This window comes from Ostrea edulis, chromosome 7 (genome assembly GCF_947568905.1).
Source record: "Ostrea edulis chromosome 7, xbOstEdul1.1, whole genome shotgun sequence".
NCBI classification, from domain to species: domain Eukaryota; kingdom Metazoa; phylum Mollusca; class Bivalvia; order Ostreida; family Ostreidae; genus Ostrea; species Ostrea edulis.
In genome coordinates this window covers 53,802,700-53,946,878 of record NC_079170.1, presented here as the reverse complement: position 1 = coordinate 53,946,878, position 144,179 = coordinate 53,802,700, and the positions used below count along the sequence as shown (strand labels likewise).

The 144,179-nt window shown below is 35.2% G+C and overlaps 5 protein-coding genes across 5 annotated transcripts in view; 1 reads left to right on the top strand and 4 right to left on the bottom strand.

The window, feature by feature from the left end:
- LOC125654819 (uncharacterized) overlaps positions 1-1,594 on the bottom strand; it is a 24,211-nt gene extending 22,617 nt beyond the window's left edge. The window contains exon 1 of the mRNA XM_048884909.2: positions 329-1,594. Coding sequence (XP_048740866.1) covers positions 329-596 — 268 coding nt within the window. The 5' untranslated portion in view covers positions 597-1,594. The remainder of the gene's footprint in view (positions 1-328) is intronic.
- A 42,789-nt stretch (positions 1,595-44,383) lies between these two features.
- Positions 44,384-85,853, bottom strand: LOC125654856 (importin-9-like). Its single transcript, XM_048884961.2, has 23 exons — positions 85,710-85,853; positions 83,773-83,921; positions 81,966-82,167; positions 79,209-79,297; positions 78,955-79,041; positions 78,652-78,771; positions 76,930-77,030; positions 75,699-75,757; positions 75,099-75,250; positions 72,945-73,043; positions 71,107-71,213; positions 67,927-68,066; positions 67,064-67,148; positions 66,255-66,483; positions 65,992-66,070; positions 64,561-64,706; positions 59,891-60,092; positions 59,120-59,322; positions 55,468-55,634; positions 53,626-53,759; positions 50,339-50,563; positions 46,454-46,527; positions 44,384-44,897 (listed from the first exon to the last, which is right to left on the bottom strand). Exons 1-23 carry the CDS (start codon positions 85,840-85,842, stop codon positions 44,781-44,783), a joined length of 3,099 nt encoding a protein of 1,032 aa, XP_048740918.2. The 5' UTR covers positions 85,843-85,853; the 3' UTR covers positions 44,384-44,780.
- Positions 85,854-88,676: 2,823 nt separating this feature from the next.
- Positions 88,677-89,897, top strand: LOC125654862 (uncharacterized). Its single transcript, XM_048884967.2, has one exon. It carries the CDS (start codon positions 88,677-88,679, stop codon positions 89,895-89,897), a length of 1,221 nt encoding a protein of 406 aa, XP_048740924.2.
- A 5,366-nt stretch (positions 89,898-95,263) lies between these two features.
- LOC125654864 (heavy metal-binding protein HIP-like) lies at positions 95,264-112,665 on the bottom strand. The gene is made up of 4 exons (XM_048884969.2): positions 111,672-112,665; positions 109,149-109,277; positions 97,234-97,461; positions 95,264-95,803 (listed from the first exon to the last, which is right to left on the bottom strand). Exons 1-4 carry the CDS (start codon positions 111,946-111,948, stop codon positions 95,406-95,408), a joined length of 1,032 nt encoding a protein of 343 aa, XP_048740926.2. The 5' UTR covers positions 111,949-112,665; the 3' UTR covers positions 95,264-95,405.
- A 7,054-nt stretch (positions 112,666-119,719) lies between these two features.
- On the bottom strand, positions 119,720-143,920 carry LOC125654867 (universal stress protein Sll1388-like). Its single transcript, XM_048884973.2, has 4 exons — positions 143,058-143,920; positions 125,267-125,362; positions 120,446-120,552; positions 119,720-120,315 (listed from the first exon to the last, which is right to left on the bottom strand). The coding sequence occupies exons 1-4, from the start codon at positions 143,197-143,199 to the stop codon at positions 120,109-120,111; spliced, it is 552 nt and encodes a 183-aa protein (XP_048740930.2). The 5' UTR covers positions 143,200-143,920; the 3' UTR covers positions 119,720-120,108.
- Positions 143,921-144,179: the final 259 nt, after the last annotated feature.

The following is a 144,179-nucleotide window of genomic DNA, read 5'->3' as shown; positions in this document are numbered from 1 at the left end:
AACTATTAAATTGTCTTGTCAAAGGTTTATGAAGTATTATGAAGTATTTTCCAGTACAGTAGCGATAGAGATTCACCGAGGCGTAAACATTCTGGATTTAACAATAAAATTACGTATAGTTTGATTACCTAACGGGAAACTTTTTCTGACGTTTAGAGAAATAATTAAGTTTCATAGAGTCTTGCCCTTTATCTTCACACCTCTTGTCTGTTTATGATAAGACATGCGAGAACACACGAGGCTATTTTAGCTGGAAAATGATATGTTAATTTACAGGTGCTTTTTTTAAAAGGCTGCATTTATCTATGTCACAGCACAAACAACTTACCAGCTCCGTATACAGTCACCGCCTCGTTCATATTGGGCCCTTTATAGATGCATGCTGCATTCATTTCAAATGCCTTGGCTCCTGGTATACCGGGATAATATTTACTATCTCCGTCTATAAATTTTTGGGGTATTCCTGTTAAAACAACATCAGCTTTCACCACTTTGTACGCAATGTCTTGTTTCATGTATTTACACACAGCATCAGTTAAATAAATAAAATCCAATACACACAATGTATAGAACAGGTAATTAGACATCCTAGCCATATTTACGGTGTAACACACGTGAAATCAACTTGTGAATTTCAGAAATGAAATTAGAAAAAAAACACAGTCGGCCCCGAAAATTAAAAGTCGTCTGCTGTGTACCGTCGCTCGCGTTCTGTCCCAACGAAAATCCGGACAACACTACGCGCCACCTCTTTCGCTCTCGCTCTCTCTCTCTGCTGCGCGCTAGTTATTGTGGGCTTCACTGAATCATATTTCGTACCCACACACAATAGACAGATAACTAGTGTATGCAGATAAACGTGCACAGAGAATGCGTAACACAGTGACCGTCACAACACACTGTGGTCCCTCCAAAAATTAATAACATGGGACAAGAGTGGTTTCCGCTAAAAAGTGCACATACAACCAGTTACAATGATAATTCCAGTAATTATTGGTCCACACCTTCACCACAGTGGAACCACGCCCCTCAAAACTCGTTAACCTTACTAATTAGGTCACAAAGGTCCAGATGTCCAACGGCGGGCCTGGAATAAAGTTAACGTGGCTACGTCCAAAATAATAGTGGTGTCCTATTATTTGTCGCACTATTTAGTGGTAGTACATGCCGACTTAGTTTGATAGTATTTATCGTTTGTTGAAAGACTGGGAAATACGTCTGATAATTAAAAGATATGATGTAATCTGTTTTATATGAGAGATCGAGATCCCCACCACTACGGGCAGCTGTACAACACATAAAATTTTGATCACGTGTAGCGTCACTGTTTTTGATTTCTTTCTTCTTTTTTCTGCGGAGATAAAAATGGTCCCCGCGCGACAGATGTCTTCGTAGCTGAGGCGCCTGTCCTGTGAGCAGCTTATATTCACTCGGATGAATTAACGTATCCTGAAACATCCAGTCATACGGAATATTGATCAAGTTCATGCAATAAGTTGTCATTTATCGACCGATGGTTTTGGATACCAAACTTCTCAAGCGGATAAGAATGTTTAAAATTTACATCGCTATTGATTTTGGTCGCCCTTCTGTGCATTTGAGATTGTTTTTAATTCTTTTGTAATCATATTGCGCAGGTGATGAACATAAAACAACAAGAAAGGGAACAGAGAGGAAACAGTTGTTACAAATCACGGAAAATAGATCGGGGTCGATTTGCATACAGGAAAAATTACAAATGGGAAGTGTTTCAGAGATTTAGACTTCGAATTGACCTTTCTTTACGACGCCCTTGACTTCAATTAGCGTCGACATGATATTACCATCGTTACGGGCACAAGACGAGATGAAACAGTGTGTAAAATAGAATTATTAAATAGAAAAAGAATACACATATTTCTATCTTAATTTTGATAATTCTTCCATACAGAATATAATAATAATGACATTAAAATGACACGTGTTGTTACATTTCGCGATGAAAAAGAAACAAGGTAACCTTGGAATTTGAAATAAAAACGGATGATGACAAAATTAGGAACATTCTAACTATTATAATTTATGATACGGACTTCTATTTGCCCACCCAAAATCGACATCTGTGCATTTGTTTCAAATTAAAATTTTATTTTGCACAAGAATTCCAATGCATCGTATTTATTATTCTGAATTTGATCGACATGACCTTGATCCAGAATTATGACGTCATAAACATGACGTTTTATTGCCACTTTCGGTGATTTGACCAAAATCGCTATTTTCACGCAGTGTTTCTTCTAGAAAACATTTAGGAAAGGTTGAAAAAGGTTCATATCTATACCACAGATTTAGTTTTCCAATCCACTTGTGTGATAGAAAGAAAAAATGGATTTTTTTGTCCAAAGTCCTGAAAGAAAAACTTTTATTACTGAGCTTGATTAAAATCAAGAATTTGCATTACTTTTGATGCTATATACTCGGGTCAACTTTACATATGATCAGAGACAAATTATATAAAACTGTTTATTTTACATTATCTGTTTAATGAAATAGAAAAGGATTTAGTCTTCCTTTAATCTTTGGAAATTTTATTTTAAGCATAAATAGTCCTTACACATTATGCAAATTATCTCATGCTGCCATTGTTCTATACCCTCATAATACAAACGACTTTAATAACATTCATTTCATAAATGCAAGTTACAATCCTCTTAACATATCTAGGAATAAATTTATATAATGAAAATGAGCAGATGTCCTTTATATTTCAACAATCCCGGAAAACCAATATAATAGTGAGAAAATTTAACCTCGTGTGCATTCATTCATTATTACACTTTATGTGTAACTATATCGATGTGGCACCAAGTCTTGCATATAGCTTGCTAAGAAATTAGGGTTTCTCTCTTTTTTTCTATAACAGGGAACTGCGCGGATTTATTACCGGAAGTGATGAAATGATTGATTTCCTAGTATATTACTTAAGTGGATTATGGCCTCTGGTGATCTCTGTACAGCACTATTGGAAATTCATAATTAAATTAAAGTGTCCTAAAACATCACCTTGTCGGTGACATTTACATATGTACATGAACTGGTGCGACATGTCTGGCCAGAGAATAAACTAGACCTTCAATGTTATTTATTAGTTCCAATCAATCTGAAGAAAAAGTTAATACAATGTGTCAGATATGAATATGTTTAAATGTTTTATGACACTTACAAGAAGCGCGAGGTCTCTCACCCTAAATGCATAGTCAAGGTCACCACTCCTTCAGAATTATTTCTTTGTCATACGAGTGTTGCAAACATACACATTCTTGTTTGCCATATCGTCACTTTTAAATTATTATTCGTAAATACGATTCTAGAATCAAAAAATGGCTCTGGGCAGTTGTTTCCCAAACAGATTTATTTAAATAACTGTCACGTGACAGTAAAAGACAGCCAGGACATTTACAAATCGCGAATCTCTACCGTAAACAAAGTGGAGTGTCCGAATAAGTTACTGTAATAACATTTTATTACCCTAAGTAGTTATTGAACGAGGTTGTATTACGACATAAGTCTATGTGCAATAACACACTGTGTCCATATCGATTAAGCAAATGGTAAAGAGAATGCCAATCGGATCAAACTAATTAACTGAGTAGATATTAATACAAATAATCTTTCCAACATGGTTGCAGAAATATCTTGTAGAGTCGTTTTACTACCTGCTTAAGAGCAAACACGTAGATGCAGAATCTCTCAAAAGCGTTTACGCCTGTCAAACGTTAGAAAATGTGCTGGATAGGAGAGTCGAGATGGTATGCAAAGGCAATTTGTTTTCGTCATAGCAGGAGATCTGTCCACAATTTTGTATCTCTATGAATATTGCCTACGTATGGTTATTTATCTGTGTAATGGGGGTTTCCCAAACGTCAACTGTATTGACATAATTAACAATTATAGTATTGTAAGCCATGATATTTTGTACATGCAAATGGTAACTGATATACACGTATGACGAATGCAATCACATCAGTTCTTCACAACATTATATTATCAAAGGCTTATGCTGTAGTCATTTATTTATCATTAGTACTGTGTACTATAAGGTTATATCACTAGTAATGTGTACTATAAGGTTTTATCACTAGTAATGTGTACTATAAGGTTATATCATTAGTACTGTGTACTATAAGGTTTTATCACTAGTAATGTGTACTATAAGGTTTTATCACTAGTAATGTGTACTATAAGGTTTTATCACTAGTAATGTGTACTATAATGTTATATCATTAGTAATGTGTACTATAAGGTTTTATCACTAGTAATGTGTACTATAAGGTTATATCATTAGTAATGTGTACTATAAGGTTATATCACTAGTAATGTGTACTATAAGGTTATATCACTAGTAATGTGTACTATAAGGTTATATCACTAGTAATGTGTACTATAAGGTTATATCATTAGTACTGTGTACTACAAGGTTAATGAACTTATATTGGTAAATGTTGGCCCAGTTGGGTTTTGAAAAAAGTTGAAGAAATGAAGAATTTTACACTCCACGAGCTTTAATTTACACCTAAACTATATTTTCATTGTTTTACGTTGAAAAATCATCCAGTTTCTAATCCAGTTTGAGACTGAAGTGCAATATTACAGTTACGAACTGTTTTCAACATTCATTTGAATAGTGATATTTGCTGGTCCTTAACTGTAAATCAGGGTCGATTGATTGATTTTATACTGATTAACGTCCCTCTTGAGAATATTTCAATCATATGGAGACGTCACCATTGCCGGTAAAGGGCTGCAAAATTTAGGCCTATGCTCGGCGCTTACGGCCTTTGAGCAGGGATGGTGTGAATCCGGGTTAGAATAGGTCCTCAGTATCCCTTGCATGTCGTAAGAGGCGACTAAATGGGGTGGTCCTTCGGATGAGACCGCAAAAACCGTAGTCCCGTGTCGCAGCAGTTGTGGCACGATAAAGATTCCTCCCTGCTGCAAGCGTCGATCATAGGCCTAAATTTTGAAGCCTTTCACCGACAATGGTGACGAGATAAAATTTCTCGAACGGGACGTTAAACAATATACCACCCCCATCACCTTACCAAGTTTTGATAGCTGGTGCGAGAAAAGTTGGCATTGAATAATGGTGCAGGTATTGTACGCTAAATTCCTCTAGAATATAGGAACATTTCATGGCTAAATATAGTACTCGGTAGCTAGGCCTATATATCATAACATGTTATAAAGCAGTCATTTTGGACTACACTCAAACAAAGAATTTTCAAATTGGACTTTGGACCCGAGAAGTCAAGACTTGCAAGATGCCTCATCGATTACAGGGAATGGAAGAAAACAGCGATAACAACATGTATCACTCGAAACTAAAGGGTTGAAGAAAAATGAAAAAAGCCAAACAAAAACTTCATAACATGCTCAGAGAAATAAACAAGAATTCTGGTGATCCACTGACGTTCGGCCAGCTTCTGTAAGTGAGGATGTGCTTTAATCCTATAAAATTTGCAATTTTGCTACAGGTCTTCCTGTTCTAAATGTTTATGTATTTAGTTTGTTTTACAGATGTGCGGTTGTAGAGAATATTTTTGAAAATTTGTCAAGTGTTGTCCTGCTCCTGAGGTCCTTAGGGTACAGGAGTCCTGACAATTCACAATTTATGTCCCACTTGTTCCAAAAATGCTTCATATCAAATTTAAAAAAAAAATGGAATAGTAGTTATCAAGAAGAAGTCTAAGATATTCAATTGTTAACACACGACAGACGACGCACGGTGATGGATGTAGACCAATTTCAATGGGTCACCTGACCTCAGGTGACCTAAATACATATATATCATTGCACAAATGTTACTAGAATTCGCATACATTCCTTGAATGACAACAATGGCTTTAATTAATTCAATTACCCCCCCCCCCCCATTTCCATTGATTACATCTATGGTTTTTAAAGTGGTGAATAAGTTTAATCATTGTTCTCTCGTTGAAATAACGATACCTTTTTCATATTGCTGTGCTCCTCATCCCTTTGTTGATGTCATATTAAGTAATTCATGTTATGATATCTTTTCAATGACATCATTAATTTAATTAAAATCATATTCTTATATCAATTTATAATATGTATTTAATTTGATAAAAGGAAAGATTTGCACTATCCAATTTTTACTATTGATATAGATAATTCATGTCATAAGAAACAAAAATTGGAGGTCCAAGTGACGACTTCCTACTAATTCAATTGTATCTACTCTGTAATAGCAATATCAATACCATAACAAAATGCATCAATTATTGATATTGTTTCTTAGAAGGATATACGCGATGATTCTGACATTTTCTCTACAATATTTTTTTCATCTCCGAGATATGAAAAGTTCTTGTATGATTGTTTAAAGTTTGTATTGTAGTAAAAATACCATACTTTGTATGTTAATCTGAGTAGATCAGTGGTTAGTAACTAGTAATGCAAGGGTCCCGGGTTCAATATTCGATTGTTCCGAAGATTTTCTCTATTCCTTTGCTACTTTTAAGCAACGTATAGTAATACATAGGAGCTGACTTCACAGTTTTACTTCCAACAACCAAGAACTATCAAAATATGCTCACTCTAAAACAGACTTGCTAATATTCTCATTTTTTGTATGTGCAATGTCACAAAGAAATTATATATTATTGAGAAACGTCGATTTGATTTCATTTGGATTAAAGTTATATAGTTCTTTCGACTCATGTGCACAAGAATTCAAGCATGCATTTAAAACGCCTTTCCTCTATATATACTTTCAGTTCTGAAACATGTTGAGAATGATTGGATGTTTCTTGAGATGTCGTGCCAAAGAGTAATTTCCCGCTTATTTTCTATTCGTTACTGAAATAGAATTTCCATCCAGATGTAGTTTGTAATTAATTATCCCCCTTTAACACAAGCAATGAAGAAATATCTTTGAAACTCCCCGAGAAAATTATCAGGAGGAAATCGATATAAATGGTCATATTATTCTATAAAGCCTTCATGACATACAGATTTAAGCTGCCATTGACGACCTTAATCTAACGACAATCTGGTTATTCTGTTGGGTATCATATTCAAAAAGTGGAACAGCCATGGCTTTTAGCGGTCAATGAAATTCGTTCCTTTGATGAATTGTACACCCAATCACACGCTGAATTAAACAAAATAGGAACGGAATTCACAAGACCGTCTTTTAGAACAGTTAAAATAGTACCATGCTCTCGAAACGAGGTCCGTTATTTATCAACAGTTGCAAGTTATGTTTGATCAATAAGCGAAAAAAAAAAAATGCGAAGTCGTGCGAAATATTCGCAGTTATTTAACCCTCCAAAAATCTATGATTGGGATGATGACATTCAAAATTACGAAAGCCTATTAGGATTTAAAGATAAATAGACGTTATAGCGCCATAAAAAGGCGTAATAACGCAAAGAGAAAAGGTGTTATAACGCGAAAAAGACGTTATTACATGTACATTGAACGCCTTTCCAAAAGGCGTTAATAAGCCTTTCTAAAAAGACGTTATCACTACAAAATGGAGAGAGTAAAGATGTCTTTTCCTTTTATATCAGTTTTTAGTTTGCGTAATAAAGCCTTTTTGAAAGGCGTAAATAACGTCTTTTGGAAATTTGGTAAGGCGTAATAACGCTTTTTTTCCGCGTAAGTACGCCTTTTTCGCGTTATAACATCTTTTCACTTTGCCTTATTACGCCTTTTTTTCGCGTTAAAACGTCTTTCTAATAATTTTTCCCCATAGTTTGATCCTAATAGGCTTTCGGGGAAAAAAAGGATTACATTCTTCACTAAAACAATTTTAAAAATCTTTTTGTAAATCATTTTCATGCCTCGGTTTTTTTTTATTAACAGCCCCACGTCTTAGACCGCTCAAGGACTGCACAGTACAAAGAGAGAATGCGAGTCTCTGATTTAATCCCAGCAATGGTTCGACAGATGGTCATTCAGAGATCGGCCATTTCATTAGATCCACAAGTTATGGCCTGTAGGACAGAACAAGAAAAGTATCTCTTATGAAAACAACAGCGCATATTTCGCTAAGGATTGATGTACTTTACTGTTAGAAGACAGAATGCATTATATTAACAACCCGGAACAAATATTCCAGGATTCTTGGTAATGTTTCTGCTTCACCAGAAATTATGATTCGCACCTGGTTTCAAAGTCTGACATGACGTTTTCTTCTTCTGACAAAAACTTTTCCCTCAGCGGGGCAATGACGACAACACCCAGATCCCATTTCTGCCTAAACATTCATATGTTGCTATTTTGTCTAAGCAGGTGTAATAAATTCGAGCATTATGCTACTAAAAATAGCGTCTTCAATTTTTGAATATCATTTTTGTGCAAGTTATGTCAGTATTGATAACAGTGAACAAAATTCATAATTATGAGATGGAAAGTCACGTAAAGTGCACAATTCATTAAATGACTTAATCCCCCGACTGTAAATAGCTTCCCCATGAGAAAGACCTTCTCAACAAGTTATTTACGTTTAACTGAGTTTGGATCGAAACTGTTTTGATGCTTTAACCTGCATGTAGAATGAACGTCACACCTTTTGAATGTTCAACTGGGCGTAACAGCTGGTATGACACACAGATACTTGAAAAATAAATCCAGCGAAAATATTAATGCATTTGAAATTTAGCTGAACATAATCTGTTAAATAGATAAATAAGAATATGACAGGCTCGCAATATAGTGTTTCTTTTTCATTTAATCGGGCCAATGTTTAACTATAACCAAAACTGAAATTGAGTGTAGAAAAATTGATACTTTAGCGAGGCTCTGTAGGCAGAACGCGGTGGAACGTTCTAGAAGTGATATTCATACCGTCGTAAGTCTATCACAACCAGATCTAGGGTTTTAACCCATTTATGTGCTTATTTTATGGACTTTTAATCATTATGTGTTGTGGTGTTACTTTCACAGACAATGATGAATAAGTATGTGTTTAAAATTTGCATTTTGACGATCACAAAAATCGTCAACTGAAACCTTTTTATGTATGGACGTCTTTCATACACGATAAATTTTAAAAAATAAAATCTATGTGATACATTATGATACATAATGACAGGTTTGGTATGTGTGTATCCAATTGTTCTGAGACTTTCTTCCAGGTCATCACTTTAGGTGAATAACGCAGCTATATCTTGTGTGACATACTTCATTTTTAAAATGAAAAGCTGTATCCTTTATCGGTATGCAAACTGTTATTGCGAAGAGTTCAGTTTAGGCAGAAATAGAGCGACTGATTTTTCGACAAATGTACTCGTAGTATAATGTATATATTTTTTTTGTTAATTACCTATTTCGTTGTGTGTCAGACCACGAAATCAAGTAATCATTGAAGTGCATTTTATTGGCATTTTGAGGAAACCTGATCCAGAAAGAAGGCTCGCAGCGGGTGTGACCGCTTAAAGAGGTTCGCACCTTAGTTTTGTAGTATTGGCAATTTCTACAGTGAAGAGAATTAGGAACTGGGGTCATGGTGCTTGTTATTGAGCTACAGTATTTTAAACTTGACCCTTTTGCACTTGAAATTTACTCAAGATTGTTTAAAATTGATTTGTCTCTTTGTTTCAAAACAACATAAACAACACAAATCAATCATTACATAAAATATATACATAACCATGTCTTCTAACAATTCAAATGTTTTAGAAAGAAAATGTTTAATACGAGTAGATTGGAAATAAATAATGACCTTTTGCACTTGATATACGGAAAAATTCATAATATAATTGAGAGTTTAAAAGAACTAATTAGGAGTAATGTCAATTTCTAAAATTGCACGTAAATGAAAAAGTCTTGTTTTAAAATTTAAAACGGAACTTAAAAACGTGGGGAGTTACAGATTATGTTTTTGACTTATTATACAAAATTTTGGGTAAATTAATTAAGACTTGTTTTTAGAATCGGTGTTCTGTTTGAAAAAAAAAATGTATCAACCAAATTAATGAATTGCAATATCTGAATTAGTTCTAAGTTTCACATACTTGACTCCTAAGTTATAAGCATAGAGGTATAAAATTTGACAATGTATTGGATAAAACAGAAACTGTAAAATTGTGCAGATTTAGAACTTTTTGATTAAACAATCCTTCCGCCACAAAATATAGTCCCTGCCAAACCCTTTCAAAATTTGAATTGACTCAAAATTGTTCATCAGAATGGGGTTAAGTGATATACTTGTCTAAAATGTTTGAACAATGGGATCAGTATTGAACCAGTACATACAAAGTTATAGCTTCATGCGCAGTTGTGCTCAAAGTCTGAGGAGCTAACTACCTTAGCAGGAAATTCTTACTCCTCCTAGTAGGCACCTGATCCCACCTCTGCTGTTTCCAGGAGTCCGTGTTTGCCCTGTTCTCCAGTTTGTATTCTTCATAAGATTTATGAGCTTGATCCCTGTTCGCTATCTTCGCCTTTTTCATATAAGAGCAGAATTGTTTTGCAAGAAATTACACAGAAGCGAAAGCTATACAAAGTTTTTCGGATATAACCTTAAAAAGAACACCCCCCCCCCCCCCAGCCAAAAAAGGAGGTCTCATATCTAGTTAGGTGTTGGCACGATAAAGAACAAAATTTCTATGCTGGGTATTAGGGGCAAACCTCTTAAGATTCTTCGATCATTGTATGATAATATTAAGTCATGTGTTTTATTAAAGTGAAATTTATCAGATTTCTTTGTAAATGATATTGGCGTTAAACAAGGGGAGATACTTTCTCCCCTACTTTTTTCTTTGTACGTAAACGACTAGTACTGTGAGAAGGAATTTTTGCTGAAGGGAAATGCTTCTATCGAGCTACAAGAATCAGCTTTATGCAGATGATATGGTTATGTTAGCTAAATCAGCCTCTGACTTGCAACTTATATGTATGTTGAATTCATTGGAAATTTCCACTGAAAAATGGTCTTTAACTGTTAATGTTGGAAAAAGAAAAGTATTGGTTTTTATAAACGGGTGAATTTTACGATTAGACGATATATCGTTCTATGTTAATGAACAAATTGAAGTAGTAAATAAATTTTGTTATCTTGGATTATTGTTGAATTTTAATGGAAAAGTTTATGTCACACAAAAACAGTTATCATTACAATGTAAGAAAGCTTTATTTTCACTAAAAAGAAAATCTTCTAATATGAGCTTGAATTTTACAACATTTGTCTCCTTATTTGATACATATGTACATGTAGGAAGCATTGCAAATTACGGAAGTGAAGGGTGGGGTGCTCATTCATCTCCTGATATCAACAAAGTTCACATGGATTTTTTTAAATATGACAGCATTACACCAGTACTACCCTCCCTCCATTGGCTCCCAGTTCAGCAAAGAGTCATCTTCAAGACATTGGTGTTAGTGTACAAAACAGTCAACACCATGGCTCCATCCTATCTGCAGGAACTCATAACACCCTATGCTCCCTCTAGAACTCTGTGGTCCAGTGATCAGAGCCTTCTACAAGTGCCATTTACCACCTCATCTGTGATTCAAACTCGAGCTTTTAGTGTGGCTGGCCCTAAACTGTGGAATGCTCTACCATATGATATCATAACTGCTGCTAGTCTCTGTGTCTTTAAATCTAAACTAAAGACTCATCTGTATACAATTCATTACAACTAGTCTGTGCAGATGAAATCTAGGTCAAGATTACTATGTTGTGCAATCATAACGGACTCCTTACCTTCACCTACTAGTCATTTGTTCGTATACAACTTATTTTACTTATTTTATTGTTATTTAATAGTGTTTAGAGCAATATGGATTTTACGCTTTACAAACTAGATTTGATATTTAATATTAATTTATCATTATTATATTATTATTATAAGCATATTGGGTATGAAAATTGCTACTCCTAATGTAGTGATTCATTGTGAATTGGGTAGATTACCATTGCAATGTGTAAGAAAATTACGAATTTTAAAATATTGGTTAAAGCCTTAATCAACAAAAAATTGTATCTTGAAATCTTTTTATGACTATATTATGTGTGATGAAATGAGTAGCAAACAGAACTGTGAAAATTGTGTAGTAGATGTTAAAGGTGTCAAATGTTGGATTGATGAACTTATGGCTAAACCAATGTACTTTGATGCCACAATAAAAAATGTTGCAGTTGTTAAGCAACGTATTTTTTCAAAATTGTAAATAAACAATACTTTCTGATATCAACTCTTCCTCAAAATGTAGAAAATGTAGATTGACCATTTTACTTTGCAATCCTATATAACTAAAATAATTTCTATGCAGTATAAAACAAGAGTACCGCAAAAGGTACAATATACGCCCGTCGGACAGTGAAATTCAACCTGGGAGCATATTGTGCACTCTGAATTGATACAACACACATTCTGAATAGAAAAGCCTTAAAGTGGGTCATGATGCACCAATCCATCTGACATGTGAACTGATTAAGTATTTCTTTGAGAGTGAGGTTGTGACAAAATGTCGGTGCAATATTTATCTATGGTGATTAAAAAGTCTAGGAAAGCATTTGATCCACTTTTAGCCCTAAAGTAGGTCATGGTGCACCAATTAAGTTGAAATGTTTGAAATGTGAACTGATTATGTATTTCTCTGAAAGGGAGATTGTGACAAAATGTCGGTGCAATATCTATATATGATGATAAAAAGTCCAGGAAACCATTTGCTCTACTTTTAGCCCTAAAGTAGGTCACGGTACACCAATTAAGTTGAAATGTGAACTGATTATGTATTTCTCTGAAAGGGAGGTTGTGACTAAATTTCAGAGCAATACCTGTGACCATACCAAACAAATTCTGGAAAACTGTTTTACCTACAATATACTTCTACCCCTAAAGTACTGTAGGTCATAGTGCGCCATTCCAGCTGAAATGCTAAATGCACTTGTCTTCCTCCGAGAGGAAGCCTTTGACTAAATATCAGATACCAATACCAAATACCAAATCTGTATCCATAATGGAAAAAAAAACTGTCTGACCTATTTTTAATCCAAAAGCAGATCAAGGATGGACCAATCCAGCTGAAATGCATGCTGAACTTGTATTCCTTTCAGAGAAAAAAACCTGGAAAACTGTTTGACCTATTTTTAGCCCAAAAGCAGGTCAAGGATGGATCAATCCAGCTGAAATGCAAACTGAACTTGTATTCCTTGTATTCCTCTGAAAGGAAGCCTTTGACAAAATATCAGGGCAATATCTGTATCTGTAATGAAAACAAAGCAAGGAAAACTGTTTGACCTATTTTTAGCTCAAAAGTAGGTCAAGGATAGACCAATCCAGCTGAAATGCAAACTGAACTTGTATTCCTCTGAAAGGAAGCGTATGTGTAAATTTCAGGGCAATATCTGCATTCATAATAAAAAAGCCCGGACAATTGTTTGACCTACTTATAGCCCTAAAGTAGGTCAATGATGGACCAATCCAGCTGAAATGCAAACTCACTCTTACAATGCTTGAGGGAGATATTGTGACTAAATTTCAAAGTTGTACATGCATCCGTTACGGAAAAGGGTCCGGAAAACATGACCCCGGACGTACTGACGGACGGACGGACGATCATTCAGCCAGCCAGACAACGCACGGACAGCGCCATAACATTATACGTCCCGTCTAATGACGGGCGTATAAAAACTTATATGGAAGTAAAGATTATCATCTCACTGCTTAGTTATTGAAACCGATAGATACAAAAATGTTCCTTTAGAAAGACGTCTATGTCCTTTATGTACCTTAGATGTAGAAGATGAGTTTCATTTTTTCTATAAGTGTACCTATTACAGTCATTTAAGCATCAAATTTGGGGGGGGGGAGTATTATTATATCAGAACATATGTCTTTAAATTCAACTTTTATCGACACAAAATGTAAAGGAATTATGTAACTTGGGTAAATTTATTAAGAATTCCTTTGAAATTAGAAATACCAATGTATAAGCACAATTTCTATTCTTTCTTGACCTTTATATGATTATAGATTTATTACATTGTATACTTTGTCTATAAGGTGTATTTGCTTTTACTAATAAACAACAACAACTACAACCATCAGTGCTACGATTCTGAGCGGATTGTATAAGTTAAAAGTTTTGGAAGTTTATCCAAAGCTGATTATGTCTTCATATGAACGTAAAACAATATATAAACAAACAAAACATTTAATTGATTACGTATAAAATTGATGAAACCGCCGTATTCGCGAGAAAGGGTTGTAGAACCCTGCCCCAACCTACATACTTTGCCTCCAATGGCAACTTCAAATTACTGCCCCCATTCCCAACAAAATACCCCCAGACAACAAATCAACACGAATGCAGAGTTGTTCGTAGGTGCTTATAAGTGTTCGATTTAAATTATATTCATATATAGACTGCCACATCTCTTTATTATTAAGATACAGTATTTATCATCTGGTGCGTGTGAATATACGTAGGTGTACAAATGTATTTCAGGACAGAAGATTTTCACTGATTTTTCTAAAATAAATGTAATCTTCTTAAAACTGCTGAAGACGATCAACTCTCCATGATAAAAATCACCCACGGATAACAAAAAAAAAAAGAAAGAAAAAAAAAGAAAAGAAAGATACACAGCTGAAAGATGACGCCTATTCTAATGTCGTCGGACAGAATCTTGGTCATGGAGATTAATCATCGAAGGAAAACAAGTAAGGACGTTCAACTAGACTGAATAAAGCACACACTACATGTATTTCATGGGTGCATGCGAAAATATGCAACTTCATTGTTTACTAGTTTTCTTAATCCGCCACAAAAATACAACACCTTTGTAAATGACTCTCCTCATCAAAAAATCTTTCGTTGTGTGTGGTCAGTGTATTCATACGACAGGTTTACACGGAGCCTGGTCGTTCTGTTGACAGAAACAACAATGGTACGGAAAGTCTGTTGGATGGAAGTTACTAAATATCAGATTACATATACAATACCATTATAAGCATAGATCGTTATACCGTGTCATTTTTTATCAAACATAATGCAGCCAATCGACAGGACCAAAATGTCTGTAAAAAACAAACCTATCGAACACTCTCCCTTTTTTGTGCACTGGTATTTCAAGGCGATCATATTTATGACACAGTTTCAAGTTTAAAAAAACCCAAATCAATTTACACCAGTATAGGAACACGATATTGTCTGCATAACTACAGGAGGACATGAGAACTACCACTTAGTATAAAAAACGCACGCTCTAGTAACAGGCTTTTCTGTGTTCTCTGCGGCGCCTCATTTTCATAAAACATTATCAGTATTTGGATAATGGATGTTCAATTATACCACAATCAATAAATGACTCAGGCAAGATTTCATCACCTAATGCTACGGCTTTTTGCTTTTGATCTTTGAACACAAGACAACAAAAAATCAATGCAGGTAAAAAGCATTCTTAGGCAGGATCAGTGTTAACGCCAATACGGAGAGTGTTGGTAGGCGAGGTTCAATAAACATCGGTGTTATGCTTCATTTCTGAAACATTGAAAGAGTGTGAGGAGTCTGAGATAAAGATGGCGGCCAGCAGCAGGACACGATCTACTCAGGCGACAAATCAATGACTACTGACCCTCCAGACCAAAGTCCGCAACAATGTGTACCACTTCCAAATATTTCAAGTAGTGACCAAATATTCATTTGATTTGTCGAGCTAATATGCTAACACGTTTAATAAGCGGGTTGGAATGTGACTGCTACAAGGATTTGCAGTTAAGGGGTCCACCTAAAAGGTGAGGAGATTGCGGACTGGCTAGCACCCACCCCCACCCCACCCCACCCCACCCTAAAGCAAGTCCAGGGCAGCCTCCGGGAGAAGGACTTAAAGGATGTGGGAAGTCAACCTGAAGTTCTTAAGATTGCATTTCTCAATGTTAAACAACAAATCGAACTCACAACTGACACTGCAAGGGTTTGCGCAGACCTTGACAGAGTGGAAATATGACATCCTGGTACTCTACTTTTGTAGTCCTAGAGAATTTTTTTAAATATCCAAATTATCTGTATATAAAAATGAAATATTTCTGTTACCTCCTACGATGGCATTGCCTTCGCCCCGGGGATGTATTCTGAACAACCTAGAATGCACACTACATACTCACGAGGTTCTTGAGAAGATTTCGGGGGAAATTCCTATATCTATTATCTACACTTGTAATCCGCCCACACCTCAGGGGTCAACGTGAATACGCACAACATGAGGGTTCTTTAGTCATTTTTGAATACATCATTGTTAATTTGTATCTACTGCCACCCGGTCAACTAAAAGTCACGTTATGACACTTGTATATCAATATGATCAATTATGCCTTTGTGGTTCTTTAGGAGAGAAAAAAAAAGAAGTTTATTACCATATATATTATACATGTAAAAATTGAAATCGTCCCTGTGGCCCCAGACTTGAATCTTAACGTGGTATATACACCTTTGTCGTTCTTGAAAAAAGAATATTCCTAAATACATGTACATCTATTCCTACCTAAAACTTTGAAACTCTATTATGGCTCTACACTGGCCCCGAGGGTAATGGTTTGAAAATCTTGAATCTTCGTGAAAAGGAACTTTCAGAGAGGATTTGGCTTATTTGATTCCATGGTTCCTGGGAAGATTTTAAACTCACTATTTTTTACCAAACTACTCCTGAGAACGGGACTTGATCCTTAATTTGGACAAACTTGAATCACCCTGACCTAGGGTTACTTTGTGACACGTTTGGTCGAAACTGGTGCAGTAGGTTTTGAGAAGAAGTCGAAAAAGTTAATAGGCAATGGACGATCGGTAGACTGTGGGCAAATTTCGAACAGAAAAAGTTTATATCTCAAATTACGTAAACAGCATATTGGACGGTAGTGCTACTTACGTTCTTAAACACTAAAGATGAAGTATTAAATGGTTTTAGGTGTTCGGTGATTATATCAATGAAGTACGTATAACTATGCATACTTATGCCTCTTATAAAACACGGAACTGATTATATCAATGAAGTATGTATAACTATGCATACTTATGCATCTTATAAAACACGGAACTGATTTTGTCTTGAAATGCTTTTGCAGATCATCCGAGACATTACTTGAAAATTGATATAGGAATTTTACGTAATCTTTTACATTTCTAATTATGACATCTTGCAAGTACGTATAGAGGGGATCAAGATATTTAATTTATTTTCAACAAACATGCACTAGTATTCAAGGAAAGACTAAATATTTTCAAAAATTGTCAGTCCTTTCCCCCACCCTTCTATACACACACACACGAAATCAAACGGTCATTCTCTTATTAACCACTCCTGTTCCTGTCGTAACAAGGATCTGAAAACATGCCTACAGCCGTGACCAAGACCAACATTGGCCTTATTACCGTCTTTCTTGGAAGACGGCCGAATATACATGTATATAGTTGAAGTATTTTACAGTCTTCAGACAATGCACTTCCTCTCCTTTGAGATTGGTAGAAAATGCATGATGTGAAAATTCTATTCTAATTCATTTATTGGCATATTACCCATAGTTCTCTGCGTCTCTGCACGCGTGCAAACAAACTCTGGCGGAAGTTTGATTTCATTGGTTGAAATTCCTTTCAAGACAAGGGAGAAAATTTGCTGATGATCTAATTCATGTACCACTTAACAATTTTACAAGATTTTCAATCTTTAAAAAAGAAGAAGAGAAAACAAAGAGAAGAAAATTGCAATATAATGAAAGTGACACTTTAATCTTTTTCATAGCAATGTTTACCAATAAAAACATTTCTATAATTCAACAAATAACAGAAATGGCACACAAACCTCAAATTTTTTCTCAATAAAATTTGGGCAATTCTGAGCTATTTGGTATTTTTTGTTTCTGGCTGCGTGAAAAATAAATATGATTTTATCAAACACAATGAACATCTGCTTTTCACTTTTTTTCTTGAGTTTAAGAAGAAACAATGCTTTCTATTTTTAGTACAAATAGTCGTGTCTACTTCAAGTTGATATCATAAAAATTATTATCCAGTAGTTTCTAGCAGATGTTTTTAAAAACTTTATCTTATATGAGATTTACCTTTTTAGAAAAGTTTGATTATGTGGTCATTTGATAAAAATATAAATATTTAAAGCATATCATACATTTATACCAGTTTACTGTATAAGGTTGTTCCTAAAGACGGTAAACTTTGTTAAAACGCCACACGTGTTTATCAATTATAGTTAATACATACATGTAATTATCAACACTGTGCCGACTCCCGACGGAACTTATACGGTTCCGCAGTCATTGGTTTTTTAATATGTTTCATTACGTCATGTACGTGTAATCAATGTTGTGTTAAAGCTTTTTCTTGTAAAATTATGGAGTTTCCTTTATTTTTGGTGCTAGATACCATAGAGTAAGTTCTTCTTATTATTACTAGTAATCGCTTTGTAATTGTTGTATTTTTTGTGTAAATTGGTGAATTTCAACGTGTGTTACCGATCAGCGTTTATTTCCTCGTCATACCCGTTAATTTGTTTATTTTTTAGTAATTATGCATTTTTGTGATAAAATTTGAAGATAATTGACAATCCCTGTCCTGTTCGTCCAATTAAATTTAACACACGTTGAAATTCACCAATTTACACAAAAAATACAACAATTACAAAGCGATTGTTTATCCGGCGATCTCCTATAATACTAGTAATAATAATAAGAAGAACTGGGGCTTTCGGAATCACTCAGATTCTAAATGTACCGCTTACAGGGGCTTTCTGAATCTTCGTTTTGTCAGTCATTGTACGTAGCATTTGATTTTCGGAGAGAAAACGAATCTATTCGATTCCGTAGTGGATGTGGAAGGGGTTACGGGATTGCAACCCAAACCCCCCAACTCCCGCCCCGTTTGGTTGGGGGAAAATAACTAAAATTGTCCATTTGGAATCTGCAACCTCTCAATTTTGGTCGGGAAAAGTACAAACTTGGTCGCAACCCCTTTAAAATTTTCTGGATCCGACCATGTAAATAGCACTGATCCACTATGTTTCGAGTTTTAAAGCGTTTAGTATAGCTGCAGATCTTTGTGTCACTAGTTAGTCCAGACTTTTGAAAATGAATCTGTCAACTATCTCCCCGAGCGCCCCCTGTCGTCGTAATGAGACTCTGCAGCTTACGCATGTTGAATTTACATTGAACGAATGATGAATTGACGTGTTACATGCGGCAATTTTTTGGAGCTGTGTAAACAATGATTACAAACCAGGAGGAGTCAATTTCAAATATTAATGGAACAATGGTTGACAGGTTTACCCATACTTCACAACATAAATTTTGCATTTAAACTTGTAAATTAAACAATGATAACTTAAACATTTCGATGCTCATTTCTATTTAAACAATGAAAAAGGATAATGCATTGCGTAACAACATTTATACAGTCATTCCTACCCACTGGATGAACATTGCATTAATGATAAGAACTACATTTGTCAAGCTACATGTTACATGTAACTGGATGAACATTGCATTAATGATAAGAACTACATTTCTCAAGCTACATGCTACATGTAACTGGATGAACATTGCATTAATGATAAGAACTACATTTCTCAAGCTACATGTTACATGTACACTCTAAAAATGGTGTTTAGATCCTAAACACAAAGTTAAACACATTTCTTGTGTACAGTTTTGAACGCGTTCTAAATCTAAACATGTTTAACACTTTCTGTGTTTAGGTTTTAAACATGTTTAACCCAATGTGTTTAGGTTTTGAACATGTTTAATTCTTTTAATGTTTAGGTGTAGAACATGTTTAACCCTTATTATGTTTAGGTTTTGAACATGTTTACCCTTATTGTGTTTAGGTTTTGAACACGTTTACCTCTTTTGTGTTTAGGTTTTGAACATGTTTAGTTCTCCTTGTATTTAGGTTTTGACTTTGTCTCAATTACAAAATGATTTGCTAACCTTCTATTTAAAACTCAATCCACAGCATTAAAGAGTCTTAAATAGTAGCTTTCTCTTCTATTATAGGAGAATAACATTGCAAAATCTAGCAAGAATATCCCTTGCATTACAAACTGTGTCTATGGGATCCATGATGTTTCAAATCGAACAATACGGGTAAAGTGATTTCCTACACACAAAGAACACCGGAAAACACTTATAAACAGATATATTCACAAATACACAGAACAACTTACAAGGGGTTAACAAATACAATAACTACACTGCTGCACTTTCTAAAACACGTCCGATTGCCTAGAGTTCGCGGGTAAGAGAGAGAGAAAATCACGTGCAGGCTCAGAGGACTCCGAGCCCGACCAGAAATACTAAAAATCCACCACCACCCCAAAATCACTACACGGGTTTGGGCGGTTCTTCTCAAATTACATTGCAAGTCTATTTCTATATTCTAATTGCCGAAACAACACGGTTGACATTTCCGCGATACATGTTAAAGACAAAACCATTAAAAATCACTTATGCACATATAAGAAGTAAACTATACATGGTTAAATATCACCCGGCAAGTACAACTTCAACAAATTTTTTGTCTTTGATATGCTAGTTTTCGCATAACAGGCACTGTCACATGTTGAATTAAAAAAAAGGGGGGGGGCATCAATTGCAACTGATGTTCTCTTTCACAAGATTTAAATGAATTTTGTTCCAATGCAAAGTAAGAGTGATGCATTGGTTTAAATTAACACTAAAGGCACGTCTAATACCAGAGACAATGAATTACACTATTTTTTTTTAATTCAATATGTATGTGTCCAGACCTGTTGAAGTTGAAATGGAATTCCAGATAAAATTTTCTGGATACTCCTAAACTCTGCTCATTTCCAACAGGAAAGGGTTGAAGCCCATGGACGGCTCTTCTAATGGTTCCATCAATTTTGGATATCGACCTCGACAGTGTATACTTGCAATACGGCGTATGATGTACACTATGGTCACTATCGGGACCTGGTACACTATAGCAGTTTGAAGTATGGCAATTCTGACATGCAATTTTTTCTGCAATTCGAATTTCATTTACAGAAGACAGGAATATTCTACATGAAGACTGTAAAACTAATGTCAACAATGTTACTAAGCTTATCATGTTCAAAACCTAAACGCATAGACGTTTAGGATTGTGTTTAGACGTTTAGGAATGTGTTTAGCAAGTGTTTAGCATGTTATTTTGTGTTTAGATACTGTATTTTTGCATAGCTAAACATGTTCTCAGTCTGAACATGTTTAGGGTAGAACATGTTTATTACACTTCGCGTTTAGGATATAAGCACAATCCTAAACACGTTTAGACCTAAACACGTTTAAAAAGTGTTCCAAACCTAAACATTGTTTTTAGAGTGTAACTGGATGAACATTGCATTAATGATAAGAACTACATTTTTCAAGCTACATGCTACATGTAACTGGATGAACATTGCATTAATGATAAGAACTACATTTCTCAAGCTACATGCTACATGTAACTGGATGAACATTGCATTAATGATAAGAACTACATTTCTCAAGCTACATGCTACATGTAACTGGATGAACATTGCATTAATGATAAGAACTACATTTCTCAAGCTACATGCTACATGTAACTGGATGAACATTGCATTAATGATAAGAACTACATTTCTCAAGCTACATGCTACATGCATTTTTAACATTTCTACCTTCTACATTTGCGTAGTTCCGAATAATATTTCACAGTTACAAGGATAAAATATTGACCCCGTTGGCTTTCCATAGTATTGCAGTCGGTGCCTGTAGCCAACCTTACAGAAAGCGGATTCACTGTGTCTAATTACACAAGATCTAGTATCCGGTTTTATTTATTTATTTATTTTATCAATTTTGTGATGGATTGCACATTCAGAAGTGCTAGTAAAAACAAAATGCGTTAATTTTGTGAAACACTGTGCCCCCGGTGACAATAAAGAAACAGATGAAAGATCTTGTCGTAAATATTCAGGTACAAAATATGAAAGCCCTACCTAAATAGTTCAGAAGGTATTGTCTAGATTAACCTGTTTTCAAAGTAAATCACACTGCAAGGTCAAGGTCACAAGGGCGAAAATCTTTGACAATTAAAGAAAAGTGTCATGATATTGTAATTTTTCGACAGAAGCGCCCATTGCAAGTGCTTTGATGGCCTTCTATGTCACAGAAGTCACTCAGCCCTTTTCTGTGGTACTCCAAACGGAATTTACTTAACATGTAACTCGCTAATTAATTTGATTCACCAATTCGGGAACCAGAATAATGAGCGAGTTTGGGGTCATGAAAGTATACTAAATAAATACATAGCATCCTTTCCATGAATGCCCTTTGCTGAATAACCGAAGAAACGTCAACAAACCCACGTGGAGTACAACATTCTTCTATTTGACATACGAAAGGTAACTAAAGTCGTGTGATTAGTCTCTTTATTATTGTTGTAATTTGAGGAGAACTTCGCCTAACTGGTGGTGGAATACCTGTAGATATACAAGATCTGGTCACAGTGACCTGTACAGTAAACGATTAGTTTTATAATTGTTTATACTCTTATGTAAGTTGTAAATTTTTTATAAGCATGGTTGATCATTGCCGTCTGCCTAGAAATTAGAATACAAAGTGTGTAAAACTGTATATAATTTTATTATATATCAGAATACAAAATATACCACTTTGTTTGGAAATTACAGGGAAAATTCTACTTCTAAATATTTTAATTTTCACCAGAGCTGAAGGCTCAAATGTGCTTGTCTAATAATATTTTGTCCGTTGTACGTCTGTTGGTCACAGGTTGTTCAAATCATGGCCACGGGGGTAGAGTGGGGCCACAAAAAAGGGATCAAAGTTCTACTACATGCAAGCATATAGGAAAAATCTTTAAAAATCTTCTTCTCAAGAAGAACAGGCGTCTGTCCGTCAAAAAATGATTAACATTTTCGACTTCTTCAGTCAAATTTGATATAAACATGTATACAGCAACCTTAGGTAAAGGGAATTCAAGTTTCTTGAAATGAAGGAACATGTCCACTTCAAAGGGGAGATAATCAAGAAAAGGCAAAAATAGCATGAGGTCATTTAAAAATCTTCTCCCCAAAAACCAGGGAGCTAGAAAAGTTTAATTTTGCATAAAATCTTCTTGACATTGTGAAGATTCAATTTTGTTAAAATCATGGTTCCTGGTGGTAGAGTGGGAATATATAGGAAAAATCTTTTAAAATATTCTCAAGAACCAATAAGCCAGAAAAGTTGAAATCGGTTTGTTCAAATCATGGCCACGGGGGTAGAGTGGGGCTACAGAAAGGGATCAAAGTTTTACATGCAAGTATAAAGGAAATTTTCTTCTCAAAAATAACAAGCGTATGATTATAGAACTTGTCATATTGGTATGCAAGCATTCCAGGTTGTGAAGATTCAGGTTTGTCCAAATTGTAGCTCCCGGAAGTAGGGTGGGGTTACAATAGGGAATCATAATTTTACATGGAGATATATAGGACAATTTTTCTTGACAAGAACAGCAGGCAGTCTGCATAGAACATATCAATATTTCAACATTTCAAAGGACACGATCTGCTCAGAAATGGAAGAATTTCCAGACAATTCTGGAAACCGATCTGGAAGAAGTTCTCCTAAAAAGATTTCTGTCACTGTGGTGATTCTCACTTAAGCTTCTTATGTCTTCACAATATTCAGAAACTGGTTAAAGATTTCATACTAAGATTTAAAATAAAGTTATGCAGTTGTTTCAACAGTTTCGTTTAAAGTCAGCATTTCACAAATTCTATGGTCGTTATAACGATCTAGTTTGCCAATACAACCCATCATTGGGTCAAATGCTGTCTGACGTGTTTCATACCGATTGTTAGACCGTTCTTGGCACACTGATTTTGATAACTCCGTTTACCTGATCAAGATATAGGGCTCACAACGGATGTGATCGGTCGACAGGGGATGCTTACTCCTCCTAGACACCTGATCCCACCTATGGTGTGCACAGGGGTCCGTGTTTGTCCAACTCTCTATTTGTATTGCTTGTGGGAGTTATGAGATTGATCACTCTTCGTTATCTTCACCTTTCACATGATAATCATATGTCCACAGACGTCCATAATAATGCTTATGTGTTAACTCTTTCCCTGATGTCTTGTTACAATTTGTTAGCATGTATTGCTTTCTTGATGCTTTTTACACTTTTTATGTAAAATCTATCTGTGACTGTTATATTAAAGTTGATTGTAGGTTGTGCTCTGTCTAGATAGATATAGTATTTGTACATTTATAGTAAAACTAAAATCCGGATAAACTGTATGAAAATGTTATCTGCACAGTTTTTTACAATTAAAGTGTATAGCATTGTTGTGAATATTTACGGTTTCTCTCTATATAATTACATTTCTAAAGTTTTCGCCTTCAATATCTTATCCTGCTGCCATTCCCTCATAAATACAATGCAGATGTGAACTATGTGCGGGTGGCTTTTGATAAATATATTAAATCTGTTTTAGCGCAAGAATTCTGAAAGTAGAATGTAAATAATATAAAAATGAATTTTAATTTTGAAGATACATAAGGGTATGAGCCGCAGCGCTTCCCGCCAGTACATGTATACTTTTTATGACGTGTGAAGTGCTTATGAAGTGTGCCAGGAATGGACAGTACGCTGGCGTGAAGCGTCGCGGTTCATACCCTCGCGTATTGAAAATAAAATTTATTTCTTAAGTATATGATTAAAACCAGAACTTGTGTTTAGTGATATTCAAATTGTTTGTGCAACCCTTTTCATTCTTTTTATAGAAGATTTTAAAGTTTTGCTTGCTAAAATTTCGTAGTTTTGTTTACATTGAAATTTGTAAACAAGGAACTAATTCGTTTTGCTGTATAGCAATTTGAAAAGTTTATCACGAACTCGTTTGCATATTACTTGTTTAATATTTGAAAGACTAAAAAAAAAAGAAAAAAAAAAGATACATTACTAATGAAAAAGCTCATCTATTACGGGTATTTGTGCATATCTAACTTTGGTGCAGCGTTACCCCCCCCCCCCCCCAACAAAAAAAATAAAATAAGCTGACCCATATTAATATTTGGGTCAAAAGGCCAAGGTCAAACCCACTTTCAAACTAAAAATATAAATAAATACTGTATGCTCAATATAATAATATCCTTTATTTATGCAGGATTGCACAATTAGTTTTACTTACTAGTTTACATTGTGGTCCTGTCGTTTAAAATATATACATATCGAGAACATATATCATAAAACATATCTTGAGAAGTATATGACAGTAAAGTAAACTTGAGACAGTGGTTGGTCTTAAAAAGTATATGACCTTTATTGATTTTCAGGTCACAAGATCGAAGGTCGAGTTGAAGTTTAATTTTGTACTTACACAAACATGCTTCCGCCTATCAGTACCCTCAGTACCTTGATTGGGTTTACTGGGTGGGTGTACTTACAAAAATTAAAATATTACAACATTGTAAATTTTGTATTTATACCCACCCAGTAAAAAAAAAATACAATACGACAAAAGTTATGAGTAAGTTAAAGTTTTGAAATTTTAGTCAAACTCCAATGTCACAAGGTCAAAGAGCATGCTATCAAAGGGATCTATATACACAAAATATGAATGTCCTACCTTAAATAGTGCAGGAGATACTGTCTTAACATTATATTAAACTCCAAGATCAATGTCACAAGGTTAAAAATTGCATATCAAAAGAAATGCTTTGTCACATGGAATGAATATATATGAAATATGAGAGTCCTTTCACTCGTCAGCAATGTTAAAATTTCAGACAGACAGGCTGGACAAAAACAATATACCTCCGATCTTCGATACGGAAGCATAAAATACTTGTGTAGAGTACCTTGTAAATGCTGCCGAAGTAAAGCCATTTTTATGCGAATGTCAGAATTCACACACTTGGGCTATTCAGTATTTTTAGACTTTTTAAATACGTAAACGATCCTGACATATATCCTACTGACATATATCCTACATGTGAAAAAAACCTGTCAGCTGGGCCTCATGACGCAATATATTATCACCCATTAATGTAATAAACATTTATATCTGTTATTCGCTTTCAGCGAATTCTTATTTTGTCCCCAAACAGTTTTTCTCGACTTGACGGAAAAGGCCGAGCTATGTTCCGATTATTGATTAAAATTCATTCTCTTATACATGTACAATGTAACTTAATTGGCTGCCTTCATCGTTGAAGTTCATGCCCAGGTCGTATCTTTTGTTTGAAGTAAACACAATAGCAATGCACGTGCAAGGACAAAAGCACGCGTATTTCCCACGCTCACTTTGTCTCCCTGACCGCGTGGTCTCCCGTCACTCCAAACCGAACATGACCATTACACCCTGTTTACAGGTCTGCTGCACCGTGTCATCTGCTTATCGACTGCATGTTTCACCTCTTCTAATGTGTACGCCTGTAAGAATTAGTCAACCTATCAGTTTCCAGGTTCATAACCTGGCATATCCATTTCTCTTTCTTCGGTGTCACATTCTATTGGGAGGGCTTTGTCATCATTTGCTGCTGGCAGTGGAATGTGCTCCATTAACATATGGCGTCAGTTTCGATTCTGTGTAACCCAAACTTTATGACGAAGTACCTTTGATTTAATCCGAGGGCTGTTTTGCTACATGCTGGGACTGTTATCATGACATGACAATTTTCATTTCCACAAGTATAATTATGTAGATTTCATAAAATCACAGAGAGTTTTCATTTCAATTTATTTACTGACTCATCAAACATGCTGGCATACATATATAACATAATATGAAAATAAACGATCTAAATATATGTACATTTTATATAATTGTGAAGTCAAATTATTTGCATGTATATTGCACAGTGCTTTTAGAGCGTATTTTGGAGCATTCATGTAAATATTCACATAACCTTATACATTGTAGCATGAATTTACAAAGTACTTTACGATGAGTCCGATTTGATATGTCGTCATTTAAATGGTAAGTATTAGAAGGGTAATCGCGAGTACCTGAGGAGACTTCCTCGTAGGACAAGCTTCTCGTCCACTTGTTTTCTACTCAATTCCACTTAATGAAAGAAATCAATTTCCTTATAGACGAGCACATAATTTCTATCTGTATACAAAGCACATTTTTATTGGCTAAGGAGAAAATAGAGCTTCGAATAATTAAGACACCCTTGATACATGGGTTTTTCATTCGGTAGCCTTGACATGCAAGCCTTACCGTGTGTACCAGCCTTTACTGAGGGCTATAAAACGATTCCCATGTCCTGCCCTGCGGGGCCGTCCCTATCATTATCGAGAGTAAGCTTCCGAACAGAAGGTCTCATACGTTACTTACGCCGAAGGCAATGTTAACCGTGTCACCATCTATCGTGATCTGATTAATATTGCAATGACTAATACGATATTTCTTTTTTTAAATTGGATATTGATTTTTATTTGACATGCGGCATTAAAACACAAACAAGAGGCCCATTGGCCTTACCGGTCACCTGAGTACTATAGTGAAAAAGTATCACTACTCCCAAAAGGCTACGATGACGTGTATCGTATTCAGCAGCAAATCAGTTTTCTAATTTCTATTTAATACCGAAACAATTGGGGGAAAAAGAACCCGCGCAGGAGTACGCAGTTTGTGTTTCTCTTACAGATGCAGCCAAATGTTACATTTTTGAGCTAAAAGCATACGAACACCGTATGTAGTCACAATTAACTCACCAATGAGTGCCAGTTTATCTAAACCTATCTTAAACCGGGTGGCATTTCTTGGCATAACGACATTGTACAGGACAGAGCAGGCTATGTTCCCTAAGCACTATTTTCTGCAAAAAGATGAACTGATATGAAGCAGCGTGTTACATTATTGAGAAAAATGTGTTGTACAAAGGGAAACTACTCTTACAATGATAGAGAGGTTCCCGTTAATCATAGTAGTCCGTGGCTAATAAACATATTACTCAGAAATTTCACTAAAACACTAGTAATCTTATTTAAGAGTTTTGTATTTATATTTCAGTGATGACATTGTCCTAATAGCAGGAATCGAGTATCTCACCGGTCGCGGTGGCTTAGTGGTAGAGCGTTTGCTTCGGAACCGGGAGGTCTTTAGTTCGAGCCCCGCTGTCCTGGCCACGTAAAACCCCAAGACGTTAAAATAGGTAGTGATTTAAGGAATGAAGATATTATTTTTTCGTTGGATGAAAAAAAGAAGAAGACGGAAATCTTCATCGTTGCGCTTAGCGCATGATACAAAAGTTTTCCGTCTTTTTTTTCTTCTTCGTGGAATTCCTCCATCTAACGAAACAAGAGGCCCAGGGGCCTTATAGGTCACCTGAGTATCATGTAACAACCTTCCAATGTTTGAATTAGGTTTGTGTTTAAATGTAAGAACTTTACTTTTGGATGGAAGAAACATTGAATAGCTATGTGGTCAGCCCCACCTTTGCACCAGAACCCCTGACCCAGGGGCCATAAATTTCAGTTTTGAAAGAAGCATCCTTGATCATCATTATCATACTATTAGTTTGTCTACTTAATACCCAGCAGCAGAGGAGAAGATTTTCAAAGAAATAAAATGCATTTTCACTATATGATCAATAGGGCCCCACCCTAATACCAGAACCCCTGATCCAGGGGCCATGAATTTCACAATTTTTAACAAGAGGTACTGTGACCAATGCTCACTAAGAATACCCCCCGCTTACCCCAATCTCCCAAAGGGTGTTGGTAATAGGTATAAACTACCTCTTTTCTGAGTGTTGCTACTTCGATGTCCAGTGCGCATGACCTTTGACCTTTTGACCCCAAAATCGGTAGGGAACATCTTCATCCCATGGGTAGTCCATATGTATGATATGGTGACTGTAGGTGGAAAGGATAACGCTTTAGAGCCCGGAAACCATATTGCTACTTCAATGTCCAGTGCGCTTGACCTTTGACCTTTTGACCCCAAAATCGATAGGGAACATCTTCATCCCATGGGTGGTCCATATGTTTGATATGGTGACTTTAGGTGGAAAGGATAACGCTTTAGAGCCCGGAAACCATATTGCTACTTCAATGTCCAGTGCGCGTGACCTTTGACTTTTTGACGCCAAAATCGATAGGGAACATTTTCATCCTATGGGTAGTCCATATGTATGATATGGTGACTGTAGGTGGAAAGGATAACACTTTAGAGCCCGGAAACCATATTGCTACTTCGATGTCCAGTGTGCTTGACTTTTGACCCCAAAATCGATAGGGAACATCTTCATCCCATGGGTAGTCCATATATATGATATGGTGACAGTAGGTGGAAAGGATAATGCTTTAGAGCCCGGAAACCATTGCGTCTACAGACGGACGGACGGACAACCCAATTCCAGTATCCCCCCCCCCCCCCAACTTGTTGCGGGGGGTATAAAGAGGCATCCTTGCTCATCATTACCATGCTATTAATTTGTCTACTTAATACCCAGAGACAGAGAAGAAGATTTTCAAAGAATTTCTACATTTTCACTATATGACCAATAGAGCCCCACCCTAACACAAGAACCCCTGCCCCAGGGGCCACGAATTTCACAATTTTGGTAGAGGGCTCAACGCTCATTATAATTATGCCCACAGTTTGGCTTCTTGATGTCCAGGAGTAAAGAAGAAGATTTTTTTAAAATTACACTCATTTTGATGGTTTTTGCCCCACCCCTCAGGTCCCAGGGGGGCAGGGACCACGAATTTCACAATTTTTGTTTCCCTCCACCCACAGATGCTATATGCCAAAATTGGTTGAAATTGGTTCAGGGGTTTCAGAGAAGAAGCTGAAAATGTTCAAATGTTAACGCACGACGAACGACGACGGACAAAAACAGATAGCAATAGGTCACCTGAATGAATTCAGGTGACCTAAAAATAATAAATTCATTCTTTATCATTAAACATTGAGTTTATATGATAAAACATTATTTGATTTGAGTTGAATTAACGAGTTATTCTTGGACTACATTCTATGTCATTTCGCGATGGGCGTAGTAATTTGTGAATCAACTTTTAAAAAAACCCAACTAAATCCGTTACGCCTAATGGCGACTTCCACGAACTGTTGAGCAAACGGGTTTCTTGTGGACTGAAGAATGCAGTTTTCAGAGGATGAGTTAGAGACAAGTCCTGTTGAGAGAAAATTGCCGGAATTTTGTTGAGTGGAACTGGAATTAAGTGCAAAGTTCGATGTCGGTACTAACGGAAAGCGTGGGACACGTGCATAATCAAGATGTGGGATGCCAGGTAGGGTTCTCTTGAGGGTTGTCACGGCTTCCAGGTGGACAAGTGAGTGTTACAGAGGGGTTTTCGAGTTTTATCGGTGAATTCCTAAGGCGTCACAGCTGTTGTAACGTAGTACAGAAGCATTGTTTCGGCGCCCACTCATAAACATATTTAGTCCGAAATATCTGACGTTTTCCTGCCTTTTTTATGATTTTGATATTTACCGTGCCTGGTAGGATTATGGAAGAACATACTATGCCGGAGATCGAAACCATAGTCGTTTTAAAGGGCTACGATATTGCAGCATCTCTGAGACACTGTGCGGTGTATCTGGTATTTGGGTTCGTGACATGAAGGAAGTTATCGCAAGGTGCAAACTGGACTATTGTCACCCCCGGTTGAATACATACATTTAACTCTCAGCCCGGAATTGCAGAAGCCATTTCTATCAATAAGCCGTTATATGATTGATCAGAGTGATATACAAGAAAAATGTATACATGTATACCTCTTGTGGCAGAAGCAGACGTGTGTTGTTATGGGGGGGGGGGGGGGGGGGGGGTCCTCAAATAGTCAAGTTTATTTCATTTTGCATAATTAATCATTATTTATATTTGATATTTGTTTAATAAATTTATATAGATCGATAGAATTGTTAAGATTTTCTTTTCAGGATTCCCTAATCTATATATAAATACGAAACATCCAGAGGATTTCCCAACATTCCAATAGAAAGTAGTTCCGGAAATTTATTTTTTTCTTCGTTGGATACAATATTCCAATAATTTTTCAACCAATGAAAAAGCGTGTAACATGTAAAATTAAGCGATTGCTCAATCGCCAAACGCTCGGCATTTAGAAGTGAGATTCACGGGACTTTCGGATATAACCTTAAAATACAGAGGTCGCGGAAGGCGTTGGCGGGATAAAGAATTCTCCCTGCTACAGCCCTGAGCGCTAAGCATAGGTTTTGTGGTACTTCACCTACAGCTGGTGACGTCTCAATATGAGGGGGAAATTCTCGACGGGACGTAAAGCAATCAATCAACGAATACTTCAAAATACTTTTACCGGCAGGAGAGGGAAAACACCTTCCCCATTCCTCAAGTTTTAAAACCATACAGCAAGCATCTTCGCTATATAGCCATGGTTACCGAGTCCGGTAGTACTTACCCTACCTCAAACCATGGCTACATGATCAACGAAACCCTCGATTTTCATGAAATGACACAATAATTATTTTGACCAGCAGATATCAGATATTTTAATGGCTGCACCTACAACTAAAACGTACAGTATTTGTTTACAAGTAATAATTCCAATGTTTAACCCTATAATAACGGACGAAAAAGGATACTGATCCCTGTTTACAGAAGCAAGTAAAGTTTATAAGTATAAATTTATTAAATGAAATTCGCATTAACAGCATGCAATGGTTACGCTTGTAAATTCTGTGTTAATAAAAATAATCATATTCTCAAACTTGATGAGGAAATTCGGGTTAAAGTGGATGTGTTGAAGTCAGAAGGACTAGAGTTGATCGGACAATTATCTAAAGAGAGCGGCGTGGTTGCGCTTTTTATATGTTAAATTTTTAACACATGTGAAGTCAACGATTGATTGATTGGGGTTTTACGCCGTTTTGGCAATATTTCAGCCATTTTACTGCGGTTAACTAATTGAATTATGTTTGGTTGTGAGTGTTAGAGTTTCCCTGACGGCCCCCAGTGAGCCTACTCTTTTTCGAACATCAGGGAAACGATCTTTTGCGTGCCAAGGGGGTTGTGATCCTCATCCGACGGACATAAAAATTAAAAATACATATATATAAACAGGTTAAAAAACAAAAAATAATTCGTGTATATAAACAGTTGCATTATAAAAGTTTTCAAATTTTCCTGTAATAATCGCATTCTTATAAATATTGTATAATATAATGATTGTCGATATTTGTAAAAAATTCTTTCATTAATTGCACACTATTAAAAAGTATATTTCGTATGGGCGTAAAATCACTACATTCTAAAAGAATGTGATGTATAGTTAATGTACAGTTACAAGATATGCATTCAGGCTGAGGTTCTCTGTTTAGTAGATATGAATGTGTCAATTTTGAATGTCCAATGCATGAGTATTCTTGAAATAATCACTTCGTATTGGCGTTTCATTACGATGTTACACGATTTGTTTACTTTGTTTTGAATAGAATAAAGTTTACTTGTGTCACAGAAATCCCAATAGATTTGCCAAAGAGAATTAATATATAGTTTTATGAAATATTTAAAATCAGTGTATGGAATTTTGAAGTGTACAATATCACCTTGAAGTGCATTTTTGGCCGCTTTGGTGTTGCCATGGATACCAATGTGACTTGGGATCCAGCAGAACTCAACTTTTACCTTTAGTTAAAAGATAGTACCGGTGTAAGATATCGAAAATATATGGATGATCAATATTCATGTTGTTTATTGACTGAAGACATGATAGGGAGTCTTAGAATATAATAAAATGTTTGTCATTAGAAGTTTTTATGTATTCAAACGAAAGCTGAATAGCCTTTGTTTCGGCGGAATAAATTGTTGCAACATTTGGAGGTCGTGCAGAGAAAACGTCGTTTGTGATTACTGCAGCAGCAGTGACTTTATTTTGGTCTTTTGAAACCATCTGTATAGATATCAATTGTAGTATGTTTGGATTGTTTTATTTCGGATAATTTTTGCTCGAAAATGGCGGAATTTGTTTAAGATTTTTTATATTTAGAAAATAATTTGTCTACTTTGGGTTTTGGTAGTTTCCATGATGGTATTTCAGAAGGTGATGAGGGTTTTACGATGTCCAATGGTAAGTTAGAATCACGTAATATGATTTTTAAATGCAGGATTGTCAAAGTTAGCTTTTGATCTAACAATATAACGGTATTGTAATGTAAGTTTTATTCTACGTAGATCGAGGGGTGGTTCGTCGGCCTCAACATATATACTATCTACAGGAGAGGTTCGGAAAGCTCCTGTGCACAGTCGAAGTCCTTGATGGTGAACTGCATCGATGGCTTTGATATAGGATGTTCTTGCAGCACCATGTACTATACAGCTGTAGTCTAGTTTAGACCGGATTAAAGAGCGATACAGATGTAGAAGAGTATTTTTATCTGCGCCCCATTTTGTGTTTGCAACAACTTTAATTATATCAAGAGCTTTTGTACATTTTTCTTTGAGCATTGCTATATGAGGAACAAAAGAGAGTTTATTATCAAAAATGACACCTAAAAATTTCAACTCTTTTACGACTTTAATTGGAGTACCATCTAATTGCAATTGAGGATCATCGTGGTGTTTTCGCTTAGAACAGAAATGTATGCATGCAGTTTTAGTTTTGGAAAATTTAAAACCATTTACATCTGCCCAATTTTGGATTTTGTTTAGACATAACTGTAGTTTTCGCTCAATGGAGTTCATGATTTATAATAGAGAACAAAGTCATCGACATATAAACTTCCATGGAAGTCGTTTTTAAGAACATCAGCTAGACTGTTTATTTTAAGACTAAATAATGTAACCGATAAAACACTTCCTTGTGGTACGCCCATTTCTTGTTCGAATTTGTCTGAAAATGTAGATCCTAGGCGAACATTGAAATGTCTATCACTTAAAACATTCTTGATGAAGTTTGGTAAATGCCCTTTAAGGCCTATATTATGAAGATCTTTTAAGATACCGTATTTCCATGTGGTATCATATGCTTTTTCTAAATCAAAAAATATAGAGACGACATGTTCTTTGTTAACAAAGGCATCTCGGATATAGGTTTCAAGTCTTACTAACTGGTTGATTGTGCTTCGATTTTTCCTGAAACCGCATTGTATATCAGTTAGAATGTTATTGGTTTCGAGAAACCATACCAAGCATTCATTGATCACCCGTTCCATGGTTTTACATACGCAGCTTGTTAAGGCTATTGGTCGATAATTATTAGGATCTGAGTGATCCTTTCCCTGTTTTGGAATAGGAATAATTGTAGCCTGAGACCATGAAGATGGGAAATTACCACTTTCCCAGATCATGTTAAAAATTTGCAGAAGACATTCTTTGGTAGGTTTAGGAAGATGTTTTATGATTTGATAATGGATCTGATCCGAGCCTACAGCTGTATCATGAGACTTTTCTAGAGATTTCAACAACTCATCATAAGTAAATGGTTCGTTATAACACTCATTAGTTTCAGATGTAAAATCCAGGTTTTTTTGTTCTTCTTTACTTTTGTTGGAAATAAAATTTGGGCTTATGTTGTCTTTTGATGAGTTTTTAGAAATAGTATTAGCTATACTGTTACATATGTCTTTCTTATCTGTGACTATTTGATTTCCTACCTTTAGGTGTTGATATTTTCCCCCGGAACTTTTTCCTTTTATTTTCCTTATCGCATTCCAAACTTTATTCATAGCTCCTGAATATGCGAATTTAGATTTGATACAAATGTTTTCCAGGATTTTCGTTTATTTATATTTATGGTTCTACGAGCCTTTGCTCGATATATGCGAAAATTATTAAGATTTAAGGAAGTTGGTGATCTACTGAATAGCCTTTCTGCTTTTTTGCGAGCTTTAATTGCTTCACTGCATTCTTCTGTAAACCATGGGTTTTTTTTTATTTTGGTAGAATTTGTCGAGGTTTTAGGTATGCATTCATTTGCTATTTGAAATAAAGTTTCAGTAAATTTTTGAATGGGGTCTGGATGGTTTTCAAACTTTTCAGCTGCGATATCTTGCAGACACAGAGCTTCAAAACATGGCCAATCAGCTTTGTCGAGTTTCCAGTTTTTAACAGGATTGTTTTCTGGAGGATTATTTGCTTTAACAATAATAGGGAAATGATCGCTTCCACACAGATCGTCATGTACATACCAGTTTAAATCCAAAAGTAAAGAGGGATCAACTCTACTAATATCGATTGAAGAATATGAACCATTGCCTGGGTGAAGATACGTGTTGGAGCCGACGTTTAAAATACAGAGATGGTAGTGAGATATTGCATCTTCAAGTTTTTTTGTTTGTTTGTTTGTTTTTTTTTTTTTTTGTTTTTTTTACCTTTATGTTATTTTGTCACTACCCCATAGCGGGTTATGGGCCATAAGTAAGAAATTTGTTGAAATCGTCCATAAGTAAGAAAGGGGCTGGGAGTTGTTGTATTAAATCTATAAGTTCCCGAGATTGTAGTTGATAGTTTGGAGGAATATATACAGAACAAAGGGTAATTGTTTTAACAAGGGAAAGACGAATTGCTATTGCTTGAAGATTTGTTTTCAAATTTATTTGGCTATGAATGTAGTTGTTATGGACTGCTATTGAAGAACCACCAGAGGTTCTGTCTGTTTGAGTGTAATGGTTATACATAGTATGGTTTTTTAAATTTATCTTATCTGTATCTTTCAGATGTGTTTCTTGTAAACATATGGCCACCGGGTTATGGTTCTGAATGAGTAACGATAGTTCTGAAATTTTACTTTAAAACCTCGGCAATTCCATTGAATAAATGTTGGATGATTCATGATTTCTTGTGTGTTACCGGAGATATCCTCCCTTTGTTATTTTTTGGAGAAAGACTCCGGGTTCGTGATGATGAGTGTGATGGAGTATACTCCATTTCCTCCAAATTTATTATGCATAGCGACGGGATCTTTCGCCCCCTTGGGCACCCGATCGCTATGCTGTTTTGGTTTATTTTGTTTAGGAGATGAGTTACGTCTCCTAGATGGTTTGGCGGTATCTGCAGCTACAGGCTTGGCAGTTTGCAGCTACAGACTTTGTGTTGGTCGCAGCTACAACCTTAGCTGCGGGCCCTGAAGAGGTAGATGTCAAATGTGTTGTTCCTTTGTCCTTAGAAGACAAAGAAACTGTTTTTGTTGACACAGAGGTCTGTGGGAATAAATCATTCTCAGAGACTTTGAGTCGACATATCCTTCACCGAAGATGATTTTAACACTGTTGCATATGACGGCAGATTTGGTTTAGGAACATTGTACATATTGTAAAGAATCCAGATTGGACATTGTTTTGAGGAGGTCATGTGGTCACCTTTGCAGTTTTTGCAGGTGTTCCTTGTCGCAACTTTTCCCATCATGCCCCTCTTCACCGCACCTGAAGCAGTCTTCGGAGCCTTTACAATTTGTTTGGCAATGGCCAAATCACTGACATTTAAAACAACGCAGTGGATTTGGTACAAACATTTCTATTTTCATCTGGTAAAACCAGACTCTGATATTTGTTGGGAGTATTGGCATTCCAAAAGTTAATAAATAAGTATTTATTGGTTCAATATTCTCATTCCGTTTTTTTTTTTTTTTGGTGTTTTTTTGTTTGTTTTGTAAACCTTTTGACATCGATCGCTCCCTGAGCTTTCCTGTTCGGGAATGTCATCCAGGTCGTGATCTCTGTCAAAAAGGATGCCTTTACTTTGATTTAATCCATAGTGGGGTTTACCAATGACACTTGTACCTGCTAGATCTTTCAAGCTCAGCAATTAAGGAAGTAGAATGTTGTTTTTTTTAAAGCTTCTATAAGAAGAGCTCCAGATTTCAATTAAGTTCCAATTATTCCCTGTAGAACTTTTTATATAACAAAAGGCGATACCTTTGTTAAAGGTTTTTGTCTGCTCGTCTGATATTTCTGCTTCAAGTGTGATAAAACGGGGCCAGTGCTCGGTAACAGGGGTAATCTGCTCATCATTTAGAGTGGTCTCTAAAGCTGTTGAGAAACGTTTTTTTTTTAAAAGTAGCCATAGCAGAATGAATAATATTTCAGATTCCTTCCTCCCCGCCCGCCTCGGAGCGCCAACATGGGCGATGTCAAGTCAATTGGACTTCCTGTAAGACTGACACCAAGAGGATACAAGGAATCTATACTCAAGACAAAATTTACCCGATTGACCCTAAGGATACAAAGAATCTATACTCAGATAAAATTTACCCGATTGACCCTGAGCCACCGCTTGATATACATGTATACATATCGACATGAAAATGTTGGCGTATTGGAAAATTGCAAAAACAGGAAAGTTAATTATAAGGGTATTGCACGTACATCAATACTATGTCATGAAGATATTATCAGCTCGGCATGACCAGCCGATTGATTAAGTCGGGTCAAACTTGACCTCCCGTCTAGCAGAAGTCGGGGCCAAAGTGGAGTGTTGGTCAACAGACACTATAAACCCCAGTGTCTGTAAACCTCAGCCACCATGATCCCTCTCTCCGTCCCTTCGGGTTGCAACCCACGGCAAACTGGTTGCCCCTATTTTGTCGCCTCTTAAGACAGGCAAAGGGGGTGCCGAGGACCTATTCTTTTCACACCCGGGGGTGAAGTCAACGAAGAAGCGTCCATTAGTTACAACAACTAACAAGAGGCCCAAGGGCCACATCTCTCACCTGAGTCACCTTGGCCCATATTTTCCCTATATATTTGTATGTAAAACTTTGATCTCCCCTTGTGACCCCATCATACCCCTGGGGACATGATTTTAACAAACTGAAATATGTCAGAAAGCTTCCATGTAACTATCAGCTTTTTTGGCTCAGTGGTTCTGGAGAAGATTTTCCTTATATATTTGTATGTAAAACTTTGATCCCCTATTGTGGCCCCATCCAACCCCTGGAGGTCATGATTTGAACAAACTTGAATCTGCACTATGTCAGGAAGCTTTCATGTAAATTTCAGCTTTTCTGGCCCAGTGGTTCTTGAGAAGATTTTCCCTATATATTAGCATGTAAAACTTTGATCCCCTATCGTGGCCCCACCATACCCCCAGGGACAATAATTTGAACAAACTTGAATCTGCATTATGTCAGGAAGCTTTCATGTAAGTCTCAGTTTTTCTGGTTCAGTGTTTCTTGAGAAGATTTTTAAAAGATTTATCCTATATATTAAAGGACACAACGCATGTTCTAAACTTTTTTATTTTTTCAGCAAAATTAACTCTTTTTATGCCTAAAACTACTTTAAATGTGTTTTAAATGAAATAATTTGCGTTGTTTTTGAGTTTGAAAGCGATGAAATTCAAATCTTGCGATATGCATATTTTCTTTCGCTAGTTTACGCGCCATTTTGTGTGACGTCATATGCGCCCTCGGGTTTGAAAACATATTAGCCATTTCATAAACAGATTAGATTTAATCGACAAAAAACCAATTGTCACGTTAACGGCTTGTAAATAATAATGCATTAAGATGTTTTGTGCCGTGCTCGGGTGTACTAGTTGTCGGTAGAAAGGATTTAGACTGAGTATTTTTCAATTTTTCGAAGGAAGGTACGAGAAAAAAGACGTGGATAATTTTTTTGTTGGAGCAAGAACTTTACCTTAAAAAACACACCCAGTCACCTTTTCAAACATCGCTTGGACAGAGACCCTGATAAACTGCGAGAAAATGGATATATCGAAGCTATAAGCACTGGCAGGCCTATAGCATACATTCTGTTTTGCTCTTCAAATTCAATACACACTCGGATCAACTGACCTTCACCTTGTAACAACATATATCGACGATACAATGTAACTTCTACCAACTGGTAGATTTACAACAACAAAAAATAAAGATACAAAATAATTGAACTTTTAATTATACAAATAATAGAATATTGTATTTCCTAACTTTAAATTGAATTATAAAATTATTTCTTTATTGAACTCGTAGCATCTTGAGTGCGTCAGTAGGCTATAACGCCGTGCTCCTACTTCGTACTTCCTAAAGACGTGCAGATCACAATTCAAAAATAGTAATAAGATTGCTTTATCAAAATAAAATAATGTGATTACCACTTTAAATTTGAATATTTTTATTGATTTGTGTGTGTGTGTTGTCTTTTTCTTTCTTTCCGAAATGCACGCGTGACAATAGCTTGGCATAGGGCCTAGTTGTCAACAATTTAACGTATCATAATTTGTCTAATCCAAAAATAAATAATGATTGCACTGTTTATTTTAGAAAAACAGCGCCAATTACAGATGTATAAAGGAATAACATCCCCAAACAGTTTGTAGACAGCGACCCATATAAACATTATTTACAATTTTGCCGATTTCATACACGCTTTACTCGCTATATTTGGGTATTTACATCGTTATATGTGTGCACTGGTGGTGAACACATATAAAACTCGGACAATTTATCAACATCGATTTAAATGTTGCCCATGGTAAATTAATTAGGCCCCTAAAAGTTGAGTTTTTAATAATATCTCGCGGTACTTTCACAATCCGAAGGGCGCATGTGACGTCACTGTACCACGTGACTACCTACCTAATTAACTTGACTTTTTGAAATCGGGGCTTAGATTTAAGCCTGTATTGTGGTTAATTATCGCAAAATTTCGGCGAACGAACTATTAGAATTAATTACTATAAGCAAAAAGAAGACAAAATGCATGTAATATTGTATACTTTGAAAACATGAGATGTGTCCTTTAATATGTAAAACTTTGATCCCCTATTATGGCCCCATCCAACCCCCGGGGGCCATGATTTGAACAAACTTGAATCTGCACTATGTCAGGAAGCTTTCATGTAAATTTCAGCTTTTCTGGCCCAGTGGTTCTTGAGAAGATTCTTAAATGACCCCACCCTATTTTTGTGATTATCTCCCCTTTGAAAGGGACATGGCCCTTCATTTGAATAAACCCAAGGATGCTTTGTGGCAAGTGTGGTTGAAATTGGCCCAGCGGTTCTTGAGAAGAAGTCGAAAATGTGAAAAGTTTACGACGCCGACAACATTTGGCTCAGGTGAGCTAAAGTGTCCAGTTTGCTCTCAATCGGTAATCCTCGGATTATTCCGCTACGGGCTCGCAATGACCTCCAAATGATTTTCTTTCCACCAAAAAAAAAAAAAAAAAAAAATCAAAAAAAAAAAAAAAATCGTGGAAGCTCACCGATTGGTTGACTAATGAGCGTAAATATTCATGAAGTCGAGAATCTTTTTTAATCACACAGCCACTAGTCGATTCCTATTTATTTATTTTGCAAATAAATATTTGTCATGTAAGTGGAAACCAGTGTGATGTATCCTCGCACCTAAAATTGTGACTTCGCATATAAATATAAACAGTTTGAGACAAAATATATGTTAATAGCTACAAAGTATCATTAGTTTGTTGACTTTGAATAAAGCTTAGTGCTTGAAACATTCCTCGAGCGTTTGATCACAGGCACCTGAAGTGTGGATAGCTTGTACACAGTATAGATCTTATGTACATCCTCCCTTCTAGAATGATATCATTTTTAGTTCACCTGAACCGAAGGTTCAAGTGAGCTATTCTGATCACATTTTGTCCGGCGTCCGTCTGTCCGTAAACTTTTCACATTTTCGACTTCTTCTCCAGAACCACTGGGCCAATTTCAACCTAACTTGGCCAAAAGCATCCTTGGGTGAAGGGCTTTCCAGTTTGTTCAAATGAAGGCCCATGTCCCTTTCAAAGGGGAGATAATCACAAAAATGCAAAAATAGGGTGGGGTCATTTTAAAAATCTTCTCAAGAACCACTGGGCCAGAAGAGCTGAAATTTACCTGAAAGCTTCCTGACATATTGCAGATTCAAGTTTGTTCAAATCATGGCCCCCGGTGGTAGGATGGGGCCACAAGGGGGGATCAAAGTTTCGCACACAAATATATAGGGAAAAACTTTAAAAATTTTCTTCTCAAGAACCACTGAGCCAGAAAAGCTGATATTTACATGAAAGCTTCCTGACATAATGCAGATTCAAGTTTGTTCAAATCATGGGCGCCTGGGGTTGGATGGGGCCACAATAGGGGATCAAAGTTTTACATACAAATATATAGGAAAAATCTTCTTCTCAAGAACCACTGAGCCAGAAAAGCTGATATTTACATGAAAACTTTCTGACATAGTGCAGATTCAAGTTTGTTCAAATCATGGCCACCGGGGATAAGATGGGGCCCCAAGGGGGGATCAAAGTTTTACACACAAATATATAGGGAAAATCTTTAATAATCTTCTTCTCAAGAATAGCAAAGCTGTGATTAATCATATTTATATGGAAGCATCTTCAGGTAGTGTAAATTCAAGTTTGTTCAAGTCATGCCCCCAGGGGGTAGGGAGGGGCCACAATAGGGGTTCAAAGTTTGACATCGAAATATTTAAAAAAATATATGTTCAAAAATCTTCATCTCAAGAAGAGCATAGTAATGATTAGTCATTTTAATGTAAAAGCATTATCAGGTAGTGCAGATTAAAATTTGTGGAATTCATGGTCCCCTGGCGAAGGTTGGGGCCACATACAAGATCGATTTTTTTTTGGATTTTTTTTTTTTTTTTTTTTTATACATGGGAATATATAAGGAGGAGTGTTTAAGAAATTTTACATGGGAATATATAGGAAAAAATGTAGATAAATTTTCAATTTTTTCTGCTCTTGTTAATTTTGCATCCAAATAAATCTAGTGATATAATTTCATTTTTGTCTTCATTTATAAATTAAGAAGAAGAGAACTCGCCGTCGATTCCTTTTGAACAACTTGGTGAATATCATTAATCTTGGCACCAAAAATCTTTGACTGAAGGGCATTCAATTGTTATAATTACACACTTAATGCACATATTTACAACGTGTATGACCCCCTATTGATTTTCTGGTCACACCTGCCATGTTGGGTTTAAAACATAAACACTCTTTTCTCAGGTGAGCGATGTGGCCCATGGGCCTCTTGTTTTTAATCCAAAACCAATAATTTATCCTCAATATGTTATTTCCCCACCGATCACCCTCATAAGTTGTTCTGAATAGTCAGTTCCTACCTCCAGTATGCTTTTGAGATGATCACTTGCAAGATACTAATATAATATGTATACATGTCAGTACATTAAATGATTTACAACAGCTGTCGTGTTTAGATTCGATTTGTTGTCTATTATCGACTGTAGCTGTTCATCTCCCCTCGTCCATCATATCAGTTGTTCCTGGCGTAATATTATTACGTCACAAACTCGAGATTCTTGGAACGCTCCGCCCACCGCAAAGTTTGATTGGTTAAAAATATCAATGAATACTCATGATGGAATAGTGCGTTTTCAGGGAAATAGACAGTTCTATGGTATTCATTTTATGTAGAGTAATAACAGTAAAGGTATAAAACAATTATGGAATGGGTACTCGCAGGAAATAACAAATTTATGGTCCCCCGAGAATTTTTCACTCATGGAGACGTCACCAATACCGGTGAAGGGCTGCAAAATTTAGGCCTATGCTCATTGAGCAGTGAGGGTTCTTCACGGAACATCCGTTTTTAAGGTCATCTACAAGGACCCGTTACATTCACACCTGATGCCGAGTGTTTGGCGATGGAACTGTCACTACCTGTTTATACGACAAAGAAACCATCTTCGAAACGAACAGTACTACGTTGACGTGCAAAAATCCAGTCTCTACATACAGGCAAAACTATTCACAATTTGTTGACCAGTTATTCACCTACAAATATTTGTGGTTGGTTTTGTAAACGCAAAAGCGGAGCACATACTGTTGGATGCTGCACGCACATATAATGCTGTCACGTCATACTCTAGACATCAGTGTAATTATGCGCATGTTAAAAACCGCTTAATGTCTGATATACATGATGCTGCCTGTGAAACTATTTTTTTATGATTTTGTTTTGAAATGTGCTCTTTATATTTGTTTCTATCCTGTAAATAAGAGGTCCACAGGCCTTATCGGTCACCTATGTACCAAATGACACCAGCAGGAAATTTAAAGTTTTAAAGATTCAAAACGTTTTTGGAAGTTTTCATTGCAAGAGGATACAATTTTTGTATTCTGGTACAAAGATATCATTAATTTTTTTCAAAGTTAAGTGAAAATGCAGGTCTGGAATATTTTCAACTTATTTAGAATTACAACACTTAACCAATTTTTACTACAATCATTATGGCCCCACCCTGGAACCAAAACCCCTACTGGGATCAGGAAATTTACAACTTTGGTAAAGGGCTACCTGCCCTTTTAAATATCTATTTAGTTTCAATTTTAGTATCAACAGCATTAAAGATTTCCACAAACACTATAAACCAAGTTTCATGGAATTTACAACTTTGATTAAGGCTTTTCACCTCTACACGACTATACATTCAGTTTTTCTTACATATATGTGTGGTTGTAGAAAGATTTCGATAGAATGATAAAAATTATTAGAAAAGCTCACTTCGACCTTTCAGCTCAATTGAGCTAACAAGAGTACCGCAAACGGTACAAAATAGGCCCGTGAAATGCTTACATAGGGCGTTTTTCTTGTGCTATAATTTGTATAACTTTGCTTCAGGTAGTATCAGCCATCATGAGGCTGTGACAAACTTTCATATGAACAAAGGGTCTTAGCTTAAAAATCGAGATTTCCTCAAAATGGACCAAGTTCAACCTGTAATTTTTTCAAAAACGGAAGAAAATCAAAATCCTTCCCCAGATGCACATCTTCAATACCCATATAAACACTCCACAAAATAAGATGGTCCTCATTTGAAAACTGTGGGAGGAGTTGGGCGGACAAATTATGTACCCTCCATAGAATATTAATTTCCAAATAGACTTAAGTTCAACAATCTGTAATTTTCTCAAAAATTGTAGAAAATCAAAATCCATCCCACATCTTCAGTACCTATACAAACACTCCACAAAAATAAGAAGGTCCTAACTTGAAAACTGTGGGAGGAGTAGGGCGGACAGATTATGTACCCTCCATAGAATATTAATTTTCAAATAGATTAACAACCTGTAATTTTCTCAAAAATAGTAGAAAATCAAAATCCATCCCACATCTTCAATACCCATACAAACACTCCACAAAATAAGAAGGCTCTCACTTGAAAACTGGGGGAGGAGTAGGGCGGACAAATTATGTACCCTCCATACAATCATTATTTCCAAATAATGGGGCAAAACTCCTGGAAAAAGGTCGAAATGGATTAAAATTGCAGTATGATCTAGAGTGACCCACAAAGAAGCTACACAGCAAGTTTCAGCATGATGTGTGAAAGGGAAATGAAATTATAAAGAGAAAACCCCGAACGGACGTACATACATACAAACACCGCTGTACCATAATATGTCCCGTCTAAAGACGGGCGTACAAAAAGGGATAACTAAAACTAAACATTTAAAAACAGATTTATTACTAAAAGAGTATTGCACAGTATTCAGTTTTCATGGATACACAACCAATTCCCCTTCTTGGAAGCCTATAACACTATTGCATATAACCAAACCATACATTCTATTCACATAAGTTTTCATTTATATTAAAATTTGGTATTTCATCTATATTTAAATCTTCTTCCAAGTCCCATTTTCTTATCTAAAACTATTTTACTGAGCCCCGAGTAAAACTGGTACTCTCACACAGACATAAAAGCAACAACTCCAGCCTTCCTCAGCTTCAAATTTGTAAAATACATATTTACAATGTATAAAGAATGCATAAGTGGTATCCATAAATAAAATATTTCAAATTTTAAGATGTGAACTGAAGTCATAATACAAACGCAGGTCAAACACTGACATTGATTGTCCGTAAAACATGCTTTTCGGATTCATTGTGATGTGCACTAAAGTTACTGTAACACGACTGCTGGGATAGTGACTGAAGGAATTCTGTAAGGTAGGCCTGAAATATAAATATCTGATCTTTAACTTTACTGAACAAACTGAGGAGATCAGCAATCATATTTATCTCTTTCATGTAATACACAAACATTTTACTCATCCTTAAACCTACTTATAAGTCTACTATAAATCACTTGTATTAATGCAAGAATTTATTTCCACAACCTTATCAAGGAAATCCAATTTCTACAAATATTCAATTTATTCAGCACTATGTACTTTTAATAGCTTGGTTCGGTACACTTACATGTACCTGTAAATCTATCTGATAGCTTGGTTCTGTACATTTTAATACCTGTAAATCTATCTGATAGCTTGGTTCTGTACATTTTAATACCTGTAAATCTATCTGATAGCTTGGTTCTGTACATTTTAATACCTGTAAATCTATCTGATAGCTTGGTTCTGTACATTTTAATACCTGTAAACCTATCTGATAGCTTGGTTCTGTACATTTTAATACCTGTAAATCTATCTGATAGCTTGGTTCTGTACATTTTAATACCTGTAAATCTATCTGATAGGTTGGTTTTGTACATTTTTATACCTGTAAATCTATCTGATAGCTTGGTTCTGTACATTTTAATACCTGTAAACCTATCTGATAGCTTGGTTCTGTACATTTTAATACCTGTAAATCTATCTGATAGCTTGGTTCTGTACATTTTAATACCTGTAAATCTATCTGATAGGTTGGTTTTGTACATTTTTATACCTGTAAATCTATCTGATAGCTTGGTTCTGTACATTTTAATACCTGTAAATCTATCTGATAGCTTGGTTCTGTACATTTTAATACCTGTAAATCTATCTGATAGGTTGGTTTTGTACATTTTTATACCTGTAAATCTATCTGATAGCTTGGTTCTGTACATTTTAATACCTGTAAATCTACCTGATAGCTTGGTTCTGTACATTTTAATACCTGTAAATCTATCTGATAGCTTGGTTCTGTACATTTTAATACCTGTAAATCTATCTGATAGCTTGGTTTTGTACATTTTTATACCTGTAAATCTATCTGATAGCTTGGTTCTGTACATTTTAATATCTGTAAATCTTGTCATATTATAAAGTATACATATTATTATTTGGGATAAAATATCCTCGGGTACTCCTGCATAATTCTCACTAATGGTGCCAGGGGCCCATTGGATTGAATGTATTTTATTATGATTATTATTTTATATAAGGCACATATATAATTTATATGAAAATACATAATATCGCTATATGTATAATAACAAATATTTTTCGAAGTCATAGAAATATCATATACTTTAATACCTGTAAATCTATCTGATAGGTTGGTTCTGTACACATACCTGTAATTCTATCTGATAGGTTGGTTCTGTACATTTACCTGTAAATCTATCTGATAGCTTGGTTCTGTACATTTTAATACCTGTAAATCTATCTGATAGGTTGGTTCTGTACACATACCTGTAATTCTATCTGATAGGTTGGTTCTGTACATTTACCTGTAAATCTATCTGATAGCTTGGTTCTGTACATTTACCTGTAAATTTATCTGATAGCTTGGTTTTGTACACATACCTGTAAATCTATCTGATAGGTTGGATCTTTTAAGAAATCTGGATCTTCCTCTTCTTCTTCATCAACATCATAACCTGAATGATGCAATATTCGATACTTGTATGTCTAGATAGTAGTATAATTTGTGCTGTTTGTTTACCGATTTCATGAATCTATGAATAGATTTTGGTTGGTTGTTTGTTTTACATCCCATTCCGAATTGTTCACACATATTTAGATATCACCAACTGCAGGCAAAGTACCGCAAATCTAGACCAATATGCTCAGGGCCATAGCAGTGAGGGTTCTTCAATGTGCCAATGCCTGCTGCAATACAGGACCTCCAATTTAAACGTCATATTTGAAAGACCTGTGATTCTCACTTCTAAATGCTGAGTGTTTGGCGAAGGAACATTCACTACCAATGTCTACATCTTAGGTCTGATATGGCTATGGTGCGAGAGGGACTTGAACTCACGACTTCCCAGTTAAAAAGTTAACGCTCTACCACTAAGCTCTAGGGACCGGTCAATGAAAAATGTAATGATAATATAAAATAAGGATATAGTAATGATATACAAGAACAAAACCATGTGCAGAATATTACGAGGCCGTTAGCATTAATGAGTATATAGAAGCTGATGGATTGTGCTCATGCAGAGACAAATATGGAGATCATCATGGTAGATATGAATATAAGACAAATTTCATTCTTGAAAATACATGTGGATATGAACTGCAACATTTCATGCCAGCATACTTTCCATGAAGCGTGTTAAAGTAAGCTGTCATAAAGCATCGCAATTTATGCCTTCATGTACAGTCCCTGAAACATTCTACTTGACCATTTTTCCGTTCGCTCACCGTTCGTTCAGCGTGCGCTCCCCATTCACAGTTTTGCGTTCAGGGTGCGCTCACCGTTCACAAAGCATTCAGTGTTCGTTCATCGTTCAGTCTTTTCATTGTCATTCGGAACACCAAAGTGAAAGGACCAATCTTGATAGCAAGGCGAAAATGAAAATTGAACGTGTGCGTAAGAGTGGAAGGATACTTTCTTACTATATCAGAAATTTAATTTTGAAGTACAAAATGTCAGGATTATCCACTGTGAATGCCGAAAGGTTCATTTGAGCTTTTGTTAAAAACAATTCTAAATGAGAGACAAATATAAGAGCTTGTCGTTATGAATTTAACCCAAGTACAAAAAAATAATCAGTTTCGGGTAATGAAAACCTCTTCCCCTATGTTCACGATTTAGTATTTACAAGTTCAGGCACAAATTATTATAATTGTTTTGCATTGCTTGACAAGAATTTTAAACAAGTCAACCCCAACCCCCCCCCCCCCCCCACTTTGAAAAATAAAAACAAACAAACGATGCTACATAATGTACATTGTACCGTATGTATGTGTCAGAATGTCAAACTGATATAGCTATTTTTACACCTATATTTATGAAAGACATTGTCAATAAACTGATATTTACTACTCTTGCCAAATTTGAAACGTTTGTAACATTTATCCTTAATGCAAAGATGTAATTGTTTATCTGGTATGATTCTGCATTAGCCTTTAAACATTCTAAGGGTAGTTCAGTATAATAAACAGTTTTATCTACATCAAATACATGTATATACAAATATTGCACGATCTAACTGCAATCTATGGTCACATCAATAATAAAAATAGAAAGTTTTGTACTGATTATTTCCTCGGGTCGATGTAGCTGCGACAAATGAATGACACAAAATGTAAGTAGGAATATTTAATACTGTTAGGAGTGTCGAGGTGTTGACACAGGGTATACCGTCCATATTGTTTGTTTACTGCATCTATCTTGACTCCTTTCGGGGGTGTTTGTTAATTACAGGTATCTCAAATGATCGAGCTCGTAAAGTTTGAAGCCATACATGAACACCTGTTAATTCTGGATGTCACTACACATGTAGACTATAGTGTTTTCCTTTTCACGTTTATATATCATACCCATGCATTAAATGTATCTGTACATGTAATGGAATACACAATGTACATACGAAATTTGCTTTTGTTTGTGTATGACTGTTGCGTGTATTAATGTACAATTTGCGATAATTTCATGAAATATATACATGTATACTCGGTACTTGTACAAAAATATATTACATTGAATATACCCAGAACTGTAAACTATGTTGTATCACGATTCCGATTTATTTAATTTTTTATTAATTGATGAAATATACATGTACATGTATTTTATTACTTGATTATAAAATAAGTAAAATCCCAGGGAAAAATCCTAAACATTCCGAGTAAATAGATCATTTTGCGTTCAGCGTGCACTCAGCGTTCGTTCACCGTTCACTTTGCGCTCTGTGTTCGCTCACCAAATTGAGTTCACCGTTCACTCACCGTGCGTTCGTTCACCGTTCAAGTGGGAAAGAAGAACGTTTCAGGGACTGCATCTTCAGAAAGGAAATTTATTTATAATATATGACTGATTGCGAACTATTTATGAATATAAAGTAAACTATGTATTCATCTTTATCATTTTATTCTAAAATCGTTTAAACACTAGCAATTTAACACAAGGTGCTTATCTAGGTGAGTTTTTAATTCAGATACTATAACACATTTAGCGTTTAACACACATCCGATTTGAATATCATCAATTGATAAAAATGTTCTATTATCAATGGATTTAATATTAAGGTAGTACTCTACATCGTCATAATGGCTGACTTCCTGTAAAAACATGGATGAAAAAATTGATATCGGCAATAATTGACTTTTCCTTTTCAATTTCAATACCTAGCCGAGTAGCTTAGTACATGTAGGTTTGAATACCGACTGCTGAACTGTAGGTCGCAGGTTCGAGTCCAGCAGGGGTTTTAATTTTTTTCCAGATTACTTTCTATTAAAACTGTATTTTCTGACAAAATAAAGTAAATTTGAAAATTTTCAACTTCAAAATATTGTACATATCCTACACTTTTCATCCACATCAAATTTCTCTGGTGTAGCATATTGTACCTCTTTAACAATTTACCAATATAACACCCCCTAGTAGACTGTTCCTTGTGACCTCAAAATCAATAGGGGTCATCTACTCTTTAAAGAGACTGATTCACGACACACACCCCCTCCCCTTGTGATTCTTATTTTTTTTTTTAAAAACACTTTTAATGACAGAAATCTACTGTCTAATGTGTTTTAAAAGGTTTCACAAAAAATTAAGGTTATACATTATCACAGAAGCTCATTTTAAAGAGTTTATTATAATTTGCTTTGTAAATATAGATTGTGGTATGTAATTGTTTACAAAGTTTTCAAAAGAAATGGATATTAATCTGAGTTTATTATAACTATCACATTAATCTGAGTTTATTATAACTATCACACTACAAGTATTCTTTTGGTAAAATGGTTCAATTAGTGACGTGCAAAATTAAGATGCTCTAGATTACAAAATAAGATGTGAGTCTTTGTTTACATAACAGGCTAAAATATTGCTTTCATTCATGCATTCAGGAGGTCAAAATTTTGGCTGTAAACATTAAATAAGTTGTTTTTTTTTATGTTTAACATCAAAAATGAATTTTCCCTCTCAAAAATCCCATTAAGGGAAATAAGTTTGGTGTCTGTCAAGCAAAGGGTTCCTGAGAAACTGAGCAGTCTACCGACCAACCAACATGTACAAATGATTCTGTTCCCTTTTAAAACTGTAAATTAAAAACTAAATCACTTAATTAATAAGCTAATAATAATAACCTGCATCCCCATTTCTAAAATCAGAATTATAAAAATAATCAAAGCAGCATATTTATGGTGTTTAGCCCCAAGAACCCAAAAATGAAATTTATGAGGTCATACTAAAATAAACAACAACCAGTGTTCAATTTATCAAAGTGTCCACCCTCTTACCATTAAATTCGGCAGCCATGCTGTCTATAAGATCGGATAGAGTTTGCCCCCTTAATTGCACCTCTTCATCCTCATCTCCGTCCTCATCCTCCCAGTCCTCTTCCTCTTCATCATCCTCATCTTTCCCCGCCTTACACATGTTTGCCTCTATCTGATTGGATAGCTCATTGATCAGTAGTTTGTAAATCTTCACCAGGACAGGAATAGTGGTCCAATGCGCAGGTTCTGCAATAAGAACCAGTTTCAACCAGATGTATATACACAATCAAGTTTCACAGTTAGCATGTTAAATCAGACAAGGTACAATGTAGATCATGCTTTCACTAGAAACAGAACATGTTCAACTTCTATTCAATTTTGTTTGACAGTATTGTGAATTTATATTTTATTAGTCCATGCTTGGATACTTGATGACTTATCAATATTGATGTCCTCTATTGTGACAGTATTGTGAATTTTTATATTCTATCAGTCCATGCTTGGATACTTGATGACTTATCAATATTGATGTCCTCTATTGTGACAGGGAGGGGTAGTAAATTTCATATTGCTCATTCATACAATTTGTCTCCTTTATGCCAAACAGTAGAGATTATCCATTGCATTTTCAATATAACATGTATATGACCAATCTAGCACCACCCTGTCATGAATTTCATAGTTTTGGTAGAGGGTTCAATGCTCTTCATAATCATGGCATGCAAACATTCTAAGATACAGCATTTCAGATTGGCATTGGTCATCAGCCATTTGCCTTTAAAAAATTAAAATGACAGAGGAAAATGCAATTAAACAACCAAAATGGCTGTCAAGTTCAATACTGAGCAGATTGAATGGCCAATTAAATTTTGTAAGTATAAATGGCCAATCAATCGTATTGTACTTTACGATTTTTACAAACTTGAATCTGCAATATGTCAGAAAGCTTTCATGCAAATGTTTCTGGTCCAGTGGTTCTTGGGAAGAAGATTTAAAAAAAATTTCCCTATATATTTACATGCAAATCTTTTATCCCCTATTGTGGCCCCACCATACCCCTGGGACCATGATTTTAACAAACTTGAAACTGCAAAATGTCAGGAAGCTTTCATATGAATTTCAGCTCTTCTTGCCCATTGGTTCTGAAGAAGATTTTTAAATTACCCCACCCTATTTTTGTGATTATCTCCCATTTGAAGGGGGCATGGCCCTTTCTTTGAACAAACTTGAAACCCCTTCACCAAAGGATGCCTTTAACCAAGTTTGATAAAAATTGGTCCAGTGGTTCTGGAGAAAGTCGAAAATGTGAAAAGTTTCAAGATGGACAGACAACAGGTAATCAGAAAAGCTCACTTGAGCTGAAAACCCAAATTTAAGCCACCTCCCTTAAAATTTACCTAGACTAAGATAAAAACAAATCGCTTGTCAATCAATAAAAGACAATAGCTAAGTCCTGAATGACACAGCAGACCAAGTTCATCAACTGGTCATGCAAGATCGGATGTGTTAATAGCAATTAATCCATCCATTTCATCTACCACAGTATTTTTTATATACATAATTATGAGTCATTAATTACCTGAACTAACAAGAGGTACTGTGAGCAATGTTCACTAAGAATACCCCCCCCCCCCCCCCCCAATCTCCCAAATGGTGTTGTTAATAGGTATAAATTACCTCTTTCCTGAGTGTAAAAATATGGTATGCCTTTGTAGAAGAAAATGGAAGATATAGTCTGAACACAAATCCATGGTATAAACCTATAATTTTGACCTTGAGGTCAAAGTTCAAGGTCATATAGAGGTCACGAAGGTACCCGACATATCGTCTCATGATGATACACTCATGTGTCAAATATGGTATGCCTATGTCAAAGAACAAAGAAGTCATGTCCCTGACACGAATCCATTGTAAAAACCTTTAATTTTGACCTTGAGGTCAAGGTCATAAAGGTACCCGACACATCGTCTCATGGTGATACACTCGTGTGTTAAATATGGTATGCCTATGTCAAAGAACAAAGAAGTTATGACCCGGACACGAATCCATTGTAAAAAAACCTTTAATTTTGACCTTGAGCTCAAGGTCATAGAGGTCATGAAGGTACTCTACACATCGTCTCATGATGATCCACCTGTGTGCCAAATATGGTATGCCTATGTCAAAGAACAAAGAAGTTATGGTCCGGACACGACAGACAGACAAATTCCTATATACCCCCAGAACTTCGTTCGGGGGGTGGGGTGGGGTGGGATATATATATAAACATTTGAAATAAATCAGTCAAGGTCAAATCATATCCCAGAGAAAACGTCACCATATAACTTCCAAATTAATAGATCAATAGATTTAAAGGAATCTTCAAGGACAATATTCTAAATGATGAAATACATGACACTCACCGTTACATACATGCATGTTCAGTTATTAATATATATATATATATATATATATATATATATATATATATATATACACACACACACACACACTTTGTTTTTGCGCTTACACTTAATTCTATTACAAAATATATAATGATAAACTGGTTATCTGAATATTGGTAAAAATTAGTTGGCCTATAATATGGCAGGTGTTGGGACAGAAAATGGCCAATTACATGTACTTCTCTGGTAGATAGGCCAAGTGTACTATACTTTCTGACTTCAATCTGAAACCTTATTATGTATATTTTAATATATGACCAACTTAGTTCCACTCTGGGTCCTGAACTCTGAACCAAGGGGTCATGAATTCCACAGTTCTGATATAGGGTGTAATGCATCTTTAATATATGACCAACTTAACTCCACTTTGGGACTTGAATCCTGGGGTCATGGTTTTCAGTTTGGTATAGGGCTCATTATAATCATGCCAACAGTTTGTCTGCTTCATGTGAAGAAGTAAAGACTTTCTAAAATATATAATGCATTTTCAACATATGACCAACCTAGTCCCACAAATGGGGCATGAACCCTTATCGTAAGAGGCGACTGAATGAGGCGGTCTTTCGGACAAGACCACAAAAAACCGAGGTTCCGTGTCACAGCAAATGTGGCACAATAAAGATCCATCCCTCCTTGCTCAATTGCCAAGCATAGGCATAAATTTGGCAGCCCTTCACCGGCAATGGTGACGTCTCTATGAGTGAAAGATTCTCAAGATGGGTGTTAAAGAATATACAATCAAACAATCATATAAAAGGGTACAAGTTCTGTCCTGTTTTATCATCATACTACTGGCTGTTTATGACTTGGTTCTGGTTGGCAATTACATTTATCTCCCTAGTATTATATATTTGTTACACCTACCATTGGCTGATTTAGACCTGGTCCTTATTCCTTTTGTTGGCTGTTCTATTTCCTCCCCCTGAATCATGATCTCTTGTAGTCTGGTGTCATTAGTCTGGATCGCATGTAACAAGAGCTTGCACAGAGCAACAGCGCTGAAATATCAACAGAATGTTTATGCAATATCAATAGAATTTTTATGCAATATCAACAGAATTTTTATGATGCAATATCAACAGAATTTTATGCCATCAATGCATATTAAAAGAGAGCAACAGCAATCCAACACCATAAACAGTATCATAACTGTTACTGATGGGAGGGTGTGTGTGTGTGTGTGTGTGTGTGATTTTTACACTTTTACAAACTTGAATCTGCACTATGTCAGGAAGTTTTCATATAAATGTAAACTTCTCTTGCCTAATGGTTCTTGGGAAGAAGATTTTTCAACGATTTTCTGTATATATTTGAATGCAAAACTTTGATCCCGTATTGTGGCCCCTTCCTTCCTCCGGGGGCCATGATTTTGCACTATTTCAGTGGTTTTAGAGAAGAAGACTTTTAAAGATTTCCCCTTCATTTTCATTTTGTATCTAAAATATTTGATCCCCTATTGTGGCCCTATCCTATCCCCGGGGTTCATGATTTTAACAAACTTGAATCTGCACTATGTCAGGAAGCTTTCATGCAAATTTCAGCTTTTTTGGCCCAGTGGTTCTTGAAGATTTTTAAATGACCCACCCTATTATTGCATTTTTGTAATTATCTCCCCTTTGAAGAGGAGGTGGCCCTTCAATTGGACAAACTTGAAAGTTATTCACCCAAGGATGCTTTTTCTCAAGTTTGGTTGAAATTGGCCCAGTGGTTCTGGAGAAGTCGAAAATGTGAAAGTTTACAGACAGATGGACAATGGGTGATCAGAAAAGCTCACTTGAGCTTTCAGCTCAGGTGAGCTAAAAAGTTATGGTCCAGACAAAAAACTATATCATTTGACCGTTACATATGAAGAGGTGACATAAACAAGTTGATTAGAACAGATCTTGATACATTGTTATAGCGTGATTAACAATCACAATGTGCATCAAGTTGGATGAAATTCGAGCCAGCAATTTCATTCAATCAAAGCACCGACATTTCAGCAGGTGTCCGTTTTTATTGAAAACCCTGTATTAGTATGCAGAATATTAGTCATCTATGCTAATCAGAGTATCATAGGGTTACAACAGTCAAGAAAGACTTCCCAGAATGGTATGAATTGTTAGCATTACCCAATTAGCAAACTCAACAACCTTGCTGATAATACAAAAATCTGAACTTCCACTAAAAATTCTGCTTAATATAAAGTATGCATTAAATTTCATCTAGAGAAAGCAAACATAGTCAATAGAATTATATCTTCTGTATAAAATTGTCTGTGTTTCTGTAAAAATATTTTCAAAATCATTCTTCAATGCATTTGTAAGTCAGTAGACCTGGTTTTATTTACAATCAAATTTTGAGGTATTTTGACAACTAATATTTCTTTAAACCAGGGACATATTGATATGTATTGCTTTAGCAGAAACCTAACACATTACAGAACGATATGGTGAAGTGCATGGCACGGTGGACTTGCAGGTTACACTAACAATGGTACCCAGTTTAAACAGCTTGCTCACATGATATAGCATGTAACACAAGGCACTGTATCTGCATTGTTATGGCTCAGCTGTAAATGGGTGAATCTGCAATTGGCTGGTGCCCAATCCTAGTGGATGCTATGACTCTCCATTGCTTAGCAACACAGAAACCAAAAATATGCACTAGCCGTAACAGCTTTCTTCGGGGAGGATTTAAGTCTGACCTACATGAAGCATGGCCTACCAGACTTTTCTTTCATAGTTCCCATAGAACAAATGCTGTCTGGAGCACCACTCAGTGAGGACAAACTCTAAGGCAGGTTTCCCTGTGGGTCCCGGGACATTAGTCAGAAAGTCCAGAACAGCAGGCATGTTACTGATCATCAGCTGGGCAAACACCATCACTAGGCTCTACAACACAGAAATGTCTGTATCACATACACATATCATCACTAGGCTCTACAAGAAACAGAGAAATGTCTGTATCACATACACATATCATCACTAGGCTCTACAAGAAACACAGAAATGTCTGTATCACATACACATATCATCACTAGGCTCTACAAGAAACACAGAAATGTCTGTATCAAATACACAACGCCCACATCAATGTCATCACTAGGCTCTACAATGAACACAAAAACCGATTTTGATCCTCGGGATATGCAGTGTATCATATATACTTGCATAAAAGTCGACCCATGCATAATCAAGTGATTGTTTTTTGTTGACAATTTAAATTTTTTTTTTAATTTTGACATCAACCCTTTTATAAGTCGAACTTAAAAAAAAAAAAAAAAAAAAAACCCACATATCCACACTGCAAATCATTAAAAGTGAATATTTACTACACTGTTTCTTATTACATCGATTAAAAAAATACAGAATACTGATATACATTACAAACTTGTTCTTTGAAAAAGGTTTGTAAAAATGCTACGCAGGGCTGTCACTGTCCTTTTTGGTACAGTGTCCGGGTCCCATTACATTGAGGAAATTATTGATGTTTTGGGTCAAATTGGGAAATGTTACTTTTCGGGCCTTGTCGAAAATGTGCGAGAAGTTATAAGGGCTATTCCAGCAAAAAAAATATGGGGGGGATGGAAGGCACTTTATTTTTAAGACAGCCACCCATACAATTAAATTTTCCTCTGCTACCACCACCCATACAATTAGATTCTCCCCTGCCACCACCACCCATACAATTCAATATTTTCATTTAATGTAACAAATGGATCAACCATATGATATTTTAGAACTTAATTCTAGTTTATTTTTTAAAAATGCAAAAAATATAAACAATAAAATGTCTTTCTTTGTTGTTTCATCGGGAGATGAAAGTAGCAACCATTGCAGAAAAAAATTACATATTTTGGATTCCAATGTAATTTTGGTAGGGAGAAAAAAGGATGATCTCAGCAATAAAATGAAAGAAAAAATGCAATTAATTCTGTATACTCTGGAAACATGTGAGTTGTAGAAACCTAAGCTCTGTTTGCTTATTATAAACAAACAGTTTCACTAGATTAATGGTGTGGGATATTGTCATATCATTTCTGGACTAGATGTGCATGTCCTTTTTACTCATGTCATGATCTGGGTGCTTGTTAATTGTTGTTTTTTTTAATGATATGAAATTAAATAAAATATGAATATATTATATCACTTTAAATTTAAATTCACATATATTGTTACTCTCTTTATTGCTTTTAAAAGACAAGTGTCTTATTACATCAGTTACAATATGTATACATAAAATGGCATTGTTGAGTGGTTTCCCTAAATTACAAAGTGTATGCATATAGATTGTGACTTTTTTCCTTTGACTTTTCCCCCTACAATCTCTCGTACAGGAAACTCGCGAGTATTCCATTTGAAATTTCAGTCCCAAGCATAATATTTACCCGATTTATATCGCAATCAGGCAAATTTTCCACTCTGTTAAACGTAATGGTATACCAGATGGGAGATTTCATATCCGAATTACCCCACACATCTCAAAGTCTGTCGAAATTCACACCTTCGGAAACAACGGTCGTGATTCCCTGATCCTTGATTTTGTTAAATAAACAACAACTCGAGTTTTGGTAATTAACCTCACACGACGCTGCACGTGAATTACACGCTAACCAATTGATAGCTTGGGTATAATAATTGATTCAGAGTGCCGATTAAAGAAGATCACCGTCGAACTATTACCTGTGCATTTTAAAACGAAAGTGTTAGGGGCGATAATTCCCAGAATAGTCATGCTCGACTGAAATCGAAAGTAGGAATTGCGTTGTAAACGAAAAAATGTACAGTCGTTTCATAAAGGTGAAATTACACGAAAAGGTTGTAAAACTCATTATCGTTGGTTGTGTTAGACAGGTTGTCGTTTAGGACAGGTACAATAGGTTGGGTAACGCCTTGGAGGGGAAAGTTTTACGGTAACATTGACTTATCTGCCCATTTATCAATCTTCTTTCTGTACTTAAGTTAATGTAGACTGGCTCCGCTTTTCTTCTTCTTTTGTAATAAAAGAAACGTAACGTGATACGTTTTCATTTTTATCATAATTCACAGGCACCCATGTTTTTTATTTAACCTAGAAGACAACCACCCATACAAATATATTTTCCCAAATCACCCCGACCCATCCAAAAAAATATCGGCTGCCGTCCCTCCCCCTCGTACATTTTTTGCTGGAATAGCCCTAAGTAAAAACGAAACTAATACTACCGGTATTTAATATATTTTACACACGATGTAAAAGTTTGAGATATTGGGAATTTCTAGATAAGTAAATTGGGAATTTTGGTTTTTTTCCCCCAATTGGGAAGGGTTCGTTTATCGGACCCAATTCAAAGAGATTGACGGCCCTGCTACGCATAAATTGACTTTAACTTGCGTATAAAATAATGAATGAAATAAATTTTACATTATAATAACATCACAGAAGTACATTGTAAGTGCTTGGTATTGTTAATCAAAATATCATCGTTGTTGGTGATTTCTTTCTTTGTTTCAAATTAAACAAGACATTACTGCTGTAATACATTCAAATGTTGTAAGTTGTGTGACTTAATTTCAGACATACATGTTGATTTCCGAGTCCAAATTCCCCTCCCCCACCCCCCCTCCCAATGACTTATGGTATGTGAGAGCGTAATGTGGATGCCCACTGACATGTGCTATTCCTTTGGGTACTACAGTTTCCATCCACATCAATGACCACTTTGAGAAAGCCATCATGAACCCTTAAATCACTGAAACTTTAGCAACATTCACCGCTAATTTGAAGCATTAAAATAAGTTATACGACTTATTTGTAAATCATTGAAAAATAATTGAAATTTTAAACACAGAAACATCAGTATTAAAAATACACATCACCAGTGCAAACACCATGACTAGGCTCTACAACAAAAGGGAAATGTCGTTATCAAATACACACAGCCAGCATAAATGCCATATCCAGACTCGCTAAGTGGTAACAATTGAAATATTGTGCTTTATGTAATTTAAAAGAAATGTTAATAAAATATAATTTGTAAAATAAATCCATGCGTATAAATCCTTGTGACCTCTGAACTGAAAACCAGTATCGGTCATCCACTCGTCATAAGCAACCTGCATGTGAATTTTTATGATGGTTGAAAAAGCTCTCCGGGTGTTGGTAATACAACATACTGTTACCAACTGATGTAGCCCGTCACGTGGCACATCCTAATCTTTACACGGGGGAAACAATTAAAGTACATTTCAGAATTCCTCCAGTTTTCACCCCAAGTAATGCTACCCTTAAATCATCGAAACTTTAGCAACATTCACTGCTACTTTTAATTGACACAAGATAGGTCTCTTACTGCGTTAAGTGTTATCTGAATGTAAAGACAAATGTCCATACAAACCTCCATCACACTCAGTGTTTCCACTTGCTGCATCTTGCTCAGGACAAGTCTTAACATGAGGTCAAGGTTCTCTCCTAGCTGGTTCCCTACTTTAGTTATCACAATGGAGACCAGTCTACCCACAAAAGAGGCTGTGTGTTCCGAGGTTTTGGGATCTAGGAGTTTAGATATCACCTGCATGACGTAATACAACCCATTGTTACCTGAAATTAAGAGGTACTGTTTGCATATTCTGATAGGAAACTGAGATAAAGGAGGCAAAGGATCTGCAGACATTTATAACAAAGACTCCACAAAACTATCACTTCCAACTCAATGGTATGAGAAGTACCTCTGAAACAAGATCTGCGCACTGTGGAATCATTTACTGTTGGGAATAACAGAATTTTTTCAATTTCATCAAAAATGATTTATTAAAAATGATTTAGTGAATTGGTTGATACAAAGGAGGTATTTCAAGCTACTATACAAAATTTGTTGAACTCGATTGAGAAACAATTACAAAATGTGGACCCCCAATGATACAAGTTGGAAGCGCGAATTTTTCAAGGTTGAGAAGATCCCCTTGCTGAGCATAAAATTGCCACACACACCACACTGAAATTTCACGCTGCTCATCCAACACATCATCTTACTTTACAGGACATACAATGATATACTGCTCAAAGTGAGAAGACTTTTTTTTTCATCAATGGAAATGTATAAATTGTCTCCATCAATTATGACATAGTGCAAAAAAAATCTTTCCTCAAAAAAATTGTTGAGATCTACCTTGTTCATCATGCCAGCCCATCACCTGTTCCAAGGCCACAGATAAGAATGCTCTTAAACACTCCCCTCCATGCTGCATGGCTGCATTGTCATCCGTGTGCAGTGTGCAATGAACCACAGCAGGGAATCCTGTCTTAATCATGACCTCAGAAAGTGGACCCACACGTTCCCTCACCAGTGTCTCCATCATCTCTATTGAAACCTGAAAATTGCCAAATAATAATCATCTACAACATTAACCAGTGTCTCCATCATCTCTATTGAAACCTGAAAATTGCCAAATAATAATCATCTAAAACATTAACCAGTGTCTCCATCATCTCTATTGAAACCTGAAAATTGCCAAATAATAATCATCTAAAACATTAATATGCAACTCTTGCATATACAAGTAGATGTTGGTTAAAGGTTTAACATATCAAATCTACAAAGTTGAAACAGTAAATATGTACTTGCAGATTACAAAACTTGTCCATCCTTAATCTAAGACAAGAGGCCCAAGGGCCTAGAATCGCTCTTCTGATAAATTGTACAACCCCACAATTTCTATTCTTAGCCTCTTAGTATTCTAAATCTTTAGTTAAATCCTAAGAATTCAAAAAAAGTAGGTCAATGTGACCTACTTTTTGGTTTATACATTTTGAGAACCCAAGAAATATCAACTGACAAAGTTTGATGATTTTAAGCCAATTAGTATCTGAATATTGAAATATAGCTGTCAAATTCCAATCGTAGGTCATGGTGACCTACTTTTTGGTCAGCGAACTCCGAACATGCAAGACCCATCAACTGACAAAGTTTGATGACTGTAGGTCAAATAGTATCTGAAATATATAAATATAGCCGTCAAATTCCAAAAGTAGGTCAAGGTGACCTACTTTTTGGTCGACACACTCCGTAGACTCAAGATGCATCAACTGTCAAAGTTTGATGATTGTAGGTCAATTAGTGACTGAAATATATAAATATAACTGTCAAATGCCAAAAGTAGGTCACAGTGACCTACTTTTTGGTCGATACACTCCGAAGACTCAAGATGCATCAACTGACAAAGTTTGATGATTGTAGGTCAAATAGTGTCTGAAATATAGTAATTTAGCTGTCAAATACCAAAAGTAGGTCATGGTGACCTACTTTTTGGTCGACACAAACCAAAGACTGAAGACGCATCAACTGACAAAGTTTGATGATCCTAGGTTTTACAGTGCCCAAAATATGCATCTAAAATTGAAAATGTGAAATTTGAATATCTGCAAAATTCAAAAAGTAGGTCACTGTGACCTACTTTTTTATAAATATGTTTCAAGGCCTCAAGATGCATCAACTTACAAGATTTGATGATTCTAGACCTCTTGGTATTTGAAATAACAACTTAAAATATATCTATAAATGATAAGCCATAAAATTCAGAAAGTAGGTCACGGTGACCTATTTTTCAGTTGACGCATTTCAAGGTCCCATGATCCACCAACTGACAAGTTTTGATGATCATAGGCTTCAAAGTGTCCAAGATATGCATCAAAATTAATTTTAAAATAAATACCTGCAAAATTCAAAAAGTAGGTCACCGTGACCGACTTTTGAGACAACTTGACACAAGGTCCTAAGATGCATCAACTGTCAAAATTTGATCCTAGTCCTTATAATGACTAAAATATCAAAGATTTAAGGAAATATAAATTTAGGTCAACTTTGAAGTGACCTTGAGACCACGCCCTTTGCCCCAGGGTAATGCCTTGAACAATTTTTAATCTACAACATATCCTCATCCTTATGTGTAAGTTTGGTGATAATCTGCCCAGTGGTTCTTGAGAAGAAGATTTTTTAGCAACCACTACTTTTGTTTGTATTTTCCTGATTATCTCCCCTTGTTAAAGGGTCACATCCCTCTATTTAGTATGTATGAAAGCCCTTGGGCCAATGATACCCTGTAACAAATTTGAAAAAAACTGGCCAAGGGGTTCTTGAGTTATAGCCCTTTTTCTAAAAAGTTTACGCACACCGCACAAATGGCCATAGCATTAGCTCTTTGAGCCTTCGGCTCAGAAGTGCTAAAAACACAAGAATTTAATTAACAGAGACACCCAATCACCAAAACACATAATGTATTTCTCACAACAGGGATTTGGCCACATTTCTGATTTAAAAATCAAAGGCCTGAAGGGCCACAATGGCGTCGTGCTAAGAAAGCAAAGATTATAATGAAACTATGTACTGTCCAGTTTATCAATGCTTCATCCCTTATTGTATGTACACAGAGTAGATATAGCTTTATATAAATCTCAATGGAGAGTCTTCTACCTGTGAATATTTTGATGCCATTGACTACAGTCACACCTTGTTATTGCAAATTCAACAGGACTGAAATTAAATTTGAGATATCTAAGGATTTGCGATAACAAGGATAACACACACACAAAAAAGAAGTGGTTTGGACTGGCAACTCTATTTACATATTCCCGATAACGAAGATTAGCTGTACATGTATGAAAAACACACATACAGCTTTGAATTCAAGCAATACCAAGAATATTTATCCTTCATACAGGAATAATGCTTCTAATACATCTGTACAGTAGCTCTTTCACAAAAAAATTCAATTACAGATATATTTTTTTTACAATTCCATTCATTTCTTCAGAATATTTTTCAAAGGATTATTTACAATATCTAATGTTATTAAATAATGAAGATTTTTGTGATCAACCATTGCTCTCAATTATTCACACATCTTTGCTAGTCAAGGGAGTACTCTACAATCCTTGGCACAGATGTAATTCACAAAGAACTGAAAATTTGTGCATTAAGATATTTAGTGAAAAAGTCAACTGTTGTGAGAACTCTCCTTTTAATAGTTGTAAAGGGCAGCATTGCATGTACTTGTTGATAACATAATAAAAACAAGAAATAAGTTTTAAACCAAAATTTTAATAAGAAATATGTGCAACAATGTAAACAACTATGGACCATTTATAGTATATATCACTGCTAGCATCTCAAGAGATGAAAATCTAGTCAGATTAAAATTTTTTTTTGTTAATTCAGTAACTTTTACCTCCACAAAAACCTTTACTTGAAAGCCTAATAATAATGAATGCTTCCGCGCTTGGGTTGTTTACAATAACATTAACACGTGCCAGTGTTTATATACCGAGTTGACCAATGATTTGCAAACCTACAGATGCGTTAATACCTTACTGAGAATGCTACAGTCAAATAAACATTACCTACCCTAAAATATAATGACCATAAATAATCCGCGATACACTATTTCTCAGTTTAAATTTCGCCAACAGCACGCAATGTTTACAAACAAAACCCACGCTATCTTTCGTCTAGACATGCTATCGTTTCAGACATCACGTGACTTTGCAAATGTAGTTCGCATTGAAATTGGAATTTTTATTTGATTTGTTTTTATTTTTTGTGAAAGTTTTTATATGTTAAAGTAAATCAATGTGATAATTTTCATTTGTTTCTCATTAACAACTTTAAAATGTCGTAAATCATTAAACAGTACAGATATTCATATGCCATTACAAAAAGCGCGGGATTTTTCCGCGGAAGCATCGATAGTCTGACACCTTCGGTCGCGTAAACTTTTCAGCTGATTCAGTCGTACACGCTGACTAGATGCCGTTTGAGCAAAGCTCGACGCCATAAAAAACACACCCCACCTCAATTTAACATTTTTTTAATGCATGTAAAACATTTCATTAAATGAGTCATAAGAATACTATGTGTAATATATATGAATAAAATTATGACACAGTCATAACATGCAGGATGAAGAGGTAAATATGATAAAATATTTATAGTATGTAACATAACTTCAAGATAATGTGTGCATTCATATCTCTTCTTTTTGTGCTCCCTAGAATCAGAGATTCAGAAAAATATAACCCATCTCTGGGTACCTGTAAAGTGCGAAACGAATTCGAAACGAAATCTACCGAAACAAAACAGATTGTATAACCGAACTCTTTTAATCATAATAATCAAAAATTGGCATCTTAGGCCCCTGTAAAAGTTACCACATATAAATAAAATTCGCCTCCCCTTTGATGTAGGCTTTCGGCTTGACTGATACAAAGTTTTAAAAGTTGGAAAGGGGGAGGGTGAGTAAGCACAAAGTTCATATCTGAAGTTGATTAAATACCATGTGCAATTAGTTTCGGATCCATACATTTCAGAAAGGAGGATTAGAGTCTCACAGGTCAGAGATCTGGGGAAACACACTAAACGTGGGGTGGGGTCGCCGGCGTTGGATCCACCCCTCTTTTAGTGTGTTCACTTCAACTCTGCTTATAACTTTCGAATCAAAAATGAGAGAACTCTGATAATAAATGGGTGCATTCTTTGTGACAGATCGTCCAACCGTGCCATGTTTGATGTCCTTGTTGCATTAACCCCACTAATCAAAATCATTACTAAACACATAACTTCTCAGTGTTGCACAAAACTACATGTACATTTCCAAATTCTAATGGTCCAGCCCCAGTCCATAATAACTGAATGACAGCTTAGTTTTGATTTGATTGTATACTGATAGCAAGCACATGTACATGTATGTAAGTCATGTGATTATAGGAATTTGACCGTTACAGGATGTGTTGTTGCTGGGAACATTCACGTTTCACTAATATCACTATTTGTACTTGATCACTTACCGGTGGCAGACTGACTGGCACTTTATCTGGGGCCTGTAGAATACTGACTAGGGTAGGCAGTAGTCGATGTTCTAGGGGTCCAGCACAGCTCTCATTACCAGCCAATTCCTTAAAAATCTCTTGTACAATATTCACAACCACTGGGTCTGAAAATAGACATGACCAATAAATGTTTAAAAAATGGATACACATACATGATCTATGAACATGGCTACCATAAATCAGTACAACCTTTAGCAAGGTACAATCTTGAATTATGACTTTCCTCTTTCGATCTAGCATCTCCTATATATGAGACTGAGATCTGAATTGTTGGTCATTATATGATGTCAAAATCACTCCACATGAACATGCATACACATGTAAGTCAAGCTACAGTCACTATATCAAGTTTAAATATAGACCTTTTTAATATAAACCAGACAGAAAAATATTCATTTTTTTAAATGTTTTCTGCCACACTCAACAATTTTTCAATTATATATTCTGGAGGATCAGTAACTGAACTGACTCAGTCAAAAAGGGCCCCGCCAAGAACTTGTATTTCGCGTACTGGTGCTAATGACACAGAATTCATTAACATTTGTAGTGACAGATACATGCAGATGTGATTATGTCATTTCCATGATCAACTGCAGGATCAACAATATTAACTTGGTATCAAATATACAAGCTTCAAGTGTAATATTCCTAGTGGGAAGATTTGATGTTACCTTAAACTTTGACCCTAATATAGGCATCTTTATCTAATGGTCAGCTACCTTTGTATAAAATATGAAAGCTTTCTGTCAAAAAAAATGTTTTCAAGACATCGAATCACAAAAAGTGATGCTGGACTGACAGGCAGGTGTCTTTCTTTGATTGTTAAGTATTTCTACAAAATTTGTAAATGTCATGGTGAAAACTATTTGAGTTATCATTTCACAAGTGTAAACGAATACATAGACATCCATATAGACAGACCAACATGACTAAAAATTTATAGATGTCTCTCATTGTAAAATATTTGAAAATGGTATGGTGAAAACTAATTGAGTTTATATCTCAAAGTATTTTATTTACCATTTCGACGTAAATCTATTTTCTGTGTATTTGATCTTTGAGCAGTTTCACAGGAGGATTTGAAAAACGATTGAAAAATGATGACATTTTAGGGGACAATTCTGAGGACATTTTGAATCGATTCTTTTAATCCAGAAGACTTCTTGGAGTGCTTTTTCAAAATTGGTTCAAATATCAATCAGCTTACAATAGTGTTGGTTATCATTGTTTGTTCAATATTTCTTCAAAGATTAGGTTGTTCAACAACAACAACAAATAACTGAGATGTAAAGCCAGTAACATTTTGAAGTACATGTAGTTGGTCCTCTGGGATGGTTTGAGAAAATATAAACTACAGTTTGTTGTTAAGGGATAAATTTGATGCCTTACCTGAAGAAAATTTCAGAAAGACAGCTATGGTGAGTGGAGTGACTTTGTTTTCTATTGTAGAAGTGAAAGCCTTGTCCACCTAAAAAAGCACCGTATAGAAAATATCTGATCACTAAAAAAAAGTTTTCTTTTGTTAATGAAATGTGTTTTAAATTCAACAAAACAAATGACTGAAATGAATTGAACAAAAACTTGTCCCTTTAATGTAAGACTTAATATTGTGCACTGAACCAATGATATTCCTGTCTTATTAGTACACTCACAGATAAAAGTATAGACATTGTTTCTAAACAGAGGGACAAGACATCTGAAGAGTACTGCGTAGCTACAGACAACAGACCATCCAGTGTGTTGGGTAGGAATGGAATCAGATACTGTGTAGTGTTGGCTGACTTGAGGTGTTGACAGTAGCTGTACACTGCTCGGATGGCAGAGATTCTAATAGTCGGTGGCTGCGTGGCATGTAAACCACCAACCGTAGACTGAAGGAATCTGCAATAGGTGTGTCATTTCAAAAAGATACATGTAGCAGTATAAAATACAGAAATGCAATACTAATGAAAATGTAGTGGTATTCATTAGATGGCTGACCAGTTTTGGCCTCTGATGACCATTATTTGAACAATTTTTGCTCTAATCACAACCGTCTAGGCCAAAACCCATCAAACTACCTCATAAACATGTAAAATTTCCATTTATATCCACCTTTTTTTGTTGGGTTTTTTTTTAGTTTTAACTTGAGAGTGTAAAATTGTGTCACCTATTGAAAGTTCTGAACAGGAAAGTGAGTAAATATTGTGATCCATGATTTTGTGGAAGAAATAAATATGTTCTTTCTTAATGTGCCATTGTAGTGACAAATATTTAGTGCTGATGAGTCACAGAGACAACTGAGAAGCAATGTGTTAAATAGCTTCTTTACGTGTAAAAAAAAAAAAGTCACATGGACAGAAAATATGCAACTTGGTGCTTGTTTAAAACTAAAAATAGTATTCAAAACAATTTCTGGATTACATATCCAACAAATCCATTGCATCCATTCACATAATTTACTAAGAGTGTCCTGGTTTACCTGTTCAGCAGTTCTGGAGATGTTGATGTGACCTCTGTATACCGACTGGCTGTCCATAAACTTCTCCCAACCAAGAACGGTGATACTGTCAGTAAAATAACTCGTCGTCAATTCCAAACAGTAAACCCCTCACAGAAAATAGGTATAGCATATATACAACACATCCATTGCATCATCTCGCATAAATGCATGATCACTTTAATGGATATCATCATTTATAGAATTGTTCAAGGCAATGTAAGATTTTAAGGGAGCTTGGAATTAGGATTGATTGATTGTATCTTGCTTAATGTCTCACTCGAGAATTTTTCACTCATATGGAGACGTCACCAAGACAGGTGAAGGGATTCAAATTTAGACCTATGCTCGGTGCTTACGCCCACTGAGCAGTGAGGGTTCTTTAGTGTGCCACACCTACTGTGACACGGGACATCCATTTTTAAGGTCATCTCCGAGGACCCGTGACATTCACACCTGTTGCTGAGCGTTTGACGATGGAAATATCACTACCCGTTTTAACGACTTAGGTCTGTCGCGGCCAAGATTTGAACCCCGGCCTTCCCCATGCGGCGCGAACGCTCTAACCTCTCGACCACCGTGACAGAAGAGAGTTGTCCTTTTTCTAACATCTATATTGGATGATCTTGTGGAGAGTTTTTTTCAAAAACAAATTTTGATGCCAATCATTAGAATCTAAGATTTTATAAAGAGAGAGCTCAATAAAGCTGAAAACACATTTACTGTTTTACAGATTTCAAGAGGAAGACAATGCTTATTGCCATACATTGTAGACGATTAATAATTACTTTCAGTTGAACCAAAGATAAAAAAAAGGAGAGAGAGAGAGCTCTGAATATACTCACTGCAAAAGTTCATATCTGCCAGGACGACAGACTGGAGGAATCCTGTAATATCAAACTGGACTTTCCCAGACTGTATGGACTCAGTGACCAGGTCAGTCACGCTGCCCATGGCTAGCATACAGGACTCATGGACCTTCCACCTAGACAAGTAGTACCACACATAAACACGACCACACCTACATATATGATTTTTTATTTTCAAATATATGTAGTACATATTTACTTAGGGCTGTTCCAGAAATGATCAAATGGGGGGGTCGGGCGGCAAATGATATTTTTTTGTGTGGGTGGTCGTATTTTTTCATATTTTAATTGGTCCATGGTTGGATTGTTAATAAAATATTTATTATGGGTAGTGGGTAGTTTCTATTGTTTTATTTCGTGCTACGTGGGTGTTGAGTTTTCAGAATATTTTTATTGTCGCTCTTGTCATGTTGGTTACAAAACGTCGGAGGGAAAATTGAAAACGTGCTTTCGAAATGCTGCTTTCGAAATCGGAAATCGGAAGTAACATAGAACTATTCGAGTTGCCGCTCTTTGCAGCGCTTTACTTTCCATTACGGCACTCTTCAAATTAGAGGCGCGTTTAGTAGGGTCCCTTTGGACGTGATGGCGGTTAACTCTGTTCTGTAGATTATTAGTTTACAGTGCATCGATTTTGGGAATATTTTGAAACCAATAGGTATTCCGTTTTCTAATAAAAATAGGCAAACCTTAGTTGATTTATACGAGGGTACCGATGCGTTATATTTATCAGTCGGTGTGATGGTGATATAGAGGCCTCCGGGCGCGGGCTCCATTAGAAGACGAACGATTCGTGGAAAAACATATCCATACCCATTTCATGATAATAGCATCGTTTGGACTCCCAATCTTTCCAACATTTCCGCCATAGATGCCTTTGATTGTTGATGTGACATCGTTTCTTCAGAACTACTGTGATACAATGTCGCACAGGCATTACCGCGTCATTGACTAGAATGTTTGTCCCAAAAACCTCGCGAGATTTGTACCGTTTTCATTTTTAAAAATATTTTTGTGGTAGGTCTGGTTAGTTTTTTTTTTTTATTAGATGGGTCATTGTAAAATGAGTTTATTAATTTGATGGGTCATGGGGTAATTTTTAATATTTTTTTATGGGTGCTTGGTATATACAAAAGGTGCCTCCCGACCCCCCCTTGTATTTATTTCTGGAATAGCCCTTAATTATCAATACTGCATCTTGTGAAAGTTTTACTTTGTTACCTTTGCCAAAACTGAATGAAAAACAATTTCCTGCTCTTCTAAATACACTCTCAAAACCATTTATTTCCTACTTTTGGGCATTAAGTTAATTCAGTTCACCTCCATTGTTGGGTATTTATTCCATGATTTATATAGCCTTACTTACTTATTTAAACATATTTACATGTACACGATTTATTTAGCCTTACCTATATAGCACTACTTACTTATCTAAACATATTTACATGTACAATCACTGTGTGTTTTCGCTTAATAATTTCTATTAAAATCCATATCATTTGCAAAGTGCTATGAAGACACATTTTGTTTCAATCCAGTTAGATCTAGTGCTGTCCAGTCTGCGCATGAATATATACATTCCACAAACTCTGCAATATTTTTGAAATTGTTGGAAAATACGTTTCAGGTTTATTTTTAACTTTTATTTTATTAAGTATAATAAATAGCGCTTATCTATGAGATGGTTTATTTATGTGTATAGGGTTTGTCCTTCTTGGACTATTTCCCTTTACCATCATTCTGTGAAAATCATAACCAAATATGAAGACAACACACGGTCAGACGATTTTCAGCTGCTGTGTTTCAATAACTTGCAGGCCAATAATATCTATATTTACAATCGAAATAGCCATATTTAAAGAAACAATGTTGTTGTTTTTTTGTTGCACGGGAGTTGTAGGTCACACAGTTTAGAATTTTTTTTGCATAACTAATGCAGGTTATGCATTGTTTTAATTAATCCGCAATGTTTGTGATCTTTACCTCCCTTTAACAAACCAAAGAAAGCATTCATCACCTAAGGGCTGTTCCAGAAATGATCAAATGGGGGGGTCGGGCGGCAAATGATATTTTTTTGTGTGGGTGGTCGTATTTTTTCATATTTTAATTGGTCCGTGGTGGGATTGTTAATAAAATATTTATTATGGGTAGTGGGTAGTTTCTATTGTTTTATTTTGTGCTACGTGGGTGTTGAGTTTTCAGAATATTTTTATTGTCGCTCTTGTCGTGTTGGTTACAAAACGTCGGAGGGAAAATTGAAAACGTGCTTTCGAAATGCTGCTTTCGAAATCGAAAGTAACATAGAACTATTTGAGTTGTCGCTCTTTGCAGCGCATAACTTTCCATTACGGCACTCTTCAAATTAGAGGCGCGTTTAATAGGGTCCCTTTGGACGTGATGGCGGCGAACTCTGTTCTGTAGATTATTACAGTTTACAGTGTATCGATTTTGGGAATATTTTGAAACCAATAGGTATTCCGTTTTCTAATAAAAATAGGCAAACCTTAGTTGATTTATACGAGGGTACCGATGCGTTATATTTATCAGTCGGTGTGATGGTGATATAGAGGCCTCCGGGCGCGGGCTCCATTAGAAGACGAACGATTCGTGGAAAAACATATCCATACCCATTTCATGATAATAGCATCGTTTGGACTCCCAATCTTTCCAACATTCCCGCCATAGATGCCTTTGATTGTTGATGTGACATCGTTTCTTCAGAACTACTGTGATACAATGTCGCACAGGCATTACCGCGTATACCGCGTCATTGACTAGAATGTTTGTCCCGAAAACCTCGCGAGATTTGTACCGTTTTCATTTTTAAAAATATTTTTGTGGTGGGTCTGGTTAGTTTTTTTTTTTATTAGATGGGTCATTGTAAAATGAGTTTATTAATTTGATGGGTCATGGGGTAATTTTTTATTTTTTTTTATGGGTGCTTGGTATATACAAAAGGTGCCTCCCGACCCCCCCATGTATTTATTTCTGGAATAGCCCTAATTGAATTTCCAAAACTTGTGAAATTACATGTGTATAGCTACCACTGTTTTCATGTAGTTACCATTTAATTGGAAGCATATACTGTGTGCATACTATAGTATATAGTGATCAAATATATAAAATAATTACTGTCCATGAATAAATTTCACCTACCAGTTTGGATCATTGGCATTTTTAAGAGGTTCTACCGCAGTCAGATGTTTAGTGATGGCCTGACATAGGGCTTGGACACTGTCCTCTGGAAATTCACTGCATATCGACTACAAAAATGAAAACAACTTAAACCTTGTAAACTACATAAAAATCCTTGGGGGGAAAAACTACATTATTGTGCATTTGTTAATGTGAATAAACCATGCAGCATATCCAATCAGATCTTTGTATCAGCAGGGATTTTTTAAAGGTCTGTAGGGGGCCGAAATAAGGCCCCGTTCCCACTGCTGAAATGCAGGTATTTCCTCAGTTTTTGCTTTGAATTTCCCAAACAATGAAAATAAATCAAGCAGGGTAGCCTATTTGTTCTTAAATTTTCTTCACAGGCCCACAGATTTCAATTTTTGCTTCAAAATTGTTAAGTAAATCTCATTTTCTGGCCTCTGCTTATTTGAATGAGGTCAGCTTTGACCAAATTGAAAGTCAGAAGGAGTCCAATTATACCTTAATGCACTCTGGATTGGTTTTATCTCCACTTAACTGATTTTGTGCATTCTGTCAATATCAAGGAATTCATAATGGTTCAATACTTTAATCCCTCCCTCCCCATTCTCTTACTATTCTAATTTTACTTTCACTTTATCTAGAAGTCTGTATTGTTAACTTGTACAGCGTTAAATTGTTGCAATGACACAATATTTTACAAACTATTTCACCAATTGACTCAAAAATAAATAGGGTTCATCCTCTTACAATGCCACAGAAGTATGTGAAATGTGATAATTCTTAGTGCAAGGGTTCTCTTTAAATTTTGCCCACAAGCTGTAATGGACACACCCACATGTACAGCAGCGATGCTATATCCCCTTCGCAACTAGTTCCACGAGGAGATAATAACAGTGTTTAGGGGGTATTTTCACAAAATTTGATATGCAAAAAAAACCAAAAAAAACCCCAAAAAAACCATTATACGGTAGGGCTGTGTATTGGTGCCAAAATTTCGATACGATACGATACAATACATATAATTCCGATATCCAATATATTGTACCTATTCTTTATTTGGCCTTTTTTTTCAAGAAACACTGTATTAAACAATGAAACAACTGATTTTTTACAGTTTATTTCAACAAATAACAACAAGGACCTGTTTGAGTCCATGATCCAAGAGAAAAAGAAGCAGAAAAATAGAAAAAAAAAATTTAAATAAGACATCAGTATTCAATACTATTCATATCATGAATAATTAACAGTCAACATTTTAAAATTTCATATTTTTCTTCAAAAAAACTAATTCATTCACACGTTCTGGACTCAAACAGGCCCTCGTTGCAGAAACGATGTCTCCAGTCGTACTAAGAACTCTCTCTGAGGCAACGGCCGAATTTTATGTTGCAAATTTATTTTATGATGGCGGAGTAAGTGAACACTTAGGTTAGTTGTTCCTCCAGATGCTGCAACCATATCCTTGCAGATATTACAAGTTGCAAACTTATTATTTTTCTGTTTTTCGAAGTAGTTCCAAACTTTACTTTTCTTCGAAGACATTGTAAACTAATTTTTGAACGCCGATCCCGACGTTTTAAGCGACATTCCAAACCCGAACTCGTATCGAAATACCGACTTGCTTCTGTATCGTGTATTGCCAGATAGCATAATACTGATACATATCGGTATACCGGTATATTGATACAGCCCTATTATACGGTATATCATAAATTGATTTTCTACCATGTCAAAAAAAACCAAAAAACCCCAAAAAAACAAAAAACCCAACAACTTTCTAGCAGAATGATTCCTTACCAGTAAGATGCCCTGTGCTGATATTCTGACCTTACCAGTAAGATATCCTGTGCTGATATTCTGACAGAGTAAGAAAAGGAATCATCATCTTCATCCTCCACAAATTGGTCTGGACTGTTGGTCCACAGTCTCACCTGGGTAACATAGACACCACTGAATCAAAATGGGCAGGTACACAAACTCAATAGGAAACTAGTGGGTATTGTTTTTTACAAAAAAAAAACCCAGATGTCTCCCCTTCAAAGTTTGATTGTCTAATAACCGGGGCAACAATAATGAGTGCAAGCGTCTTAATGTCTGCTTTACAAGGAATGGTTCATGGTAAAAAAAATTTGGTACAGTACATCTTGTCTTAAATCTGCCTTCCATGTTATAAGTTTGAAAACCTAATGTCAAAGGGTTCTCAGGTTATGGTCTGGACTATACTTTGATGTAAAAGAGTGACCTTGACAATGTAAGTAGGTCAAGGTAAAAAATGTTGGTGATGTGCACCCCCTCCTCAATATTGCCTTTCCATATTACAAGTTTGCAGTCTTGATGTCAAACAAATCTTAGTTATGAAATCATCAAGTTTTTTTTAAACATGACATTGATTGAAGAAATGGGTCAAGGTCAAAAATTTTGGTACAGTACATCTTGTCTTAATGTCTGCTTTCCATGTTGTATTAAGTTTGAAATCCTAATGTCAAAGGGTTCTCAGGTTATAGTCTTGACTATACTTTGATGTAAGAGTGACCTTGAATGAAAAAATGGGTCAAGGTCAAAGATTTTGGTACAGTACATCTTGTCTTAATATCTGCTTTTTAAGTTGTAAGTTTGAAATCCTAATGTCAAATAGTTCTCAGGTTATAGTCTTGATGTAAAAGAGTGAACTTGACACTGTAAGTAGATGAAGGTCAAAAATGTTTGTGATGTGCACCCCTCTTCCATATAGCCTCTCCATCTTCCAAGTTTAAAGTTTTAATGTCAAACGGTTGTCAAGTCAGCTTTTGGCCTGGACTATATTTTGACATAAAAAATTGACCTTGACTTTATAAATGGGTTAAGGTCAAAAATTTTGGTGGAATTCCCCCTTCTCATATTCTAAGTTTGAAGTCTTAATGTCAAAGCGTTCTAAAGTTATGGTCAATTCCTGTTTTTCTTAATTTTACCTTGAATGAAGAAAGGGGCCAAGGTCAAAAATTTTGGTGCACTCTTCCATATCATCTCTCCATATTCCAAGTTTGAAGTTTTAATGTCAAACGGTTGTCAAGTCAGCTTTTGGTCTGGACTATATTTTGACAAAAAAATTGACCTTGGCTTTATAAATGGGTCAAGGTAATTTTTTTTGGTGGAATTCCCCCTTCTCATATTCTAAGTTTGGAGTCTTAATGTCAAAGGGTTCTAAAGTTATGGTCTATTCATGTTTTTCTTAATTTGACCTTGAATGAAGAAAGGGGTCATGGTAAAAAAAATTTGGTGCAGTGCACCTTGTATCTATGTCCTCTTGCCACGTTCCAAGTTTGAAATCGTAATGTCAAAGGGTTCTCAGCTATTGGCCTGGACTATATGTTGATGTAAAAGATTGACCTTGACTTTATAAGTGGGTCAAGGTCAAAAGTTTTGGGAACGGGCACCCCTCCTCCAAACCATCTCCTTATGTTCCATGTTTAAATTCTTAAAGTCAAAGGGTTCTCTAGTTAGGGCCTGGACAAAATTTGGTTGAAGAAGAATAATAAGAAGAAAAACGACAAAAACAATATGTCTCCCCTTTGAAGGGGAGACATAATTCCTACATCTTTCACAAGAACTTGCTGTTACATGTATTACTACACTAGATCTACTGTTGAGATTAATCTACGATGCTCTTTCCAAAATGTTCTTTATACTGTATCCAGGAAAATGCTTGCCCTAAATTTAAATGTACCCATTTTCCCTTATCCTATATTGACAAATAAAAATTTTAATACTCAATACTCTTTAGTATTGTTGTAAAAAGATACCTTTGTGTGAATTAAAATAGGAAAAAATCCTTTTTCGAATGTCTGAGCAAAAATTACTTGAGGTAAAAAATTTCCTGCTTCACAGCAGCAATGTATTAGAATTTTATGTCTTAGTAGACGACTACATGATAAACAAGAGCTCCAAAATGGGGATCCTGCTTTACATCATAAATTTAAAGACTCGTTTGAACATCAATTTTTCCGCACCTGATCATCTGTCATCTGCATGTATAGTATAACATAATACAGAATGTCATTCACGGAGCTCTTAACAGTGCTGCGGAACTTCGACGTGTCGATCAGAACGTGGACGAATTCAAACACTCCATACACCAAGCTCTCAAATCCAAGGACTTCACCTGTTTAAATACAACAATCTACTTATCTAATTTTCAAATACACAACATTATCTGGTTGTTGTTTTTTTAATCACACCAGCAACATGAATACTGATCAGATTTAAGAATTGTGTTAAATTTTCAGAAGATCTTTTCATATGAAATTTTTGTCTTACAATGTATATGTATAGATCTCCTCCAAAGTGTTCTGTCAATTGGATAAAATAAATCGAACAATTAAAAAAAAACTTGGAAACTACATGCCACATGTAACAATTTAATTTGTAACTGAATATCTGAACACCTCATCTCACCTCCATTATCCTCTGCAAAACCAATCAGAGAAAGGAAGTAATACAATTATAAAACAACACTTACATAGAAATTATAAATCAGTCTTCATTCACTCTAACACAAAATGAAAGAGTACAAGTCTGAAATAACAATAATCAACCCACAAGATTTTTACCGTCAGAATCTACAGGGTCATCCGATTCTTCTAAACTGTTCACAACTGTCCGCACATAGCTAGTATGCAGTCAAGAAAAGAAAATGTAGGAAATCTGTCAAAAACACTTAGGGCTGTTCCAGAAATGATCAAATGGGGGGGGGGGGGGGGTCGGGCGGCAAATGATATTTTTTTGTATGGGTGGTCGTATTTTTTCATATTTTAATTGGTCCGTGGTGGGACTGTTAAAAAAATATTTATTATGGGTAGTGGGTAGTTTCTATTGTTTTATTTCGTGCCACGTGGGTGTTTAGTTTACAGAATATTTTTATTGTCGCTCTTGTCGTGTTGGTTACAAAACGTCGGAGGGAAAATTGAAAACGCGCTTTCGAAATCGGAAGTAACATAGAACTATTCGAGTTGTCGCTCTTTGCAGCGCATAACTTTCCATTACGGCACTCTTCAAATTAGAGGCGCGTTTAATAGGGTCCCTTTGGATGTGATGGCGGCGAACTCTGTTCTGTAGATTATTACAGTTTACAGTGCATCGATTTTGGGAATATTTTGAAACCAATAGGTATTCCGTTTTCTAATAAAAATAGGCAAACCTTGGTTGATTTATACGAGGGTACCGATGCGTTATATTTATCAGTCGGTGTGATGGTGATATAGTGGCCTCCGGGCGCGGTGCGGGCTCCATTAGAAGACGAACGATTCGTGGAAAAACATATCCATACCTATTTCATGATAATAGCATCGTTTGGACTCCCAAATCTTTCCAACATTCCCACCATAGATGCCTTTGATTGTTGATGTGACATCGTTTCTTCAGAACTACTGTGATACAATGTCGCACAGGCATTACCGCGTCATTGACTAGAATGTTTGTCCCGAAAACCTCGTGAGATTCGTACCGTTTTCATTTTTAAAAATATTTTTGTGGTGGGTCTGGTTAGTTTTTTTTCTTATTAGATGGGTCATTGTAAAATGAGTTTATTAATTTGATGGGTCATGGGGTAATTTTTAATTTTTTTTTATGGGTGCTTGGTATATACAAAAGGTGCCTCCCCCCCCCCCCCCCCCCCCCCCCCCCCCATGTATTTATTTCTGGAATAGCCCTTACACGATAACACAGAACATCTTTATATGAGTGAAAAATTCTCGTTAACAGTATAAAACCAAACCTACATTTATGAGAACTGTACGACCTACATTTATTCCAAATTTAACCATAGACAGAATTGAAGGATACAAGTCGGCACTGTGTGTAAATATCATCCAAATTGGTGGTAGGATATCTCCGATGTACTGTGACATCAGTTTGGGAAAATTCTTTACAAGCGTGGTAATGGCCTGGAATTATGCATATTAGCATTTTAAATGTTCAAACTGGATACACATTTTACTCATTAATTCAAACTAGAAGGAACCTTGGTAGTAATTTCTTTTAGGAAGATCAAATTTCACCTGAATCTAAAAGGAGTACAAAGAGGATTTCCTGCATATACTTCACAGAGATCCTACTATACCAAATTGAAGTCTGAATGCCAGCCATTTCTCCTCTCAAAAACTACAATTTTTCCCCATGATTTGTATGAAATTGAGGTGTTTGTTTAGGTAAATTGAAGCTCTCATTTTTGACTGATCTAACATTGAATGCTATGGTTCTGTCATTCTCACTTTCAACATTAAAACAGGTGGTAAGTTTGTGCATCTACAAGATGTAGATAACTTTTACTTTTTACTTAGGAAATTATTTCACACAATTCCAAATACTACATAGTTTTGTCAGGATGAAGTGTTTTTCTCTTATTTTTCACCTTTACAATCTGGCCAGGATACCACAAATTTAGACCTATGCTATGCGCTCAGGGCCATAGCAATGAGGGTTCTTTTGCATGCCAATGCCTGCTGCAACACAGGACCTCCGTTTTTAAGGTCATATCCGAAAGACCCGCGATTCTCACTTCTATATGCCAAGTGTTTGACAACGGAACAATTACTACCTATTTGGATACCTTAGGTTTGACATGGCCATGGCACGAGCGGGGCTTGAACTCACACCCTGATTGAATGCTAAAAAACTGACAAGGGCCCCGCTTTGTGACTATTAATGGAAAGCGACATCTGCATTTGATACAGTACTGTAATGTATAGATCTGGTATTTGCGTTAAAATTAATAATATTGAAAGATACACATGGAAGCAAAAATCAAAATACTTGCGCAAAACATGGCAGGTTTTTAGTTAACAAGCACGCTATTTCGAAATTTTCAACGACAAAATTTGGTAACATTTATGAATAGGGCACACTCATTTGAAATCTATTTGGGATTATTCAATGTATTAGTTAAATTCATTTGCAAAGAAATGTACGAAATTTAACCTCGTATACCGAATACAACCTAGAGTTTGTTGACTAAAAATGATGTGCCTTGTTTTTATTGAATGAATTCAATACATGTCACACAAAACATTTTCGTATACAACATTCACACACATGTATATACACATACACACTCGATGTTGTAGGGTATTTAATTTCATTAAACTATCTATTTCTTATTATCCAAGTTCTAAATGTTCAATATAAACAAAATCATAACAAAGATGTTGACATACAAAGTGATGTGAACCCAGAATTTATAGGTGTCTTCCTCTTAATAATCCTCTTGTTGTAAAGTATTTCTGTGTAGTTTGAAAACTGTGTAGTGGAAACTCTTGAGTTATCGCGTAACAACAAAAATGTTGACGGACAGACAGACGGGACCTAACTAGTAAATGGTGTTAATTTAAAACTTATGTATTGTATTAATTAATTAATTAAGTTTACAATTTTATCAATTCTTCCCAATTTGATGTAAATGTCCTTGATTTTATCCTATCATTACATCCCAACATTAAACAAGTATAAAAATCACTGCTTTGTCATGTAAAGTTCCTCACTGAAGCAGAATTCAACAATGCTCATTACCTTCACAATTTCCATTTTGAGTCCACTGTCTGATGTCAATCCATCAGGTACTTGCAGAGCCTGTATAAAGGCCTGTGTAAACTGGGGGATAAAGGGAAACAACAGTTGCTTGGCAATGCCCTGAAGGAGGAGATAACAATCAAATATATATACTGTTAGAATAACATCATAAAAACCCTAAAAATAACTTATTTTTGTCACTAGCTAGAGTCCTTGGTCATATTAGTAAAAGTACAATTTTAATCATATCCATGTGCAAACATGAACATCTCTCAAGATAGATATAATAGTTATATAACCAACCTTCTGAATTTCAGCCATGGTTGCTATCATTGCCGCGCAAACATTAAAAATGCTTACAGCTCGGCACCTGGTTCTGATACTGTATGTCTGAAATCATAAAACACAAATAAATTCCAATTCACCCAATCAGTGCAGACATTGATCAAGTTAAGCTTTATCATATTTTCAATTTGTCAGTGGTCAATCAATCAAATTTGTCTGGCTATATTCTAATATTATAATTTTCAGCTCGTAAGAGTCTTTGTTGAACTTACATCAGCATGCATAAATATTTTGTACATTTCTGGGAGAATGACTGGAGCCACATGTCCCATCTGTGTGTCTGTCACATCCTGTGTAAATTCTGACAAATAATGAAATCTTGTTATCAAAATATTGTACAATGGATATCATATGATAAAACTAGCAAGGAAGACTATTAGTTAATAATAGGCCAAGTTCTGGAAATCTTTTGGTCCTTTCAGCAAGTCGAATACAAAATATTAAATGGTCTATATAAATTCAGACTCTACATGTCAATCCAAATGAGCAGGTGTTGGGAGAATGATTTTCATAAATCTGACTAAATTTCATATGAATTCCCAAAGAGCAACTGCCTCATAATCTTTTAAACTTTTCTAAATATCAAAATTTAAAGTTTTTATTAAAGGTGTGCAATGCCAAACACAGATCGGTAAACTTGTGGCCTATCAAATTTGCCAACAATGTAAAACCAGGTAAAAAAGTAGTCTTAAAAAATAATAACAGTTTAAAGAATTATGAAGAAAATTGCATCTGCGGAGGTGAAATTTGAAGATTTGCGTGGGAGCTGGCGCTGGAAATGTGTCTATAGCACGCTCAATGACCATTTCATATTTGTTATCTAAAATGCTTTGGACTGACAAAAATCTGTCCAGATCAACAAACTTCAACAGTAACAAGTCCAAATGCAGAGTTGTGGAAAACATTTTTAGATAGCCAGTCATTCGAACTGACAAGAAGGCAACATAAGCCAGTCCGAAGTGATTTAAGCAAGTTCGAAATCTAAAGTCACAAAAAAACCCCCAAAAACACACAACATTTATTTACTTTATTAAACATCTATATACTTCATAATTACATTTACTCAGTCTCCATTTCTATGCTAGTGAAATCTCCACAGCTCCTCGGTGATGAACAGAATTTTCATGATCTGTTTTTTATAGAAGAGCACTTGTAATTTGTTGAGCTGACGATAAAATTTTGTAAGGGCTATTCCAGAAATAAATACATTGGGGGGGGGGGGGGGGGGGGGGGGTCGGGAGGCACCTTTTGTATATACCAAGCACCCATAAAAAAAAAAAAAAAAAATTACCCCATGACCCATCAAATTGATAAACTCATTTTACAATGACCCATCTAATAAGAAAAAAAACTAACCAGACCTACCACAAAAATATTTTTAAAAATGAAAACGGTACAAATCTCGCGAGGTTTTCGGGACAAACATTCTAGTCAATGACGCGGTAATGCCTGTGCGACATTGTATCACAGTAGTTCTGAAGAAACGATGTCACATCAACAATTAAAGGCATCTATGGCGGAAATGTTGGAAAGATTGGGAGTCCAAACGATGCTATTATCATGAAATGGGTATGGATATGTTTTTCCACGAATCGTTCGTCTTCTAATGGAGCCTGTGCCCGGAGGCCTCTATATCACCATCACACTGACTGATAAATATAACGCATCGGTACCCTCGTATAAATCAACTAAGGTTTGCCTATTTTTATTAGAAAACAGAATACTTACTGGTTTCAAAATATTCCCAAAATCGATGCACTGTAAACTGTAATAATCTACAGAACAGAGTTCGCCGCCATCACGTCCAAAGGGACCCTACTAAACGCGCCTCTAATTTGAAGAGTGCCGTAATGGAAAGTTATGCGCTGCAAAGAGCGACAACTCGAATAGTTCTATGTTACTTCTGATTTCCAATTTCGAAAGCAGCATTTCGAAAGCGCGTTTTCAATTTTCCCTCCGACGTTTTGTAACCAACACGACAAGAGCGACAATAAAAATATTCCGAAAACTCAACACCCACGTGGCACAAAATAAAACAATAGAAACTACCCACTACCCATAATAAATATTTTTTTAACAGTCCCACCACGGACCAAATAAAATATGAAAAAATACGACCACCCACACAAAAAAATATCATTTGCCGCCCGACCCCCCCATTTGATCATTTCTGGAACAGCCCTAAGCAGTTCTTTGGTACACAGCCGGCAGCCTACAGTGCCGTTAGTGTCAATGAAATACTGCATGTCATTTAACACTATCAAATTTCAAACCATTCCCGCCCCTCTGTCCAATTGTGTTTGAATTCTCTTTGTCGAGATCTTCCATATTTAACCTTGTCTTCATCTGTTAGTTTACGTTTTTTTTACCTGGTTTCGCTCCACCTGTAAAGGGCCATGCGGCCATGCTGGTTTCACTTTAATCAGCCTCGATCTCGTTTAAGGAAAAAGTATTACGCAATCGCATTTTAGTTTTGTAAGATAATTGCGCTGTAAAATGCGCCGATGCTTACAGGAAACAAAACCAAAGAAACAGGCCGGTCATTTGAACCGACATTGATGGCGTTTTTACCGGTCGCAAGCATTTTTAATCGTTTCTGCCGGCATCACCAGCAGTTTTCCACAACTCTGCAAATGACTGAGAATTATTTTTTCAAGAACTCTGAATAGATTTATCTACACCTCTGATACAATTTATCATTCTCATATGAAATATTCATAAAATGCATACATGTAAAACTTCATTTTAAACAAGAACAAGAAAATTTCGCTGAGAATTTGGTGTAATTCACATTTACATGTAAATAAAGTGGAAAATTTTTCACATGTTAGGTTTTTTCCCTTCTCTATCATAAGGCTACCTCACTCAGTACTTTTGAGATAAAAATAAATGGGGTCTTTCCCAGTCACATCTATTGTCTAGATAGCATCAGCTGAAATCAGCTATAGAAAATATTTCAGAGTCCATACCTGATAAAACCCTCATAGATCCATGAACAGCATTAGGGTCCCCACTCGTCAATGCCTGCATCAGGATTTGAAATAACTCTGGCCACACCTCAGGCCAGTCCCAGTGTGCTATTGCTGACACAGCATATGCTACACTTGACCGCACCTTGCTGATTGCTTCCTTGAGACCCATCGGTAAAATTCTTCTGATCTCAGCCTTTGCCTTAAATATATATACAATAAACAATTGCAAGGCCACTTTCAGTTAGATTGAAGAAAACACTAAATTGTGTACCCATAACTTAAAGGGAAAGGCAACCCAAAAGATTTTTACATGATAAATGATAGGATTAATCATATGATAAAGATTTGTCATAAAATTCTGTTGATATATGGCCTAGATATGCTTCAGTACTAATTTGAAAACGTGAAAAATTGAAATTCCCGCTATCTATAGAGCCTGCCATGATGTGTAACTCTTTTGTATTGAAGACCATAAAAATCAATAATTTTGATGTCACACCGTCTGTTCCAGTTTTGATGAGATTCTAAGATCATCCACAGGTGCTTGGGTTCAGCCCCCCCCCCCCCCCCCTTCCGAATAAGCTACATGAGTTGATTTAATTATTTTTTTCTTGAAAATATTTCTAATGCATGTCAACAACGTCTTGCATATCCATAAAGTCCAAAAAAAGTCCTTTAAAAAAAATAATACCCTCACTGGTTATTATAACAGAACTTATAATAACCAGTGGCCTAGGGTATTTTTTTTTTTCTAAAAAGGGCTTATTTTGAATTATTTTGGACTTTATGGATATGCAAGACGTTATTGACATGCATTAGAAATATTTTCAAACAAACAGTTAATTAAATCAACTCATGTAACTTATTCGGAGGGGTGGGTGGGTGGGGTCGGGGGTGAACCCAGGCACCTGGCCTGCAAGATCATCAAATATGTGCATGTGGTAGATCTTACGAATAAATAGGTTGATGCCTTCCTGGCAAGCAGTTAAATACACTAATGCGAAGGAGAGATGTGAAAAAAGGTTATTTTTCGAAATTCACGATTTCACCAAGTCATTTGAAAAGAAAAGACTACGTAAACTGTGGATCCATTATTTGCGTAATTATGACAAGTTGAGGTTCGAGACATTTGTATGAAGAACGTGTACCATCTGCTTGGTCTGCGACTCGACTGAACATCTTCTTTTCTCAATTTCTTCTTGCAAAAGAACGGGCTGAAATCTATACGGCTCAAAACTTAACTGTTCGTAACTTGTCATGTTTACAGTGCTACTGATGAAATAAACCGGAATAGACGGTGTGACGTCATAAATTAAACTCCAATGGCCACTCTCTTAACGGCGGGTAATTTAAAATACATGATAGATTAATATTGATTTAATTGTTAAGCAAGGATTTTCATAGTTAAAGACTGTCAATTACGATATCAGCAAGTGCTCCTTTATTCATAAAAGCAACTAAGAGGTTAGGGTTGCCTTTCCCTTTAAAATTCAAGTTTGTACTTGAAATATAGAGCAGTGCAATAACTTTTAAACATAAATTTAATGTTGTTTCTAATCAAGTATATGGATTGTTGTCTGCATAGTAGTCAGGAATGTAAACCTTCAGTCTTGAAAAAAATTCATGATGAAACATCTGCAACTATTCGGTAATATTAGGATTGTCAATGTGATTTTATAAACAAACATACTTTATTTTTGTTTTAACCTCATATGATAAGCGATTTATTTACGACTTCAAACTACCACCAAATATGAAATATTAAAAAGAAATTAAGAGCAAATGAAGTATAGAATATATTTACATGTTCTGGTGTCTCTGGCTCTCTGAATTTTTCGGAATGTTTACACCAGTGAGCATCCACATACTGCCTGAGTAACACTGAGGATAATTGTCTGATGGCCAGGGGACCGTGTGTATCAACTGTCAGTTCTGCAAGGTGTACACCAAACTCTGAAAAGAAATGAAATTGTTTTTCAATGCTGATGCATATCTTTGGGTTTTCCCCCATCAAGAAAAACAAAACGATTTGAACGGTTTATATGGTGAATCAAATCTTGGCGACAGTGGGGGGGGGGGGGGGGGGGGGGGGGGGGAGGGACATATCTCATCCTCGCAGGGCTGCCAATCTCCCTAAATTGCATCCAATACAGGTCTTTCGAGAGATGGATCCATTCTGACTTTATCATGCGTTGAACATAATTTGTAGAGCATGTCACTTCCGGATTATAACACAAAGTAAACAAGCATGAAATACTTCAATAGCTATAAAATTCCTGCATTAAAATGCTATCTTTCAAAGAAAGGAATCACTAAAACCATTTATAAGACAATGACAATGCATTTGATTAAATTATGCGAGTTGGCAAGGGAAATAAATCTAGAGATATATCTTGAGGATATCGGTAAAACTTCACATCTTGCATTCGAGGATACGCATCTAAATGGTCCTTTTTTCTTTACACCCAAGTACTCTAAGCACCAACTGACTTGGATTGTCATCGAAGGACTGCGCATAACTCTTTAAGGACCATCTGCTAGCAAAACACCATTTATACCAATGTCAACTTTGCCCTACAATTGGTTACCATCACATGACCGTGATGTATTAACGTCAATTCTAATCAGTTATTCTGGCACATCCCGAATGGTCAGAATTAAACAGGTTGGGAACACTTCCCCAATAGCACAATATTCTCGCTATAATGCGATTATCCCTCTCTAGCGAAAGTAAATATATCACATACAACCGAGAAAAACACCCATGGATTACATCTCTTTGTGTTTCACGTGAAAAGAAGAAATAGTGCTAAAATGTCTGAGTGATACTTCAGCAAATATATTAATCAAAATAAAAACACTCACGATGTGTATTGGATTTCAGACTGCTTCACTCTTACGCAGCAACTTTGATATGCAATTTCTTGACTGTGTTGTCAATTTCATAGAAACAATTCGTGTCATGTTGAGTATGTGTCGCACTTATTTAACGTTGCACGGGATTTGCCATTATTTTCAATTAAAGATGCCAAAACACCTGTTTATAGTAATGTTTACTTTCTCGTTACAGAGGGATAATCGCGTTTCAGCAAGAATATCTTGCTTTAGGGGAAGTGTTCCCAACCTGTTAAATGACCCCCTCCCAATTTGACAATAAGCAAAAATTTCCCAATTTATAATCTAAAATTATCCAATTTTGCGACAATGTGAGCAAGATGCACATTTTGAATGATCATCTATTATCAAAATAGAGAAAAATACTGAGATTTTAAGACTATATGTACTCTGACGGGATATTGGGGTTATAAATGAGTGTAATCAGCGAGGTTCTGTTTTGGTATTTATCTTTAAAAAAGAAAACCTTCCTAACTGAATGAATAATCTGAATGATTGCATGTTAATAAAAAAAAAACTTAACAAAAACTTCAGATAAATTTCCCAATCTTAAGGGATCGGGAAATGTAATGACAGCCCTGTCTCGAGTAAATTCGGTCAATCTCGCCGTCCCACAATTCGAGTCTTTAAATGCTTTGTTAGGCCTAGTTAGTTAATTCCACAAAACCATATTAGTGATGTTATAAAATATACCATAGACATCAAATAACCTTTAATATAATTCGGTCTTTAAACCATAACACCTTTTAAAAAAAAAAATTGCACGAGTGACTGAAAAACACGTGTGGTAGGCCACCAGTCAGGTGTTTACAACGTTTACGTCTAAGAGAAGCATTCTGTTTTCACCTTCTGTTACTTCTAAGGCTTTCACTTGTTCTTCTCCTGATACTCTGACATTATGAATTGGTGATAAAACGGCATTTAAACTCTCTATGAGAGCTTCCTTCAGCGAACGACTACGATCCCCTGCTCCCGCCATATTGCTAAAATAAAACCAAATTTGGCGGGAAATTTCAGTTTCGCATTCTGAATACTTTTTTTTAAAAATTGTGTCATTCTTTCAGTATTATCATTTGGAATTTCGAAAGAATCAATTTCTTTATAACTAAAACTACCATGAACGTTTCATTTCCTTAAATGTAATGGAAATGAAAGGGGTGTGTGCTCTTTAATAGATAAATCGTACCAAAGTGTTTCGTGACAAAAGTAACGTCATTATTTACGTCATTAAAATTTCTTCCAGGTTTGTCAGGATGAACTGTATGAAGATGTCTTTCATATTCATTTTCTTTTGTTTGCTGACTTTGACACAGGTTAGTCAAATTCCGTGTATATAGATGAATGTCGACTCGTCTAGTATATAATGTTACACGTACATGTAGCCTAACACTTTGAATTAATTCATCTTTTCCATTTGTAATGAATGTCCATGTATTTTTTTTTTTATTTGTATTGTATAATTATCCATTAATTTTCATTGTGAAAAGTAAAAGATAACGAACATGATCATAACTCCCATAAAGAATACAAATTAGAGAGTTGGGCAAACACGGACCCCTGGATACTGGTCAGTGGTCGGGTACCTTGTAGAATTTCTATTTTCTACAGGCCTAATAGTGTCCATTTGTATTGAATAATTGCTATTTGTATTGTGTATTTTTCTATGGTATACGTATTATACGATATGAATGGAAATTATACAATGGACATACCCTGGTCCGAGGTATCTGACATTATGATTTTGATATAATTACCGTGTCAGGAAAACGGCAGAGTAAATATCAAAATCATTTTTAAAAAGCCAAGAAAACGTCAGATATTTCAGTCTATACTCACCCTTCTACGTCTTTCATTGGACGGAAGCGAGAACAGTTTGATGCGCTTTAAAAAAAACACATTTTCTTTTATGATTTTTTAGAAATTTACTTATCCATTTATAATAAGATTATTTTAGTGAATAACTACAACATTGTTTATAAAAAAAAAAATTATGAAATAAGAATACCTACATTATAAACTAAATGTAATTTCCCCTAGATACACTTACATTTTATATTTTAAAAAAATACTACAGTAACTTAGTACCAAAGTTACTCTCGAAATTCATTTCTGGTTCAAATTTCATAAGAATGAAAATAATTTTTAAAATTGGTGTCTAAAGCATTTATAAAAATTAAGAAATGGTGAACTCCAATATGAATCTTTCACTCTGTATGGAGATGTCACCATTGCCGGCGAAGGGCTGCAAAGTTTAGGCATATGCTCGACACTTACGACCTTTGAGCAGGACGAGATCTTTATCGTGCCACACCTGCTGTGACACGGGACCTCGATTTTTGCGGTCTTACGGCTTGAATAAAGAGTGAATAATCTATAGGCGGACTTTATATAAGAAGTGAAGGGGGAACCATAAGGTTCAAAGTTCTTTGATTTGTTAATTTCTGACTAGTAATCTCCAAATACATAGATCTAATTCGTAAACTTAATGTGAAAAATGCTACGTTCCATGTAAAGTTCATGTACAATATATAATGTAGAAATTTAAAGTAATTCCTCCCTCCTGTGACGTCATCAGATTTTGCAGAATCAATGATTTTTAAAATTAGATTTATGCAAGATATTAACATAAATTTTGTTGGAGTCTTTTCCGATAGTTATTGTAAAAAAAATCTTGAAAAACATAAAATATTTCAAAAGTCTAACTTATTTATAAATGAAAACGCAATTATATGTTTCAAAATATTGATTCCAAGGGCAATAACTTTGTTTTTATTGACTTCTTTATCAAGCCCGGATATATTTCCCTTATTCATTACAGATAGTTTGTATATTTTTGTAAAGAAACAGTTTCATGAAATTGTTATGAATACTATTATATAGTTATAACCAGTTTTTTTGGTGAAATTTTGATAACGTTATTTACGGAAAATTTCAATTTTCTGATGTTGATATATATATGTCTGTCTCGCAACTTAAAAAGTGTGATGACCTAGATATATCTTATTTGATAATTTATTAGTTTTAAATCTAATAAATGGAAATAAATACACTTTCTATACTTTTATCAGATAAAATTGCAAGTATAGGGTTACCTGGGGGAAAAAACCCCAATTAACAACAATGGCATCATCTGATACTTAATCAGAACGTGCGTACTCTACAAACTGTTAAATGTGAATAATAGATAGATGTACAATATTGCACGTACATGTGACTAAAGATACACAATTACTGGCATTTTAGGTCAATACGATAATAATAATAGTTTAATCATAGGGTTGAATAATTTAAAACATTGAAACTGGTTACTATATACATGTACATGTATATAGAGTCTACAAAACGACACCTATGGCACGCCAAATTCACAAAAATGAGCTAAACATAGTTTCACAGTTGATAAACTAGGTTTATCGACTGTAAACTATAGTTTGCGGACCGTAAACTATAGTTAACGACGTTAATATATATTTAACATCTGTAAACCATAGTTAACAGATAATCTATGTTTCACAAGCGTAAACTATAATTAACAATGAAAACAATCATTTGCGATTAGCGATTGCAAAAGATAGTTTATCTGATAAATACGGTTTAACGATTGTAAACTACGGTTTACAAGTCATAGTGTATCTGATAAATATAGTATCACAATTTGTGAAACTAGGATTAACAATTGTGAACTATAGTTAACGAATGTAAATTATAGTTTACAAATGTGAATCTGTATATATATATATATATATATATATATATATATATATATATACCCTTTATCCTTTTATCCTTTTTGGTATCATTTAGGGAAAAAACATGTGGAAAATCCTGAAGAAATTGAGAAACAGGAACAAGAAGAAGTCGACAGAGCTTCCTAAAAATTTATACAGCATGGTAAAGAAATCCCTAAACACGACACACAACGCATTCATAAAAGAGGCAGGGCAAGGGGTGGAATTTGAATGTGAAACAAGGACCACCCGATCCATTTTGCGATTATTTCCAAGAGCCACATATCGCTGGACTCTAAATGATGGTCCTCTTACCATGGAACCAGAGCGAATGGTATTCCGGATGGGAGACCTTATCATTCAAGGGCTAAAGGCAACAGACACAGGTCTTTACTCCTGCAGGCTGCATTACACCGAAAGAAAGGTTATCACGGTCGGCGTTTTCTCGCTGTATGTGAATTCACAGTATCAAGCGACACGCGTGATTGAAGGGAGGGAAATCCATTTACAGTGTAACAGTCATTTGTTAGGAATATTGTATTCGGGGTCTGTCAAGAATTGGTACCTTAACGGGGAATTGACGTCACTTAAAAAGATTCCCGCTATACGCAAATACATCGACATCATCAAGAAGTCATCTGCACAGTCACAGGGAAATTGGACATGCGTAGTTCACAATCCCGTAAGTGGAAACAATTGGACAACCGCCTTTTATAACATCACACTGCTCCCTGCACCGACAGGATTCGCTTATATTGTTGATTATGCCAAGCACAATATAAAGAAATCTATTTTGATTACCATAGGGTTCTTCTGCGTTGTAATGGTGATATCTTCCATCTTCATCGACATGGTAGACAAAAAGAAGAAGTTACAACGCAAGTTAGAAAAACGAATACAACATGCGTTTTTAGAAGAATCTGGGGTGGGACATTACGACAACGATGATAATTTCTGTTACACTGACAAAGATGGCAACGTAGTAGTCTGCAAAGAGTCGGACGATGATGAAGACGATTCATCAGGGACCTTCAGAAGCAAAAGGAAGAATGTGGGGAAGAAAGCTTTAGAGAACACCAAGGCTCTAATAGAGGGCGACGTGGGAGAGAGTGATGAAAATGAAAATGATGCTAACAGAAACGCAGGGGATGTTAACAGCACACAAGGCGTTTTGGGATTTAACTTCTCGGAGGATATACCTGTCACAGGTTCCGAAGACTCATTCACAGAGGATAATTTTGAGGCCAGTGTCAACGAGGATTGTCCGCTATTGTCACGTGTGAATTATAATGTTTCCTTCAGATGACTGAATAAAAAAAATACATAATAAGCATAAATGTATATTTTGATGTCATGCTAATGTTTATTTAATATAGACATTATTTGTTTTTACGTCATCTGTGATATCAAAGTGTTTGTGATTTAAATATGTAGTGCATGTATCAAAGTCAGATGAATAGTTTCAATAATTCGTAGATATAGAACCTGCGGGCCATTGGTGTGTCTGGGGATACGTAATCTGAAGCAAGATTTCACTGGTTATAAGCTCGGGACAGTCCGTCATAATTCGATCGTGGAAATTCAGCAGCGGATCAGATCCGGGTATTCGAATGTCATTTTGCTGCTAGTTGAGATACCCTTATAATTCTGTATAACATGTGGTACTTCTCATCTTCAGTAAATGCCTCTCCGTACTTCCAGTTGGTGAGATTTTTAATGAAATTGAATGTGTCCAGGAGTTGAAACTGTCCGATTCCCTTGCAATATGTGGTATATTGTGTGAGACGCTTCTATTTTTCTCTCAAGTAAAGATTATTATTCACTGTCGCCAAACGTCATTTGGATACAGCCATTCCTACGCAGGATACAATCGTGCTTTTAACGCAGAGTACAACCAACCCGTACGGCAATTTACTATAGGCAGTGTAGATGTCCGTGAGGAGGAAATCGAAAGTGACCCATATTTTTCTATACAGATAATTTTTTAAAAATCATATAGTATTAGCCTATCAGGTGACGCAATGAATACTGGTTTGATTGATATACATGTAAAACATTCGGCCAGATCCCCTTCCACTTGCTCAAACACTTCAACACAGAAAAGTTTGTGTAAATTGGTCTCACGATTGTATCCCGAGTAGGAATTGTTGTATTCAAATGACGCTTAGCCACGGTGTTATTGCTCATTGCTAAAATGTATAGTGTTGAATTATATAGACATTAGACAAGCAAAACATCATTCGATGACAATCGAATTAAGATTAATGCATGTTGATTGCTACACTAATGGCTCGTGTTGCATCTCATATGGAGTAGGATTTCACCACTAAAAAGAGATTTTAGAGTCTGAATTTAGCTGTCATTTCATTATATCTTTCATATACATGTATATCTTTCATTAAAATTCCGAAACCTTATTGCACATGCACAAGATATCACAAGTATTTCAAAACATGATTTAGCTACTGCTAAATATGAGAGTTGTCTTGCATCATTTCCAGAAAATGTTATCAAGGAACAAATTTCAACCTGAGAGAAATGTGCAAGATTGAAAAGGAAATGTTCATAATGGGTATACTACAAAAAGGAAGTTTTGAGCAAACAAATCACCCAGAAATAACTGCATGCGGTATTCATACAGTTTTCAAGGAGAAACTATCTGTAGAGAGGCATTTTAACCATATACTATGTTTCGCGTAAAGTTGTAGCAAACATTGTAACACATAAATACATATGGCGTGGCCTCATGTGAATATGGAAACAAGAGGGAAAAAATAGCCAATGCCTTGGAATTCAAAGAAATTATTATGTCTGTCAAAGGTGCGAATGACTCTGGAAGAAGATCATAGATGCAAGGAGGGAAGAGGAGAAATTAGCTGCAGTCAGATCCTTTCTCAATCACATTGCAGCAGGTATAAAAAGGAGTGAAACCACTACAGGGAATGCATCAAGGAAGCAACAGAGGAAATGGAAGTATAGTGAGGTGGAGAATTGAAAAAAGTTTATTACACTTTTGACTTTGCGCAACACTTCCAACTTCCCCATCACGCCAGACAAATTGGTGCAGCATACTTCATCCAACTCCGCAGCGTCCAGCTCTTTGGTGTTCGTATTGATAGTACATCCATGCAATTGAACTTCTTGATCAAACAGTTGGTATTTGGTTTGAATTTTTCAAAACATGAATTCTTACATATAAATAGATATTGACATTTTACAAACAATCATCATTACAACTTAAGATGTGAGAGCTACATAAACATGTAATACTAGTTTGTTTATGATACTTCACATTTTGCACAAAATGACAGATTGACCAATCGACTGATTTTGACTATGGATAACTCCGTTTACCTCATCAAGGTATAGGGCTTACGATGGGTGTGACCGGTCGACATGGGATGCTTTCTCCTCCTAGGCGCCTGATCCCACCTCTGCTATATCCAGGGGCCCATGTTTGCCCAACTCTCTATTTTGTATTGCTTATAGGAGTTATGAGTTTGATCACTGTTCGTTATCTTCACTTTCATTTGACCAATGGATCAAATGCTGTAATCAGCATGTTTGATAATTCACTCGGTGAATATGGATTTGGAGAAAGGTATATTGTACATTTTATATACAGATAACTGCAGTGGTAAATGGATATTCCTATATCGAGAGATGGATTCTCAAAAATTCCAAATAACGTTTGGTAAATGTAACATCACAAAACTTTTCCTAAAATAAAAGTAACAAAACATGCGACTTTTCGGCACTTTACACCACCATTGGTTCCGATGAATTAAAGACTAGGATTTTTTTTTAGATAATAGACAGCTGCTTCTTCACTAATAATGGAACTCGGAAATATTCAATGAATGTATTGTGATCAGTCATCCAGCCAATATTACTTTTTTAAACGCTATTCTGTTTTAAAACGCACAATGCTGGAATTCCTCATTAACAACATCTACGTAGTCTTTGGTGATCAGGTCTACCAACAGTCTCTTCAGATATCCATGGGCACGAATTGTGCTTCTTTATTAGCTGATCTGTTTTGTATTTTCATCAGGCAGATTTTATTTTCAAAAAACTTCTACATCAGAAGAAAAAAATTCTCTTCCCGTAGCCTTCAACTCGACATTTAGATACATCAACGACGTTTTATCTATTAACAATATACTCAAACTCATTCATATATATGAAAGACGAAGATAACAAACTGTGATCAATCTCATATTTCCTATAAGCAATATGAAATAGAGAATTGGGTAAACACGGATCCCTTGATATATCAGAGGTGGGATCATATGCCGGCCACACCCACCGTGAGTCCTATATCTTGACCAGGTAAACGGAGTTATCCGTAGTCAAAATCAATGCGCCAAGAACAGCCTGATAGCTATGAAACACGTCAGACAGCATTTGACCCAACGATAAGTTGCATTGGCAAACTAGTTCGTTAAAACGGCCATATAATTTGCGAAATGCTGACTTTAAACGAGACTGTTGAAACTCCTGCACCATCAACTTATCTTTCATTAGCCTGCCTCGATTAAAAAACTGATTATACGCAAAACAAGCTCTTGCGTATCGAATCAGTTGAGATATACATGTATACACATCATATGCAGGTGATAATGGGATATTGCTACATGAATATGGGAAGTTGACGATGGAGAAGCTGACGGCATGTTTGTCATAAAGCTGAGTTGTTAGTTTGTCATTAATATCTATTTTCAATAAAAATAAGTATGAAACAGAAGTAGACAACTCTATGATGTCTTTTATTTCGAGTTCACGGGATATATCTAATTGACATACCAATGAAAATTATTATTGTTGATAGATAAAACGTCGTCGATATATCTAAATGTCGAATTGAAGGCCAGAGCAAGATATTTTTTTCTCGCGTAGAAGTTTTTCAATAAATTCTGCTTCTTAAGAATGTAAAAACAGGAAATTTAACAAAGGGGCACAGTTCGTGCTCATGGGAATTCCAACAGACCTGAGCATCAAAGACTACGAAGATATTGTCAACGAAGAACTCCAGCATATTTATTATTTCATCTTTAGAGTACTTGTGCGTGAAATCAGATTGGTGTTTAACAAAGTACTTTTTTTTTGGATGACTGATCACTAGATATGAATATTTCCGTTTTCCATTTTTATTGAAGACGCAGTTGTCTATGATGTAAAAATGTCTAGTCCTTAATTTATCGTGAGGAATAGTCGTGTAAAGTGTTGAAAAGTCACGTTTTGATGTTGTTGATTAGTGAAAAGTCTTGTGATTTCAAATTTACTAAAATTTCTTTAGAATTTTTTAAGAATCCACATTTGATTTACACCACACTTCTGGCATATGTAGTCGCACTGTGCGTTTGAAGTTTCTCCTTCACAACTGTTGTTATTTTCTTGAGAAGCAAAGATAGGGGCTTGGTAGAACATTTACTGGATCCAGCAATGTATCTTTGTTAGGGTTTTTATGAAGTTCAGAAATCCAGTATAGGTACGGCAACTCATATTCATCCGACACATTGACTGGGATATTAAATGTGTATAAAACTGAAGCATGGTTTTGAAGAATTTCATCTTTTGAAAGGGCAGTTGGAGTATAAGGGCCATTACCAAAAGTGGAATTAATTTCGTTTATTATACAGTTGTAATAATGAGCCTTACAAAGACAATGTTGTTGGAAGCTTTGTCAGCTGAAACCAAAGCATATTCCTCATGTACATGTAACCTACCGTATTGAATTCTTTAATCACTTCTGGTTTACTAAACACAGATGGATAGATCGTACCTACTTTGGATTTGATGTGTTTAATGCGGGATACAGCTTTGATAGATTCCCTTGAACTCGAAATAAATGACAACACACAGTCTTAAATACGTGCTTTAAATTTGGACATTCTATAGAAGATAAATATTATCGGCAGACCAACAAATCAACAGACCAACAAAAGGGATCTCAATCGTCAGCTCCCCATAGTTATGTTGCAATATACCCAGCGCATATGGTAGTTATGATTCTCAAATGATTTGATATGCGAGTACATGTTCTGCGTATGATAAATCTTAAACATGGGCAGCCTACTGACAAATAAGTTGATGCTACAGAGGTCTCAATAGTCTCGCATGAAGTCAGCATTTCACAAATTCTATGGTCGTTATAATGATCTAATTTGCAAATACAACCTTTCATTAGGTCTAATGCTGTCTGACTTGTTTTATACTAATAGTTAGGCCGTTCTTTACATATTGATTTCGATTACGGATTACTCCGTTTACAATATATAGAATTCAGGGCGGATATGACCGTTAAATGTTTACTCCTGTCAGATTGATCACTATTCGTTATCTTCAATATTCCTGATATCGATTATATCCGGAACAAGACGATATAAGTGACGTCACTTTTTATGTTTTGACATCATAATGCAAATGATGCAGTGGAGGGTCTGTTTTTGACAGACAAATAGCTAGATTCGTAGCGCTTTCTTAACTCACACCGAAAACGCATTAATTAATCAAAATCTTTGATGGTTGCCATACTAATACAAAAAAACCTCACTGTCAATTTACGTATTTTAGAAAAATACAGCCTTGTTCCATTTCATAGCACTTTTATTTTTAGAAAACCCAAAGCAAACGCGAAACCATGTTTTTCCTAAATGATGAATCAACTCCGATTGTGCAATATCTTTAATACTCTTACCTTATTTCATATATATTCATCACATAAGTAATTTTGATTCAACAACCAACACTTTAATCTTTTTTAAAACGATTTTGATATATAACAAAGGATATTATCATGAAAACTTGTATTTCATTTGATCAGAAATCCAGAAAATGAGGATCTCCCATTCTGGTTGCTTTTGATATTCCCTTTTCCTGAAAGAGTGCGGACGAAAACACTATCGCCTTTGTTGACCTTAACAACCACGTTCCCTGTTACGGTATTATAACCACAATACGCATACGTGCTTCCCACAACTTCGTTGTTGACCCGAAGTTCGCTCGTGTATGCATTGTTGCACTCAACACGTGTTACCCAAGTGAAGGAATAAAGGCCAGCTCTTGGGGCAGTGAAAATTCCTGTATGTGTGTTGTATCCGTTCTCAAAATTCGTCCTCATCTTGTCGTACACCATTGTGTGACCGCCACCAGGATTACCAAGATCACGTGAAACATAGGCATAGAATCCGTACCCATTCTTTAATTTGTCTGAAATTGCATGAAATTATACCGAGTTACTGTTTCATTTCATATTGTGATTACAAATTCAAATATTTCTGGTCAAATAAAAAGCCATTCAATGCAGTATTTAAAAATAATAGAGAATATCGCGTACCTATCAAAGTGCGAGTCTTTGTTTACATAACACAGATTTAAGGCTAAAATATTGCTTTTATTTTTGCTTTAGAAGGTCAAAATGTTGGCTGTCAACATTAAATGAGTTATATTCTTAATGTTTCACATAAAAAATAAAAAATATTTTGTCAAAAATCGTGAACCAGTCCCTTTAATACATATTATCTGAAGGAGAAAATATTAGTTCAACTGTTTTTAAATTCTCAGTTGCTAAAATACTCCTTTTTTCCTCAAAATAAAGATCATACTACTCTAATTAATCTATCTTGATATACATGTAAATCAAGAATCAAAAACCAATGAACCATGAAAAGTTTATCACTGACAGAAAATTGGTAAGTGTAAATACCGTATAACTGGGTTTTTTTCTGCGGGGTGCTATTTTTTGCGAAATTCTGCGGTGAAGTCTCCAACAGAAAAAAAAACCCACCTTAAATATTGCGCTTAAAATTTCCCTGTGAGGTAGAACCCAATTTTAATGCTTCGTTGCGTAATACAGGTACCTTGTCAGCTGTTATCATGTAGTGACCAGTGCTCGTGAATCAATAGCATGCATAACTTGTGTGTGCAAACATGGCACTTTTGAAATATTTGAAACCTCTCAGTGTTAAGCTTCCTGATCCTACCGGACCATTAAGTGAATTATGTCGCCTAGAAAGAATACTGAGTGTAACGAAAAAGTGGCTGATGTTCTTGAAAAACTCAGGCTCCGAGGGGAAAGTACGTGACTTTTTCGCAGGGAGAAACAGCCAAGATAGGCCATTACACCAGTTTACACGGACCTTCATCCACTCTTAAACGATTTCAGTCAGAGCTTCCAGGACTACGTAAAAGTACCTTAAGGAATTTGCGTGATAAGTACAATCCAGGAATAGGCAACTTGATTTTTCACACACTGAGATTTGTGATATAGACGAATTACTATAGTAATCCCTCGCAAGCGTGGAAAAAGTATTACTCGGTAATGAACTGGACTTCCACGTGCAAACGTACATTCGCACTTTTGTCATTGTGTGAAATCGCAAAAATTACATGTACATATTTTGGAGACAAATCGAAAAAATTCGCACCCGCAGGAAAAACCCAGTAATATGGTAGTTTTGCATTTTCTCTCAAACTATGAATGTTACATGTATGTCAATGAACAAGAAAATATACACAGTTTAACTTTTAACTTGCTGTCAATATTGAAATCGGTATGCTGAAATTTTAAAGAAAACTTTGCATGTTTTAGAATATTAGAATTCTTTACATTAAAGAGAAGACAATCAAGCATTACTTACTTTTAACTTCATCTTTTGTTTTCTCAGTTCTACCTTCCAATTTTGACACTCTCTGTTTGAGACTTTCTACCTTTTTCTCTATCTGAAACCGAAGCATTGTTTCCTGATAGAGCTGATGCAAAACATCTTTCTGTAGTTTCTCTTTTGAAAATCTCTCGGTTAATATGCCTTTCATAGTAGCATTTTTAATTGTTATTGACTTTCCATCGATGACCATGGCTGATAAAACTGCAAAACAGTACAATAAAGTAATACATGCAAACTGCATCCTCCTTACTTTTGTGATATTTTTTTGAATTCGGTGAAAAATAGTGTCTCTGTGTTTAGGATATAATAGTCAATCCCAGAACTCTTCTTTTAAATCGTTAGCTGGTAGTTATGCTCGGAGTTGCAGATATAATGTCAGTATTTCTTCCCACACAATTTGAGTAACAGGTTGAAAAATGAATACGTGTACACCTCGAATCATTATTTACTATACTATGGACCTCGATCTGGGTATTATGAATAAAGCTTTCCTGGTCTCTTTTTTGGGGAATTATTTAGTGCCATTGAAAACCCTGTCTAAAACACATCATCAACTTGGATTCCTGTGACAGGAAATTGATGCTTGGTCCTCGAAACAATCTAATTAAAATTAGATCTTCCATCCGCTCCCCAGTTTTCGATACGTCGCGTAATTAGATCTTCCATCTGCTCCCCAGTTTTCTATAGACGTATCGAAATCTGGAGAGTGGATGGAAGATCTAATTTTAATTAGATTGGTCCTCGAAGCTACTTTTCTCTGACGCCAGCGTAATTATTGATGACAATGAATGCCAAATGGTGAGATCAAATCTACCTAAATCTCGTCAAGCAACCTTTTATAAAATAGAAATCGCAACACTATTTCATTTCTGGTTAGAGCAACACTGAGTGGTTATTTGAATTCAAATGGACGAAGATGGCACCATAATAAAAATTGAAGTAGTGTTTTTGTGACCATCCCGTTTCATAAAGAAAAGAAGCTGGTTGTATAGACTCATATGTTTATTACATTCTGTCCAAAATTAGGGGGAGGGGGTGACTGTAAAACTCGAATCTTTATAGTAAACTATAAAGTTTCTTAAGTATGATTTTATATGTAAATAATCAAATAACTGTTTGGCAGGAGTGTTGCATGGTTAGTTTGGGAATTATGCATATATTGCATGAAAACCAGTAAAACAACTCGCACACAACATCACTTAGAAATGTCATACAATCGCATCGATAGAAACTCAAAATACCCAAACACAAACCATACTGACATTTCACACTTCTCTCTCCGCCAATCAGTGCCCATCCCGATAAATATGAATATGACGGAACGGCTTACGATTCCATTTGTGTAATATGATAGTGAAATGGTGACTGATAATGAAATCGGATTAATATACTAAACATGTAATGAGTCATCCAATGTGAAAATTTAAAAGGCTCAGGTGAGCAATAAGGTTCATATGTATCTTGTCTATGATTAGAACAAGTAATCAGAAAATGCATGAAAGGAAATAAAACATACACGATATTGAAAGAAAACAGAAGTCGTGTTTTGGAACTCTTAGAATACAATGCATTCCTAGCAATACAACCTTATATCACGTAGTGAGACTGAAGTAGCCACATCAATCATCACATCGGAGTTACAATATGTTTCAGTGAAATATTACAAGCAAATATCGTTTTACTAAAGTATCATATAGGAAAGGATATCTCTACACCCATAAAACTCATCGCAGCTGCTGCAAAATTTAATCTGTTGAAAAAGTCAAACAATTTGTGTTCGTATGTTTATTCAACGAGATAAGCAATGTGCGCTAGCATATCGCCTCGTTATTAAACAACATAATGAAATAATTCTTATTGTATTATAATCTCCGATTAATCAATCCCCCCCCCCCCCCGCAAACCAGCAGCTGGAAGTACTTTCTTCTTTTTATTCTACATTGCAGAACTGTAATCTTTTAGACCTTCTATAAAATAGACCAGTTGTTGTTCTTTAAAAAAAAGACTGCAATAACAGTGGGTCATTGGCATGTGTCTCTTATAGAAACTTGATATTCTTTGGTTGAAATAAAAATTCGTTTTGAAAACAGATTTTCAAAATTCTTGAAACATGCCAATATTTTATCATAAGTTATATTGCTAGAACTGAAATTATATATAGGACTAATGGACATGAAATATTTATAGCTTTGACTTTTGACCTCAGAATTAAGAGTCATCCTTGTATTTGATATGGATCTTTAATCCAATGATATAAATCTGACAACAAAAAATTTAATCCAGTGATATAAATCTGACAACAAAAAATTTAATCCAGTGATATAAATCTGACAACAAAAAATTTAATCCAGTGATATAAATCTGACAACAAAATACTTTAATCCAGTGATTTAAATCTGACAACAAAATACTTTAATCCAATGACATAAATCTGACAACAAAGTAATTGATGCTCACAAGCTTGAATGTTGCTTTTCGTTTCAAAAGATCGGTGCAAGTTCACAAATGGTGTCCATTTTAAGATACAACAGCAATAAATTACGGATTTTGACTAGCGTTGCTGAGGTGAACATGTCGTCATGCATGTGTAAATGGATAGATAAGATTCCTTTTTATCAAGAGCACTAAAAAAATTCCAAAAACCTCAAAGAAATTATTTTCAATAGTGTTGACAATGTTTATTTGCTGATTTTTGTAAACATGTACTTGTGCATGTCCCCTCCCCCATGTGCACGGTCAGGATCTATCTTGTTAGGTTCCAATCTATAAATATAAAGACCACCTCATCAAACTCCGGTCGAGAAAAGACGAGGTTTTCTCTTCTTGATTGACTGAAAAGGCCGGGCGATGTTCCGATTGGCTCTGGTGAAAAGATACATCCACAAGCTGCCTTTTCCTCATAGCATCCTGTTTAACCTCGCTTATCTAATTCTGTGTTGATCTTGGGGTCCACGAAAAAATCAATGTGTCCAATAAAACACTCCTGTTTGATAGACAGATTGTTTGTCAAACACGACGTATCTAATATACTAGTATGCATTCTTTGTATGATATTTGAATGGTAGGTTAAAACAAAAATTATATTCGAATTAATAGTACATCAAATATTTCTAAAATTTGCCTTTTTCCTATAAAATACATTTCTCACTGGTCAGGTAGGGTTGCTTTGTCTGCCTCTCAAGGGGAATACACGTCTCATTTTATCGTCACATTGACTTGTGGATCGCGATTAGTCATTTGCTTATTTTTTTACTGTGTCTGATATAATTGTCGATAATGCTTCATGCAGTGGTACATTTTGATGTAGTTTAAAACATAATAAAATCAAAAACTGCAAATTGTTGTACATTCTAAAATTCCAAATTATATTTTGTGCGATGTGAAAAGCTTCACAGTTTCAAGTAATATTCTGTTGGAGCGACTAAAGGCAACGAAATATGTGCATTTCCTGCGTATGTTACATATATTTCCTGTTGTGAAGATTCGTATCAAACTTCACCTTAAGTAACTACACGTACGATTTCTACGATAAATCACATGTTGTAGAACTAAGATAGCTGTCTTCACAGTTAAACGCTTCATCAGTCGTTGGTATTAAAGTGAATCCTTGCGTACAAATGATTTGTTTCAATCAGTATTTATGTACATCTTGATAAATGAGGACTTGTACTCTATCTCCCTGTAAACTCAAAATGAAAGACACCACACAGTCTTCCATATCTACTTCATGTTTGGATATCTTATTGAACACTGATGTTAATGGCAAACTAACAACACAACTACATATATGATTTCAGCTTCTCCATCCTTAACTTCCCATATTTGTGTAGCAATATTCCCTTATCAGCTGTGTATGGTGTTTCTCTCAATTGATTTGATACGCGAGATTATGTAAGTTACTGATAAATAAGTTGATGTTACATGAGTTTCAACATTCTCGTTTAAAGTAAGCATTTCACAAATTCTATGGTGGCTATAATGATCATTATTTGCCAATGCAAGCTGTCATTGAGTCGATTGCTGTTTAAGATGGTTCATACCAATTTTGCACCGTTCTTTAGACACTGATTTGACTCTTTACCTGATCATTATACGATAGGGTGCACGGCGGGTGTTACCGGTCAACAGGTGGTGGTTACGTTTCCGAGGCATCTGATCCCATCCAAGGGTCCATGTGTGCCCTTCTTTTAATTTTGTATTCTTTATGGGATGTATGAGATTGATCATCGTTAATAATCTTCAAGTGATACCCAACCGCCCTCCTGCCATTGACATGCAACCGGATTTAAATCTTTATTTCAAACCTGGTGAATATGTGGAATTGCCTTGCAGGGCGAATGGAGTACCAAGACCAACGTAGACACTTATTGCTCTAAAGTTCTATGATATTATCTCAGTTGTACGTCCATAAAGTCCTTTTCCTAATTTTTCAATTATATCTCTTTTTCGTCTTTAAGATGGCTCACTACACATAGAAAAAGTTCATCAAATCAGCACTAAATGATTTAATCATGAAAGATATGATAATATCTAATAAGTACATATGTCAAAATGGCAAAAAATATGCAGTTTTGGAGAGAAAAATACGATTTTCGACACTTTATTTCAACGCAAAAGACACTGGCGGATTTGAACGCAGGGTCTGCGGGTCAGTAACTCGATACCCTTTCCACTGATCTATGTAGATATACAAACAACTCCATCGATACATGTAATTTCACAAACAAACAAAAACATTTGAATCGCCATCTTGTGACGTAGAGTCATCAAATGTATAAGTCTTGATGTAGTGAGCTACCTTAACCATAGCTAAGGGTCCATGTTGGTCCAACTCTTTATTTTGTATTCCTTATAGGAGTTACGAGATTGATCACTGTTTTGTTATTTTCACCTTTCATGTATATAGGTATACGTAATGACGACATTTTTCATGATTTGGTTTGCATCGGTTGTGACCTTTTCGCATTTTATGGTTATAAGTTTTTATAATCTCTAGAATTCCTGGTATCAAGATCAATTTCAGAAGTTTACAATATTTTGTCTGTGATCTATGTCAAAGAAATTGTAAATAAAGAGTTCATTCAAAGAGAAAATTGTACTGCAATTTTCATCCATTTATTGTAAAAACCCACCCGCTTAAAAAATCGTCTTTTTCAGAATTCCATGTATTGCATGGTGAAGATATCGAACAGTGATCAATCTCATAACTCCTACAAGCAATACAAAATAGATAGTTGGGCAAACACGGACCCCTGGACACACCAGATGTATTGCATGCAAATGTAAGGTTTTTCGATTTAATATCATACAGTATTAAAGGGGTACAGAATTTAATTATGATGTTAAAACATAAACACAGTAAAATCGTGCACATATCGTTGTACAAACCTCTCGAGTGTACATCTTTAAGACTATGATACGACATGAAATTGTTTTGAGTTATGTTTTATTATTTTCAGCATACCCATATGATTCTGAACACAATAGTTACATGTACATTTGTAAATAATCTTCCTTAGATAAACCTACTACATGTAAATATCAAACTAGTCCATTTCTTTGTAAACTTTTCAAAGGGTCAACAAGTCATCCATGACCTAATCACATGGTACATTGATATCTAATAGTTTTACATTATGACCCCTGGGTTGAGGCTTCTGCTGGTGGACTGTTAGTCCCCGTGGGTCTCTACAACCCAGTAGCTAAGTACTTCGTTACTAGCTTGAAAATACGGATGTATATTTAATTGCTGTGGTAAAATTTAGGAATTCATTTCAAAATTAAGGATTATCTCCCTCATGCATAGCTCTTATCCTTGAACGAATTTGACTCCACTTTTTGGCACTCTGTTTTCCCCTAAAATAGCTCTTAAAGTTTATTGTTATTTCGGATTTCAAAACTTTCGGTTGAGCATCACTGAAGAGACATTATTTGTCGAAATGCGCATCTGGTGCATCAAAATTGGTACCGTATAAGTTTTACATTACATGTAAAAGAACGCCTTTTCATTAAAACAATCATGGAAAGTAGGTGACAAGGATAGAAAATATAGATATCCGACCACAGATGTGAATCGTCACTGAAAATACAAACAGGAACATCAGACAATAAAGGAAAGTCCAGCTCTGTATTGTCTACGATAACCAATCCGGATCACTTTAAAGCTGACATGAATTAATAAATATAGTATAATTCTATATGTCCGCCATATTTCTTTGCTAATCCGCCATATTAGTTGGATATTCTATTGTTATATGTATCAGGGTTCGCATGGTATATAAGGGGACGAGTTTTGCTACGCTTCACTTCACATCAGTGACTTCGATTTACCTGTGCGGGTAGCTTCGACAGGTAACACGTACATCTCCGATACTAATTTATAGGACATCAAGAAGAAATGAAATCACGTTTTGAAACAACATGCAGTGCTCAAAATTACAATAAACATATCGTACAGTAGTAAATCATTCTAAAAGCTTTGGATAAATAAATATAGAATGCCTTTTCTTTACGTGAATGTGCGTACATTTGCAATAAATATGTCAAAACTATACAAAAACGCGGAGAAATATTTCATCTATTATCTAGATCTATTGATGAAATGGAATAAGCAAAGGGTATAAAATCTATACCATTCACACTTACTTCAAGCAAAATGCAAATACATAAATGCTACTGTACGTATAAAGAAGACATGGTCATGTATGCTCGCCATGAAAAAGCATCGAATGCGGGTGACTATTTACCTGGGTCTACTCGTAATATCTGTAAAGGACCGAAGATGTACGTGAACACTTGTCGAAAATACTCAAAGTAGTAGTAAAACTCCCTTTATTAGCATAATCCATGAAACAAAACGGTACACTCCATTTGTATTCCAACAGTAAACAACATTGTCTATTGTACAGACTGCGACACACTTAGCCCGTGCCGATCGTCAATCAGGGGAAGTATCTGAGTAGAATATTTACCCTGTATTGTGCGTGAATCCTTATACCGTATGATTTACTTGTCAGAGTATTGCAGAATTATAAATCAGGAAATCATTTAGGTACATAAATTGTTTGGTCATAGATAATTTGCATATACATGTACAACACTGCACGAGTGTATTGGATGATATATATATATATAATAGTAGAAGACACACACACCACCACCAGTTAAAAAATGAAGATATTATGAGGCACTCATAGTAGAGGACTCTAACCACCCATCCCACCCCCAACGATGGAAGAAAATGAAGTGTAGGGGGCAATTATTGAGGCAGTCAAAGTAAAAGACTCTTTAACCCTTCACCCTCACATTAGGACTTTGAACACCGGATAATACATCTTGGTTTGTTTGGGTTTTTTTGTTTTATTTTATTGCTGTTTCCGTTCATCTTTTTTAATTATTATTGTAAGAGATGTATTTTAATACCATATTTTTATGTGTATGTTAGAAAAAGAAAAAAAATATTTTAGCATAGCTAGGATTCGAACCGGGGTTGTTGTGGTCTGGAATTGCCAATCCGGTGTGTTTACCACTTGACCACTGCAAATTATATACGATAGCAAAGTTGTTACGCAATAAATTTTTTTCATAGTCGCACTCTCAAAAATAATGCAGTCATGTATATTAAGTTTTGTGCAGATTCAGAGTAATGAAAATATTGTAACTTATATTTTGCATTATTTACATGTTTAAAATGGTATTATGTTTGTAAGAGAAGTTTTTGAAATATGTCAAAACTTGGTCATAGAGACTCTTTTTCTCGTGCGCGCCATTTGTGTTATGGTCTGTGGTCAAAACTGCACAAAGATTGTCCTGTATGATAAAGTACATTGTAAGTATTGATTAGAAATTGAGATGCATACAGAGTGTGTAGTATTTGTGTGATATATATTTTTAAGATATATTGTGTAATATGAAATTGGATTATTTAATAGCAATGTTGTCAAACTCTGCAAGTTGGGTGAAATACCAGAGTAATGCCGATTGCTTTTCTATTATGATTTTATTCTTATTATCAAATTATTAAGATAAGGGTATTGTTTACAGATATCAGTCAATGCTGTGTCAGCACGCTAGTCTGTCTGTCTGTTATTTGGAGACGTTCTGACATACCAGTGTTTCCCTATCTGGGGTAGGTATAGTGGGCAGATAGTATGATATCTTGTATGCTTTATATTTTGTTTTTATTATTTATGAACCATGAACCTACATTGTAATATTTGTGCAATAGTGTGTACTAGTTGTATACTTAGTAAAGGTTCATGAAGGTGATGCACATAGATATAATTGTAAATAGAGCAGCACATAAAGTACTTGCATTTATTCATGTATTAGTAAAGTAAATTGAGTATTCATAACTTATTTGATAAATAGTTCATATCATGGTATTGATGTAGAATAATAATCTGAATCTGAAAATCCTTATAATTATTTTTTTGGTAATTCATTTTCTACAACATTTGTAACTGTGTTTTGTAGATCCATCACCTTGATACAGTTGATACAGTTGATATAGTTGATACTGAATACTTCATAGCAAAAAAAAATAAAGAATAGAGAAAATGAAAAGAATGACAAGAAATTTTGAAGAAACCACCCCATGAAAAATGACGATACATGTCTGGTTATTACATGTACATTTTGCTTTTCAACACATGCATGCATACTAATTGTATGGTGTAGAATTGCACCCTTTACCAAGTTTTGCCTTCATTTACACAGTGTAAGGAATGGTAAACCAAAATCACAAAACAAAATGCATAATGGTCAAGATAGTTTTAAGCGTAGGAACTTCATTCACGAATACATAGATACATGTATTCAGAAAAATCGCATGCATGCATTGCAGGACTATAGCATATGTGTGTTTTAACGTTTCTGTAACATGCCACAATGATTATTTTCATTTCGTAGATTTGGCGCAATGGATATATTCTGAAAATAGACATACCACTGTACGTCGAAATTTCAAATTCAAATGTATTCGATAAGATGTTAGTATTCATAAATCAGTAAAATTCGTGTTGAGGTTTTATTTGATATGATACAGTGTCAATCTACTGTAATGCATTAGTAGGATATGCAAAAGGCAAGAGTATAAACATTTCTAGTATCGATATCAATATGATCACGAAAAAACATTATATACATGTAATTTATATCCGGATTCATATGCCGATTTAGATATCAATAAAAACAAAGCTGCATAGTTTGGGGGAGGGGGTTCTAATGAATTTGATGAAATTAAAAGAAGGAACCCCACATTTACATTCAAACTAGATGTACTTCAAAATGAATTCATTTCTGCTCTGACTGAAAGCATGATTCTAAATTCGGGAACGAATCTTGCATACAAAATAATTAATAGGGGAACACATAAATTCGAGCTCCTATGGAATTTAATGAAATGCAGATATGCACCTTTCTTTCAACACGAATTGTTATGTTGTTTCAGACACGTATACAGGGGGTTGGGGTGGGCAGGAAGGCTGGGCTGGTCTGCTCTCCCCACTTTTTTGACAATTTACTTTTTTGCGCTATTCTAACATACAGAGTCAGTATTTTCTACATGCACAGTTTAAACTGATATTGTTTTTAAATTTGTAATGAATTCAATTATAAGCATCAACTCCTATAAGTTTTTAATATATTGCCAATAACAAATTTTGAAATAGCTGGAATTTTTTAATGCTTGTAAGCTTGCCATTATATCAGTGATCAATGTTCTTTCCTTCTGTGAAATGATATATTGTACATCGAAGTAGGACACACACACACACACACACACACACACACACACACACACACACACACACTCTCTCTCTCTCTCTCTCTCTCTCTCTCTCTCTCTCTCTCTCCTGTTTAATCAATGAATATGGACATACAGAGACCGTAAATAATTATGTGGTTCCCAAAGAAACAATAAAACTATATTTTCGTTTATACATTTCCTTTTATATGTGTCTTTGTATAATCAACTGTTTATTATGGATTGCAAATGTAATACCGGCATTTTTAAACAGATGTATATTTTCGATCATTATCCCCTTATTGTATATCCAAATTTGTATATGCTCATCGATAAATTTTGAATTGAGCACGCAATATATCCAACCAGATGCTCAGTGTATATGATTAGATTCCCGATTTCTATAAACTGCAAAACCTCGACCAGACAAGCATTCAATACAGGAAAAATTTTCGACTCTGACATCTCCCCTGATTGAAGACACCCTGTTTGGCACGGGTGAAGTGTGTCGCAGTCTGTATAATGGAATGACAACGTGTTTTAAAGTTCTAACGAGATACAAATGGAGTTTATCATTTTGTTTCGTGGATTTATCAGAATAAAGAGAATCTAATATTTTCGGTAAGTGCACATCTCCGATACCTGTTGAATAGACGTCCGTATTTGATACGGTTTTTTTTTTTTTTTGGCGAATGTGCCATGTGCATTACATATTATGCATGTGACATGGACCTGTATTTTGCAAGAAATGATATAAATAATATATTTTATGCTCTTTGCTTATTACATTCTATCAGTATCTAATTGGCAAACGATTTCTCCGCATTTATTTCATACGAAACTGCAAATACTTGCATGCACTTGCAAGTATGCAAGAAAAGCTTTTTTTGCATTTTTTTTTCTAAATTATCTAAACTTTCGGAATGTTGCATTGGTATACAATAAATATTTTGTCATTTTGAGCAAAGCGTAATGTTTTAAAATGTGATTTTGTTTCGCATTCCCTATATATTACTATCGGAGATGTGCACTGGTCGAGTCCACCTAGAAAAATCACTCAGGTGTGACAATCACATTTGGGGTATATACGGGTAGAGTAAATTAGCTACCTGAGAGAAATATGGCGGATAAGATGAGAAAGGTGTACGTATTTATTAATTCATGTCAGCTTTAATGCTGATAAATCGGATGAGTCTAGCAACATTTTCTTGCCTATGGTCTCTGTCGCCCACAATTCCTCAAGCCCTCACAGGATTTAAACAAGTGGACAACTACGTCCATATCCTTGTCATGAGTGAACGCCTTAACAGTGTTCTTCATTTCTTGATTAACTTTCTTTTCTTGAAACACATGCATGACTTTGATAAATGCTACATAGAGGCTTTCGTCTGTAAAAAAGCGGTTATTTTTCAAGCTTACTACAGTATATCTTATCTGATGCGAAAATTGATTGTTTTGCTGTTTTCCGCCACACTCAACAATTTTTCAGTTATCTGGTGGCGCCCAGGTTTTTTATTGGTAGAAGAGAGAACCCAGATACAATGTACCTGGGAAGAGACCACCGACCTTCCGAAAGTAAACTGGGAAACTTTTTCACTTACCGGTGCGAGCGGGATTCGAACACGCGCCGACCAGAGGTGAAAGGCCGTGTGATGTTTAGCGCGATGTTCTTACCACTCGATCACGGAGGCCAAGTAATGCAGACAAAAACATGTGTATATACCGGTATAACCAAATTTAATTCTAACTTCACGAAGTTCATTTCACATGAAAATATATGAATATGAAAATAAGATATTTCAAGCAATGAATATGAAAATAAGATATTTCAAGCAAAATTGCAACGTTCTAGGAAAACTAGTTTTAGTTCATGTCATGATAAATCCGGAGAAGGAGGATCTTCCATATTCATTACTTCTAATCATTCCTTTTCCCGTACCTACCCGGGTACGTACAAACACTGCGTCACCCTTTGACAACGTTACTATAGCATTCCCAGTGACGGTGTTATAGCCACACCATGCATATGTACTACCAACCACATCTTTATTGACAAGCAGCTGACTGGTGTATGCTTCACCGCACGCAACACGTGTCACCCAGGTAAATGAGTACATGCCATCAATAGGAACTGTAAATATACCCGTGTACTGGTTGTATGCGTTGTCAAAATTTGATTTTACCACGTCATAAACAATTGTGTGATCCCCACCAGGGTTGGCAAGGTCACGTGACCCGTATGCATAAAATCCGGAACTTGGCATGGCTATTGCTGAAATATAAAAATATGGTAAATTCTATCAAAGATTATGTTTATTGGGTTTCTTTTTATTTTGCAGTAAATATATAGTAACCATGCTTACTAATACAGTACCCGCAACGTTATTCTTGACATGATAAACGATAGGACACGATACACGCACGATAGGATAGGATACATGCACAATACGATAGGATACACGCACGATACGATAGGATACACGATAAACCTGATAAACGCAAAACCTGATACACGATCTTCACGATAGACCTGATAAACGCAAAACACGATAAACGATCTTCACGATAAACGGAAAACCTGATAGAAATGTTGTAAATTTAGAAACGATTTAGACAGAACGAAATTTTGATACCTACAACATAATTACATTATGTTGATAATAATATTGAAGGATTTCAATGCTCAGTATATACCTACATTATGGACAACGCGGATTTCTTGTTTTCCGCGTTCTCGCGATGGGAAAAATCTATAGGTAACTCGGAAAAACCGCGTTCTCATCGCGGGATGACTATTAGTTACCTGTCCCTGTCGCGGTAACATTTGTTTAAAACATCGATCGGTTTTGTACCATAAAAACTCTTTAATCCACGGTCGTACGTCTTTTTTTTTTTTATTTTATTTGTTTTTTCATGTCATCACAGCTAAAATAAAAAAAAAACTAATATATATACGGCATTGAATTCATTATTTGATATCTATATGAATTTTCTCAGCCAATGATTCTAAAATTTATATTGTCACCTAATGTTTAATATATAAATTATACAGGGAATTAGCTAAATGTAATATGAGGTAGTGATATCATGCTTCAGTAGCTCTCTTATGCTAATGTATATTACCTTGAATATGAAATAAAACCAAGTAATATTGTGTGTGTAGCGAAGAGGGGGTTATTTTGCATCAAGCTCTAAGTTCACGGCTCATTCAACATCTCAAGTTATTTTCATAACGACCGCTTTAAAAAAAATCAACCGCACTACACCTGTTAGATATTTTAACACTATGAATGATAATTGATAGTCATAAGTAATTGGAACATATTTATTTGAATTGATATTTTGTTAACAAAACATAAATAAACTGTTAAAAAACATAAACAAAACCCGGCTTGTTTTAAATTCGCAATTTTGAAACGCTTAGTGTGTAAAAAAAATTCAAATAATCATCAAAACCAGCATAAATTTTCAGTATCTACACGTACGCCTATTGGTACATGTGTACAAGTACAAGTAAAAAAAAAAAAAAAAAAACAACGATGACAGTGGAATCGTGCCCAGTTGAGCAGAATTTCGGGGGATACAACACCCTTGCACCCTTTTAAACTTAATCTTCTAAATGTGTGAAATACAATGTCCCTGAGAATGCTAGCTGTCAAAACACGGCTGATACACAAAATCAGATATAAGGACGCGCACAAGTTGAGCAGATGCTATATAGGTAACATACAGGTGAAAAAATCGGAAGAAAAAGAACCATTATCAAAATATACATGTATGTGATAAACAATGTAATTTACTGATTTTCTCTTTCAAATCGGAACTTTCTATTTTTTTGTTAGTGTTAATTACAAATAATTGTTTCTAGACAAACAAATGTTTATGAACTTCAGATGAAGGAGCTTTCAGATTTACTGTCCTCGGTTCGCTCGACGGACCACTGCCTACTTTCCAGACTACTTAGAATTAAATTGTGATAAATTTTCACTCTCTCTGGACAGACAAATAGCTCTTCTTCTGCCTTAAAATCGACAACTTTATGTTCTCCTTCAAATATACCGTCTTTCCTCGATTCCTAAAAATAGCTTCTTTAACAAAACGAATAAAGGTTTCGGAAAGTATCGTACTTTTTCATTAGATTTTATATACGATCCCTATAGTTTCCGAAGCTACACGATAAACGATTTTCACGATAAACGGAAAACCTGATACACGCAAAATACGATACACGATAGACCTGATAAACGCAAAACACGATAGAAAACGGAAAACCTGATACACGATAGGATAGGATACACGCACGATACGATAGGATACACGCACGATAGAGCACGATAGGAATGTCAAGAATAACGTTGCGGGTACTGTACTTGTAGGAAGCGATAAATGCATGTATAAAACGATATCAAAGCTGAGTAACCAAAATCCTCTGGATTTGATCTGTCAAAGTATTATACATATTTGCGTCTTAAAATGAAGTCAAAAGAATTTGAAATTGAAAATTATTGATTATAAAAACATATACGTCTCTATCTAGTGGTCTTTTGTCCTATCGGGCACCTGAGTACGGCAGCAGGATTTAAGTCATGAAATGTTGCATGAAACTATTGCAATAACTCAAAACACATATAACGTCTCCAGCTTTATCGTTTTTTTAAAATCATACCTTGCGATTCGTTTTTTCCATCGGCTTGGTTCACATATATCTTCCTATCATCTGCTTTAAGCTTCAAAACTTCGCTCTCCAAGATTCGTATTTTTTTTTCTATTTCAAGCCGAATCATTGTCTCTTTATATAGCTGATCGAGGGCATCTTTAAGTAATTTATCCTTTTGAAATGAATTTTCTGTCAAACTGCTCATGCTATTCACGTTTGGTATCACTTTCCCGAATACTATTGTTACAACTAAACAGTAGATGAAAATATAACCTGTAAAATTCATTTTCACATTAGAAAACGCTACAGGCTTTCTAAACGTCGGAAACTTCAGTAAATTTCAAGATAGCTGGAGTAATACTCATGTTTTTGTTTCCAACGTTCTCTGCATCTTCTGATCTTAACGTCATAAAATTGGCAGATAAAACTACTTCAAAATATGTTGGGTGTTTCGTTTTCATGCTGCGCAGTAGATAAAGCTAGATAACTACAGAGGTATTTACGTACACTATGATATCTATTTCAATAAATATCTGGGCTAGGAAAATGCTAAGTGTCATCTTGTGACATTGAAAACTGTTTTCCTTTTTCCTGATTTGTTATGAGAATTTTAAATGCATAGTGATGTATCAATTTTTACAGACAGTAAAAGTTCAAACACGGTATAATTATCTGTTATTTGTTTGATCATGGTCATTTCAGGGTGATACTTTTCTTGGTTATACTAAGAATGAGAATCTATACACGTAAGGAAAGGCGAATATAACAAACAGTGATCAATCTCATAACTTCTATATGGAATACAAAATAGAGATGGGCAAACACGGACCCCTGGATATACCAGAGATGAAATCAGGTGCCTAGGAGGAGTGAGCATCCACTATTGACAGGTCACACCCGCCATAAGCCCTATATCTTTTTTCAATGACAACAGGGCCATCATACTCATATTGATATGCAAGCATCCCCAGGTACTGCAGATCAGAGTATGTTCAAAGCACGACTACCAGGGGTGGGATGGGGCCACAATAGGGGATTAAAGTTTTAATGAGAATATATAAGGACACATCTTTGAAATTTCATAACAAGATTTTTTTTTATCTTGTGACATTGTATCATGGTTATATTATGACCCTATGGGGCTAGGTTGGGGACACAATATAGGTTCAAAATTTCTCATGGGAATAAAAGTTGCAAAACCTCTTTTAAAAAATCACAATATCTGAACAAAAGGAGAACCAAGGTGACTCATGCGAGCGATGTATTTAATAAAGTAAATAGGTATAATATATTTCCTAAAGAACTACTTTGTTTATTAAAAAGGATTATATGTATGAAAGGTGAAGATAACGAACAGTGATCAATCTCATAACTCATATAAGGAATGTATCTCTTTCATTATTTTCATACGTCGTGAATTTTAACATCATTGAATAAGTTAAAAACGTAATGTTTCTTTCTATTGTAAGGATGGGACCAGCAGATAATATCCCTGTTCTTGAGTATCTTGATTCTATATTCATCATTATTTTATTTTTGTATTCATAGGTTTGATAAAATATGGTAATTAAAAAAGCATGTATGTTTGCTGTGGTTATTTATTTCTCTGGAAAGAAATTATATCAGTTATTCTTCTAGTTAGATTCGTTTCGCTATAAAATGTTTTATTATGATTGATAATGCGGCTGGGAGGTCTTAGAATGTACAATAAATATTTGTAAAAACCTTCATCCCAGATGCTATGTTTCATTCTATAATAATGTACGTACAATGTTGCTGGGATGGGTTATTTTGAGTCTATTTTCAACGTATCATACTGGGTTTAACCTCGCTTGAATTGTGATTTATTATTTTAAGAGAACAAATGACTTTCAACCATTCATCCTTATTATTTTCACACAACAGAGCAACTAGCTGCGGAAATGACACCTCATTAGAAATTCATTTCAAAATTAAGGATTATCTCCCTCATGCATAGCTCTTATCCTTGGACGAATTTGGCTCCACTTTTTTGGCACGCTGTTATTGGCTATATTTAGCTCCAAAACTTCATAGTTATTTCGGATTTCAAACATTTCGGTTGAGCATCACTGAAGAGACTTTATTTGTCGAAATGCGCATCTGGTGCATCAAAATTGGTACCGTATAAGTTTTACATTAAGGCGATTTTAAAAAGAGCTTCTCAGAAAACATTGTCTGTTTTACAACTTTAATTAAAGACTTTAATAGCTAATTGGTTAATATTTTCTCTCACTGATTTCTATTATAACTATTTATGAATTCATTTTTTAATACTTATCATGTTTCTGAATACTAGATTAGTACACTGATTTGTTGATGCCACATGATCTGTAGTTGTATACTTGCAAGGAAAGGGCGTTCTAATTTTCAGGACTTGGGCCCGGTCCCAGTTGTTCATTGAAAATCCAATGGCATCTTTTCAAACCAATTGTTTGTATTTATGATTTTTGCAGGTTTTGATTTTTGACAATTTTTCTCAGAACCACAAATATATGAAGGGGAAGGAGGACTATGCGTAGCATATACACGAACACACCAATAACCCCATCCCGTCAGTATCCAAGCTAACGAGAAACACTACTTTGTTTTGTAGAAGATGTTTGCTAATCGTCGTAAAATAAAGAGTCATCCAAAACTTACTCTGTGAAACGCTGATTGCAAGCACAATTACTCTAAATTTCAAATTAAAAATATGGTGGGGTTCCTCATTGACAATATCTTCGAAGTATTTGGTAATCAGGTCTTCCAACAGACTGTTGGAATCCCCATGGACACAAATTGTGCTCCCTTCTTAGCTGACCTGTTTTGATATTCCTATGAAGCAGAATTTATTAAAAAAATTCTATGTGAGAAGAAAAAATATCTTGCTGTGGCCTTCAATTCCACATTTAGATCAATCGACGACGTATTATCTATAAACAATAATAATTCTCATTCATATGTCTATTCGATATATCCCAGTGAACTCGAAATAAAAGACATCACATAGTCGTCCACTTCTGCTTCATACTTAAATATTTTATTGAAAGTAGATATTAACGGCAAACTAACAACCCAACTGTATGACAAATGAAATGATTTCAGCTTCTCCATCGTCAACTTCCCATATTTATTTAGCAATATTCCATTATCACCTGCATATGATATTCATATTTCTCAACTGATTCGATACGCAAGAGCTTGGTCTGCGTATGGTCAGTTTTTAGATCGAAGCAGGCTACTGACAAACAAGTTGATGGTGCAGGGGTTCCAACATTCTCGTTTGAAGTCAGCATTTTGCAAATTCTATGGTCGTTATAACGATCTAGTTAGCCAATACAACATATCATTGGGTGAAATGCTGTCTGGCGTGTTTCATACCGATTGTTAGGCCGTTCTTGACACACTGCTTTTGACTACGGATAACTCCGTTCGCCTGATCAAGATATAGGGCTCACGGCGGGTGTGACCGGTCGACAGGGGATGCTTACTCCTCCAAGACACCTGCTCCCATCTCTGGTATATCCAGGGGTCCGTGTTTGCCCAACTCTCTATTTCGTATTGCTTATAGGAGTTATCTTCGCCTTTCATGTACCACTTCTATCAAATGACGTCTCGTGACATCAACATTGACTTCAGAATCGTGATTATACACTCTGTCCCCGAGGATAAACGATATCGATACAATAGTGGGTGGCACGTCCCCAATTTAAAAAGATGTCACTGTGTAGTCTATACGGAGTACAGGCTCTAACCGAATGGTTGGTGTCCTTCGGATGATCCTTCGAGATATCAAAGATGTATCATATGTGCAGCGTCAAATAGTCAGCTTTGGTACAGAAATGAAAATTCATGCACCCAAATTCCGATATACCATTAAGAGGCATTTTTGATGAATCCTTTGTGGATCCCATGATGGAGCATCTGAAAATGTTCTGTAAAAATTGTAAAAGCTGTGACATATTGATTACTAGGAAACCATTTATTAGTAATCTTACCGGACGTAGTTTGTGGACCAAAACTTTTAAAATATTCTAACGTGAATGTAACCTTTGTGGACTAATTCATGTCGGGAAAACCACATTTCAATTCCCAAGATCACTCCATCCTGCCCATGTGAGTCAGAATTCTAAGAAAAAATCGCCATTATACCAACAAACCAACTTTAAGTAGCCCTTCTAGTAGACAACGAGAATATCACGGGATCAAGCTGCTAGGCACTGTATTTCCACATGGATGCAACAACAGCGTATACAATATAGGAAAATTAACTAATCCACTAGAAAATAACGTGAATGGGATGGGACTTTTTCCAAATACACAAAGATTTAAATGTAGTCATGGACAGCATTTAAGTAAAATACCAAATATACACAATGTCACACTTGATTCACATTTACCTTACGTCAACAGACAATTAGGTCCACATCATATTCGCACAAAACTTTACTCTGTTCCATTAAGAGTTTAGAATATGTTATCTGAAGAAACAAAAGCTAGTGCATATTTCGATTTTTCAACACCAGAATACCAACTGAACTATGTGATTATGGATGTTGCACATCACAGGCTTTTTCACCCACCGCGGATTCTTCTAAATCATGCGGTCAGTTCATTAAACTGAACTTTACTAACGAAGGAATATATGCCGTTAACCTACGCAACATTCTTTGTAATAAAAAGTTTAATCTGGTATTGCAGCATATTTCAAGTTCAAGTCTACACCCTGTGTTTCCTGCAAAAATACTTCTACTATTGCATTCCAACTTTTTAATTTCAGACAAACTTTACAGTCTCTAGACATAGACCATCTTATACATAATCCACATACATACCCTTGCTTTTCATCTTCTTTCTTCAATAGTCCAGCTGCATATGTCATTACTGGGGATGTTGACATATTGTGGAATCCTCATTGTTCTTGGGAATTGATGTTTGTGGATTTCATGGGTCCCTCATACCCATGAATTTACGTGTCCTCGAACATTTTTAAACCAAGTAGAGTTATCTATCTTAATACATGATATCGCTTACTCACGAAATTACGTCCCCAACGAATTAAAATGATTCCACAGTAGTTGAAAATTAGGACATGAAATAACTTGTTTTTAAAAGTCCTAAATTCAGAGATCCCCAGACTCTCGTTTGGCGTCAGAACTTCATCTCTATTATAATTCTGTCGAAGATTATGCCAGACGATGGGTAAAATATGAAAAAGATTTTGACACCTTGCCAGGATGGATAGAAACGTTTAAGATGAATAATAAATATCACGTATCAGACACATCAAAACAAAAGTGCATATATCTTTCTGTTTAGTAAACCAGATATGATAAAAGAATAAAATAGGTTACTTGAGGAATATGTTTTGGTTCCAGATGTAACAACATTTGTAAGACTCGTTGTTACAACTGTATTTTAAAAGAACTTGACATTAATTCCGCATTTGATAATCGAACTTATACTCCAACTGCCCTTTTAAAAGATGAAAGTCTTTTAACAATCATACTTCAGGTTTAAACGCATTTAATATCCCGGTCAATGAGTTGGATGAATATGAGTTACCGTACCTATACTGGATTCCTAAACTTCACAGGAATCCTTACATAAATACATCGCTGGACCTCGTAAATGTTCTACCAAGACCTATCTTACCTCCTCAACAAAATATTGACAACTGTAAAGGACAAACTTCACACATATTGCGACACATCATATGCCAAAAAATTTTTTTGAATTCATATTTGATTTATACCACATAAATCAAATATGAATTCTAAAAAAAATTTTTTAGAACTTTTAGTAAATTTGAAATCCTGGTGCTAGGATTTTCTCAAATCAACATCAAAATGTATGACTTCTTAACACTTTACATGACCATCCCTTGTGATAAACTAATGACTAGACTTTTTCACATCATAGACAGTTGTTTCTTCAACAAAAACGAAAAAAATCACTTTGTTAAACACCACTTTGATTCCACGCACAGGTACTCTGAATTTGAAATCAAAAATATGCTGGAGTTTCTCATTAACAATATCTTCATAGTCTTTGTGATCAGGTCTTCCAACACTCTGTTGAAATCCCATGGATACGAATTATGCTCATTTTAGCTGACGTGTTTTTATATCAAAAGCTTCTACATCAGACGAAAAGGTCTCTTGCTGTGGCCTTCAACTCAACATTTAGACAAACAAATGTATCGACGACGTATTACCGACATGCATAATCATTGTCATTCATATATGCCTGTGAACTCGAAATAAAATACACCAGAGTCGTCCATCTCTGCTTTGTACTTAAATATTTTATTAAAAATGAATATTAACGGCAAACTAACAACCCAACTTTATGACAAACCTCTCCATCCTCTACTTTTAATATTTACATAGCAATATTCCATTATCACCTGCATATGGTGTTTATATCTCTCAACTGATTCTAAACACAAAGGTTGCTTCTGCGTATGATCAGTTTTTAAATTGAGGCAGGCTAGTGACAAACAAGTTCATGGTACAGGGGTTTCAATGGTCGTGACTAAAGTAAACTTTTCGCAAATTCTACGGTTGTTTGCCAATACAAACTATTAGTGAGTCAAATGCTGTCTGACGTGTTTCATGCCGATTGTTAGGCTGTTCTTGACACACTGATTTTGAGTATGGATTACTTCGTTTGCTTGATCAGGATATAGGGCTCTTGGCAGTCGTGACAGGCCAACAGGGATTGTTTACTCCTCCTACATACATGACTTCACCTCTATTTTGTATTCTCCTATAAGGAATGGAAAATAAAGACTACCGAAATGCTTAAACCATGTGACAGATCATTGTGTGACCAGAGAACGAAACACTTAAACAATGTAACAGATCATTCTGTGACCAGAGAACAGTTTGACTATTCAATGATATGCAAAATAATAAAACAAAACCAAAACAAGTAACTGTAGGAACTGTTAGAAATGACTAATCAAAATCTCTGTAAGCTGTTAGGTACACGTAATACTGTAGGAACTGTTAGAAATTACTAATCACAATCTCTGTAAGCTGTAAGGTACACGTAATACTGTAGGAACTGTTAGAAATGACTAATTACAATCTCTGTAAGCTGTAAGGTACACGTAATACTGTGGGAACTGTTAGAAATGACTAATCACAATCTCTGTAAGCTGTAAGGTACACGTAATACTGTGGGAACTGTTAGAAATGACTAATCACAATCTCTGTAAGCTGTTAGGTACACGTAATACTGTAGGAACTGTTAGAAATGACTAATCACAATCTCTGTAAACTGTAAGGTACACGTAATACTGTGGGAACTGTTAGAAATGACTAATCACAATCTCTGTAAGCTGTTAGGTACACGTAATACTGTAGGAACTGTTAGAAATGACTAATCACAATCTCTGTAAGCTGTTAGGTATACGTAATACTGTGGGAACTGTTAGAAATGACTAATCACAATCTCTGTAAGCTGTTAGGTACACGTAATACTGTAGGAACTGTTAGAAATGACTAATCACAATCTCTGTAAGCTGTTAGGTACACGTAATACTGTAGGAACTGTTAGAAATGACTAATCACAATCTCTGTAAGCTGTTAGGTACACGTAATACTGTAGGAACTGTTAGAAATGACTAATCACAATCTCTGTAAGCTGTAAGGTACACGTAATACTGGGGAATCATGTAAACCTCATGGTCCTCAATTTTGTGGATTGTTAAAATTTTACAGTTTCGTTAGGATGTAATTTTGTGGATCTGGTTTCTATATATTGAAACATTAAATATGTTGTGTATTTTCTTGTGGTTTAAAATTCGTGGGATAGGGGTATCCACGAAAATTGAGTCCCCACGAAATGTAATTATTTCACAGTAATACAACAACAAAAACATGTGGGGTTTTTGTGTGTGAAAATGTACTTGATGATATGGCATTATCCAGCTGTTGTATGGGGGTGCCTTGGACCAGGACAAGTCACCTTGATAGAAAGTATACACTTTTAGCATAAGAAAACTGTAATTGTAAACATGACATGCATCTAAAATAAATCAATAAATATTATTTGCTGTAGCACTTTATCTATGTTGATGATTAAATGAATTAAGATAAACAACAGAATTATAAAAAACAGTTACAGCTTTAGTATTGAAACGCATAAACTGGTACCCTGTTGATCTCGCTTCTCTCATGCAATCAGCGGGGAACCAGTTTATGAAACGCATTGATCTTGTGTCTTGCGGTGAATAATTAATTCGTCACCAAACTAGCTCGATTTCAGAATTAATATTTTCAAAACAATTTTGCCTATTCTGTATATCAGTAAAGTCACCCTTATGACTTATAACAAAATAGTAGTGCAAGAATGTCGGCATGGTATCAGATGACGTCAGTTAAAGGACTGATGACGACACTCTAGTACGGGAATTATGCAATGGTGTCATATGACGTCAGTTAAAGGATTGATGACGACACACTAGTACTGGAATGTCGGCGTGGTGAATCAGGTAATCACTGACACTACCTAGAAGTGTCCTGCGGATTTTCCCGTGTCCCCGACTCCCAGTCACTATCATTGTAGCATCCACCTCCTTTGCTACATTGATTATTCCTTCGCCGGGCTTCGGGGCATGTGTGCTTCTGACACTCCCATTGATCTGTGAGAATAAATCATTATTAAACGGCCATGAAATAGATATTCCAAATCGTTATCTGTACTTACTGTACACATACCATAATATTATTATTACAAAATGTACACAATAAAATGATTAGAAAACAACTTACTCCTAGTTGTCTTAAAATTTTCGCAAATGTTTGAAGTTTTCTCTGTATCTTTTCTATCTGGTGACGGAATATTGTTTGGAAAGCGTCAATGTCCTCTGTGTTGGGTGCTTAAATTTAGACAATTCATTTTATTTCAAATTAATCACCGTTATTGCAAGTTCAAAAGCACAAACTTTAACTTAGGCACAGGAAGTATTTAGGTCAACATATACGTCATCATATTAAAGTGCAAATAGTAAGTTTCACCCTTTTTAAAACTAATTAATTTTGGTGACAAACTTCCATTTTATTTTTACCATGTTCCTAATCATTGTTGAATCCATCACGAGTCAGATAAAATATTCATACGATGATTTTAATGTATAAAAATCAACTGTACATCAACATTCCGATTATATAGTATTCTACCATGGTTAGTGCAAAGATTAAAGGAATGCTGAGGTCATTATTCTGCGATACACTTTCATACGTGATAACAGATGATGAGAATGTTGATACACATGTCACCTACACTTCGTGCATTGCTATTACAACAATAACGTCGATAACTAATCATTCAAAGTAATATATGCTGCAGAAATGACTGAAGAATATTTGTCATTCAATATGAATCAATTTGCATTCCGAGATTGATACACAAGTAAACAATCATGCATCTAATGTAACTTGGTACAATTTACGCTTCATAATCCGCGAAGTGGATTATAAGAAGCGAAAACTGCACCAAGTTACATTAGATCGTATAACATAGGACAAAATTAGCTTCATTCCTTATAATTTGATGTAGAAAGACAAAACTACACTGTCCAAGTCTTCATTTATACAAAAAAGTAAACAATATCTGAGAAATAGAAATCACTTCCACTGCGCAAGGTGTCACTTAGCAACAGACTGAAGAAGCGTCGAACGAGAAAATCGCCATCTTGGTTCTATGTATAACCGGAGCATGTACATTATTATTCAAATAATTTGAAAACGCAAGGCGATGTTTTCAACGAATCCTGATAATAGAAGATACATTTTGTCTATTAACAATAATAACTTTCATTCATATGTCGATTTGATATATCCCTGTGAGCTCGAAATAAAGGACACCACAGAGTTGTCCACTTCTGCTTCACACTTAGATATTTTAATGAAAGTAGACATTAACGGCAAACTGACAACTCAACTGTATGACAAACGGGATGATTTCAGCTTCTCCATCGTCAACTTCCCATATTTATGTAGCAATATTCCATTATCACCTGCATATGGTGTTTATATATCTCAACTGATTTGATATGCAAGAGCTTGTTCTACGTATAGTCAGTTTTTAAATCGAGGTAAGCTACAGACAAACAAGTTGATGGTACAGGGTTTCAACAGTTTCGATTGAAGTCAGCATTTCGCAAATTCTATGGTCGTTATAACGATCTAGTTCGTCAATACCACCTCGCATTGGGTCAAATGCTGTCGGACGTGTTTCATACCGATTGTTAAGCCGTTCTTGGCACACTGCTTTTGACTGCGGATAACTCCGTTTACCTGATCAGGATATAGGGCTGCACGGCGGGTGTGACCGGTCAACAGGGGGTGCTTACTCCTCCTAGGCACATGATCCCACCTCTGGTGTGTCCAGGGGACCGTGTTTGCCCAACTATCTATTTTGTATTGCTCATAGGAGTTATGAGATTGATCACTGTTCGTTATCTTCACCTTGCATGTGTACACTACATATGTAGGCTTAATGTTTACTGCGCAGCGCAAGATCAAGTGTTGAGACGCTCCAACAGAAAGTACCAGAGAGTTGTTTATTCTTTTTTTTATAAATCTAAACCTGACATCACTCAAAATACGTCATGCATCAGAAAATGCTACATGAATTGCCGTTTCTTTACATTATGTAAGTTTTAAACTAAATTAAAACTTACCATTACCATTACATATGCAGCATTGTCGCGTATTGAATCCGACACAGAAAAATGTAAACAATTCACAAAATGCGATCCACATGTCATCGATTTGACTTGACGTCACGTCATCTAGTATATGTACATTTTGTAATACATGACGCATTATATACTTTGATAGGGGGACCAAGCAATCCTCCAAGTGAAAATATATCTCATAATGAAACAGCAAAGTTGCAAGTACTTATTATATCATTATTTTGCAAAATTAATGATGTTGTATCAGAATTAGTATCCAACAAGTTTTTACCGTTAATATTTTGTGTAATTATAAGTAAAAAAATAAATATGTACGCCTTGTCGAACGTCGAGAGAAAAAAAGTATTTCATTCTGCACGGTTTGTTCTGTTGATTTTCTCTTTCATAGAAGGACTACAAATTAACGGTGCTACAAAAAAAAAAGTAGTGCCGTTTTGGGGTTGTCAAGGAGGCGTGTCTTCATACCAAGTTACATTATACAATATAAACTAAAAACTTTCAGTGTTTTCAGCCAATCAAATTGCGTGTTAGAAGTAAAATTAAATTATTTCAAAATAGAACTAGTGCACCATATTTCTCACCTTTTTCGTTAGCAAAATACATTTTGGCCTATCTGTTTTGGAAACTGTTATGACGTCAGGAAGTGACATAACTCGTAGCTAAATATAGTAAAAGTAAACGAATCGCTGTATATTTCTGAGCGATTGTAGAATAGAAATTAAGTTCTTGTTTTCGTGGATGATGCAGGATATCGTCCTCGGTCTCAAAATGGTGTTTGAAATATAAAAGCCTCGGCTTTATATTTCAAAACAACATTTCTCGACCTCGGAGATTATCCTGCAATATCCACAAAACGCGAACTTTATTTTTTAATGGTCACACATCGAAGAAGTAATATTTAATCACAACTTCATTAAGTTCTATTCTAACTTAAATTTTGGTAAACAGAGATATCAAAGACAAATAAATCCTTTGTGTGACGTAAAACGGTTTGTAATTCCCAAGCGGTGATAAGCAATCACTTCTAATGCATCAAATGACCACCTCTCATTCACATTATCAGTCATTCCAATCGGCAATTATTTATTCACGATCCCCACATCACTTGCGGGATTAAGCCCAATCAATCACGCCGACTTCTAACATGATGATATCTATCTTTTCTACGTTTCATAAGTGATTGGAAACTGCACGAATAATTTCATGATTGCATAGTTTACCAAGACATATTGGAGATTTTTAACTGCATACCAATATGATGAAATTCAAATCATCCCAAGAATAACATGATCGTCATGAACAAATGATACGTCATAATAGCCTATTAGTTAATAAGTATAATCAAGGTGGCGAATCACGTGACTTTGACATGATCAATTAAACAAAAATTTCGACAAAAGTCAACACAAGGGAAAATTCAAACGAGTAAGTATCATCTTTATCAATAACGAATTGTTACATATTTCATATCAACATTTGAAGACTTTTCCCATGAAGAAATCTCTAAAATGGTAGTTCTACGTACAAAAACTTTTTGACCCCCCCAAAAAATGCCAATGTTCTCTGCTTTTATCACACGTATAACTATCATTTCAGTATAGCTTTGTTCCTGGGGAAATTTTTTATATATTGATATAAGTTATGTGACAATTCGTTATTGAGAAAGGTTTTCCTCGTTTGAATGACTTAAGTCGATTCCGCATTGTTCTCGTTATAAGCAAAAGATGTGGCGACCATTCCCTATTTAAAACTGAGTTACTTTGGTCTAACTATCATTCAGAGTGCATTGCCCTTCCAAACAGATGTTTTAATAACGGAGTGATCTAGATCTCGCAGCAAGATCGTTGAATGTATTTGTTAACTTGCACTTTCTGACAATTCTGCAAATGGTTGAATAGTGATGACCCACTTGAATTGCCAATTGATCTCGATAGCTTACCTGCTTCCCTCATTCCAATAATCTGCCATTAGATTGCATTTGAAACTTTCAAAGGACCTATAATTTCGATGTGTAAGAAAATTCTCGGGCAACAGAGTGGACAATAGACAATTGAATACAGATATCTTGTATAAAAAGTACAAACTGAATTTCATTCCTGAATTCAAAATTATTGCTGTTTTCAAAAATTGTATAAAGGAGTAGCTTAATTTGTTGTTGAAATACCTTTTTTCATGTGTATATGCTAGTTATTGGGAAACTTAGTCTCGGCTGAATATTTGACTGACGCCTTCACCGAATTTCGGAACAGTCCTTCATAACTCATGTCTGGAAATTTACATTCAGTTTCGATCGGTTCTAGCAACTGATGTGCACTTAGGTGACACTGCTGTTCGCTTCAAATAAGTTAGTTGACTAGTAAAACAAATGTGTATCACTATTAATGCTGCATTACTTACCTTCTAAGTAATAAACTATCACTAAAGTTTCCGTTCAAATGATGACATCCATGGCGCAATATTTTATCTCCTGAAACTGAGGAGTTCCTATAGTTTGTTTATTAAATTAGAAATATAAAAGTAGGTATGTGGAGATACAATGTATTAGTAACTAGATTAAACAGACTATACGAACACTTCAATTTCAGGAGATAAAATATTGTGCCATGAACGGAAAATTTAGTGCCTATTTTCATACTGGGATGTTCATACCTAGATGGTAAGCAATGCAAAATCAATAGTGATAGAGCGTTAGTTCAATAGTCAAATTACTTATCTGAAGCGAACAGCAGTGTCATCCAAGTGCACATTAATTGCTAGAACCGGCCGAAACTGAAAGTTTATACATGAATTATGAAAGACTGCTCAGAGATTCGGTGAAGGCGTCAGTCCAAATATTCAGTCAAGCCGAATCTCAGCCGAGATGATGGGAAACTATGTCTAGCATCCTTACTTTGCAGCCATTGGGCGGATGTGAAGATTTCACTCATCTCTACGGCGTAAACAAGGATAACAACGTCTTCAGGACGGTGGCATTTAGCAGCATACCCTGTTCAATATATTATTGACATAAACACAGAATGAACACAATATGAGTTAGATAGACACATTTACACATAGCATATATTAAATAAGTTTATTTCCCTTTAAAATAAGAGGTAACTCTATTGGAGAGGTAACTCTATTGGAGAGGTAACTCTATTGGTTGAAAACCTGTTTATAGCTACAAACCTCGAATAAAAGCGACGAAAATAACGCGGCTCTGGTGGTATGCAGGGGACATAACTATGAGTTGTATCATCGCAAAATGACGTGAGTGTAGCGTCTTGGAACAAGCAGTGTTTTTCTCTTTTTTTGGGGGGGGGGGGGTATCAATGCATGTACTTTAAAGCATCATAAGACAATGTTTCTTTTATATGCAGTTCTCAAAGCCTTGGGCATACTATGTATTTGAACCTACATGTAATTTTGCACTTTACTGTGCTACATCCAACGGTAGTCCCATCAACAAATTGATAATCGGTTTATTTCCTATTTAGGAAGACGACATTCAAGTTGCTAGGCTTGATAGGGCAATGTCCCAAGAGAAATATGACATCTGCAGCAAAATAAGTTCGCGAATAGAAGTTAATGATTTTTGAACAGATGTTAAAGAAACACGATTCCGATTCAGATTCTTCACCTTTACAATACATTTTGATTACTAGTAATACTGCACGTTTATGAAATATTTAGGTTTATGTGGGTTTTTTTATTTCCTTTTCGTCGACGGTCCACCAGCAAGCTATTTATGAGAATAAACTTTGAAAAACCCAATACCCCAGAAGTATTCAAATAATTAACTAATTTCACGAAAAAAAAATTCTTGAATTTGAAAGAGTTAAGAGTCGATTAGTCATGTAGAATCAATATTTATTTCTATACAAGATCATAGATGATTTTTATAGTCTAATATGACATCCTTATAAATACGCATTTCTATCAATATTCCATACAGATAAGTAGATAGATAGATAGATAGATAGATAGATTACAAAATAATTAAATGTATCCATGTAGTACTTATCCTAATGCAGCCCACGGGCAGTCGGAGTGGACCTTCCAAAACAAACATTTGATATGCACTGAGTGAAACATTTTACATGAGATTTTAAAACCGAATATCCAGTCAATAGTCAGGAAGGGGGGGGAGGGGAGAGATATTTTGAATATTTGCGTACAAATGGTACGATGTCATGTAATTATGTCGCAGAATTTGATTAGACATATTTCAGCCCTGAATATTTGATTCCAATATAACTTATTTTCAAAAAAGTCAATAAAAGTATTAATTTGAATGAAATTAAAATCAACATGTATTAATTTCGTTGTGTGTTTGAATTAGGTTGCTATCTCAACATTGATTTTGATTATCTATTGCTACAAAATCCCGGCCTAATTAGAGGTCCCCCCCTCGACCCCAATTTCCTGTGTATTTCAGTAAATGACACTACTTGTGTATAAAGATTAGCACCCACCCCACCTTGGGAACTCCAGGTAAATAACACCTATGCTAAAAAGACGATGCCTACCACGTGGTTGTCAATATGGTAGCTTCTACATTTTGATAAGCAACTCTTTACATAAGTTTATGCCAAAAAAGTAGAATTTATTTGTTGTGCTAATTGAATTTCAAGACCTTAACGACTGGGATGCTCGGGTACATCCACCCATCCATCCAGAGAGAGAGAGAGAGAGAGAGAGAGAGAGAGAGAGAGAGAGAGAGAGAGTCTGCATGTTTGCAAAGGGACTGTCTTCAAAACTGTGATAGTATGTAATCAAAGTACTTAAAGTACTCGTGGGAGTTGAACATTGTGGAAATTCAGTTAGAACAGACAGCACTGGAAGGGGAGGGGAATAAATGACTGAATATTATCATGATTTTAGATACAAATCAACTGTTGTTGTTTTTCAAAGCGTTACAACAGCAAACATGGATAATGGAAGGCCCATGGACCACAACGATCCTCGAGTAACTGAAGTCGTGTTGTTGTTTTCTAGAATTTCACCCCTTTATATTCTCATGAAAAATGTGACCACATATTATGGCCCAAACATTCAAATCAATATGGTTATCAATGCCTTGCATTTATGAAGAAGTTTTTCCCCTGTATATATACATTCAAGTTTAATCCTAGTTATAGCTAATTCTAAGGAGATTCATTACTTGAAAAGGTAGTCCAATATGCTAAACTGTCACCTGAGTATACTACAGTCCTGTAGAGGATCAATGGAATGGAAAATAATTGTATAATAACTCAAAATAAATGAAATGCAAAAAAATTAAAAATTGTCGGGCATCGGAAATGCGCAAGCTGAGTTGCGCAAGGAATGGGCATAGAGGGAACCGGCAGAAAAGTTTTCAAGAATTATCAAGCAGGGAGCAAAATTTTGCGTACATAAATTTCAGCCGACTTAAATCCTTTGTGACCTTGACCTTTAACCCTTGACCAAAGTCAATAGGCTTCTTTGTCTCATCAAGGGCGATAATCCATCTAAGTTTAATTGAGATCCTATAATTTGTTAAAACATTATAGTGCCAAAAACAAAATTTTCTCCAAATTTCAGTCTATTTATAGCCAGTGACCTTGACCTTTGACCTAGTGACCCCAGAATCGATAGACTTCCTCATCTTACTGAGGGTGACAATCCATCTAAGTTTGAATGAGATCATATAATTTGCTCAAGAGCTATGGTGCGGAAATGAAATGTGGATGCGTGCCCGCCTGCCCGCCCAAAGGCACTTCATCAGATCATAAGCCGAGTTCGACTTCATCGCAACTCCGCTAAAAATGAAACACTAGTCAAATAATGTTATTTATTGCCAAGGTATTTGGGATATTATACTGTGGCTCAAACAGGGGGTGAATGAACCTGACAGTATGGAAAGCATATAGTGGAATCAGACTTGTGATGCTGGAAATCTATAGTGATTAATAAACTATACATGTACAAGATCCATAACTATTTTTTTTTTCAGTTTGTGAGGGAGAATCCTCATGTCTCTTTCATCAGTAGACAAATAAACAATGTGTTTTGACCAGAGCAATTTCCAATCCTTTTTGCAGCATAAATTCAACATTGTGGCAACTGGGTTAAACTTTGATAGTGAAGTAATACATGGCAGCACCTTATCCCATGCTCTTAAAATTTCTGTTTGACACACACTCATGACATCCACTCAAACATTAGAGAGTGCAGCAAAATCCCATTGTAATAGGGGATTCAAAATGGATAACTGGTACAAAATATGGTACATACTATTAAAAAAGGATAATGAATTTGACATATTGATGTCTTGGAAAAGGAAATTCTGACATCGGAGCTCTAAGCGTTTTCAAACATTGTCATTTGATAAAAGTGTTCTACATTTTTAAAAATAGAGATTAATATGTCTTTACATACATAGGTGAGAAAGTTTCCATTATTCCTAGTCGAGACATACCATGTATGCGCAAAAAATTCATAAACAAATATCACACTACTCACGTAGAAAATGTGGACCTTACCGTCATCAAGCGCAGCGAAACACGCCATTTCGAGATTATAGTCGACGAAAGCTCGGTAACAGTAATGAATAAGGTACACTCATTTTGTATCTATTTTGTGACTTTCTTTATTAAAAGGAACAGTTCTCTAATGTGTAACGTGCAATTACTACGTAATTCAATAACTTGAAGCATGAAGCAGTTTCACTTTGCCACCGGATATAAGAAATTTTATTTCGTATTCCGATCCCAATCGAAAGTTGTTGACTGGGAATGACGTGTTTTAATTCAATCTACATGTAACATCAAGCATCTTTTATATCACATTAAAAAAAATCCCAAATATATACACATACACAATGTTGTAGAGTTATTTCTTGTAAATTTTCTGAGGTTTCGCACCATATTCGATATTTCGCGCCACGGTGTCAATAGGGCTTGTGTGCAGTTGTCGTTCGTTTCCCTATCAATGTTTATAGGTGACGCTGCGCTACAAACGACAATTTTCAACCTTATCTTTTATTTTTCTATGTCTATTAGTATCAATTTGATCGAAATCTTGTATTCAAATTGATTTGAATACAATATCATTGCATTTATTTACATGTCAATTATCAAAATTAGATTAATTCAGAAAAGTTACATGGATTATTTAATGGCGGATGTTTATAAAAGTTTATGTTGATTTACCTAGGAGTAAATCAGCTGACACAGAACCCCCACTGACGACCACTATACAAATCAATACAAATTACTGCGCAGAAAAGTGCGTGATGACCCAGGGAGATTGAACATAGTTCAACTCCCAAAAACTCGGACACACAGGTAAACAAGAAGTAGTATTACGCAAGCTCAAGATCACACTGCACAACAGATTAGCGAGACAAGGAAAGTCAGTCACAGACACAGTTAAAATCTAACATTTTATTAGAATACATTTACATGTAACAGTGAGATGTACAATTTCCAACGAATGAAATGATATGCGTAATGAATGTAAATTGAATATTTAGGTTTTTTTCGCAAGTGAATTCATTAATTCATCAAATATTATCGTATTTGCATAAATAAAAGAAAAAGCTACAGTGTATGTATTTGCCATTTCTAACAAATAAAAGGATATGTAACAAGATTGTGTTAAGCTTAACTTTCAATATTCTTACAATGATAATGAAAGGGGGGTGTCTCCAACCTTAATCTGACCACATTTTGGGTGATGTTCACAGAGAAGCCATACTGCTTCAAAGGGACTTTTCCTCGTAAAACCCATGCACGAGTATTTCAAAACTCGGATCCTCGGTTAGACAGGAAGTATTTCGCAACCATAGATCCACACTATTTACAACATAAGAAGATGACTAAGAAAATTTTAACATTAAATTTATCACTAAAACGTACATCTTCCAACAAATAATCCGATATGCAAGATGAATGTTCTAAACAAAAACGGGAAGATTCAAGTAGAATTTAAAAATTTACGTTTCATTTTACAAACGACTTTCTCAATTCATCAAATACATGTACACATGTATTATAATTTATTGAAGACCGAGTTTTTGTTAAGATCAATGATCTTATTTTAAAATTTCAATACTCAATATATATATATATATATATATATATATATATATATATATATATGTATGTATCAAACAAAGACACATGTTCCATCAATTTTAGTCCCAGTTTAATGTATTCACCATGGTTTCGCTTTCCAACGAATAAAACATGATCATACATGAATTCCAATGCCCAAGTATTATTTTACAAATAGAAGTATTTTTATTTGATCTTATCATGACTTTTCGCGCAATGATCATCAAGGAAACATCTATTATAATAAGTTTCAGAATTGGGTTTTAGATTTATTTTTACCATTAACACATTCATTAAATACTGTAATATGAAATACTGATTTTTCCTAAAATCGATGCAATCATTTCTTTTATTTTTTTTTTATTTTGAAATTCAATTAAATGAAATGTATGCAGAAGAAAGATACTTGTCCATGCACGTGCAATTTACATGTTTAATCTCAGCTGACTAGAAAACTACACTGTAAGCCCCAATCTGACAGGAAAGACAGAACTGTCAAGGTATAGGTCTCTTCGACATGTTATCTAATATTTTCTAAACTCTAGTTTCAAATTAATTTCTATTAAAACGATGTTTATAAATACCGATTAACTTTCCCGTGATCATCACTGACAATACGAAACCAAAATCTCTGAAGTAAATTATGTTTCACAATGTCGATTATACGGATAATGCACGTATATATTCGTTCTGAAATACTGCGAAAATTTTAACTCACAAACATACATGAATAAGATTTAAATTGTACTTTTCAATTGATTCTATCCATTGGAAGTAACTGTCATTGGGGACAAGATACAGACCTGTTATCAACTGTGCAAATACAGGTACTTAACTCCGCCGCGGTGTAAACATGGTCCCGCGAAGCCCCGCTATGCAAAACAGCGACGGTGTTATGCGGAAAGGATTAACTTTCCGTCGCGGTGACGCGGTAAATAAGGGATCCGCGTTGGCTGTACTGTATAACATAGCATCAGTAAGTGTATATATAACATAGCATCAGTAAGTGTATATATAACACAGCATCAGTAAGTGTGTACATAATATAATATCAGTAAGTGTATATATAACATAGCATCAGTAAGTGTATATATAACATAACATCAGTAAGTGTATATATAACATAACATCAGTAAGTGTATATATAACATAGCATCAGTAAGTGTATATATAACATAACATCAGTAAGTGTATATATAACATAACATCAGTAAGTCTATATATAACATAGCATCAGTAAGTGTATATATAACATAGCATCAGTAAGTGTATATATAACATAACATCAGTAAGTGTATATATAACATAGCATCAGTAAGTGTATATATAATATAACATCAGTAAGTGTATATATAACACAGCATCAGTAAGTGTATATATAACATAGCATCAGTAAGTGTATATATAACATAACATCAGTAAGTGTATATATAACATAGCATCAGTAAGTGTATATATAACATAACATCAGTAAGTGTATACATAACATAGCATCAGTAAGTGTATATATAACATAACATCAGTAAGTGTATATATAACATAGCATCAGTAAGTGTATATATAACATAACATCAGTAAGTGTATACATAACATAGCATCAGTAAGTGTATATATAACATAACATCAGTAAGTGTATATATAACATAGCATCAGTAAGTGTATATATAACATAACATCAGTAAGTGTATATATAACATAGCATCAGTAAGTGTATATATAACACAGCATCAGTAAGTGTATATATAACATAACATCAGTAAGTGTATATATAACACAGCATCAGTAAGTGTATATATAACATAGCATCAGTAAGTGTATATATAACATAGCATCAGTAAGTGTATATATAACATAACATCAGTAAGTGTATATATAACATAGCATCAGTAAGTGTATATATAACACAGCATCAGTAAGTGTATATATAACATAGCATTAGTAAGTGTATATATAACATAGCATCAGTAAGTGTATATATAGTATAACATCAGTACGTGTATATATAACATAGCATCAGTAAGTGTATATATAACATAGCATCAGTAAGTGTATATATAACATAGCATCAGTAAGTGTATACATAACATAGCATCAGTAAGTGTATACATAACATAGCATCAGTAAGTGTATACATAATATAACATCAGTTAGTGTATATATAACACAACATCAGTAAGTGTATATATAACACAGCATCAGTAAGTGTATATATAATATAACATCAGTAAGTGTATACATAACATAGCATCAGTAAGTGTATATATAACATAGCATCAGTAATTGTATATATAACATAACATCAGTAAGTGTATACATAACATAACATCAGTAAGTGTATATATAACACAGCATCAGTAAGTGTATACATAACATAGCATCAGTAAGTGTATATATAACATAACATCAGTAAGTGTATACATAACATAGCATCAGTAAGTGTATACATAACATAACATCAGTAAGTGTATATATAATATAACATCAGTAAGTGTATATATAACATAACATCAGTAAGTGTATACATAATATAACATCAGTAAGTGTATATATAACATAGCATCAGTAAGTGTATACATAACATAGCATCAGTAAGTGTATACATAACATAGCATCAGTAAGTGTATATATAACATAGCATCAGTAAGTGTATATATAACATAGCATCAGTAAGTGTATACATAATATAACATCAGTAAGTGTATATATAATATAATATCAGTAAGTGTATACATAACATAACATCAGTAAGTGTATATATAACATAGCATCAGTAAGTGTATATATAACATAGCATCAGTAAGTGTATATATAACATAGCATCAGTAAGTGTATATACAACATAGCATCAGTAAGTGTATATACAACATAGCATCAGTAAGTGTATACATAATATAACATCAGTTAGTGTATATATAACATAGCATCAGTTAGTGTATATATAACACAACATCAGTTAGTGTAAATATAACACAACATCAGTAAGTGTATATATAACATAGCATCAGTAAGTGTATATATAACATACCATCAGTAAGTGTATATATAACATAGCATCAGTAAGTGTATATATAACATAGCATCAGTAAGTGTATATATAACATAGCATCAGTAAGTGTATACATAACATAGCATCAGTAAGTGTATACATAACATAGCATCAGTAAGTGTATACATAATATAACATCAGTTAGTGTATATATAACACAACATCAGTAAGTGTATATATAACATAGCATCAGTAAGTGTATATATAATATAACATCAGTAAGTGTATATATAACATAGCATCAGTAAGTGTATATATAACATAGCATCAGTAAGTGTATACATAACATAGCATCAGTAAGTGTATACATAATATAACATCAGTTAGTGTATATATAACATAGCATCAGTTAGTGTATATATAACACAACATCAGTTAGTGTATATATAACACAACATCAGTAAGTGTATATATAACACAACATCAGTTAGTGTATATATAACACAACATCAGTAAGTGTATATATAACACAGCATCAGTAAGTGTATATATAACATAGCATCAGTAAGTGTATATATAACACAGCATCAGTAAGTGTATATATAACACAGCATCAGTAAGTGTATATATAGCATAACATCAGTAAGTGTATATATAACATAGCATCAGTAAGTGTATATATAACATAACATCAATAAGTGTATACATAACATAGCATCAGTAAGTGTATACATAACATAGCATTAGTAAGTGTATACATAACATAGCATTAGTAAGTGTATACATAACATAGCATTAGTAAGTGTATATATAGCATAACATCAGTAAGTGTATATATAACATAACATCAGTAAGTGTATATATAACATAGCATCAGTAAGTGTATATATAACACAGCATTATTAAGTGTATATATAACATAACATCAGTAAGTGTATATATAACATAGCATCAGTAAGTGTATATATAACATAGCATCAGTAAGTGTATATATAACATAACATCAATAAGTGTATACATAACATAGCACCAGTAAGTGTATATATAACATAGCATCAGTAAGTGTATATATAACATAGCATCAGTAATTGTATATATAACATAACATCAATAAGTGTATACATAACATAGCATCAGTAAGTGTATACATAACATAGCATTAGTAAGTGTATATATAACATAACATCAGTAAGTGTATATATAACATAACATCAATAAGTGTATATATAACATAGCATCAGTAAGTGTATATATAATATAACATCAGTAAGTGTATATATAGCATAACATCAGTAAGTGTATATATAACATAGCATCAGTAAGTGTATATATAACACAGCATTAGTAAGTGTATATATAACATAACATCAGTAAGTGTATATATAACACAGCATCACTAAGTGTATATATAACATAACATCAGTAAGTGTATATATAACACAGCATTAGTAAGTGTATATATAACATAACATCAGTAAGTGTATATATAACACAGCATTAGTAAGTGTATATATAACATAACATCAGTAAGTGTATATATAACATAGCATCAGTAAGTGTATACATAACATAACATCAGTAAGTGAATACATAATATAACATCAGTAAGTGTATATATAACACAGCATCACTAAGTGTATATATAACATAGCATCAGTAAGTGTATATATAACATAGCATCAGTAAGTGTATATATAACATAACATCAGTAAGTGTTTATATAACATAGCATCAGTAAGTGTATATATAATATAACATCAGTAAGTGTATATATAACATAGCATCAGTAAGTGTATATATAATATAACATCAGTAAGTGTATATATAGCATAACATCAGTAAGTGTATATATAACATAGCATCAGTAAGTGTATATATAACACAGCATCAGTAAGTGTATATATAACATAGCATCAGTAAGTTTATATATAACATAGCATCAGTAAGTGTATATATAACATAACATCACTAAGTGTATATATAACATAGCATCAGTAAGTGTATATATAACATAGCATCAGTAAGTGTATATATAACATAGCATCAGTAAGTGTATATATAACATAGCATCAGTAAGTGTATATATAACACAGCATCAGTAAGTGTATATATAACACAGCATCAGTAAGTGTATATATAACATAACATCAATAAGTGTATACATACATAACATCAGTAAGTGTATATACAACATACCATCAGTAAGTGTATATATAATAGCATCAGTAAGGGTATATATATCATCAGTAACTCTATATAATATAACATCAGTAAGTGTTTATATAACATAGCATCAGTAAGTGTATATATAACACAGCATCAGTAAGTGTGTACATACCATAACATCAGTAAGAGTATATATAACACAGCATCAGTAAGTGTATATATAACACAGCATCAGTAAGTGTATATACAACATAACATCAGTAAGTGTATATATAACATAACATCAGTAAGTGTATACATAACATAACATCAGTAAGTGTATACATAACATAACATCAGTAAGTGTATATACAACATAGCTTCAGTAAGTGTATATATAATAGCATCAGTAAGGGTATATATATCATCAGTAACTCTATATAATATAACATCAGTAAGTGTATATGTAACATAACATCAATAACTCTATATAATATAACATCAGTAAGTGTATATATAACATAACATCAGTAAGTGTATATATAACATAGCACCAGTAGGTATATTTGTAACATACCATTAGTAAGTGGATATGTAATATAGCATCAGTATGTGTATATATGAAATAGCATTTTCAGTATGAAAACCAAATTTTTGACATCTTGGTTTTTCATTTAGAAGTGCATAGTTAAAAGGTTCAGCATATAAAAGTAACTTACAATATTTCTAAATTGACAAGGATTGATTGATTGATTGATTGAAGTACCACAAATTTAGACCTACATGTATGATTTGCGCTCAGGGTCATAGTCGTGAGGGTTATTTATCGTGCCAACGCCTCCATTTTAAAGGTCATATCCGAAAGACACGTGATTCTTACTTCTAAATGCCAAACGTTCGGCGAGGAGCAATCACGACCTATTTTAACGTCTTATGTTTCACGCAACCATGGCAAGACCGGGACTAGAGCTCACGACCTCCTGGTTACGAAACGAACGCTCTATCACTGAGCTACATCGACAGTTGACAGTGAAGTATATTTACCAAATATATATATACAACATAACTTACATGTATTTGTTTTGTTGTAAAACGTGATTTTGATAGCTTTTGAAAATAAGGAGACGGTTGGATGACTCCGAACTTTTAAAGACGAGTATTTCCATATTTGAATAGTACAAGGAAAAATAACTACATTTATTCATATAGGAGCCTTTTCTGACCCGAGAAGCTGCAGATATTAGATTATCATTATTTCACAGCTTATGGTCCTCATTCAGATGAACATCGTGATAAACATTTGTACCCACTGTGGTGTACTCCAATATATTTATTGCATCTCACCGTATGGAAGACATACAACGAAAAATGGTTGTTTAGTTGTTTGTTTTATGTCCCATCGAGAGTTTTTCACTCATGTTGAGACGACACCAGCAGAAAAGCACCACATTTAGACCTATGTTTGGCGCTTACGGCCGTAGCAGTGAGGGTTCTTTAACGTGTCAACACTTTCCACGACACGGGACCTTCATGTTAAGGTCATATTCGAAAGACCTGTGATTCTCAATTCTAAATACCGGGCGTTTGGCGAAGGAGCAATCACTACCTATGTTTACGTCTTAGGTTTGACACGGCCAGGGCACGAGCGGAGCTCGAACTCTCGACGTCCCGATTACGGAGTCAATGTTCTACCACTGAGCTCTAGGGACTGGTCAATGAAAAATGTAATGATAATATAAAATAACCATGTGCAAATATATAACAAGGCCGTTAGCATTAATGAGTATATGGAAGCTGATGGATTTCAGGGACAATTATGAAGTCACTGTTCGGTTTAAATGTTCGAGATCTCCGTTTTTTCCTTCTATCGGAGTGAATCTACTATAGCCTTCTGTACCCTAGGCATGTTCAAAAATGGACAAATAAGGCTGGAAGGACATAAATACACCGGAAATGTCCCCGTGCAATTCCATCTGTGTACGATCAGCGTGGTATGCCCATCTGAATGATCCCATTAACGTAACATTAAGTTATCATTTGTTTTGTGTAGTTTCGATCTGTGTTGCACAAAATTTCCATTTGTATAATTTTTCTTAATGAATCTGCATTCTACGTGCTTTTTATCAGTTTTTCATTGCTTTCCTAATGTTTGAATTCTTTTTTCCTATAGTGCATCTTTGACCGTTTGCATTATTTCTACAATAGTATATAGACCGTGTATGTAATCTCAGAATTGCTATGACCGAAGATTGTCAAAACATGAAATTGCGATGGAAAAAAAATCAAGGATGAATTCAAACCAAAGGTCAAGAAATATAAATGGCCATAAGGAAAGTAAAGATTATTCATAATATTACACAAGAAAAAGGAGAAAATGTAAAATTTGATCAATATTACAGTCTACACGGAAAGTAATGGAATAGACATGGAAAATTTGGGATACAAATGAAAATTTATGCGATACAAATAAAATAAAACGGACGGAAGAGAACCTGTCGGTGACTGAAAGTTACTGAATATCCCCTGAAACATGGGTTTATCATTCAGTAGCCATTTACTGACCATTCAGTCGCCATTCACTTATCATTCAGTAGAATCATAAAATGTCATAGTCCATTTGCAAACATACGAATTTGTCTTTAATACGCATAAAGCATAATACTTGACAAGTACACTTATACAGGCCAGAGAAAGGAGGGGGTTCAAGGCAAAAGCATCACCTTGTGTAGAGGGAGGAGCGGGGGTCAAGGCTAAGCATCTCCTCGTGCAGAGAGAGGAGGGGATTCAAGGCAAAAGCATCTCATCTTGCAGAGAGAGGAGGGGGTTCAAGGCAAAAGCATCTCATCTTGCAGAGAGAGGAGGGGGTTCAAGGCAAAAGCATCTCATCTTGCAGAGAGAGGAGGGGGTTCAAGGCAAAAGCATCTCATCTTGCAGAGAGAGGAGGGGGTTCAAGGCAAAGCATCTCCTCGTGTAATATAAGATATATACAGTGTACTTGAGTCATATGCATATCTCTACGTTACAATTTTAATGCTTTTAAGACGCTTGATATTTAATACGAGATAAAGGTATCGATTAACACTGGGCTCAAACATTAGCTCAGTCACAGGTACAGACATTAGCTCAGTCACAGGTACAGAAATTAGCTCAGTCACAGGTACATACATTATCTCAGTCACAGGTATATACAAACATTAGATCAGTCACAGGTATATACAGACATTAGCTCAGTCACAGGTATATACAGACATTAGCTCAGTCACAGGTACAGAAATTAGCTCAGTCACAGGTACATACATTATCTCAGTCACATGTATATACAAACATTAGATCAGTCACAGGTATATACAGACATTAGCTCAGTCACAGGTATATACAGACATTAGCTCAGTCACAGGTACAGATATTAGCTCAGTCACAGGTACATACATTAGCTCAGTCACAGGTATATACAAACATTAGATCAGTCACAGGTATATACAGACATTAGCTCAGTCACAGGTATATACAGACATTAGCTCAGTCACAGGTACAGACATTAGCTCAGTCACAGGTACAGACATTAGATCAGTCACATGTATATACAAACATTAGCTCAATCACAGGTATATACAGACATTAGCTGAATCACAGGTACAGACAGTAGCTCAGTCACAGGTATATACAGACATTAGCTCAGTCACAGGTACAGACATTAACTCAGTCACAGGTATATACAGACATTAGCTCAGTCACAGGTATATACAAACATTAGCTCAGTCACAGGTATATACAGACATTAGCTCAGTCACAGGTATATACAAACATTAGCTCAGTCACAGGTATATACAAACATTAGCTCAGCCACAGGTATATACAGACATTAGCTCAGCCACAGGTATATACAGACATTAGCTCAGTCACAGGTACAGACATTAGCTCAATCACAGGTACAGACATTAGATCAGTCATAGATATATACAGACATTAGCTCAGTCACAGGTATATACAAACATTAGCTCAGTCACAGGTATATACAAACATTAGCTCAGTCACAGGTATATACAAACATTAGCTCAGCCACAGGTATATACAGACATTAGCTCAGCCACAGGTATATACAGCCATTAGCTCAGTCACAGGTACAGACATTAGATCAGTCACAGGTATATACAAACATTAGCTCAGTCACAGGTACAGACATTAGATCAGCCACAGGTATATACAGACATTAGCTCAATCACAGGTAAAGACATTAGCTCAGTCACAGAAACAGACATTAGCTCAGTCACAGGTATATACAGACATTAGCTCAGCCACAGGTATATACAGACATTAGCTCAGTCACAGGTACAGACATTAGCTCAGTCACAGGTACAGACATTAGCTCAGTCACAGGTATATACAGACATTAGCTCAGCCACAGGTATATACAAACATTAGCTCAGTCACAGGTATATACAAACATTAGATCAGTCACGGGTATATACAAACATTAGCTCAGTCACAGGTACAAACATTAGATCAGTCACAGGTATATACAGACATTAGCTCAGTCACAGGTACAGACATTAGCTCAATCACAGGTACAGACATTAGATCAGTCACAGGTATATACAGACATTAGCTCAGTCACAGGTATATACAAACATTAGCTCAGTCACAGGTATATACAAACATTAGATCAGTCACGGGTATATACAAACATTAGCTCAGCCACAGGTATATACAAATATTAGTTCAGTCACAGGTATATACAGACATTAGCTCAATCACAGGTAAAGACATTAGCTCAGTCACAGGTACAGACATTAGCTCAATCACAGGTACAGACATTAGATCAGTCACAGGTATATACAGACATTAGATCAGTCACAGGTATATACAGACATTAGCTCAATCACAGGTACAGACATTACATTAGATCAGTCACAGGTATATACAGACATTAGCTCAGTCACAGGTATATACAAACATTAGCTCAGTCACAGGTATATACAAACATTAGATCAGTCACGGATATATACAAACATTAGCTCAGCCACAGGTATATACAAATATTAGTTCAGTCACAGGTATATACAGACATTAGCTCAATCACAGGTAAAGACATTAGCTCAGTCACAGGTACAGACATTAGATCAGTCACAGGTACAGACATTAGCTCAGTCACAGGTATATACAGACATTAGATCAGTCACAGGTATATACAGACATTAGCTCAGTCACAGGTATATACAAACATTAGATCAGTCACAGGTATATACAGACATTAGCTCAGCCACAGGTATATACAGACATTAGCTCAGTCACAGGTACAGACATTAGCTCAGTCACAGGTATATACAAACATTAGCTCAGTCACAGGTATATACAAACATTAGATCAGTCACAGGTATATACAAACATTAGATCAGTCACAGGTATATACAAACATTAGATCAGTCACAGGTATATACAAACATTAGATCAGTCACAGATATATACAAACATTAGCTCAGTCACAGGTACAGACATTAGCTCAGTCAAAGGTATATACAGACATTAGCTCAGTCACAGGTTTATACATTAGATCAGTCACAGATACAGACATTAGCTCAGTCACATTTATATACAAACATTACTACAGTCATAGGTACATACAATTACTCAATACAAATGAAAGAAACAAACAAGAACAAAGAAACAACATTAAAGAAGATCGTCAATGAAAGAATAATCCAAATGGTTTCCCATAAAGTGCGATTTCCGTGAGTTTGCTGGTTATCCAATCTGTCGGATTACAATCACGTTAGGTGTAGTTTAAGTACAGACAAGTATCTATGATACAAACATGGTGTTATTAATCTACATAGAACCATTCTAGAAGGCTGCTAATGCAGATTTTACAAAAATGTGCCTCATATCATAATCATTACACGGTCTACATAGATATTACTGTAAAAATAATACACAAGAAATGTCAAATAATGTACGAAAGGAAGAAAAGAATTCAAATATTTGTAAAACAATGAAACGCTGATCATGAAAGCATGTGGAGTGCAGATTAATTAAGAAAAATAAATCATGCAAATGGAATTTATGCAACACAAATAGAGATAACACAAAACAAATGAAACCGTAATGTCAGATTTGTGGAGCATGTCATTATGATCATACATAGATGGCTCTGGGGGAAATTTCCGGTAAATCTAATGTCCTTCGAGTCTTATTTTCGCATGTTCTGGGCACGATACAGGGGATTTTGATAGACAGTTGTCAGCAGAAATGCCAACTTCTCTTTATAAGATTCTGTGAAAAATTTTCAAGAGCACGCAAAACTTTACCCGGCACTATGCAGTGCTGCTGCGTGTATCTCAAGCTACTTTAACAGACTTGACCTTTATTCATACAATGGCTGACATTAACAGCTGCCACATGTTCAACGAGCACTTTAGGCAATTGTGTATATCTGAATATTCGTTAAACGTCGTCTTACTTTTAGTCTGACACACCAAAACTATTTCCAATGTTTCACTTTGTGTTTTATTACGTACTGCGTATCATGAAGAGATTTATCACGAACTTGAATAGTTTTACTGTAATCTGACTTCACGCACGCGTACAGTCATATTGCTTTTACATGTTTAGTTTAACGCATTGTTCCAAGTGCAACATGTCTAAAGTAGCAAAATAATCGAGAAAAATGCATTCATGATATTTTTTTCTATACACACAAAATACCATTAAACTGTAAATATTACGCGGCCTGAAGCAGAATGCAAATCCCATTTTCTGTGCATCGCATGTCACAATGATATGGTAAATATTTGATTAAAACAATTTCTGATGATGTAACATTCTGTAAATCGATATACAAAATTGAAATGATTTCATATCATATTACTTAATTATACGAGGAAAAAGTTGTTTCATAGAGGAAATATAAGACATAAGAAAATGAAGCTAATTCATCAGCTCAGTTTTCATCTATAGCATCTAAATTTTAGATATGGCCAATGTTGATAACTGTGGTATGCACATTTCAAATTTAATATATTACTCTTATCAATTGAGCATAAAGAATTGTTCATAAAGAAGCATGCATAAAAATATCATAAAACCCCCATTTATCCCCATGGTTATATCAATTGAAATATTCAATTCAGTGTTTTTAACATATTAAGTAAGTACATGTAATATCACCAGTGAACAACTTTCAAGTTATGATTCAATATACTGTAAATTCACTTATATTTCGCGACTTTTAATTCCATGTTCATGCTTTGTTGTATATGTATTTATCAGCAAAACAATTTTCGCAAACGTTTCCTTATTTTCGCGATTCAAAAGAACCTTATTTTCGCGATTCAAAAGAACCTTATTTTCGCGATTCAAAAAGAACCTTATTTTCCTGTCAAGGACACCTCAAATGAATGGTGATTAGCGGTATGACTTTTAACAACAAACTTAAAGACGTTTCACCATTATTTTCTCGATATAGAGTATTGCTATAGTAATGAAATACTCACATTTAAGGGCGTCTATTGCTATTTCACTGCCATCCATTGCGAATATGACGACATTTCCCTTCGTGTGAATTGTTCCGCTGGTCAGTTGCATCTCTTCACCCTGACTGTCTTTGGTGACATTTTTCGCAGGACACTCCGCCATTGCAGACGACTACGTCTCTTATTTCTCGCTTTAAGCGACTCGTACAGTTCCTGATTACAAGTAAGCACTTCTCTTATCAAACTTTCAGGTTAGATTCTCTGAGCCATATGAAGCCAATAAAATCTGTTGGCTTTGCTGATCTGACGATCGATCCAATATCTAATGTCATCATATGAGTCTGTTCGCTTGTGTTGAATCTGCCAGAGTACAGTTCGACCTAACTCCTCCCTACTTTGGTGGAAGAAAAAACAAAAATAACGACAGCTAATTACTGATTACATCAGTAAATTCATTAGTCCTCCTAGGATTTTTGCTTAGCCAAAAATGAATGGTATTCCCTGATCACGCCACGCTAATCATTGCGCTCTGCATGCTACAGAATGGAAGAGGTTTAAACTGGAGATGAATAGGAAGTGTCCTAATATTCCAAATGTTTCTTTTATTCTCATCATCGTAATTTGTAAGGTCGTCATTGCAAGTACATTAGTATTCTCCGACACATGGAGGGATAGGTTTTTAACTGATGGTTGCTGTGACAGTTCCAAATTAATGACTACAAATCTAAAGTATTGATATATATTGCTGTCAGTTGAGAGGGAAATACGAGATACTAGGTCGTGTGTTCGACATTTTTTATTTTTTCAGCCTAAAACAATACTTTCTATAGAATATAATTCGGAAATCATATGAATATATCTGTCTTTTTAATCTAATCGCAAATTTGTCAACGCTAAGCAATCATGGGAGGGACACATATAAAGTACAGTATTTATTATAAAACTAATTCTTACACTGTTTTGCAGGGTAATTGATGTAAGAAACCCGGCGTTATACTGGTTCCTGTGGAGTTCGGACTGGTGATTATCAATGGGCAGCTGATAGCTAAGGTGATATACTATTAGCATATTATGAAGGACAGATTGTATTACATTAATGTTGCAATAGTTCATAAATATTTAAATATACTACGAGCTCAAATA

Coding starts and splice junctions, on each gene's coding strand:
- LOC125654867 (XM_048884973.2), bottom strand. CDS start 143,199: ATGGCGGAGTGTCCTGCGAAAAATGTCACCAAAGACAGTCAGGGTGAA. Junction 120,553..125,266: donor ATCCGCCCAATGGCTGCAAA/GTAAGGATGCTA, acceptor TCTAAATTTAAG/CACCCAACACAGAGGACATT. Junction 120,316..120,445: donor AAATTTTAAGACAACTAGGA/GTAAGTTGTTTT, acceptor TTATTCTCACAG/ATCAATGGGAGTGTCAGAAG.
- LOC125654856 (XM_048884961.2), bottom strand. CDS start 85,842: ATGGCGGGAGCAGGGGATCGTAGTCGTTCGCTGAAGGAAGCTCTCATA. Junction 68,067..71,106: donor AATGCCAATGATCCAAACTG/GTAGGTGAAATT, acceptor CTACTTGTCTAG/GTGGAAGGTCCATGAGTCCT. Junction 59,323..59,890: donor GGGCTGGCATGATGAACAAG/GTAGATCTCAAC, acceptor TCTTAATTTCAG/GTAACAATGGGTTGTATTAC.
- LOC125654862 (XM_048884967.2), top strand. CDS start 88,677: ATGTGGAAAATCCTGAAGAAATTGAGAAACAGGAACAAGAAGAAGTCG.
- LOC125654864 (XM_048884969.2), bottom strand. CDS start 111,948: ATGAATTTTACAGGTTATATTTTCATCTACTGTTTAGTTGTAACAATA. Junction 97,462..109,148: donor CGCATACAACCAGTACACGG/GTATATTTACAG, acceptor ACTGTTTTGCAG/TTTTATCAGCCATGGTCATC. Junction 95,804..97,233: donor AACAAAAGATGAAGTTAAAA/GTAAGTAATGCT, acceptor ATGCAATTTCAG/ACAAATTAAAGAATGGGTAC.